This window comes from Dermacentor silvarum, chromosome 9, assembly GCF_013339745.2.
Source record: "Dermacentor silvarum isolate Dsil-2018 chromosome 9, BIME_Dsil_1.4, whole genome shotgun sequence".
Classification (NCBI taxonomy): domain Eukaryota; kingdom Metazoa; phylum Arthropoda; class Arachnida; order Ixodida; family Ixodidae; genus Dermacentor; species Dermacentor silvarum.
The window spans coordinates 41,686,765-41,830,943 of record NC_051162.1 but is presented as its reverse complement, the minus strand read 5'-3'; the positions used below and the strand labels follow the sequence as shown (position 1 = coordinate 41,830,943).

Here is a 144,179-nt window from a genome sequence, read left to right as displayed (position 1 = left end):
AATACGGCAGTCTTGGTTTCAAGGGTAGAGTATAAACATCATAAGTAATGATTACAAGAAATGCTGCGCACTACGTGACAATTCTCTTGAGGGGAGTTTCTGCCCTAACTTTAAAAAAATTATGCACGGCAGTAGACATCATGCTATATTAATGACTAATTGATTGAGTAGTAAGCTAAATTCTGTTAATGCGATATTTACCAGCTTAGGTGGCACATGCAACTGCAACATTCATATTCCGTAATATTGGGAAGCACGCCTATTTGCTAGAGTGGTGGAAACTAGCTTTAGTTTCAATGAATATGTGACCGAACGTTCTAAAAAATGGGTTAGTGTTCCTGTTAATTTCCTCACGTTAGTAACCACGTGAGTGGCTCTGACTGGTCGTTATTAACTTTTTAACACCTATTTACTAACGCACAAATTCATAGCGTCTCAGTTGGTAAAGTCTACATCCGCTTATGGCCATGGTCTATAATGCAGAAATTGTGACACATTACAACGTGCAATAGAAGCAGTTGAACAATACCTTGCAGGAACCGGACTGGCGGGCTCGGCAGAGAAATCTTAGCTCCTCATTCATATGCCATCGCGACGTGGCCGCAAACCACGCAACTACGAGGAACGAAACAATCCGCAAATTCGGCTAACTATCGCGGATGGTACGCCCATACCCAAGGTTGACAAGGTCAGAGTATTGGGACTCATCATTGAAAGTAACGGCTACAATGGAGAGACCATATGTCTCTCCACATGTCTCTCCATATGTCGCTCGTCGCGCGAAAATGCACGACGAGCGCTACATTCAACACGCCACACGTAGAAACCGCAGAGGAATTAGCTATTGCGTTAGCCATAGCACAAACACAAGCAGTCATAATCATCAGTGATTCCCAGACGGCGATACGAAACTTTGCCAACGGTCAAATCTCCCCAGAGGCACTACGACTCCTAAGATTAGGTAATAACCACGGAATCTCATCTGGACACCCGCTCACACACTGCCAGGCGGTAGCAATGAGGTGGCGCACCGCATGACTCGAGAGTTATACGGACCGAGCCTCGGTTAGCCCCGCCTCACCGACTACCGACAAGTAGGAGTGGGAAGATCGAATTACCCGATTTCATGAAATTACAAAACATCATAGATTGCAGAGGCGCACATTCCCGTCGCCTCACCCAGAATTAAACAAAAAAACAGTCTGTCGAATGGCGGCAATTACAAACCAGAACCTGTCCGAGTGCAACTATCATGCCCATAATACACCCAGATTTATACACGACTGACAAGTACAGACATTGCGACTCTAGCGCCACCCAAGAGCGTATCCTATGAGAATGTACGGCTATGATACACGATAACAGTGATGCAGCCTGAAAGAGCGACCGCCTCCACGCGCGCTGGGTGTTCTGCGTTGCTCAGCCGGACTCTGCAGCACCCACTCTGGGCCCCGGCTGAGCCGAGGAAGCCGCCAGGGCCAACACCCTTGTCCGTATGCGCCGACGGGGGCGCATGCAGTGGCGGCGCCTTGCGGCACGTCATGCAAGCAGCATCTAAAAAAAAAAAAAAAAGAGCAGCAGCCCGGCGGATCAGTGGTGCCACTCGGGCGCGTTCTCTTCGGCGGCGCCCGTGTCTCCCGCGCTCAAAGTAGACGACACAGGCGTTCGGCGTTCGCTTCAGCGTGCACGCCGTAGCGTTGTTTTTGTGGGCCTTTAAGTCAAACAGTAACTGTTCTTGTCGGTGTCTGTTCGAGGGCCGTAATACTAACAGCGCTGATACGTGCAGTGTACCCTTGTTCGGAAATTGCTAGCCTGAGATGGGATGCAGGTGGGATGCGTGAGTGCCCTCAGTAGAAGTTGTGAGGCGCGCGGCCGAACGGGAGCAACGCGCGCGGCCGCGAACGAGAGAAACACACGTGACCGGTTGCCTTGGCAACCAAGATGGCGGTAATTTCTTTCTCAGCCGCCAGATGCCGCCAGCATGATAGTGGCTCCGCGGGCTTGTGACATTATCTGGTCGCCGCCACTGGCGGAGTTTCCACTCCTAAAGGTTTCTTGCTCCGTGGCCGAAGCCTAGGCGGGGCCCAGGCCCACACCACCAAATCGCAGGACACTCAATAAAGTTATTTGAATGAATGAATGAAAGCTTAGTTTGCTGATGTTTAGGTAAAACTTGTGCGCTGCGTTGTGGCGTACGCATGTAGAGAGAACAAGCTATGAAAATTTAGGTCCATAACTTTAATTATTTATCCTAATTCATGCGTGCTCATTGGTACAACTTGTGATTACATAAAGTACGGATATATATATGACAGATACATGATATACTTGATATTGGAAATAAACTGCACGTGGCATACCAGTTTGTTGTTGCAAGTGTGTTCTTATTTGTCGTGATTTCATGGCTTTATGCACATTATTAACCGATGGCTTTGTGTCATAATGGCCATGCTGAGTGTTAAGTTCCAATATTGGACGTTTACCAAAAAGAATGGGGTTCTGCTGCCTAAGAAAATGCAAGTGGCCCTTAAAAACCAACCAGGCCCTACGGTATTGCTCTCAATTTTAATGCAGTTGCACTAGTAACATTACTGAAAAGGTAGTGAATATTGTGATGAACTGTTACTAACATATAGTTAGTACTTATGAAAACATTTTTTTCTACCAGTACGAGCCCTTGAATAAGTGCTATTCACTAGCTTCAGCAGGTTGCGAACTTTGCAAACTGCTTCTTGACTACATTCAATTGTTAAGAAGTTTGCGCTCTTTCTGACAAGTAACTTAGGCGAATATTTCATTAGTGCGTATACCAACCTTCTTTTTTAAGAGAGTACTTATTAGCATATTTATTTCGCTCGCTTTGAAGGAGAAAAAAAACATGCATTTGGCCAGCTCACCTTTATCACGAACACTTTCTGTCGGCCTTCTTTTTTCAACATCTTCCTGCAATAATGCCTTTCGCGCATTGTTTGGCCAGGAAACATCCTGTAGTCTTTCTGGTAGTTGTGTTGAGCCTTCACGTCTAAGCACTCCTGTTTTAGTTTCCTGCGACAAAAACGCGGAAAGCACGATAATGCGACAAAAAGTCTTTTCCGGGTATAAACTGCAGTGCCCCTTTGGAGAGCTTGCACGTAACAATCATTGTTGCGAAGGGCACTTCACGGAAAGCACAGGCTTACGATATATAATGCCGTTGAAAAATCATCTGATCCCGTATTCGCAAAAAGCCTTTATGCTAGAATGATTGGTAAGAACAAATTACATTCATTCCTCGTGTTGGGCATAATACGTGTATTAGCGAAGACGGTCAGCCAAGGGCGAATGCAGTTTACGAACTGAAAGCTTTGAGAATTCGGCCTCCGATTCAAGCATAAGCTGCTAAATGCTTGCGCAGACAACTGAATCATTTTCTAGCCTTTTGTTTCTGGAAAATACGTTCATATATGTAAAGTTTATTTGCAAGAGATTACCTTTTAATACCGAGGAACGGCTAATGGCTAATCACTATACAGTTTCTGCCGACGTAAGGCCCGCGTATCATACGATACCAGATTTCGGGCAGGGATACCGCGAGGCATATGAAAAAACCCCATGATTGCTTACCGTTCACCGAAAAAAAAAAAGAAGGCTTGATGTTATTTGCACTTATTGTCTGTGTTTTCATCGCTAAAAAAACTGGAATTTGTCTTCAATTGCAGATACTTCGTACAACGCTTTCCAAGCGGGTATGAAAACAGTACGTTTGGGTTGATGTGAAAATCATTTCCCTCGTATCGCTGTCTTGAGATGCCAGCGAACGTTGCTTGTGCTTCTCAGTCTCTCTCATGTTTTAAAACCGAAGCTTTGAGAACCTCGCCGGACTTTGTGAACGTGCCTGCGGCCTGGCTGTTGCCTTGCCGAATAGGCAATACTGCCACTGAATTGGAATGAGCAACACTTGCCACTGCAGAGCACGCGCCGCTAGGTTCTTTGCAGCACCACCAGATGGCGTTCGCCTCCGCACATCCGTAGCAGCGGCGGCGCCGGCCGTGCGTAGGAAAGGGAAAAAAAGCAGAAAGCTTGCCATCGCACATGCGCGGCAGCACGGTAACGACAAAGTGAACGCTTCTTGTCGATAGAATGGATTCGAATTGAGCTACGTACGTATGCCCATGCTGCCTCTAAACCATGATGCGTTTAAGGCGCCCGTCGTACTCGTAAGTAGTCAGCAACTCCGCTTAACAAAAGGCTCGCTATAATTTGTGTGTGCGCGTGCTTGCGTGTAGTCGTGTTTCGACTCTTTATGCACTCGCACAAAGCTCTCGGTGTATACCGTATGCACGGGGCCTCAATTATCGTGCACAAAGATTTAAAGATACGCTATGCCACGTAGCTACTCTACAATTTCCTCGTTGACACTTTTCATCTAATTTGAGATGAAAATGGATAAGTATATCCGTTGAAAAGAAAAGTGTACAGTCATTGCATTCTACCGGTGCTAAAATATGGGGCAGAAACTCGGAGGTTAACGGAGAAGCTCGAGTACAAGGAGCGCACAAAGAGCGATGGAACGAAAAATTATAGGAGTAACGTTAAGAGACAGGAAGAGAGCGGTGTGGATCAGAGAACAAACGGGGAAAGACGATATTCTAGTTGACATTAAGCGGAATAAATGGAGCTGGGCAGGCCATGTACTGCGTAGGATGGATAACCGGTGGACCATTAGGGTTACGGAATGGATACCAAGAGAAGGAAAGCGCAGTCGAGGACGGCAGAAAACCAGGTGGGATGATGAAGTTAGGAAATTTGCAGGCGCAAGTTTGAATACGCTTGCACAAGACAGGGGTACTTGAAGATCACAGGGAGAGGCCTTCGTCCTGCAGTGGACATAAATATAGGCTGATGATGATGATGATGTTATTGCTAATTTGATATTGTTAGTTTTGAGATGAATATTCCTAACAGTATAATATTGCGCGTACGTGAACGCCAAGATGCACCTGAGGAGCTCCATTTATTATCGTGGCTGAAAGAACTTTTTGACGCGACCGAGACGGTCGCTTTTCGCTCGGGGGGCAACTCACACATTGATGTGGGGCTCCCGCACCGCGGGACGGCGCGCGCAAATGACGGCGCCATGAAAGACGACGAAGCGCGTAGGCTGCACACTCTTCTTCGTCTACTTTTTTCAACACTCCGTCTTCGATCTACGTTAGAATATGTTTATACCGACAATTCGTCTCAACAGATTTCATTACTGAAAATAAAACAGGGTTACTCAGAGCCAAAAATTAAACGATAAAGAGTGGAAGTACTCGTTTTATTGAGGCACACTCAGGAAGAGCTTCACCCGGCGGCGTATTTCCATTTGCTAGTAGGTACAGCGTTTGACATCTGGCGCCACGCTGCGCCGCTCGCGCGTACCATGTTTCGAGCCGCCGCTGTTGGAACGGAGGAGGCGTTGACGGAGAAAACGCTGGGCTGGTGGTGACTTAGCCTGCTGTTGGGATCGATGGTATTATAAACCCATCACTGTTTTGATGATCCAAATATAATCTCACTATCAGGGAGGGAGCAGTCTACCTGACTGGAGCAGTATTTTTTATTTGGGGTGTTGCTACGCTGCGCTCCGCAACACCCCAACGAGCGCCGCTTCGCGTCGGCGCCCCACACCACGGCTGCCGCCGTGGCGCCGGGGCTCAAGCGACCGCGCTGGCAAACAGAGAGAGAAAAAAAAGGGAAAAGCGTAATATTAAGAAAAAAAAAATGTAGCCAGAGCGGTTTCGAACCCGCGTACGCAAGATCCCGAAGCGAGCGCCGTAACTACTCAGCCATACAGCCACGCTTCCGAGGGTTGCATTCGTGCAAACCATATGATTGCGTTCGAGCGCCCTCGGTGACCGGAACCACCTAGAAACGCGGTACGCGCGAGCGGCGTAGCGTGGCGCCAGCGGTCAGACGCTGTACCTACTAGCAAATGGAGTGTTGCCACCCGGCGTCTGGCGTGGAACGGTCGGCTGGTGCTAACATGCTGTCTACCGCGGTACAAAGCTGGTGCCGCGGCTAACACGCGGTGACGGTGGCTGAAGAAGAGGGATGCGGCAAATTCGGGAGCGCAGCCGCCACGCTCTGTTTATCGGGCGCCGATTGTTGGGTGCGGCGTCCTCTGCTCTTTTAAGGCTATAGCGCTAATGGCCGCGTGTCGCAGAAAATCCGGCATCGGCGTCGGTGTTGGCATGGCTGTCGGCGTCTGTGGCGGAGAAAATCATCCCGAACCACTCCGACAGCGCAGGCCCTCCACGTGGCGCTAGGTGTTAGGGAACAAAAATGGAATTTCTCACAGTGAAATCCGTCAGAAAAATGGTAAAGTATGACTTAACCACAACCTACAGACATGGTGGCGTCGGACTGTTGTTTGAATGTACGAGAAAACATAATTCAGTTAACGCGTAACTGAAACACAAACCCCTTTGGCCCGCATTTCTACCATACCTACAGCGGCGCGCTCGGGTATGCTACTTGCAAAAAGCTTATCCAGATGGCGCTCGCATCCTCGGCAGGTCAAGGGAGCCTACATGCAAGCGCTGTTTTAAAACAGCGCTTGCATGTAGGCTCCCTACGGCAGGTCAAATTGGGACTTGGCCTGCCTAATGCCTTTTGGACACGCGCGCGCGTCGGGGCAATATTAAACATATAATAAAATAAAAAAGGTCCTAGGGCCTTCACTTTTCAATATAAGACGACTTATATTGCCCCTGGAAAAACGTCTTCCCAGCAATGCATTTCTGTTCAAAAATGAAGCCGACATTAACGGGATCGGTGTATCTTGGTCTTTGTAAGCTGGCTTTCCCATGTTCTGTGCCGCAGTGAAACCGGCTAAAAGAAAAATGCGATGCGAATGGGACCCGATAACGCTGTCGCGTTCCACTCTTAACGGCGAAGCTTAAGCGTCCTCCAATTAGTTGTGATGCTCCGGGTCGCTTACGCGGCGGCCCGTTCGGCCGATGTACTCAGCGCCGTAGGACAGGGCACCGAAAGATCTGCTGACTCTTGCAAATGGTGAGCAGCTGTGGTGACGGGTCCTCCTCGCAGCGGGGTAGTGGGAGCCCTGCTGGAGAGCCCCTCCCCCTCCGTCAAAATTTTGGGGGGACGGTGGGGGGTGTTGCATAGTTGCGGCACGCGTGCCGTGTATGCCGAATACGACAGCACTCAGTTGGAAGGTTGGAACATGAATGTATTGCTTCCGCCAGGGAACGTATATGAAAGGGGAAAGGGAGGGCAAGAGAAACGATAGTAGAAGAAACCGCGCGCGCCGCCAGCGCTTGCGAGGCAGTTTGATTGTGACTGGCGTCACTTTACAACATCTCTCTTCCCTTAATACTGGAGTCGCTGTACTGGTTTTCTTTGACGTGTAGAGCGCCGCAAAGCTTGGGGTGGGCTGTCGGGTTCATCCGTGGCAGCGTTGCTCGCTGCGAGTTCCGGTTGGATTTCATGTTCTGGTATGCCCCCTTGTTCAGCTGACGGTCTGGGCGATTGTGGGTAGTCACTAGGAGTACCTGTTCTTGATGCTTGATTTACCGCTTCTTGATCTGTACCAAGCGGTGGCGGCGAATTTTCCCGCTTCCGCACCTGGTCAACATGTCGTCGTACTGATCCGGCCGGCGTTCGTATGGCAACCATCCGAGAACCTATTTTGGACTGTACAATTCCTGGCGTCCATTTCTCTCCCGTTCCGAAGTTGCGGGCGTACACGTCAGCTTCAGGTGATGACAGTTGCCAATCGTCTGGTTCGTTGGCTGGCCCTGCGTGTACAGGAGGAAAACATGTATCTAACCGGGATCGAATTTGATATCCGAAGAGCAGCTCTGACGGTGATTTTCCTGAGTGGTTAGGTGTCCTCCTGTAGTTGAAAAGCAGCCTGTTCAGCTTATCATCCAACCGCCCCTCACCAATCTTCTTGAGGCCGTCCTTAATTGTTCTGACTGCCCTTTCTGCTAGACCGTTTGACTGGGGGTGATATACGGCTGTGCGCAGATGCGTTATGTTGTTGTTCTTGACAAAAGTAGCGAACTCGTCACCGGTAAACTGCGCTCCATTATCCGAGACGATGGTTCGCGGCACGCCAAATCTGCAGAAGATACCGCGCAGGCAGTTGATAGTGCACGAAGCGTTGGCTTGTCGGAGTGGCACAGCTTCAATCCACTTGCTGTATGCATCCACGATAACGAGTATCATGTTCCCTGAAATAGGACCAGCAAAATCGACATGAACCCTTGCCCATTTTTCATCAGTAACGGGCCAGCTCTGGCGTTGCTGTAGCCGGCATGGGCAGGTTTTGAACACAGTTCTGACATGATGCTGCCACTCTTTCTATGTCGTGATCTAAACCTGGCCACCAGAATGACGATCTGGCGACCGCCTTCATAGCGGACGATCCTTGGTGCGTCTCATGCAAAAGGTATAAGACGCGACGTCGCGCCTCCGTCGGAACAACTACTCGACGGCCCCAGTACAACAACCCGTGAGCCAAAGACAGCTCCAATTTCTTGTCAAAAAATGGTGCGATATTCGTGTTGAGGCTTTTTGCGCAGGAGGGCCAACCGTTCTTAGTGAATCGCATAACTTGACTCAGAGAAGGGTCATCTGCAGTCAACTGCCTTAGCTCCTCAACCGACACAGTTCCCTCGTCGAACCCAGCCAAGGCTAGCAGATAGTCTGGTGGATCTCCTGGTAGTTTCGGCTCAGATGTACGTTGCGGCAGTCTACTAAGAGCGTCAGCGTTGAGGAGTTGCTTACCAGGACAGTATTGAAGCTGATAGCGGAATCCGCCCAGGTACAGTGCCCAGCGCTGTATTCTAGCGGCTGCCAATGCAGGAGTTGGTCGGTCCGCCTTCAGCAGGCCCAGGAGCGGCTGGTGGTCGGTGACCAACACGAATTCTCGGCCTATGAGGTAATCACGAAATTTGGACACTCCAAATACAAGAGCAAGGGCTTCTCTCTCTCAAGCTGAGAGTAGTTCTTCTCAGCCCTGGTTAACGTTCTAGAACGGAAACCAACGGGTTTATTGGTCTTTCCGAATGTATGGAAAAGCACGGCACCTATTCCGTCCTGTGAAGCGTCACACTCTAGCTTGAGGGGTTTCTCGGGATCATAGTGAGCCATCACTGCCGCTTCCCGAAGGCATTGTTTTGCATCACCAAATGCTGTTTCTTGCGCATGTCCCCAGAACCAACGCGTGTTCTCCAATAACTTGTACAGCGGTGCAAGTAAGGAAGACATGTTAGGCAGGAACTTCGAATAAAACGTAATCATGCCCAGAAACGACCGCAGCTGCTGAACATTTTGGGGGTTGGGGGCTTGCGCGATTGCTTCAACATGCTTCTCGATTGGATGCAGACCTTCACGATCGATTTTATGACCCAGATACGTCACTGCCTCTTGACGAAAGCTACATTTCTCAAGTCTGAGCTTCACTCCGTGCTCACGAAAACGCTGCAGTACTTCTCGTAACTTGCCGGCGCTGCCATGCTTTTCCGATACCAAAACGTCGTCGAGGTAAGCTTGAACACCTGTCAAACCCTGCAGAACTGTTTCTATCTTCCGCTGGAAAATAGCAGGCGCAGAAGCTATGCCGAACGGCAGTCGGTTGTAACAGAACAAACCACGGTGTGTATTAATTACGCACAACTTCCTTGTGTCCTCGTCGAGGGGAACCTGGTTATAGGCGTCTCGTAAATCCAGCGTACTGAAGCAGTCCACCCGTTCAGGCATGCGAAAATGTCACCAATGACTGGCAACGGGTACTGCTCCAGTTCACAGACGGGATTCAATGTTACCTTGAAATCGACACAGATTCTAACCGTGCCGTCTTTCTTCATGACAGGCACAATGGGGGTAGCCCACTCGGCGTGCGTTACAGGTGACAGTATTCCAAGCTTTACGAGCCTATCAATTTCTTTTGAAACTTTGTCGCGTATAGCAAACGGAAGGGAACGGGCCTTACAAAACTTCGGCGTGACTCCTTCCTTGAGCTTCAAATGGACAGGGTGCCCGTCGATTAGACCCAGCTCGGTGCTGACGACGTCTTGGAACTCTGACAGGACAGCATCCATGGCTGGGGTATGGCTGCTTCCTGGACCAGGACCTTGTTGCACTGATACGTTGAGTACCGAGGATCCTGCATCGCTGAACTTGGCAATCAAATCTCGTCCGCAGAGGCTCGGACCTGAACAGTTCAGGACTATCAAAGAACTCTTGACCTCCTTGTTGTTGTACAACACCGGCATACTCAATTTCCCCAATACTGGCAGCTCTCCAAGATAACAGGACAGTTTGATGCATGCGGGTGTTAATGGCGGCCACTGTTCACGGTTTTTCTCAAACAGCTCTCTGGACACGACACAGACGGGTGAACCGGTGTCCACAATCATGGGTACGTCAATGCACACCATGTGAAAGTACGACGAATAGGAGGGGACAGCTGACCTTTCGATGGCGCGGTTAATGTCCAAATGTGCGCATCGTCATCGTCTACATTTTCCCTTTTTACATCCGCTGTTAGTGCGAAAGCTTCTCCTTGTCTGCATTGTGAACGTGCCTTTAAGCGTCCTTTTCGCACGTCGCTTTGGCACATCTTGGCCAGATGGCCGTATCCACCGCAGCGGTAACACCTAGCTTTCGCCCAGCCGCAAGCGTTCCTGTTGTGTTTCTTGCTTCCGCAACGCCCACATTCTAACACCGACTCATCAGCATGCGCTTGGCCTGCATGAACCTTGAGCAAGGGAACAAGGTCGGCAGACATCTGCTTTGTATCCTTTTCAGCTGCTTCTGCCGATATGGCAATTGCTTCGGCCTCCCTCAACGTTAACTCCGTTTTCGCTAGTAGCTGCTTCTGCAAAGCGTTTGACCCTACTCCACAAACGATCCTGTCGCGAAGCATCCGATCTAACATGTCACCGAAATTACAGCCATCCGCAATTCGGCGAATTTCAACGATGAACTGTTGAATGGGCTCACCTTCCAACTGGCAGCGATTGAAGAACCGGAAGCTCTCCGTTATCTCATGACGCTTGGGGTCGAAGTAGTCATCCAAAACTTTGACTGCTTCCTCGTACGTCAGCGAGTTAGGCTTCCTCGGTGCAACCTGTCCTGCGAGCACTTGCACGGTGCGCGTACTTAATGCAGCTACCAGCAACGCCCTCTTCTTTCCCGAGTCACTGACGCCAGTTGTTTCGAAATAAGCTTCTGCCTTCGTGATGTAGGCCTTCCAGTCACACTGGTCGTCGTACTCTGGCAGCTGGTGATGAGCCATGGTCGGTATACTCGCGGCCGCTGTTTCCCTTGTTTCCAACTTGACTGCCTGGCTTACTTCATCCTTCCCTTCGAGGGTTCTACCTGGCCTCGTCGCCACTGTTGCATAGTTGCGGCACACGTGCCGTGTATACCGAATACGACAGCACTCAGTTGGAAGGTTGGAACATGAATGTTTATTGCTTCCGCCAGGGAACGTATATATACGAAAATGAAAGGGGGAAGGGAGGGCAAGAGAAACGATAGTAGAAGAAACCGCACGCGCCGCCAGCGCTTGCGAGGCAGTTTGAGTGTGACTGACGTCACTTTACAACAGGGGGCACGCTTTACTTTTCGTGAGACCGCCATTTCAACGTCTAATCCATCCAGGCTTGGTCCAAAGCTACGGTCAACTCCGAGGCTGAAGCTGTTTTCTGATGATGATGATGATGATGATGATGTGATGTCGGTAACGGTTGGGCTGCAGGATCGACGTCATCGCTGCCGACAACTTCGGCAGCCGAGGGATCACTCGTGGGTGAATCGCGCGTAGAAATTGTAGGTTCAGGTGCTTTAACGATGTTTAAAACCTCTTTGCAATTCGGAGCAATGATGGTAGCAGCCGAAGTCGAGGGGATATCCGCCACACCATGCGTCTCCTTTTGCTGCTGGGGAGACCAGCGAACAAAGCGTGTCGAGATCGGCCACGTCATCAATAGCACGGTCTTCCTTTTCGGTCGAGGAGGCCGGAGAACATGGCGTCTTCTCCGGCCTGCAGCCTGCAGCGTTTACCTTTGGAACTAGGCTTTCTTGGATAATTCCACCACAAATTTCTATAATTTGGTTTTGTAAATCTAGGCTTAATTAAATACGAGGCATTACTGGGGCAATCTTCCAAATGGCTCTTCTTCCACAGAGGCATACTGCCCGGTAGTCTACAACGGCGAGACAAAAGACTTTCCGGAGAGATTGCGAGAACATCAAAGTGAAGGTGATGCCCTCAAGCGAACGCGTTGCAATCCGTCGAGTCCCCACAGTGATGGCGGCGAGCGACCATTGTTTCTTTTTCTCGTCTGCTAGCCAGAAAGAGAGAAAGGCAAAGGAAGGACGGGGAGGTTAACCAGAAATTATCCCCGGTTGGCTACCCTGTACCGGGGGAGAGATAAAGGGATGTGATAGGTGAAAGAGAGAAAAATAATTATAATAAGAAAAGAAAGGAAAGAAAACCACACACACACACACACACACACGCACACGCACACGCACGCACACACACACACACACACACACACACACACACACACACACACACACACACACACGCACACGCACACGCACACACACACACACACACACACACACACACACACACACACACACACACACACACACACACAAAACAGAACTGTTGCTGTGGGCACTGTCACGCAGTCTGCGAAGGGGTTCTAGAGTTGCATAGTGTCAACGTTCCATCCTACGTCACACAGTGTAGAGTCACAATTTGTCACTGAGTCCGCTGTCTTCTAAAGAACGCAGCAGTGCTTTCAGGGCGGCTGGTGCTGTTCTTCGTGTAGGCCAGTTTTCAAGGATGTTTTCCGTTATGGGCGTTCGCCCAGTTGATTTATCGTGGCTGAGAGGGTTGCTCTCTGCGGGTTGAAACGCGGGCACTCACAAAGAAGGTGAGCGATTGTTTCGTTGCGCCAGCAGAAGTCACAAAGTGAGCTGTTGGCCATTCCGATAAAAAAGGGGTGCGCATTTGAAAGTGTTACTCCAAGCCATGGGCGGACTAGAAGTGTGCAGTCACGTCGTGGAAGGTCGGACGGAATACGGAGCTGTAAATTAGGGTGCAGGGTATGAATGCGTGCACTTGTGAAATCAGATGAATTCCATTGTACCAATATTAGGTCACGCGCAAGCGCGTAAAGTTTTTGCAGCGTTGGCTCTCGAATGAGGAATAGCAACGCAGTTGACGGCGTCATGGGCAGATCGATCGGGCAGCTGCATCCACTCGATCATTGCCATGTATGCCGCATTGACTTGGCAACCACTGATATATTATATAGTGTTCGTCGTCAACTATGCGATTTTGTACTTGTCTGATCTCTGGGAAGAGTTGCTCATGGGATCCATGGCGCAGTACTGAGTGTAAACTCTGGAGGGCTGCCTTGGAGTCACAGAAGATTTACCATGGATGGGGTGGTTCTTTCAGAATGAAATGAAGAGCCGCACGGAGGGCTACCAGTTCAGCAGCAGTCGTTGATGAGCCATGTGACATCTTTAGCTGTATTTTGACGGATCTTGCGGATCTTGCTGGAATCAACACGGCGGCAGCTGAGCTTGTAGGTGGGACTGAGCGATCGACGTAAACACGCACGCGGCCACTGTGCACCTCATGTAAAAGTCCCAATGTGGCCTGTTTCAGGGCAAATGACGGCATGTGAGCTTTCTTCGTGATTCCTGGGATGTAGAGGTGTATTTCAGGTTTGTGCAGGCAGCATAAAGGTGATAACGGTTTTGCTGCAGGCATGTAGTTCGATAGCGACGAGGTTAATTGGCAGCAATTATAAGACTGAAAGTTGTGTGTGGCCTTTCTGAAGGTAAAGAAGCAAGATGGTGAGAAGGTAGTCGGGCAACGGGCTGAATATGCTCCCTGAGAGCGTCGGTGGCTAAGAACGTTGATATTAGGTGATCTCGCGCTATGACAAACGTTGCCTATAGCACAGTGAGGCTGTATCTTGCGAAACGGAGGAACAAGGCATTATAAAGCTGCAGCGTTGATCACACCGATGTGCCCCATGGCGTTGCGCCGCAAAATTTGAGGAGGTGTGTTTTTTAGGTATGAAACGTGCGGGCGCCATGATAGGTCGCGGTCCATAATTACCCCTAAAAAGCGGTGTTTTCGTGCGTTTGCAATTGCTTCCCTATTGACACTTAGAGAGTAAGGCCTCATTGCCTTCCGAGTAAATGTAACAATTACGGCAGCATTTCTCTGAAGACAGCTCTAAATTCTGTTTTCGCAAATATAATGATGTTAACGTAGCTGCCTTTTGTAGCCTTTTTCGTACCTGCAGTCATGTTGCAGCAGACGCCCTGATTCAGATGGCGTGAGCATACATTGATACTCCAACGGTGTTGGGCAAGCTGATGACTAGGCCTGATGACTAGGCCAAAGGGCACGGAGTTGAATAGTGTCGGGCTCAACTAGCCCCCCCCCCCCTCCACCCCCACGTGTGGTACTCCACGGAATGTTTGGCGGTGAGTCGTGGCGCCATCCTCGGTCATCATGAAGAAATGTCTGTCGGTAAAATAGCTGCATAGCCACTGCAAAGTGCCGCCACCGACTCGGGCTTCAGTCAGAACCTGTATAATGGCATAATGTACTACATAATCGTAGGCGCCATTTTTGTCAAGAAAAATGCCGCAGTGAATCACAGTGAGAAAGCGTAGAAAACGCTGCCAGGCCAAAATCCAATTGGCCAGAGAAAAACAAACGCGCACCCAAGTGCTCCGCGCGGTGGTCGGGGCAACACGAGAAGAACGCATGCGCTCTGGCTGGCTCTGCAGCCCGCGGGTAGCGAGAGCAAGAAAATTGAGGAGGCTCAATGTGTCCTCGCGTCCAAGTATAAAAAATAATTAAGAACGTGGTTACCTTTGCAGCTTTGCTGGGTTTAGTGTCTTGACATGGATGCCTTGGCGCAGGTGAAAAAAAAATGTTGATGTTCTTTTGCGCGACATGATGGCACAATTGAATCAGCACAACGCTTCGTCTCGTCGGACCTGGCTGCGTGCTTTGTCAACTTGTCTGATAGTGATTTAGCTTGTCTCGTTGTGATAGTGATAGTGATAGTGTTAGTGATTTAGCTTGTCTCGTTGTATGGTGCGATGTACGACTTTAAAAAAGTCAATGCACCTTTGGCGACAGAAGTTGATGAGAACATTAAACCCATAAAGTTCCGGAATTGAAAATCAACAGCACGAACTTGAAATTATCAGTGCACCTTTCGCGTGAAAACTTTATGAGAACATTATACACATAACGTTTCGGAATTGAAATCCATGCGCTCTGTAGATTCTGCGGCCGCCATGAGATGCCGCGACGAGCCCGCTCGCCACTGAAACGCCCTTGAAACTTTTTTTTTGTGCTTGGATGGGGCTTCTTGCGTTATACGACTCAAGGCGCATGGGCCTTGCCCCGAAATCCAGCCCGAGTTCGCAATGTTGGCGCTGAAATCTATTTTCGAGTACGAAAAAGAGTTGTAGACAAAATCTAGAATGATTTCCGGCGGCAGTGGTTGTTTAGGTCGGCGGTGCATGACAGCACGAAAAAATTGCGAGGGGCTGAAGCCCCATGAGCACCCCTCCCCTGGCTACGACCCTGAAGCCGATCTTAAAATCGTAGCCAGGTTGACCACTTCCACAAGGGGGGGGGGGGGGGGCAGTGTAAGCACATTTAACGTACTATCGCGGTGGAAAGAAACGCGAACAGTGGAGCGCGTCGCCGAAGCATAACTGAAGGTATAGTGCGCGCCGTCCAGTCAACACAATTGACAAGCGCGCATGTCCGGTTTGATTGCGCTGTGCGATGGTGCACCCCCTATTTTGATTCTATTCTACTTCTCTTTTATTTGAAAATGAGAAAAGGTGACGGCGCAGTAGTGGTGACAGCGCAAACTGTACTAAGAGAAACAAAAATATCGCAGTATAGGGGTGCATCATCGCACAGCGCAATCAAACCGGACATGCGCGCCTGTCGTTGATAATGACTGGATGGCGGGCACTATACCTTAAGTTATGCTTCGGCCACGCGCTCCGGTGTTCGCGTTTCTTTCAATCGCGATAGTATTTCATCGTTCTGATTTCTACATAGTCATCATCATCCCTGCATGTGGAATAAAGGGGTCTGCTAGCGCTGCTTCTCCTGGCCGTCTTCCGTCTTTCAATATATATATATATATATATATATATATATATATATATATTGTAATGAACGGAGACAAAGACACAGCACCCGTTCACTGGGCCGCCTGTTCTCTTCTCTGCCTCGTCGTCTTCCTTCCTTTGTGCGCGCCCGCAGTCCGAGCTCTCGAGCCTAGGTGCGTCTTTTTCTTCATTACACTCGGCCACGCTGCTGAAGACATCTCTGGCGGTTGTGAGGGCGCGCTGATGCTGGAAAATCGCTGCATAGTCACCGTCGGAAGTAGTCGTCGTTGAGACCGTCCAGCGCGCAACCAGCTCCTCGGGGGGTCGGCACTGACTGTTGCGCTCTGGTCGCACGTCTCGTCGACGACCATCCTGTCGCAGTTGGGCACGTAGGGCTGGAGATCCTGCACGATGAGCAGCCGCTCTGCTCCGCCGTGGCGTGCCCCCTCGCAACGCTGCCGCAAACTGATCGACGTCCGCCGTTGCGCTCGAATCAGCCGCGACCGAAGAAAAACCGCGACCAATGCGCGACTGGTCTTTCGTCCGTCTCGTCCGCGGTCCCGCGGGTCTTGTGCGTCTATCGCGTGCGGGCAGGTCTTTGATGATAATGCCCCCCAACTCGGCCAACGGCTGCGTAGACATGGAGAGTTGTGGCTCCGACGAGTCAGGAAGCGTCTCCCTGCCATGATCCGTGGACTGGTCGGGCTCTCGGAGTGGTAGCGTCGGCGCCTCCATGCGCCCCTGCGTTGAAGTGGTCGAGAGCCGTTGCACTGAATGCCTTGGACCGAAAGTGGTCTTGGTCTCTGAAAGCGATGGTACGGTGTCGGAAGCCGCCGCAGAGTCGAGCAGCCGTGGTGGTACAAATGGCTTTCGTTCTGGGTCTACAGCGTGGCAGGTGGCGGAGCAATCTGCCAAAACCTTCCCGGTTGCAGCTACAGCGGCAAGATGCTGCGGATTCCGAGCTATGCACGGTTTTCGTCGCAGCACCTCAGCCGGCGTAGACTGGCGCGTGGAAGTAGCAGCTGTGACTTGCTGCGTGTTCAGAGGTTGTGGTGGAGCCAATGATGCTGGTTTGGGATCTGCCGCTCGGTGGTGACTCAAAGCGGGAGCGGTAGTCGCCGTGCGCTTCCCACCGTCTGCGATTGGGCCCGCGACGACACTCGGGGAGCCGGCTTCTGCGGCGGGGCAGCTTGCGGGCCTCCCTGGCGAGGCGTCGACTGGTGCGTCAAAGTGGTGCTCCTGAGGAGATCCGGTCGTAGAGCACTGCTGGCTGGGCTCGATGCAGGCATACGTGAGCGGGCCGAAAGCAGCCATCAGAGCTGCACTCCATTCAGGCCACGACCCAAGTTTAATACCTGCGTAGTTGTCCCATGCCTTGGCGGCACCGCAGAGTCGTTTCACGGCAACCAGCCATCTTGTGTGGTCTGGCCAGGCATGACGATCACCCAGGGCATTGATGTTTCGAACCCAAAGGATGACGTCGTCTTGAAAGCCGCGAAACGTCGGTATGTCCACGAACGCCGGCTGCAGGGAAGCGTGGACGGCGTTCCCAGGCAGGACGCAACCGCTGACGGATGCGAAGGCGGTCGTCATACTCTGAAGCTGTTGTGTCAGCTCGGCGATGGCGTGGACAAGGGAATTGGTATATCCCTGTCCGAGAGCCGCCGAGGAGGCTTCGACGCCATCCCCGGACGGTGCAGTGGGTACTTGCGACGGTGATAGGGTGGCGGGCTCCATACCGAAGGAAGCGTGGACGGCGTTCCTGTGAAGGAGGGACCCGGCACGCCGAGGAACCGTGCGAGGAACACTTAAGGTGGAAACACCTTAAGACAGGTTCATTGTAGACTGCGCCATTGTAATGAACGGAGACAAAGACACAGCACCCGTTCACTGGGCCGGCTGTTCTATTCTCTGCCTCGTCGTCTTCCTTCCTTTGTGCGCGCCCGCAGTACGAGCTCTCGAGCCTAGGTGCGTCTTTTTCTTCATTACAATATATATATATATATATATATGACTGGCCAATCGTGCCTTGCACGATTGGCCACTCCCGGCATGGCACGATTGGCCAGCTTTATATATCTGGCCAATCGTGCCATGCCGGGACTGGCCAATCCTACCTTACACGATTGGCCAGTCCCGTGTATAGTGTAAACCAGTATAAGATATAGAGCAAAATGAGACGGCCCGAGCGAGCACGTGACCTACGTATGCGGTGACATGAGATTTAACACCAACACGCCTTCTTCGAGCTGCCGTCGTGACTTCGTTGCTTTAATGCCCATCTTTGTCATTGCCGCATCGCAGGCCATAGCCTCCTATATTTTTTTTGATAAATATAGGAGGCTATAGCCAGGCCCTCGCCATCGTAGTGGCCATTGTGGCATCGTCATGCAGTCGTCGAGAATTCAACATCGTCATTCTGTCAGCACGATGCCGTCACCGTCGTTCCGACGTCGTCACTCTGGCGTCTGCAGCCGGTAGTGATCAAACTATCGTCCTCGTTTTCTGCGTCATTTTATTCGTGATTTTTTCGCCGCCATGCCGTCGTCGTCGTTCCGTCGTCGTAACTCGTCCATCGTCGTTACGTTACTGATAATTCATTGTCGTAAATACCTTGTCGCCATGCCGTCGTCATTGTGTTGTCGTCGTCGTTCTGTAGTCATTACGTCATCGTTCCGTCATCGTCGTCGTTCCTTCGCTGCAATAACGTCATCATCCTTCTGTCTTCGTCACTCTGGCGTCATAATTCGGTCGTCGTCAATAAATTTTCTTCATTACATCGTCATCATGCCTGCGTTATTATGCCGGTATCGTCGGTATCTCTTCATTGCCAAGCCGTTGACAACGTCCCGCCGTCTTAGCATCTGCCGTCGTTATTCCGTTTTAACGCGATAACGTTAAGGGCCCCGTGTCGCAGAAAATCCGGCGTCTGCGTCGGCTTCGGCGTTAAGCATCAGCGTCTGGCGGAAATAATCATGCCGACCCACATTATCCCGAACCACCCCGACCACACAGGCCCTCCGTGTGGCGCAAGGCGTTACTGAACAAAAATTGAATTTCTCAAAGTAAAATCCGTCATAAAAATCGTATAAAGTACGACTTATAACCACAACCTACAGGCGTGATAGCGTCGGATTGTAATTTGAATACACGTGAAAGAAGCTCGACAAGCAGCCAAGGATCTATCTATCGCGTTCCACTCTTAAAGGCGAAGCTTAAGCGTCCTCCAATTCTGATGTTGTTTGGCAGTACTTTGGCTCTAGAAAACATTGAGGGGAATGTTGAAAACCGATCCTTTACAAACTTTGGACACGCGTGCCTCGGGGCAAGAGCAAACAATTATTAAAACAATAAAAAAGGACCTAGGGCCTCCACATTTTAATATGAATGGATGGATGGAATAACTTTATGGAAAGGTCCTGCGGGCTACGGGGCGCAAGGCCCCATAGAGCGGGCAACTCCCACGTTGGGACTGGGAGTTTTAACTCCCTGGCCGCAGCGTGGGCTCGCTGATATAAGACGGCGCAAAATGTTCCTGAAAAATGTTTTCCCAGCAATGCATCTGTGTTTAAAAGTGACGCCGACTTTAAGCGAATCAGTGTAAGCTTGGTTTTTATAAGCTGGCTTTCCCGCGTTGTGTGTTGCAGTGAAGCCTACTCAAAGAAAAAATGCCCTACCTCCCCGAAGGGAATCGTGAGGAAATGCGAATGCATTTCTTGCGCCGAGAGAACACGGCGTAGTAATTTGCAGTTGGAAGGAGGAGGAGGAGAAAGACGCGCGAGAAAGAAGGCACCGCTTATCCTCGTAGCTAGGGGCGAGGATAAGCGCGCGCCCGCAGCTGTTGCTATGGGAGAGGGAGTGAGAGCGGAGAGATAACACCTGCCGGCGCGTGGACACCGACAGACGCCTGACATGTCCCGACTAAGAAATGCATTCGCATTTAAAATGTGATGCGAACGGAGCCCGATAACGCAATCGCGTTTTGCTCTTAAAGACGAAGCTTAAGCGTCCTACAATTTTTTGTTAATTTGTTATTGTCTCTCTATCGTCATATTGACGTCGACATTGAGATGTAGTCGTCAATTTGTTGTCATTTAGTCGAGTCCATGCCATCATCTTTATTATAAGGACATGCCGTCATCAAGGCAACGGGGTCATTTCATCCTTATCGTAGTGTCTTCGTTGCTTTGCATGAATCTAAATTTGCAGTTACCAAGTGAAATATCGCTTGAAAAAAAAAAAAAAACTAAGGCGACTTCGGAAGCAGGGTAACAGAGCCAGCAAAGCGTGGTTGGTCTACTGACTCCACTGTCAGGTATGATTGTGCAGGCGCATTGGCTTCCGGCGGAATAAGTAACAGCAAGTATGCCACTCACGAGTACCTGGCAAAACGCGAAGCCAAGTTCACGGGGGTGCTGGTATGGTCGAGCATTATCGCACGTGAATGCAGCGGAACGCACGTTAAAATAGGGCGACACTCCGCGACCGCGGTGACCATGGCGGCGAATACCGATATCCTGAGGATGAAGTTAACAAAACCGCAAATGTCCCACATTTCCTCTAAGTAGGAGCCCGCTCAGTGATCTAGTAGTAGTAACCGTGAGGACACGGCAGATAACGTTTTCGGATGCTTCCTTAGTCGCACTAGCAGCCTGCGTGGATATTTACCTCTCCGCCACTTCCCTCTAAAATTATCTTGAGCGCGAACCTTCGGTGGTCGCGCTCACTATCTTGCAGCAGCTCTCTGGCGCACTTGGAAACATTTTTACAGCGCAGCTTGGCACAGCAAGTCACAGACGTAGCAGTTTGGCACAACTGGCGCAGCTGTACCACACATTACGTATCTCCTGTTTCATAAAGTGGCACACGCTTTTTAAGAATTATTGTGTTGTAGCTTACTTGAAATTGTCCCGTATCATCTGCTCGCTGCATGGAGAAAGCCGGAATCTTTTCGTTCCTCCGTCCACATAGCTCATCAAGTAACCCTCGGCCCATGCGCATTCAGGATCCTTATGGATGTTGTCGTGTTCTGACCCAAGTCTGCGTGATACAGTGAGAGGTGCGTGTAATATTCATAACAGTTATAAGTTTATAGAACAGATGCTGCACGTTGATGTTGATTGGGTGATTAGATCAGTTGTCCAATTCCTATTTTAGAACGGAATACCAACTCACCCAGCCAACCATCATGCAACATATATCCCATTTTAGATTTACCCTCAGTTAGTCAACAAACTAACTAGTTTTGCATTTTTTTTTCAGAACTGAACAGGAGTAGCCATCGACAAAAGGTCGTGGCAAGGAGTCCACTACGTATACAGGATGTCCCAACTGTCATGCACCAAGATTTAAAGATAAGCAAATGCCACGTAGCTAGACAGAACCAAGGTAATGTTGTTTGCCGTAGCCTGAAGATACCCAGAATATTACTTGCATTCCACCTAATTGCATAATTTCTCTTAATTAATTACGGTATTTACTCAAAAATAGGTCTAGCACGAATATAGGTCAACCCGTATATATTGTTACGCGGATATTTACAGAAAAGAGGGTTTATTTACACTATGTACAAGGAGACTAAAAATTGGACAGCAACAGCAAAGATGGCGAACCACAGTTTCACTTCTTCCTCGTCTCGTCGGCTCTATGCAGCCGCATCTTCTTTGTCCGCAGGACAACTGGCTCATAACACTACCCTCCGGCGGCGAAAGCACCGACTCGGTGCAGGTGAACGAAGGCTACATGAAAAAAAAAAAAAAACTAGCACACGAGTTATAAAGGCTGTCCGGGGCATGATAGGGCTTGAGACGGACAACGTGTACAATGTCCATGCGGGGATGAGCAGAGTATGACGAAGGCACTAGTGGAGCGATTTCATAAGTGACATCAGTCACTTGGCGGCCCACGCGATATGGACCGGTGTACTGGAAGAGCAGTTTTTCGGATAAGCCAACACTTCGTGCTGGGGACCACAGGAGAACGAGCGATCCAGGGACAAAGTGGGTGGTCCTGTGGTGGCTGTTGTAGCGAGACTGCTGGTGGATTTGGGACTCAGAAAATCGAGTGCGAGCAACTTGACGAGCATGGTAGGCACGTGCAATAGTCTCTCGAGCATATTCTGTGGGTGGGCACCCAGAAGAAGACACCAGGGTGTCCATGGGCAATGTAGCGCATGCCCCGGTTTCCCCGACACGTAAGAACGTGCCGGGGAAACCGCCGGAGACGCAGCCTCAATCTAGCGCCGGACAAGACGCAGCAAGGTTTCGGCACCTGGCGGCTGGACGTCTTCACACGAGGAGCTAGCGGCGGTATTCAGGAGCCGAACGAATTGTTTGGAGACACGACGGCTCTTTGCTTCTTGAAAGCGTATAAGAGAAAAAACGGCGAATAACCAGTGGTCTCATGCCTGGAAGTGTTGTACGCGAATGTCAGAAAGGGTAATGCAACGTCCCAGTCGTGGTGGTCGGCAGACACATACATGGCCAACATGTCGGTAAGGGTGAGGTTCAGGCGTTCTGTCAAGCCATTCGTCTGTGGATGGTAGGCTGTAGTCAGTTTATGTTGCGTCGCGCAGGATCTTAGAATGTCATCGATCACCCTTGACAGGAACTGTCTGCCGCAGTCAGTGAGCAGTTGCCGAGGAGCTCCATGTTGGAGTATGACGTTATGCAGCAAGAAGTCTGCAACGTCGGTGGCACAGCTAGTGGGAAGTGCACGCGTAATGGCAAACCGCGTCGCATAATCTGTGACAACGGCGACCCACTTGTTTACAGAGGCGGATAGGGGGAACGGACCAAGTAAATTGAGGCCGACGCAGAGAAAAGGCTCGTACGGAATGTCCAGAGGCTGAAGATGGCCTGCAGGCGGCAGAGTCAACTTTTTTTCGGTGCTGACAAAGGTCGCATGAGCCCATGTAACGGCGCACTGAGCGGGACATCCCAGGCCAATAGAAACGGCGGCGTGCACGGTCGTATGTACGTGACACGCCAAGATGTCCCGCCGTTGGTGCGTCATGAAGATGCGCCAGGACAGTGGAACGGAGGTGAGCCGGGATGACTAACAGGTCAGGACCATCAGGGAGTAAACTGCGACGATATAACGTGTCATTTTGGAGTACAAAGAGGCAGGGATAAGGATCAGGAGTGTGGGAGTGCAAATTTTCCATGATCTTGCGTAGAGACGCGTCAAGGCGTTGTTCGGCAGCGAGGTTGAAGAGTTGAGAGTTGGAAAGAACACACGGGCTGGAGTCGCTCAGGGCAGCGTCCGGTGGATCTACGCGGTATCTGGAGAGGCAGTCGGCATCCTGGTGCAAGCGGCCAGACTTGTAAACGACGGTATACGAGTATTCTTGAAGTCGCAGTGCCCAACGACCAAGGCGACCAGTGGGATCATTGAGAGAAGACAGCCAGCATAGAGCATGGTGGTCAGTAATGACGGTGAAGGGTCGGCCGTAGAGGTAAGGGCGAAACTTGGTGATGGCCCAAACTAGAGCGAGACACTCTGTGATCGAATAGTTTTTGCGCAGCCGAGGAAAGAAGGCGACTGGCATAAGCAATAACGCAGTCCTCACCATGCTGGCGTTGGGCTAGAACTGCGCCGATTCCATGGCCACTGGCGTCTGTACGGATTTCTGTGGGCGCAGATTCGTCGAAGTGAGCCAACACTGGTGGTGGTGTCAGTATTCCAATCAACTGTGAGAATGCGGACGCTTGTGCAGGACCCCAAGAAAAAGTCGCATCTTAAGAGGTGAGGGGCCGTGCTAGTGCTGCAAAATCTTTCACAAACCGCCGAAAATAAGAACACAGGCCGAAAAAGGAACGGACGTCCTGAGTAGAGCGAGGTGTCGGAAAGTTGGCAACGGCGCTAACTTTTGCAGGGTCAGGCCGTATACCTGTAGCATCGACAAGGTGGCCAAGTACAGTGATCTCTCGGCGACCGAAGCGGTATTTGGCAGAGTTAAGTTGAATACCTGCATTTCGAAACATGCGCAGAATAGTCGAAAGTCTACTTAGATGACTGGAGAACGTAGGCGAGAAAATGACAACGTCATCGAGGTAGCACAGGTAAGCACACCACTTGAAATCACGAAGAAGGGAGTCCATCATTCTTTATTTGCACAAGCCAAATGGCTTAACTTTGAACTGGTAGACCCCATCCGGTGTTATAAAGGCAGTCTTCTCCCTGTCTTTTTCGTCAACGGCGATTTGCCAATAGCCGGACCGACGGTCTATAGAAGAAAAGTACTGTGCGCCATGCAAAGAGTCAATGGCGTCGTCAATTCGCGGCAGAGGGTACACGTCCTTTTTAGCAATCTTGTTTAGATGACGATAGTCGACGCAGAACCGCCAGGTGTTGTCCTTTTTTCTGACAAGCACCACAGGTGACGCCCAAGGACTCGTAGATGGTTCGATGATGTCCTTTGTAAGCATTTTCTCGACTTCCGTTTCAATTACGCGCCGTTCAGTCGCAGACACTCGGTAAGGACGCCCATGGACGGAACTGGCATTACCGGTGTCAATGCCATGAGTCACAACATTTGTTTGGCTGAGATGGGGCGAAGCAAAATCGAAACGTCGCTGTAAGCGGCTGAGCAAGCGACGAAGGTCGTCAGACTCAGCAGCCGAAAGGTCGGGGGCGATCATGGCGTCAAAATGTGCACGAAATGAAGTACTAGTGTCAGGGCTTCCAGAAGACGGTGGCACATCGATAGTAAGGGCAAGAGGGTTGTCAGCATCTAAAGGCGTTATGCTTCCCAGCGTGATACCTTCGGGAAGAAACTGGGGAGTGCGTCCAAAGTTCAGAATAGGGATACATGCCCGGTTCGCAGAAACAGTCACAATGGAGTGCGGGAGGGCTACATGCCTCGTTAAAATAGCGTCTAGGGAAGGAGAGATGGCGTAGTCGCCGTCACGAATGGTGGAATCTGAGGTCAGTGTGACATACGTCGCGGCGGCTGGTCGAAGGCGAACAGACTTGCCACACATAAACGCGGCTGTGACTCGGGTGGAGAGATCGGGTACAGAAGGAAGTTCCAACTAGAGAAGGCCATGGAAGAGCAGTCGATGAGGGCCGAATGGGTATACTCAGGAAGTCGTGGCCGAGGATGACTTCATGTGGACACTGGTGCAGAACGGCGAATAGAACTGAGGTCTGGTGGTTGGCGAAGCTCACACGCGCAGTGCACATCCCAACGACGCAAGATGTACCACCGTCGGATATACGAACGACAGGCGACGCCGCGGGCGTCAGAACCTTGCGGAGACGACGAGAAAGGCGAGCGCCCATAACCAATAATTGCGCCCCGAGACAGGCGCGCCGTCCACTTCTATGTCCAAAAGGTCTTGTCGGGTGGTCAGGGTCAACAGAGGATTTCCGGGTCGGTTGGCCAATGCAGCATCACCTCTGGGAGCTGCACCGGTTAGTTTTCTGAAGAGGGACGGCGAGGGTATGGCGGTGGTGAGCGACGGGCAATCGGTGAGCGAGAACGCCGGCTCTGTGGGGACGGTGAGCGGTGGTGGTATCGTGGAGTCGCAGCAGAAACATCACAGTGCGGCAGGTCATTGCGGGTATAACGAGGCGAGGAGCGACTGTCTTCCGGGCGGTAAGCGTACGCGGGACGAGGAGACGAAATCCGACGATAGCGACAATGGCGGGAAATGTGACCTACTCCATTGCAATTAAAGCATATTGGCTTGTCGTCATGTGTGCGCCACTGGTTTGGGTCTCGGTATCCAAGGTAGGTCGATTGTGGGCGTGGACGTCGAAAGAAATTGCCGACCCTAGGGCTACTTACAGAGCAGATCGGACGGATGCCTGCGTTCGCCAGCTCTTCGCGCATGACAGCTTGAATCAGAGATACTGCCGGGCGGGACTCGTCGTAAGAACGTGTGGGGGAAACCGCCGGAGACGCAGCCTCAATCTCGCGCCGGACAAGACGCAGCAAGTTTTCGGCACCTGGCGGCTGGACGTCTTCACAGGATGAGCTAGCGGCGGTATTCGGGAGCCGAACGAATTGTTGGGAGACACGACAGCTCTTTGCTTCTTGAAAGCATCGGCACTCTCTTATAATGTCGTTGACCGTCGAGCAGTCCATGAATACGAGTAAATTAAAGGCGTCGTCGGCGATGCCTTTAAGAATGTGGCTGACTTTGTCAGCTTCGGGCATCTTGTCATCGACCCGCCGACATAGTGCTAATACATCTTGAATGTACACAACCCACGGTTCAGTAGATATTTGGGCCTGGTACGAAAGTTACTTCTTGGCGGCTCGCTCACGGCCAACTGGCTTCCCAAAGGGTTCCTGCAGTTTTTGCTTGCAAGTGTCCCAACTTGTCAATTCCTCTTCGTGTGTTCGGAACCAAACACAGGCCGTTCCCTTGAGGTAATAAATGATGTTAGCCGGCATTATAGTCAGGTCCCACTGGTTGCTCTTGCTGGCGCGTTCGTATTCGATTAGCCAGTCTTCGACGTCCATGTTTTCAGTGCCCGAGAAGGTGCCAGGGTCCCGGAGTTGGGTCAAGACAATCGGTACTGTGGTAGCCGAAGCCGAAGCAGCGGGCCTCTCAGTCGACATGGTCGAAGGGCCCACAAGATTTATGCTTCGAAGTTCCGTGATGTGCTCGTGACCCCGCACCTCCACTAAGATGTTACGGGGAGATTTACAGAAAAGGGGGTTTATTTACACTATGTACAAGGAGACTAAAAGCTGGACAGCAACAACAAAGATGGTGAACCACAGTTTCATTTCTTCCTCGTCTCGTCGGCTCTATGCAGCCGCATTTTCTTTGTCCGCAGGGCAACTGGCTTGTAACAAAAGTATGCTCTCCATGAAATACAAAATATTCGAATATAGGTCTACCAAAATATTTCCAGAAACGGAAAAAATTAGAACATGACACACCTTTATTAACAATAAGCTTGGCTCGGTCAATCGATAGTCGTTGCCACAAGCCACATCCTCGTCTGGACTACCAGGAAAGATGTCTTCCACATGCACGTGAAGCCTCAGTTCTTTCTCGAGAACGTCATGACTCCCGGTTGCGTGCAACGGCGCGCTTGTTGCACGCAAAAAGTTGGTCCCGCCGCTTCCTCCAACCCCTTCAGCTTTCCATTCACGACGAACTAACGCTGAGCGGCGTAGTTGTTGGATATCTCGGCAAAAAGTACCACGTGACTCTTTAAGTCAGCGCTGTAGCTCTACCGACGTGACATCGTCTGACGGCCGCGCAACAGAAAATCACGTAGAAAGGGTCGCAAAATGACGACGCATAGGGAAAAACAACCAAACAACCAATAAGCAAGTGTGTTTCTTTAACCAGAAACATTGTTGGGCCTTATTAACTGCGCTACCACTTATGTTGAATTTTTAGTGCCCGCAAATTTCTTATTTTCATTATTTGTGCTTTGCACCACTGCGGCTTCGACGAGTGGCATCGACAGGCATACCAGGTATTGGTTTCCGGCCTTGGCCCTCGCGTCTCCGGCGGTGGCCCTGTGTTCCACAGTGGAGCTCCATTAACTCGGTAGTTTTGCTAGCTTTGATCACGAATATAGGTCGATAGCTAATTATAGGTAAAGTTTCCGAAAAAAAGGTGGACCTATATTTGAGAAAATACGGTTATCAATTTCTCAAAGATTATAACTGGATTAAGAACGCCATGAGACAATTGTAGAACAACATGAAAAACTCCCGTTACAGCTTTCTGTTGCTCAATACGTGCTACATAAAGGTCCTTTTCCGAGCGTGGAAGAAACCCGCGAATACACGCAAAATTTCCGCGCAACTGGCCGCTCGAGGCACTTAGCGTGTAGCGGAGAAACAGTTTTATATAGCACGCAATTAGCAACAGAAAACTGTATCGGGAGTTTTTCATGTTGCCTTACAATTTTTTCGTGATGTTGTTAATGTAATTACAACATTTGAGAAATTGGTTAATTAATTAGGACTAGGTATGTAATTAGCCGGAATGCAAAAAGAAATATGTGAGTATATTCAAGCGATGGCGAACAACGTTACCTTGGTTCTGTCCAGCTACTTGGAAATTGATATTTCTAGATCTTGGTGCATGAGAGTTGGGACACCCTGTATATTCTAATAAATCATTAAAAAAACATCGAACAGTACTGTCATTCATACATGCTTTCAAACCAACTGCACTTACAAGTGCCCGAGCTCGTGAGCCATTGTGTGCACTCCATTGTAAGTCGTAGCGGTGTCTTCGCCTTCACCCACACGCGATACTGTGCAAACAGCGCCCATGAATGCAATTCCTGAAAAAAAAAAGAATGAATGAGAGAATCGCTAAATGTAATGATCGGAATCGATTTCTTTGATGTTTCGTAGCTAACTTAGCTTTGAATTTTACAGTTTTCTAACCGAAGACTACAAAAAAGTGGACATGCTGCCAGGGTCTCGAGTCCGGCAGGTTTGATGCCTTCAGGTAGCACACGAGTGTTATTGGTCAGCTACCTGCTTCCTAAAAAGATCACGTACTACGTGACGCCATCGCTCAAAAGGATGTTCTACATCCGGTGCTATTGCCGATAGTGGCGCTGGCTAACACTCCCCAGGCTCCCTATAACGTAACACTATTCCAATCTGTTTTATCGCAAAGTCACGAGGTCCAATTTACGTAACTGCTGACGCAAGCATCGGGTGGTGACCCTTAGCTTTGTTTCGACCAACCAATCAAACGCTTTCCTCGTCACTGTTGTGTGCTTTCAAAAGGAATATCGTTGCCTATCTTGACAGGTTTTACTTATCTAACTGGCTGACAAGAGGCGAGGAGCACGCGGCAGTGGCGAAGCATGCACTAGAGGGCCGCAAAGACTCTCTAGTGCGTGTTGTTGAACGTGCGGCCTGACAGCTTCGCAATCGCCACGGAGGCGAGCCCCTTCTGGAGCAGGTTACGCTGGTCTCCAATGAAGCCGCTCCTCCAGCCAACGCTGTGACTGTGTGGCGTGTGCTGAGCGAGCCTGAAGTATTTATTTACATTCCGCGTACTTAGCCGAATAAGGAAGAATAATTATGAAAGCTTCAAAAGACACAGGGGCATTTGGTTATGTTATTGAGGATGTCCGGAACAAATCTATTCAGTTTATTTTTTGTTCGCACCGTACATCTACGTGATGCCTTTTGCGGCATTTAAAGAAAGGCAACGAAATGTGTCAGTAAATTGCACGAGTGCGCTAATGCGTGGGCGTATTGCAGTGCTGCCAAGCATGCTTTGAATCAACGAAGCGAACGGTGGTAGGGCTCTCGCTTATCACTCACCGTAAGTCAACACTGATATTTCGCCAGCACTGTCCGCCCCTCCCTCGTTGAAAAAATAAAACGAACAAACAAAAAGAACAAGAAACATTCGCTGTCCTATGTGTAGGCTCTAAAATTGTGGCGGATGTCGAGCATGATTGTATTTCGCTCTTTCATACGGGCGCTAACTAACTATCAGGTGCCACCTCTTCCGCCTACCTTCAATTTCTGTCCAAATAATGCCGTGTTTGCTTTCGTTAAACATGAGACCTATGCAACTACCGTGAGTGACGTAATAAAAGACCTCGGTGTATACACGACTTGTACATGTATTCCATGAATCGCACTCAACCGCCGTAGTTGCTTAATGGCTATGGTGTTGGGCTGCTGAGCACGAGGTCGTGCGATCAAATTCCAGCCAGTGCGGCCGCATTTCGGTGGGGGCGACAATGCGAAAACAACCGTGTACTTAGATTTAGGTGCACCTTAAAAAAAGCCCCACGTGGTCCAAATTATTCCGGAGTCCACAACTATGGCGTGCCTCATAATCAGATCGTGGTTTTGGCTCGTAAAACCCCCTAATTTAATTAACTTAACTTTATATTATGCGAACTGGTGAAATGACCCACATCCTTGCACAATTCATAACAACGTTAACAGACTCGCGTGCTAGGCTAAGATACCGAAATTATCAAGCTTTCGTTTGACCCTCCATACTGGTTGTGAAACGGTCAATGGGGTTGCACTAACGCGATCACAAATAACATGAAACCAAGGAAATGTAGGGCTGCGCGATGTGCAGTAGTAGTTTGTCGTCTGAAATGTCACCTTACTCACCTGCTACTTTACGGTTCGCTTTTCCATCTTGGATTGCTGCAATATCTTGGCTGCAATTTAGGAGTAATTATCATTTTAGTAATTCTAACAAAGTGTTGCTCTATACAGTTTCGTGTATTTTTGCAAGAACGAGTAGTTTTAAGGCGAAAGCCTTAGGTGGCTCATTCCCGCGATAGGCTTGAAAAGAAAAAAAAACGTGTGGTGCCGTTCAGTGGTACAAAAATTTTCATCATGAGCAACGGCTCATACCCCCCTAAGGAAGCAAAAATGCAATGGATCATTCCTCTCGTAATGCAGAGGCTACAGGCACTCAGCAAAGTGAAGCGAACAGTGCACACATTCATTGGAATCACGCATACAATGTACAGAAACGCGATTCCAGTCGAGTGGTAAAAAAAAAAAAAACACGTGACCTTCTCAATGGCTTATACCCACGTAAGCAAGCAACAAATGGGATGGCTCTTACCGCCGTAAGGCAGAGGCTACAAGTGCTCGATCGGCAAAGTGAAGGGAACAGTCATACTTTCATTGAAATCTCCCGTAAACTACACAGAACGGCGTATACATTTCAATCCCCTACTGAGAGGATGTAACTTAAGGTGGACGATAAACGTCGCTGGCGCTAGTCTGACCCCGCTATACGAGTGCGCAACGCCGCAGCTAAGCGTGAAAAACGAGCCGAAGAAGCGCAACTGCGAAAGCAGCAACGCGACGATGCGAGACGGCGCGTTACCAAGTGGGCAGCAGGCTTTCGCCTTCACGACTTACAGGAGTGAAGCATGCTGCCGAATTTTTTTTCCATGTTAACAACGCCGTTTAGCTGACCACGTACAGCTATGCGTGATGATACCCTTTAAGGTTAACAGAAGTGTAAAAGTGGCGTTAGCTTACCCGGTGGAAAGGAAAATCAGGTCAGGGTTTCCCGGTATTTTGCCTTGCTTGGAATAATTTCTTATCCCACTTAATGTCTCGTCACCAGCAAGGTAACCTTGCTTATGGATAGCGAAAGAATCGTCCTATGTGAAAAGGCAAGGATAACATTGTGAAGTACAAATAAATGCAATTGGAAGTTTCTTTATTTGAGGGCATTTGACTTGCCACTTCTGTCACAGTGTTATTGATTCCGTTGGAACGGTGCAGTGCATGAGGGTTCTATGCAAATTGATTGTAGAATCTAAAACATACAACTACATTCTCAGGCTACGTACGAAAGGATTGATCATTTTGTTTGTGTTCACTGGGCTTGCCTTTGATTCGTACGAATCTGAGTACAATAGAAACCAGCTCCTCTTCAAGAATAAGCACACCACAAGCGTAAGATCCCTGCTGTCAGTGTCGAAATCACTAACCATGCCAGGAACAGGTTAGTCGTTCACTGTGTTATCATCCCCGCCAAATGGGTGTAATGAGTTCAATAGATTGGGCGGTGACGAAATGGGCGGTGACCGAAATCGTGGCGCAGAGAACGGAGACTACCCCAGTTTGGAGTCTGACAGACAAAAGCAAATGGAAATAGCAAAATCACAGTTTTTTTCCTGCAGTGAAATAATCCTTTGCTACTCATGGTATGTTTTATATTGCTTTATCGTCCACTAGGTTGCCAGAAAAGACGTGATTTGTCTACAGATTACATGACCTGTCCTTAAAATCGTTTTTTCATAATCTCTAATAAACACCCGTCTACACCAGCGTGATACCGAATCCGCACTGATACATCTCTATCTATTGATGTGACCCGCCATGTTGACTCGTTGTCATAGGGTTCTGCTAAGGATGGGGGTGGTATGCATGGCCTACGAAATCGGTGCCGCATGAATTCTGCGTACATGTTATGGAGTTCTATATCGTTAAAACCAACCCTAATACCTCTACTATGTTGTTGTTCATAATCGAATTGTGGCTTTTAGAAAGTAAATGAGTGCAGGCGCGTTATGTCACATTCACAATCCATGTAATAACGATCATCGCTCATAAACATTCACTAGGTTGCAGTAATGTTCGGTCATTAGTCGAGCCATACTGCACTTCCTGACTCTAGTCAGAAAGTCGGACATAGGATATATCATTGTGCTCGGTCGGCGCTTGGAAGGGGCGACACCAAATAATCCTAAGCACTGATGACTCACTGCTTCCTGTGGAATAGTAAGGCATTGGCCAGTTTTGGTCCACTGTCGGAAATTATCCATCGCCTATCCATAACAGCTTGAAGCACTCGAACCAGATAGAAGAATCTGCTTTGATTATATCAGATTCCCAGCCAGCCTGTGGCGTATTCCTAACCGGCACGATCCCTAATGCAGCCTGACGAAGTTTAGGAGCAAATTTAGACCATCGCCACGCAATGACATGGCGTCCAGCGCATACAGGGCTGGGGCCAACGAGAGACCGATCGATTAGCTCGCGGAATCAGCATCCGAGCACCGATCGCGACTCCCGATGAGCACCCCTCACCAACCATCACAGATCCACGCGACAAAACTATAGTCACCAGCATCTGGACTTTGATCATCATCATCATCCTATTTTTATGTTCACTGCAGGACGAAGGTTCCTCCCTGCAATCTCCAATTACACCTGTCTTGCGCTAGCTGATTCCAATTTCTACCTGCAAATTTCCTAATTTCATCACCCCACCTAGTCTACTTCCGTCCCCGACTGGCTTCCCTTCTCTTGGCAGCCATTCTGTAACTCTGATGTTCCACCGGTTATCTGTCCAACGCAATACATGTCCTGCCCAGCTCCATTTCCTTCTCCAAATGTCGACTAGAATATCGCTACGCCCGTTTGTTGCCTTATCCACAGTGCTCTCTTCCCGTCTCCTAACGTCACGCCTGACATTTCTCGTTCCATCGGTGTTTGCGCGGTCCTTAACTTGTTCTCGAGCTTCTTTGCTAACCTCCGATTTTCTGCCCCATTTGTCGGCACCAGTCGAATGCAATGATTGTACACTTTTCTTTTCAACGGCAGTGGTAAGCTCCGAGCCAGGATTGGGCAATGCCTGCCGTACGCACTCCAACCCCATATTAGCAGCGAAGCTGTTGAAGCTATCTGTAAAACCGTGCTCGTCGACCGAAAAAACATTGCTGAGTGATGAGTCACCTGGGTTTCCTAGCAACCACCTCGCGGAGCGGCGTGTGCTTCGCCTCCTCTTCGTGCCGTGCATTTGTTGCCTTGACATGGGATGTTAAGGAGAGGGAAAGGAGAGTATGCGCGTGGCGCGGGCAATGCTCGGGAGAGAAAAAAGAAAATGAGAGAGAGAGAGAGAGAAACTGTAGCAGCAGGAACGTGGCAACGCTCTGAGATGCTGCCGACGCCGCCCGCGTTTCCCCGTTTCCCTGCGTTCACGCTGAACGCGCGCGGTGTCCGTGGCTGCAGCAGGCGCCTCTGGCGCCGGCTCGGCAGGTTTCGACTAGCCACGCCCCGGCAAGTGTAGACGAGCAGCTCTGCCGTGATGTCACCGGGGAGATAAAGCTCGAAGCCGCCGCGCCGGCGGCAGAACTCTCGTTGACTCGGTGGCGAGTACATATTGCCTTGACATGGAATGACCAAAGAAGATCCGGACACCCGAAGAAGAAGCCACTCATCTTCAATAGTGTCGCGCGGCCGACCGAGAATCTGCGCTTCGGCGACGAGCCAATTCGGAATACCGTGCCTACCAGCACTTAACATTTCCTAGCAAAACATAGCAAAGCATAGTAGAACCTGGTAGAAGCTGGGTGGATCACCAGCTCCGCTGTTTACTCAAGCCTTGCACCGCTAGTGCAAGCTGCCCACGTTTTTTTAGGGGCGAAGTTCCTTAGGGTCGAGCCTTGTCCCTCGTCGCGTCGTCGTAGCCACGCTAGTACTCGCCGCTCCCGCTAGAGGCGCAGCTGTGCTCCCTTTCTCTTTCTCTCTCGTTCTCGACGGGCGCTCTCTCTCGCTCTCGTGCGTAGAAAGGGGCGCTGCAGTGCACAAGTGCACTGCAGCGAGAGCGCTGTATAAGCGCTGTGTATACTATATATATATATATATATATATAGTACGCCACGCTCCGGCTTCCGGAGAACGCTTCCGGAGTTTTGCCCGAATTATCCCCCGGCCGGTGCTTCGCCCACTCATCATCATTCACTTCTTGGATATGCGGTGTTTTTATTCTTATCTAAATTTCCTTCTCATGGTCTGGACCCCTTGTGAGTAATTGATCTAGATAAACGTACTCATTTACAGACACTAGAGCCTGACTGGCGATCGTCAATTCTTGTTCCCTTGCCAGGCTATAAACATTAGCTTTGTCTTCTGCATATTAATCTTCAACCCCACTGTTAGACTTTCTCGGTTAAGGTCCTCAATCATTTGCTGTAATTCCTCCCCATTGTTGCTGAATAGAACAATGTCATCTGCAAACCGAAGTTTGCTTATATGTTCGCCGTTTATCCTCACTCCTAAGCATTCCCTGTCTAAGAGCTTGAATGCTGCTTCTAAGCATGCAGTGAATACCATTGCAGAGATTGTGTCTCCTTGCCTGACCCCTTTCTTGATAGGTATATTTCTACTTTTCTTGTGGAGAACCAAGGTAGCTGTGGAATCCTTGTAGATGTTTGGCAAGAAAATCAAGTATGTGTCCTCTAATCCTTGATTATGCAATGCCTCTATTACTGCTGGTATCTCTACTCAATCAAATGCCTTCTCATAATCTATGAAAGCCATATAGAGAGGTTGATTGTACTCCGAAGATTTCTCCACTACTTAATTGATGACGTGGATATGATCCATTGTAGAATATCCCTGAATCCAGCCTGTTCTCTTGGTTGACTGAAGTCAAGTGTTGCCTTGATTCTATTTAAAATATCTTCGTGAATATTTCATGCAATACTGATTGCAAGCTAATGGGTCTATAATTCTTCAATTCTTTAACATCTCCCTTCTTATGGATTAGTATAATGTTGGCGTTCTTCCACCTCTCTGGTACACTAGAAGTCGTGAGGTGTTACGTAAAGGGGCCGCAAGCTTTTCAAGCATGATATCTCCTCAATCTTTGATTAAATCGACTGTTATTCAATCTTCTCCAGTAGCTTTTCTCCTGTTCATGTCTTTGAAGGCCCTTCTAACTTCATCGCTAGTTGTAGAAGGAGTGTCTGTACCTGTTCATCACTACTTCGAATGAAAGTAGCTTGGCTGCTCTGGAACTGTACAGGTCAGTATCAAATTCTTCCGCTGTTCTTATCATATGTCATCGAAGTTGCTGATGATATTACCCTTCTTATCATTCAGTGCATACATCATGCCTTGTCCTATGCGAAGTTTTTTTCTCACTGATTTCACGCTGCTACATATTTTACTAACACATACCCAAACTTATTTAGAAAAAAAAAACTCATACATCCCACACTATACAAGAACACCTGTCAGTGGTCTGGGGGGCAGCCCACTCTTCCCAACATCACGTGAGAATGTAAATCGCAGGTCGACGAAATCGATTTCCCCCAAATTGGAGCAAGAACCTAAAAAAAATTGGAGGACGCTTAAGCTTCGCCGTAAAGAGTGGAACACGATAGCATTCCAAGATCTCTTAATGCTTGCCCGGCTTCTCGGCAACTGCAGCTTTCTTTTTTATCCACCTGCGCCATACTTCGCATGCGGCTGCCGTGGAGGCTAGCGCCATCTGGATGGTTTTTTTTTGCAAGGAGAAAACCGCCGAGCGCCGCTGTATGAGTGGTAGAAATGCTGGAAGAGGGGCGTTATTAACAGCAAGCTGTTTAAGCCCGCCGTAATTTGTGGTGCGTAGCCGTGGTAGCCATGGCAACCCGGAGGAGGGGGAGGGGGAGACCGCGTGCATGCATGCGCACGCGGTCTCCTCCTCGCCAGCTCCCTGCCTTCCCGACCCCTGCCTCTCTTCTCTGCGGGGCTCGTTGAGGCAGGAGAGATAGATAGATAGATAAAGAACTTTATTGAGGTCCTGAAGGATTCCGCCCCTGTTTATAGGGGGAGGATCGCGGGCCGCTCCCACGTAGGGACGGGGAGGCCTAGCCTCACCGCCGCGTCGTGGGCCTTCTGGACAGCCTGGAGTTGTAGTAGTACCGGGCTCTTGATCATGGAATCAAATTCATCTTCAGAGAAGTCGTGATGCTTTCCCTGTAAAGAGGGGCACCTCCAGAGCATGTGTCTGAAATCACTGCGATCGTTACAGTCTGGACAATGTGCTGAAATGTTTGAGTAGTGACTGTAAATGGAGAGGCTGGGGTATGTCCCCGTCTGAAGCAAGCGAAGAGAGATTGCTTGTGGCCGAGACAACTTTTCGTGTGGGAGTGGGAAGGACCTACGCCCCATTTGATAGTGTTTCGTCACCTCCTTGAAAGTAGTCATAATGTCCCTAAAATGAAGGCTGGGGGCTGGTTCCTCCGCCTGAGCCGCGCAAGTCCCGGTGCGGCAAGTGAGACCTCGCGCCTGGGAGTGGGCTAGCTCGTTGACATTGGAAAGGCCCCTGACCCTCGAGCCAAGATGAGCAGGAAACCAAGTGATGGTGTGGTGTGTGAGTTCCTTGTGAGCTAGAGTTCTAAAAACTTCCTTGCAGACGGCCCCAGAAACGAAGGCTCTAGCAGCGGATCTAGAGTCAGTGTAAATATCAGTTCTTTGCGGATCAAGGAGAGCGAGTGCGATGGCCATCTGCTCTGCTTTGTGAGGAGAAGAGGTTCGAACCGATGCTGAGGATAGAATCCGACGCTTATTATCGGTGGATACTACTGCAAAGTGAGCGGAGGCTCCGTACTGGGCGGCATCGACAAAGCATGCAAGCGGAGAGTGGGCGTGAGCGTGGGCTAAAAGAGAGGAGGCTCGAACGACACGCCTGCCCACGTTGTATTGTGGGTGCATATTTCGTGGAAGGGGAGAGACCTTGATGCAAGATCTCATGCGATCAGATAGATGTGTGTTTTGCACTTCGAGCGTAAGGGGGTTGTGTCCCGTGTCAATCAGGATCTTTCTCCCTGCTGATGTAATTGAAAGCCTGGCAACCTGTGCCGTTTGCTGAGCCTCGATGACTTCTTCAAGCGTATTGTGGATTCCAACGTCCATCAGTTTCTCTGTACTCGTGCGCATCGGAAGACCTAGGACTCTCTTGATGCTTTTTCGAATGAGAGTGTTTGAATTTAATCCTCTCGTGGCGTTGCCACTTGTGCATGGATGCGACATAGTTTATGTGGCTCATCAAAAAGGCATGGAACAGTCTGAGGAGGTTGTCCTCCCGAAGACCACCCCGATTGTTGGAGATCCTAGCGATTTATCGGATGACCCCTTCCGCCTTGGACGTCAGACGGTCGATCGTACGGCCGTTCTGTCCGTTGGCTTCGATGATCATGCCCAGAACACGTATGAAATCCACCCTCGGGATTCGCTTCCCCGCAGCCGTGTGCAGCCTAATGTCGACGTCTGCCAGTGGTTTCCAGTTTTTGGGTTTAGGACCCCTTCTCGTAGGCCGATATAAAAGAAGTTCGGACTTTGACTGACGAGAGCTTGAGACCCATTTCCTTGATGTACACTTCAACACAGTCGACGGCCTCCTGAAGGGGCCTCCTCCACGCAGCCCTCCGATCCACCGACACTCCATATGGTAATATCGTCCGCGTAAAGGGAGTACTTGATGCCGTCCAGGCTCGAGAGCTCGGCAGCAAGCCCGCACATGGCAATGTTAAACAGCAGCGGGGAGACGACTGAGCCCTGAGGAGTGCCGAAGGAACCCAGATCGTAGGGCTCAGATTTGAGGTCCCCTAGCTTGATAGTGGCTCTTCTATCCCTAAGGAACGAGCTGGCGAACTTGTGAAAGTTGGTTCCTAGGTTGAGGCGAGAGATGGATTCGAGTATGTGGGAGTGTGAAACATTGTCAAAGGCCTTCTCTAGATCGAGGCCGAGAATGGCCCTAACGTCCTTTGTCTCTTGATCTATAATATTATGTTTCAACATTTTCATGACGTCCTGAGTCGATGGTGTGGTCTGAAGCCTATCACGTTGAAAGGGAAGAGGTTTGTTTCCTAAATGTGTTTCGATATGCGATCGTTGATGACGTGCTCGGCGACCTTGCCTATACAAGACGTGAGAGAAATCGGTCTCAAATTGTTAAGACTGGAACTCCGGCCTGGTTTGGGGATGAGAATGACTGACGCCATTTTCCAGTGCTCGGAGAAAACCCCCGACTCCCAAATACGATTGATTTCTTTGGTGAGGATGGTGACAGAATCGTCGTCTAGATTACGTAGCATCTGGTTCGTGATGCCGTCTGGGCCGGAGGCGGATTTCCCTTTAAGATTGGTTAACGCGTTCCGGACCTCTGCTTCCTGGAAGGGCTTGTCCATTTCGAGGGCTGGTGATCCCGTGTATTGCGGGTAGCCAGAAGGAGGTCGGGCTATAGCCAAGGGTAGGTATGTTCGGGCTAAAGACTCCATTATGTCCGCGTCTGATTTCGCTTTCCTTTCCGAGTGTAGTATTCTGTCTACCAGACGTGTCTGTGTGGATCTGGATTTGGTCTCCTGCAGCAGGTGTTTGAGAAGGTTCCATTTCCCCCCACTCTCATTTGGCCATCAACCGTGTTGCAAATTTCGTCCCAATGCTGTTTCTACAGCGTCTGACAGTGTACGGATATGCCCCGATTAAGACTCGCTATGCGCTTGCGTAGTCTGCGATTCAGGCGGTGTGCTTTCCACCTGGTAACGAGGGCGCTTTTTGCCTCCAGAAGATGGGCAAGCCTGCTATCCATTTTACTGACCTTAAGATCAGTCTTGATCGTTTTGGTGGCCGACTTGACGTCTTCGCCAAGCTGAGACATCCATTTGGCGAAATCCGGTGGGTCATTGCCTTCTTGTGTGTTCCTAGATCTGATCTTACGAAAGAGGTCCCAGTCTGTGAACTTGAAAGTTCTAGGGGGTTTGCCCTGAACTTGTAATGTTGTACTTAGAATATAGTGGTCGCTCCCCAAGTCCTCGGCCAAGTTAGACCACGAGACCTCTTCCGTGGTTGCAACAAAGGTGAGGTCTGGGGTGGTATCCCTAGAGCAAGAACTTCCAGTGCGGGTAGGAAACGCGGGGTCCGTTACCAGAGTGAGGTGTAGATCCGAGGCCGCTTGCCAGAGCTCGGCTCCTTTGGCAGTGGTGCGAGGGTAGCCCCAAGCGTGATGGGGTGCGTTGAAATCCACCGCTATCACTATGGGTGCGCCCGCATTGCTAGCGATCGTAATGGCTTTCGATAACAACGTGGTGAAGCGATGGTGCCTACCTTTTGGAGAGCTATATATGTGGAGTATGAAGATGCTGTTTCTTAGCTTGCTGCCTGGTATGATCTCTATCAGAGAGTGTTCAACCTTGCTGTGTCTCATGTGTAGATTGTGCGTGATTGAAGTGTACTGGTTAGACACCAACGTGCAGATACCTCTGCCATCTGGACTTTTCGTGATGTGGGGTGTGTAGCCCGACAGGCTCACCATTTCCGTCAGCGTCTCCTGTAGCATAACAACTTGTGGTCGGATTGATTGGGATTTGATGTACTGCTGTAGGGCTGCCCTTTTTGACTGGAAGCCTCAACAGTTCCATTGCCAAATTACGAAATTGTTATGGTGTCCCGCCATTGTTGGGTATCGCTGGAGGTTTCTCCTGCGAATTGCTACGGGATGGCAGCGTCTGTGTGATCGTCACCTTAGGATTTACTTTGACCGGAGTAGCCTCGGTTGAGTGTACAACTTTAACTTGGTCAGCTTCAATCTTTGTGACTCGGCTGTCCAATGCCGCTATCGACTGGACCACTGCCTTTAGTGCATTTTTGATATCGGCTAAGGTATCCTTGACCTCCGTTTTGAAATCTGCATCCTCGTCCTTGGCCGGGTTTGCTAGCACTCTCCTTTTTGTGGGTTTTGCCCCTGGCTGGACGTCCATAGGGACCTCATCGAGGATCGTAGCCGATGCGGCCACTGTACCGGGATGCGTGATAGGAGGAGACGGTGATGAAACCGGCTGGGATTTCCTTAAGTCGGCTATTTCAGCTCTAAGTTGCTCAACAATTGCTCTGAGGCTAGCATTTTCTCTCTGCATCTGTAGAAGAATGTCGGTATGTTGCTCTGAATGAGTGCCCCCCTTTACCTGTGGGTGTAGGCTCTTAACCTTGGATGCCCAGGTCTGGTGCTGATCTCCTTGCTGCATAGCGATGCGGACGGCAGGTACCCTGGAGCGGGAACGGCCCCTGGATCTCGAACGGCCTCTGGATCCCGAACGGTCCCCCGCTCCACCCCTGGAACGGGAGCGCCCTCGTGATGGCTGTAGCTGTTGGCTGACGTCAGGCGAGCGCCAGCTGCTGCTCGGGCCCGCAGCGGTATCACGTCCACTTGCGCCGGCTAGTAGCGGCGGGAAGTCTCCGCCGCCATCTGTGAAGTTTATGTCGTCGTCGATGTCTTACGCAAAGGCCGACGTATATTGCATCAGCCGCTCTCTTCTTCTTCTTCGGACTATTTAAGGCACTTGAAAACGTTGTTTACACATCTTGTCTGCCGTGGGATGTGGACCCCCGCACAACTTGCATTCCGGAGTGCAGACGTGACCTTCCGGAGGAGATTTAATACCGCAGCCTCTACAGACCGCCTCTTCTGGATTGGGACAAACACCGACTCGATGACCGAGCTTTCCACAGGCATAACAGACATCCGTCTGTCTGCGAAACAGGTTGCAACGCACCAAGCTTCTGCCACACATGATGTAATTTGGGACTTTTAGTCCGTCAAAGAGGACTATCACCGTGGTGGAATTCTTGATTCTCTTGACCTGTAGTGCAGTAGGGTTCCTTTGGTGCACGATAAGTGAATAAAGCTGTTCTTGACCAATGTCCAAGTCTATACCCCTGATGACCCCTTTGCATGTGTTGTCGGGGGCAGCTCGGTAGGCTCTAACTTCAAAAGTGGCCTTACCGATAGTAATAGTGTTGATCTTGGAGTATGCCCTGGCGTTCTCCTCCGCCGGGGTACTGATAACTGCGATGTTCTGCATCATGTTCGGGCAAACCACGTCTTCTGCGACGTCTTCTTCACTGAGCGCTGCAGCCACTGCGAGTGACTGGGCAAACTTGATTTGACTCACATTCCTCATGTCGAGGCCATTTCTAGGTCTCACGATGACTCGATGGTGGTCTCTTGGGAGGTGAGGAAGTCTCGAAGCAGCAATAAGGCGCCTCTTCAATGCAGTTCGGGAGCGATTAGACGACTCCGCGTTGCGGGGCATCGAGACGCTTGCCTGCGTCTCGTTCGTTGGGGTATGCGTCGTACGAAGTTTGCGTTTCGCGATGGCCACGGACCACCCGGAGATGATGATGATGATAAGTGGTTCTTGAGGGAAAGGGAAGGTTGGCGCTATCTTCTGAAGCCCTTGAGGGAGCACGGCTCAGCGCCATCCACCCGGAGTCTTGAAGATCATCGGGAGTGATATCCTCTCCATCGACGGAGATTTGCATAGACATCTTCTGCGTAGAGTGCGGGAAAACCCTTGCGGGAACGGCCGGCGGCCGCTCCGCCGATGGGTAGCTAGGCCTAGCGCGGTAGGCAAAAACGTCTTGAAAAAGAGGTCGAAAAGTCCACCCACCATGAAAAAATTGGTAGTGATGGAATCCATGTGACTTTATGCGTTGAGTGGCACAAACATTCGCTCACAAATAGCAAGAAACTGAACAGAAACATTCTCGAAAGCAGGAGCCGATATTTGCTCGGGCGGTCTAGTCGGCGTCCTTGCGCCAGCCAGGAGAAAAAAAAAGGCGAAAGCTTGCACTAGGCCGCGCAAAGCTCAAGACACAGCGATGGGCGATTTATATCGAGATCGGCCGCCAGGGGGCCGGAAGGTGCGGACGTGTGTCGCGTCGGCTCCGTCGAATGTCTGCTTTTGTGGCGGTAGAAGTCAATGGACACCTGATTTGGTGGTGGAATCGTGTTCCCGAAGTTTCGAGGAACCCGTGGATACAAGACTCCAGGGTGTGAGTGCATTTTTGAGGATTTTATCGTCGTTTTCGTGCTGACGCGTTGTGCGTTCCGCTAGGCCTTCTTTAAGCCTAGCGACGCCTACGGCCAGGAGGGCGGCCAGGGGGCCCCGTCGCCGGTCCACCACGGCCGTGGTGGTATCACGATGACGATGGAGATTACTGTGGAAGGTACTGACATCGAGCCGAATGAGATGGAAGAAAAAGGATGGGTCGTCAAACTCAAAAAGTGTGTCGAAAAGCGCCGAGGCTTGAAAGTTCCAGAAGGCGTCGGCAACGCCAAGACGGCGTCGCACAGCGGAGGTGGGGAGGAAGCCGGCTGCAAGGTGGCTGGAGCCGAAAACAGTGGCGGCGTTCGCTCGTACAAAGCAGTGGGAAGGAAGATAGCTGAACGATCTGTGGCATCGCGTCTCCCGAAGCTCCCGGACGACGGATGGAAAGTGATTATCAGACCAAAAGGGGGTCTAGCAGTGATCAAAAACACTTCACAACCGATACTCGGCGAAGCTGTGCGTCGTGCCGCGTCCCTTGAGTGGAAGAAGACAAAGTCTGATCTTCTCTTCGTGAACGACAAACAAGGTACGATTCTTTTCCATACCTTGAACTTTGAGTGTGCGGAGAAGGTCATGAGTATCAAAGCTATAAAGATCGAAGATAAGGACCATGAGGTGACCGCATATATGGTGGCACCTGAAAACTGTGGAAAAGGGGTCGTGCATGGAATGGACATACGCATGACCGAGGAGACGATAATGGAGGGTTTCGCCGGTCACGAACAGAACCCAGAGATTCTTGGGATCAGAAGAATGGGCCGATCTACCACGGTCGTCATCACCTTCGCGGAAGCAGAGGTGCCGCGTACGCTCGTGTGTTTCGGCATGATCATGAAGTGCTTCCTGTTCAAGAAACGCTACGAAGTGTGCTATCGGTGCAGCGAACTGGGCCACAGATCGGACGTTTGCAACAGTCCAGAAGCCAAGTGCCGCGGGTGTGGTATGTCATCACCGCCGGAGGACCACCAGTGTGTGCCAAAGTGTCGTTTGTGCGGCAAAGAACATTTGACTGGAGATAAGAAGTGTACGATGTTGTTTCGCACGCCATATATTGTCAAGAAACGACAGTGGGAGGCGAAGCTTGCAGCGGAACCAGAAGAAGAGAAAGCGCCGAAAACAGCGCTGCAGCAACAACAACAGGTGCGATGCAGCCGTCATGACGGTGCTCGAGACAGATCCAAGAGCACGCCGAGGGACCGCTCGGCATCGTTCCCCAGGCTTACACCGTCGACGCGAGAAGAGGCTTCTTCTCGTCCCGAGCAACAGTCCAAGAGCCACCAGAAGCCAAAAGAGTGCCAGAAGAGTGCGCCACCGAACTCACAGGTGGGTTGGGTGGACAAGGGCTCTCAGGATTCCGCAATGGTGAAGGCTCTCAAAGAACAGAACAGGCTCATGCAGGAACAGATAAGAACCATGCAGGTACAATACAACAACATGCAGGAGCAAAACAGAGAGCTCCGAGAGCAGATAACTTTGCTAAATAAGCGCATAGATGAGGGAGCGCAGAAGGGCGAGAAAGAGGTATCACAATCGGTGTCGGAAACACCACGTGCAGATCCTCCTCCTAAAAAGAAGCGGGTGAAGGATGTAGAAACTGTAAACAACTACGAGCAACGTTTCGATAAAATTGAACAAGACATGAAGCTGCTTCATGGTATGATTCAGCAGATGAATGAGCAAATGCGGGCTGAGGTCGCGAACAGAGACAGGCAATGGCAATGGCTATGCCAAGAAATTCAGAAGTTTAAAGATGGCCCAGCACCGTAACACGATCTGGCAGTGGAACTGTAGGGGTTTCTCGCGCAAACGAGCCGTTCTTCAGTCGTTCCTGACCAACGGGGATAAGCCGGAAGTCATAGCGTTACAGGAATGTGGAAAGAACGCGAAGCTTGCTAGCTACAAATCGTATGTGGGACGATGGGACAATACTCAGGTTGTCACTCTGGTCAAACGCAATGTCACAGTGTTGCAGCACGAGACGGGGTCGATGCAGATGGATCATGTACTGATCGAGCTAGTCCCTCGTAAGCGGAAGGATAAAAATCTTTTTATATTAAACGTATACAGCTCTCCTAGGCAAAGGCGTAACTGTGGTTTTGACGATCTCTTCGCCAAAGTCAGGATGATCGCGAAGGGCAGACCCCTACTCGCAGTGGGTGACTTCAACGCTCATCACCCCGCGTGGGGATACAGGTTTGCGCAGGTTAAAGGGAAGGATTTATGGAATAGCATACAACAGAACGGTCTGACTCTTTTGACGGATCCCTTGAGGCCAACTAGACAGGGTAACAGTGTCTCGCAAGACACCACGCCGCACCTCACTCTGGTTGGAGGCAGGATCTCGGCTACGTGGTGCAACACGGGTGAAAATCTGGGTAGTGACCACAGAATAATTGAGATAGTCATAGAGGACGGTCCTTCAGTAGCTCACACGAAGAAGCTAGAAACTGTGAATTGGCATGCTTTCAGGCAGAGTCGCTCCGGCCAGGATGGCATAGAAGACATAGATGAATGGAGCAGGGGAGTTATTCAATCGGTCCAAGATGCAACTGAGGAAATCGAGGTGGATGAGAACCAGGAACGGGTTGACAGACACATGGTAAACCTGTGGCGCAAAAAGCACGAGCTCAACTTGAGGCTCGAGCAGAAAAGAGGCGATAGAAATCTCCGCAGGCAGTTGGCTGCGTTGAATAAGGAGATAGAAGAATACGCTTTGACCCTCACCAAGCAGAACTGGAGCAGCATTTGTGAGCAAATGGACCACAAAATTGGTAGTGCAAGGACCTGGCATCTGCTGCGGCACTTGCTAGACCCGGACAAATCCAAGCTAGAGGCTAGGCAGCAGCTACAAAAGCTCGTTTACAAATATGAAGGAACGACCGATGAGCTCATCGCTGAGGTCAGGGATAGATATCTCAGCTGTGCGGGGTCTGGGTCCCTGCCCGAGTATTCGGGTTTAGGGAACCCAGATCTTGACAGCCCGATCACGGTAGGTGAGGTCAGGGCCGAGATAAACCGTCTGAGGACGAAGACGGCTGCAGGGCCGGATAGGATAAATAATAAGATGCTCAGAAATCTGGACGATGTGTCGGTCAGAAATCTGACAGCGTACATGCAGGACTGTTGGGACAGAGGGCAGCTTCCGCCGGCGTGGAAGGATGCCAACCTCGTCTTCATTCCAAAGCCTGGAAAGAAACCTAGTTTTGAACATCTAAGGCCCATTTCACTTACTTCGTGCGTGGGCAAATTAATGGAACATGTTATTCAGAGCAGGCTGAATAGGTTTCTGGAAGATCAGGGACTGTACCCCGACACCATGATTGGTTTTAGGTCTCATCTATCGGCATGCGACATCATGCTCCAGCTCAAAGAACAGGTGATAGACAACAAAACAGTAGACACCAGGGTAGTCGTAGGATTAGATGTTTCTAAAGCATTCGATAATGCGAAGCATTCGGCCATATTGGAAAGTCTCGGAGCTCTCAATGTGGGCACGAAGACTTACAATTATGTAAAGGATTTTCTTACGAATAGAACGGCAACGATCAGCTTGGGAGGGCAGTCATTGGAAGGTATTAAACTGGGAAGCAAGGGTACGCCGCAGGGATCAGTTCTGTCGCCCACCTTGTTTAACGTCGTGATGATGGGTCTCCCCGGGAAGCTGGCAAGCATAGAAGGACTGAACCATACGCTATACGCGGACGATCTGACGCTATGGATGAATAGAGGCAGTGACGGGCACATCGAAGAGACGCTGCAGAGGGCAATCAAAGCTATCGAGGAATATCTGGAGCCGATTGGCCTCAGGTGCTCGGCGGAGAAGTCGGAGGTCCTTTTCCTAACATCACAGACGCGGCGACGGGGAAAGGGACAGGACCCGGGGCACGGCATCGAGCTCAGGGTAAACGGTAACATTATTCGCACAGTCGACAGTATCAGGGTCTTGGGTTTGCGGATTCAAGCAAACGGCAAAAACGCCGAGACGATCCAACGACTGGAAGCGAGTACCAGCCAGACGTGCCGATTACTCAAGCGAATAGCGAACAAACACGCGGGTATGAAGGAAGCGAACCTCCTAAGGTTAGTGCAATCGTTCGTAATTAGCAGGGTCGTATACGTAGCCCCCTACCTGAAATTCACCAAAGCAGAGAAGGACAAGGTCGAGATCATTATTAGGAAGGGGATCAAGACGGCTCTCGGTCTTCCCCCGAACACATCAACGAACAAAATCTTAAGTTTAGGGGTGTCCAACACCCTAGACGAGCTCCTTGAAGCGGCGACAGTATCGCAATATCAGAGACTGCTACGCACTCAGACTGGTAGAAGGATCCTGGAGCGGCTGGGGTTCGAGCCCCAGGCATGTTCCAAGCAGACAGGCAAAGTCCCACCGCGAGTCAGGGACAAGCTGAAAATACTCCCGTTGCCCAAGAATATGCACCCGGTGCATCACGAGAGCAGGCGAAGAGACAGAGCTGAGGCGCTGCAGAAAAGGCTGGAAGGCAGGCAGGATGTGATATACACGGACGCGGCTGAATACAAGCAAGGCAAAGTATACGCAGCCGTAATTACACGCGAAAACGGAGGCCCTATCTCGTGCTGCAGCGTCAGACATTTAGGAGCAACGGAGGCGGAAGAAGTCGCCATTGCGCTGGCTTTGACTCAAAAGAATGTGAGAGTTATTGTTAGTGATTCCAAATCTGCAATCAGAAATTTTGATGCGGGCAGGATTTCCGCCGCAGCTGTACACATATTAGCCGTCGGACAGCCCCCGGCGGAGCAGGTTTCGCTAATCTGGACACCGGCTCATCAGGGTTTGCGAGGGAACGAGAAGGCGCACGCGCTGGCCCGAGGTCTCACTTTCCGGGATTCCAGCGCTGTCTCGACAACACCCCCAAGCGAGGAACCCCTACAGACCGCTGACGATCTGAGCACTTTTCAAGAAATTCTTAACCATTATAAGCTGGGGCGTAAGACTTACCCGAGAGCGGATAAGAACCTTACCAAAAGCGAGGAAGTTATGTGGAGGAAACTGCAAACAGGGGTATTTCCGAACCCACAACTGTTGAGCAAATGGCATCCCTCAGTGTATAGCCCTCGGTGTACGCATTGTAATGGTATAGCGGACTTAGTCCACATGGTTTGGACCTGTCCTAAGTTTGATGAGCCAGATAGATGCAGAGAATCCTGGGAGTCCTTGCTACTCAACGAAGGAGAAAATGCACACCGGCAAGTCATCGGTCTCGCCCTGACCGCCGCCGCGTCCCAAGGGATCCCGGTCGACGGTTAGGGAGGATGAGTGTGGGTTTAGGCTGAATCCTCTACCCCGTCATCTAGTTGACGGGTGCAAATAAAGTCTCTTCTCTCTCTCTCTCTCTTGATATCGAGCGGCTATCCTCCAACGCGTTTGGCGTCGCCAAGCAGCAGCGTTCTTGGCACTGTGCCAACCTTGGTTAGCCTGCCTGCGTTCGGGGCATGCCAGGAACGATGTCGCTCGTAAGCGCCGACGCGTCCAACGCTAGTCACGCGAAATGTCGCCAACGCGCTCGGCGTCGACAAGCGACAGAGTTCTTGGCACTCTACCAAACTTGATTAGCCAGCCTGCGTTCGTGGCATGCCAGGAGCGCTGTCGCTCGTAGGCGCCCACGCATCCAGCGCTAGTCACGCGAAATGTCCCGAAAGGGAAGGCGCCTCCAAAAATGATGGCTCGAGAAAAGCTTCCTACATGCGTAGTTAAGTTAAACCATGTTAAGACCTAGCAGGCAAACAAGTTCATACCTAGCAGTAGCAGCCAGTAAGCTTCGCTGTGCCTAAGCTTTGCGCAACCGAGTGCAAACTTGCGTGATGTTTTTGTTTATTTATTCATTTATTTATTAGTAATATCTACGTCGACCGAAGGCATTGTTGTAGGGTCGTCTAAAAAAAGAGAAGCAGGCACAAACATGGGCAACCAGGGTCAACCGCACTGAAAGCTATCTATATATAAACGCTTTTGAAGAAAGAGAAAAAGCGCCAAAAGAAAAGAGAAAAAACATCGACGTAATAGAATAGAACGAAGACAAAGTGCTGTCAAAAGGAACATGTGGCCTAACTAACAGACTTAATTGCGATAATGAAACAAGGCATCCAAAATATATCCGCAGGGAGCTCATTCCAAGCACTTATAGTATGGGTAAAGAATGAGTACTTGAATACAACAAGGGGACATTTCCAGTCCACAATTTCTTTTGTTTGGCCCCACCTTGCTGATACATAAAAGGGTTGCTCAATATAACTACCTTTATCTATTTATTCCTGTTTGCTTATTATCAAGGCTGAAGAGAAGCTTAAGCCTTTGTAAACTTCGACGAGACTGTAATTGTTTTCAGCCTACTTGGTATGTAATCTGCGAGCTTCTTATGGTGAAGTCCTAATTGCCGGTCAGAAACCTCGCAGCCTGTTTCTGTACCCTTTCTAATTTATCTTTTAATACGGCTGTAAAAGGGTCCTATGCAACACAAGCGTATTCAAGAACTGGCCTAATGTTCGCTAAATACAAGGTTTCCCTCAACTGTTTCCGCGCATGTTTGAAATTTCTTTGGAAAAAGTGCAGCAACTTGATGTGAAGCCTTGGCAGCAATTTTATCAATGTGACATCTCCAGTATAACGTGAAAATGAGTGTAATACCGAGGTATTAGACATGATAAGTCGCTTTGAAGGTATGATATCTATGGACATAAGAACTGTGTATCCGTTTTTTCTTATTGGTAAATCTAAGATGAAACATTTCACTACCTTTTTGTTCATGTGCGAGTCGTCGCACCAAGACCAAACATTTTAGAGGTTGGACTGTAATACAGCAATGTCATTAAGTTTCCGCATAACAGCATTACCTTTTCTCGTAGATTCAAATTACAATCCGACGCTATCAATCTTGTACGTTGTGGTTAAGTCGTACTTTACGATTTTTCTGACGTATTTTACTTTGAGAAATACAATTAGTTCACTAATGTCTCTGCGCCATGCCGAGGTAGAGCACTGCACGGGCTCGGGCATACCCGAAAGCCCGAAAGTTTTTACATGGGCTTGGGCCGGGCTCGGGCACGGCATGTGCTTTTTGACCCGGACCTGGGCCGGGCTCGGGTATTTTGACGCGAGCCCGGGCCGGGTTCGGACTTTCTGGTGATGTGCATGTACCGTGCAGCGAGTTATCCTCGCGCGTCTCGACTCTGAAAAACCTGTTGCCCCGGCTGGAAGCTAGCAGTGCTACTCCTGTGTACTTCCCTTTTCTTCCCCCGGCGTATTTTGCGCTGTATGAACAGAATGTAAAAGTGCAGGAAGACCGACGTCGCCTCAACCCAAAGGATGCCATTGTATTCCTTACCTAAATCAATGTGATTAATGCTTTCAGCACGGTGTAAGCGCGCTCGCGACTTGCTGATTCTTTAAAGGCGAATTGGTAAAACGATGACTGGTAAAATAATTCGCCACGCGGCTGAAATATGGCACTGCGTCCATCCATAATTGCACGCATGTTCTCAACCGGTCGCCTAGCAGCAGCGCATTACGCTGCACTATGGACGAACGAGCAGCTTTCTTACGCCATTACTCCATCCATGCGCTGCGCTCACGACCAGACGTGGCTGCGCTTCGGCTAGAGTGTACTAGAATACGGTTGAGTGGGACGAGCGGCTGGGGCGGCGCAAGCTTTGCAGTGAGGCGCCCGACGTGGAAAAATACTGTGGCGGCGCTGCGATAGAAGTGGATTGGGCCGCATCAAGGTCGCGCCGTTGGAAATTGCTGGCGATAATGCTCGGCAAGGTCATTCGTATTACTTTGCGCGCTGGTATTTGCGTTCACAGCGCTCAAATGGTGTTCATAATTGCATATGACATGTATTTATGCCTTAAGAATAAATGACTTTCATTCTCTTCTTTATTTCATTTTTTTAATGCCACTCGGTGGTATTTTTCAGTCTCGGGCCGGGCTCGGGCCTTAGATAAAGGGGTGGCGGGCCGGGCCGGGTGGGTAACGTAGATTATTTCCGGGCCCGGGCCAGGCCCGCGTGTTGCCATAAAACCTTTAGTCGGGCTCGGGCGGGCAGCCCAACGTAAAAACGGGCCCGAGCCGGGCCCGGGCTGAAAAAATCGGCCCGTGCTGTGCGCTATTCCGAGGGCTTGGGTGGTCGGGGTGGTTCGGGATGATTTTCTCCGCCACGGATACCGACGCTTACGCCAAAACCGACGCCGGCGCCGGATTTTCTGCGACATGGCGCCTTTAACGCTATCGCGTTAAAAAACAGGCCTTGCTTGGCTTGGCTTGCTTGCGAGTAAGCCAACTGGCTCTCCTCGGCCAACCCTGCGAGCCGCTGTAGCCAGTGGAGCCCTCTACAACGGGCCAACTAAGCCTTTTAACCCCACCTTTGAATAAAGCTTATCGACCCATCCATTTCAGCCATTGTTTTAAGTGTCGACCAACGCTGTTTTTACTTTTATTGCGATAGCAATTAGATGGACACTCCAAGCGCATATTTGCCGTCTTCGTCGTCGCCGCCATGAGGTTCCGTATGAAGGCCAACGGCGATAAAATCGCCACGCACCGTGTGTGCGAGTGCCATCTTGTGAGGGTGAGCCGGCAACCGCAGACTTATCTCGCGCACTGTATGCGAGAGAGGCAGGTGGCCGGAAGCGCGCGTGCCTTTTGTTCACGCCCGATTAGACGGGGGGGGGGGGGGGGGGGGAGGAGGCGTTCTGCTCTTGCGGCTCAGGGAGCTGCCGGGCGCGGCGCCTATCTTGACAGTGATGTGCGATGTGGCCTAAGTGTGCGCCCTCGGAACCTCATGTTTAAAGCAATCTGCGAAGGGACAAAAGTTCATTCGCCGAGTGTCGGTAGCTTCGTATGCGCTGCGCTTTCGACGTTTAGTTCGCGTCGAAGCGAGAGCCAGCGCGAAGGTCAATTTGCTCGCTACCACTGGCGCGCTTTATCACTCCAGCCGTTCTGACGAGGTACCGCGGTCATCGAGCCCGATGTGTTCATGTTTACCTGTGCGCGCGGGACACCGCGCTTTTTATTGCGATATCAATTATATCGACACTTCAACCGGATTTCTGCCGTCGCCGTCGCCGTGAGGTTCCGTATAGATTCCAAGGGCGATAAAATCGTCGCCGCGCGCCGTATGCGCGAGCGAAAGCGCGCCGGGGACGCGCGCGCTATCATGGAGAGCGAACGCACGGCCGAAAGCAAATGCGACCGGCGCGCGAAAGGCCGTGGGGGTATGGGAGGGAGGGAGGCGGGACGACGCTGTGCTCCGGCACCAAAGGCGTATCTTGCAATCGGGCGTAAGGGGAACTTGCCACTCAATCTCCCATGCGAAAGCAAGAAAGCGGGAAGGCAGCGCGGGAGGGAGGGGGGGGGCGCAGCTTCTACTCTGCCAACAACTCCGTTCGTTCTTTGCCCGGCTGTGGCCGTCGCTCGCACGGTCTCTTATCTCCACAAGGCTCTGACCTTTGTATGCGCTGTGCATCCGCCGCTCAGTTTCCTTTGAAGTGATAGACTGCACGAACCTTGCCCGCTGCGGCGGCTACTATTGCTGCCAGCGTTTTGACAGTCGTCTGCGTTCATTCAGTGTGATCTATTTATGTTTGCTTGTGCGCGCTGACACCACGCTTGTTAATTCAGTTAGTAAGCGGATGTGTCCAAGTTTATGCAGCCGATAAAACTACTATCCCTACTCCGAATAGCTCTCTACTAATTTGCTATCGCAATTGATGCTTCGCCTTTCGGGCGAAACTGCGACTTTTTTGTTAGTAAGCGAATATTTAGAAATTGACACGGCCGATAAAACTACTATCCTTATTTCGTATAGCCGTCTATTAATTTGCTATCGCAATCGAGGCTTTACCTTTCGGGCGAAACTGCGACTTTTTTGGCAATATTCATGCCTTGAGGTCCCAGGCAAATAATTCTAAAGTTGTGGCATAATGGCCGTTTAGCGTAAAACTTCCCCAATTGTGATTTTATTCCAAACTTCTGACATAACATTTACGTAACCATCGAGGAAAGCATGGGGTGGTGACATGCAGCGTCGTTTGACCACGGGCATTCTTATCTAACTGGCTGACCAGAGGCGAGGAGCACGCAGAAGTGGAGTAGCTTTCGGCGGGTCCGAGCTAGCTCAGTGAAAGTAAACGATCGGATGAGGAGGGCGGTGCCGACGTCTGCGATTGGTCCATTTCCCCCTTTTTTTACATGCGGTGGCTGGTGGAAAATTGTGGCGGCGTGCAACGGGAGGTGTAAAATGCTGCTAAAACGGATCCCCAGCGAAGCAGAGTTGACACGTCATAACAGATGGGGAGTTTTCGTGGCTTTCATGACCTCTCGTGACAGACAGGTAATGTGCAGGTGACCTAAAAAGTTTCGCCAATCGTGTAGGCTTAGCGGAAGTATATATATTGCGAGACAGCTGTTCAATCTCGACGGTTTATTATGCCGGCCACGCGCTGAAGCGAATGACGCTGGCCATGATGATGAGTATATACAGATGAAGAAGATGAAGGGCTAATATAATGCTCACACAATTACCCCCGCGCATGGAAGCGGCCAACCTGGCCGCTGGCTATAGCGGCGAACGCCGTATGAAAGGCTTCAAACGTGAAACATGCACAATCTCTGTGGTACGGCAGCGGCCGTCCAAAGGCGTAACAACGGGCGCGACACGATAGTTAACTGGCGAAGTCTGTTCCTGAACTGTGTAAGGCCCGAGAAAACGGGACTGAAATTTCTCGCATAAACCAGGAACGCGAACTTGAGTCCACAGCAACACTTCGTCTTCAGGCTGGAAGGAAACGACACGGTGGGATGCATCATAGCGAGTTTTGCGGTCTTGTTGACTGGCGTCGGTGTTGAGGCGGGCGTGTTGGCGACACTGGGTAATTCGCGAAACAAATTGCTCACACGTTGATGTGGACGATGGCACGGGGACGTCAAAGAAAGAGACGTCGAGGACAGTGATTGGTTGACGACCATACACAAGGAAAAAGGGCGAGTACCCCGTTGTGCGTTGGACGGCCGTGTTGTAAGCGAAGGTGACGAATGGGAGAATAACATCCCAATTGGTGTGATCAGGGTTGATGTACATTGAAATCATGTCGGACAGCGTACGATGAAAGCGCTCTGTGAGGCCATTAGTTTGAGGGTGGTAGCTGGAAGTCGTTTTATGGATGGTATTGGACGCACGGAGAACATCGTCGAGAAGTTTAGACAGAAAGGACCCAGCACCTCCACCACTTGCGAGACCGCTGTTCAATCTCGACGGTTTATTATGCCGGCCACGCACTGAAGCGAATGACGCTGGCCATGATGATGAGTATGTACAGATGAAGAATATGAAGGGCTAATATAATGCTCACAATATATATATATATATATATATATATATATATATATATATATATATATATTGTGATGAAGAAGACGTGCAACATGCTCTGCAGATGATGCACACCACCAGCAGTAGCAGCATCGTGATCGCTCCGCAAAAGACGACGCCGAAGTGACCGCTAAGAGCGCTGCCCGACGTAACTGTTTAGCCGCCCGTTCTGTGATTCTGTGTCAGTATATCCGAAGGATCTACATCTACGCTTGCATCAATAAACCTCATTTCAATTGGTGGAGGTGCGGGTTGACGCGGTGGAGGTGTAGTGGTTGACGCGGTGTGAAAGCAGGGTGCGTTCGATGCCGTGCGACGACGTCGGCGTACGTGAGAGGAGCAGCTACCGGATGCGACTGATAGGACACTGGCACAGCGTCGGCAATTTCTGCTTCGATTGCCTGCCGAATAGCGGGTGACAGGTAAGGAGCAGGACGGGGCTGGGGCTGTGGCTGAGCAAACTGCAGCAGTGAGAGCTGCCGAGCTACTTCCTCGCGTATGAACGCCTGAAGTTGTGGCAGCAGTGTGGACTGGTCTGAGTGGACGGCCAGGCCTGCGAGGCTGTCGTCGTTGGTAACCAGGTGACGAGTCAAGGCCCGCTGTTTCCGGAGTTAATCGTAGCTCTGACACAGTTTGATGAGTTCCGCTACGCTGGTCGGGTTTTTTTGCAAGAAGCATCTGAAAGACGTCGTCGTCAAAGCCTTTCATGATGTGCTTGATTCTGTCAGATTCGGGCATCGAGGCATTGACGCGCTTCGAGAGGTCGAGAACGTCCTCAATGTAGCTTGTGAACGACTCGCCCGGCTGCTGGGCGCGCTGGCGCAAACGCTGTTCAGCGCGCAACTGGTGCACGGTGGGGCGTCCGAACACATCTATGAGGGCGGCCTTGAATGCAGACCAGGTGGAAAAATCTGGCTCGTGGTTTTTAAACCACAGATGAGCCACATTTGAAAGGTAGAAGAGGACATTGTTCAGTTTAGCGGTTTCATCCCATCGGTTGTGGACGCTTACCCTATCGTAAGTCGATAGCCAGTCTTCCACATCACTGTCGTCAGTGCCGCTGAAGACCACCGATTATATTACAATGAAACAGATGAGGATAGCTTTGCGTTATAGCACACATGATCACTGTTATGATCACGCCCCTGTGAGGGTGTGTTCTTGCGGGTGCCTGTAGCACCTCAATTCTTAAGTACTTCAACAAACGAATACTATTCTTGTTACAAGCAGCAAAACAACAGCGTGAACATGAAACAACCACTCAGCACAGCACCTCGAAAAGCTCTTTTCGCGTGTTTGTGACATTTTTATTACCGGTGTCACAAGACCATTTTTTTTGCGATCAAGCTCGATCGGATTGAAATTCTCGACTGCGATTGGCGCCCTCGCGCATCTTGCGCAAAGGAGTCAATCCCGACCTAGAAATTTGATCCGGATCGGACTTGATCGCGATCAAAAGTGCACCGCGTTACACCCTTATACGTCACCCCAAGTCATGAGTGCGCCCTTTACTGCATGCTTTGGAAGTACAAAAACGCGCTCAGAAAGGGTGCGCATGGTGCCAATACCAATGTTACATGATACCGAAATCTCTAACTAAGATTTTATTTGGGACGTAAAGTGTTAAGTCGGAAACTGTCGATCACTGTACCTGTACCGATTTAACGTACGTGAAAAATTATTGCAAGCACTTACCTTGCTCCGTGTAATTCCAACAAGGATGAAGCTTATGCGCGGATTTCTCATGTCAAGATATCTTAAGTTCACCTGGAATAGAGCAATCAGTGATGGCCGGCTTAACGAAGCTGTTATATTTTACACACAGACTGGAACGTGGTAGAAATAACAATAGGAAAACTACATTTCTGAGAGCTCAGCCTTTAGTAGTAACAAATGTCGGGCAGTGGGCACGTAATAACGACGCTAGCGCACAGCATTTCTTTTTGGTATGCATTGAACGGAGACGCGGGGGGTTTTAAGTGGTACCGGCTGCTCATCGGCATAGTGCAATACAAAGAAAAGCACAAAGACACTAAAAATCTCCAGTCAGTCTAAGAAGTGCACTTCAAAAAATTTACGTGGATAAGTGAAAGAAGAGAGTACAAAGACATGTACAAACATTTACAGTTACGTGAACAAGTGAACTTGGTGAAGCGAGTCCGAGAACACTCAATTATGCACCAGTATTGCAGATAGAAGTACAGTGCAATACGTATATTCTTCTGGAGATAGCAAAACCTAGATTGAAGGCAGCGATAAGCAGTACCAAGATTTACTCACTGCATTTGTCATGACAGCCAGATAAGCGATTAGCTCCTCACTTTTCTTAAAGCTTTTCTGGTGCACCGAGTCAGAAATAACGTGAAGCTCCACCGTAAACTTCTCTGCGTTTGGTCTTCGCTGCTGTTCTCCATGACTCGTGGACTGAGGAGCTAAAAAAATTGAGCAGGGTAAAGCATTTGTTTGCGAAATTTTCGTCACACCATGAAGGATATTGAAATTATCCACAAATTCTCGCAGCATGTGGCATTGTGAGAGCTCAAATGACGCAAACAGTGTCGCTTGAAAAAATGGTCAGCCAGAAAGATTTTTTCATTCCCTTACGCCACATACTGTGTTTTTGAGCCCCAACTCTGTAGTGCGTTCTGAAACTGCCACTTGATTTTAAAGGTACTGACAACCGATCTTTAAGGACCTAGTTTTTTATGGCGCTACGTAAAGCTCACCCTCGGTTGTGTGTGCACTTGCAGCGGTTACTTCCAAACGTACGTGGATATTTTGTAAGCAGCATTTTTCGATCTGAGAAGCCCCTAAATAGTTAAGAGGTCCTCCCCCAGCAACATTGAGAAGTGAAAGCGATGCCGATGGCCTGCCTTGCAAATTGTGAAAGTCGCTCATCATTCTGCTTTCACAAGAGTGAGTGCAACTGTGGTTAACCACCTATATTTTGACTTTTCAATCACTTTTGAAAATAAAAAGCTGGTACATTAAGTTTGCGTTGTTGTGCTAGACCTTTCTTAGGTTTGTACTGCCTTTTTGCCAAAGTACGCGCCTGCGTCATGGCTGGCTCAGCCCCGGCGTTGTTAATCTGCCGATAGCCGAGCCAAACGAAGTTATCGAAAACGAAACCACGCTGTTGCACATGTGCGCGGCATCGCCGAGTAGCACCGCCCACGATTTTCAAGTGTACGTTCCGAAACATGCCGCTGCAAAATCTCAGTGACTTGGAATTACAAATTCAAGCTCGCATGTGAGAAAAGAATTTAAATCCGTATGATCATGCGCCTAACCGCGAAGTTTTGACGGACGACGGCAGCGAAAGCGACGATCCTGGTTTAGAAAGGCCCCCATCACCGCAAGCCGGCTGGCTAGGAAACATCGACTGGTAAGTAATTATAAGTAGCATGAACGCATAATTGCACAATTTGAGGGCTGTGTGAACATAGCGTGATCTCTGAATGTACGCAGATGCGGATGCAAGCCCTGTGGAGTTATGTCGACGGTCGAAGAGTGCGTCTGCTGCAAAGACATTGCCGAAATCCACCCTGCCAAGCTCTGCATTACATTGGAGGCTGACTTAGAGGCACTGCGTTTGAACACCGCAGTTCTCCGAGCACCATATATAGATGTACATGTAAACAGAGAGGATGCCGAAATCGTAGACGACCGTATGTAAGTGCAATCGATCGAAATGTTGCAAGGAGCCCTCAAGTCTCTTCGTGTTGCAGGAGGTACAGGTATACGGCATACCGGCAGTTTACCAGGTGGACCTGGGGCTACCTACGACAATGCAACAGACGTGTCCTGCCGTCCTGTGTAGTGCGGCGTATACGGGAACAATTCCCGTCGGCAACGTACAGAGGATTCCTTCTTGCACCTCTGCTGTGACTGGCGTTACCGTCGTCCGCGAAAAGAAAAAAAAAGTTTTGTTCTAAAGCCAACTTTTTAAGATTATCGGCTACTTCGAAGTGCAACTTAATATATCAAAGTGGAAGAATGACAAGTGCACTGAACAGGCGCTGCGGCCGATTTTTTACCTTCAAAGCAACAGTGCAACAAGACAACTATCAAAATGAAACACTTCAAAAGCTTTTTATTTCTGAGTTAATGAGGCAACCACGTTTGGAATGTAACCTAGTACACTCATTTGACTAGATCCGGCAAGAATTATTGCTAGCACAATGGCATCAAATATGCAGCCCATTATAAAAAAAGAACGAAAACAGGTTCCAAATGTTTTTAGTATAGGTTTACTTGCGAACACTTTATTTGGAACATTTTTTAGAAGGAATTTTTATAAGCTATAAGACGGGCTCAGCTAAAGCCTATTCTTTTATTAGCATCACTTTGGCAATTCGTGCACAATTACAATAATAATGAAGTGAGTAGTACCGAGATTATCCTTCATTGTACAGCTAACTTCATTATAAGGATTGTATATTTAGTACTATAAGGTACGCAAGATCTCGGGCATGCTGAACTATTTTGACAGTACCGAGATGTTTACTTTCTGTACTGTTTCATTGACTGCTGATCTGATATTGTCAAGACCCCAGCACAGCAAATTCGAGGATTGAGCCAGGACACAAGGCACAATGCAGGGAGTCGATGGCGGATGAATCTTCTGTTGACATTGGTTTTTCCTGGAGTTAACGGTGCTGCTTCCGACAGACGCCAATTGGGACTGTAAACCAGTAGACAGTTTCCTCATTTATGCTCTCAAGGCTTCCCCAGGTTAGCGCTTTTTCCCAAAAAGTGTGGATATCCTTGCATGACTATTCTTCTGCCTCTTACTCAACTTACGTAATGCCTGTGCGAAGGTACAACAGTGCGTACGGGTGCTTTGGTTTCGACTCATTCTAAGTGAACAAAATGTGATCAGGCTTGTGTGGTGTACGTATTTTGTTATAAACAGGCGAATCTATTTTAAAATTATACATTATAGTAGTAGTGCTTACAATACATATGTAAGATAGAAGTCAGGCCAGGTTGTGTTATAGAGTTTGTACATCTTGTGGTAAACACGTTCATTGCAATGGTGCTTCAATAGTACTCAAAAATGAGAGGTAAAGCTCGCTGTTCTCCAATTTACATTGTCATTACTCTGCAGACTTTTGCCGTGCAGGAGGGAAGTAACCGGGACAAGAATGCACTTGATCGCACAATCAGAGTACTCGTATCTTGAAAATGGCGTGACACACAGAACTGTTTCCAATAGAACTTGTCTTGGATATTGGTCGGGCTTGATTCTACTATAGCTATGTGTGTGTGCCTTAAACTGCTGAATACGACAGCTAGTTAGCAGAGTTTTCTAATGGCACAATTTAGGGCCACAATTTTTCAAACATTACTGTGCACCACAGTTTGTAATCCAGCTAAACAGGCTAAATTCTGATACATACAACACGGAACCCCCAAAAGTTCTTTATCGCACAAAAAAAGAAGAAAAACCCTCCTGCTGCCAGCTCAGAAACAGGAAAGATAAACGGTGCAAAACAGACCCGGACACAGGAACACATACAACAGGGCGGGCATCAAACTACCAAATGAAGTCGACGAGTGGCGACGTGGGCTTGTTGGTCTGTCATCATGGAATGGTAATTTGGAAGCGCATAAAAACAAGGACACGAGAAGAAACGAAGAATGCTAAATGATTCATTTTCGACTACGAATACGAACAGTTGTTGTGTGTAATATCCAATTCGTAGTGGTAGGTCAGAATATTCGTCCACCCCTAGTAAAATGCAATGAGATATTGCATTGCGAAAAGCAATCTATCTGTGTCCGATACGACCGTGATGTCCGATCAGGCAGCGCTATCTTATTCGAAATTAGTGAAGGACTGGTGCAGAGGTACCCATTCTTCATGTTGCTCCGACTTATCGGAAGCTAATCTTTCATAAAACTACTGTTACGGCAAAGCTAACGTATGCCTCTGCCATTTAAGGCTTGGTCACCTAGTCGTTGAGTACCACACTTTAAAGCATTCAGTATCAAGCCACTGGATTAATTCTTTCCAATTATTCTCGAGATGTTAGTGTAACATCGACTGATCGATAACACTTTCAATTTGCCCAATATGCCAAAGCCTCGTGTTTTCCTCTGTCTGTCCTTAATGATAATTTGCCTCATAACCATGGTTTGAAAGAAACCATTTTTACTCTTCCTACCTAGATGTCTTCTAGGTAAGATGTATGAGTGTATGAGTGGCTCTTTTTCTAATGTACTTGTTTAAAGTATGTTTCATCCCTGGGACAAGCTTTGACACGAACCACCCCGGTTCTTCTATCGCTGTCGTCTCGGACTGTAACAACTTGAAATTCGCGGTTTTCTGTGCTTTTTCTTAATGCAATGCATACGTATTTTCTATTTTTGCGGCTCATTTCTGCAACACCTTCGTGCTTTGAGAGTATTTAAAGCAAACGAATAAATAAAAATAAATAAAAAGGTAAATAAATAAATAATGCTATCACGTACACCTTTGTGGCATGTAACTATTTCATAAACTGAGCGAGCGCTCTTAAATGACTTTTTCCTGCAAAGTGTCTGTGTATAAATATTAGCAAACGCGTCTGCAGTGACGTATCATTTGAATCTGCACATACGCTTCCGATTGTTCTGGTCTCTTGCTTTGACCTGGTGGCCCACGTTGGATCGTTCGAAAACGTTTGTGAGCTCCGGCTCTGCAAAAATAAAGAAATATATTTTACACCTTACACAGTGAACCCGTAATTACTGAGAACTCTGGCGCGGCGAAATATCCGTTGTGCCTTTCCTATCTGAGGCAATTTAACAAAGAGTACATACCTCTCGATGAAAGGGTTAAACGAGAGAAAACTTGCAGCACAGGAACTTAAAACATTGTTCCCAGGTTTCGTAGCATTAGTGAGGGGATATAACTGGCAAGTCAAACGCAGTTTTGCTTTTTCATATAGGCGAGCTGTATACGAATGCTGTATGCACCAGAGATTATTGTTAAACAGACTATAAACGCTGACGCCTACACTCGGGGAACAAGACAGGTCGAGCAAGATGTGAGATACGAAATAGATTTCGATTCTTTTGATCTCGCCATCTTCCTTATGAAGATTGCTCTCTTGCAGTCTCGCTGCTTTTGCAGCTTCCTCAACAGGTCTTGTCGACAGGTTTTCTCATCAGGTCAAGGTTGCTATAATGTAATCATTAGAGACTGAGTATCTAATTGCGTCAACTGATAGGTCATTTCAAAGTCCTATCGGGCATTGCTTTTATTTTTATGGGCTAGAATTAAGTAAGCTTGCAGTGTGTTAACGAAGAACGTGCTCTATCAAGGATAGTAGAAGTACCTGTTGGGCCTCTTGCTACTTAGGTCTCAGTCATGAACTGCAGACTTTTCATGTCCACTGAAGCAGTATGTACACCGGTCATATAGCGGTTTATTTAGTTGCAATAATCTCGAGTTACAAGTAACAAAGCGTTGCTTTCATAAGTAACAAAGCCAACGTTTCCATAAGGTGGTTTGCTTCCACTAGGGCAGCGACTGCTTTCCTTGGGTGCTTGTAAAGCTCACGTTATCTCATACTGAATGGGGAGAGAGAGAGAGATAAAACTTTATTTTGTCCATGATGGGGTCTGGGGGCGGCGGGGGTTGGGAGACTAACCCCCAGGCCTCCCCTTCCTCAGACGGCGGCCAGCCCTTGTTTTCTGGCGGCGTCTTCGGCCATCCGGACGAATGTGGAGGAGCATAAAGAAACACCTATAGTAGCCTGACCGAAGACGAAACGTTCAAGCAGAACAGGGGGCGGGGGGGATGGGGCAGGTAGCCTTAGTCTTATTCTTTCTGGGGTTTTACGTGCCAAAACCAGCTCTGACTATGAGGCACACCGTAGTGGAGGGCTCCGGATTAATTTTCACCACCTGGAGCTTTTTAGGGTGCACTATAGCGCAAGCACACGTGCGTTTCTTTTATTTTGCCTCCATCGAAATGAGGCTGCCGTGGCCGGGATTTGATCCCGCAATCTCATGCTCAGCAGCGCAACACCTTAGCTGACTAGGTAGCCTTAGTCGTCATGGTGAGAGAACGAGATCGGATTTGGCCTGCCGGCCTTGCCAAGACGTACGGATGACAAAAACAAAGAAGGATCCACGTGTCAGAGGGAGTTGTCAATAGCGTGTGCTTAGATGTCGCAAGACGTACGGATGACAAAAACAAAAAAGGATCCACGTGTCAGAGGGAGTTGTCAATAGGGTGTGCTTAGATGTCGCAAAAAAAGGAAGAAAGAAAAGAGAAACAGGAAGGTGCAAAATTCATCGATTTTCAACGTCACAATCCTGTTCAATCTTTCGGGAGTATCACACTTGCGTAAAAAATGAATATACAGGGTGTCCCAGCTATCACGCAGCACAAATTAAAAAAAAAAGCGGTACGGCGTTACGCGAAGCAAACCTAGTGCGTATTGTTTCCAGTGGAGTGGAGTAGCCGCCAGTAATATTTTCGTTGCTGAGTGTCCCCCCTTCACTGTGTCCGTGTCGATCGTGTGCGCAAAAAGATGTCACTATGAACAGTACAGGAGCTTTGGTTGCGTTCCTGATTCATTCGCTGTCGCGGAGACGCCAAATAGCACTTTCTCACCATTCCGCTCATTCTTCTGCGCTATGTGCGAATTAGACTGATATTGAACGTAGAGTGCAACTGCTTGCGTGACTCTTGTTTTGAGCAAGGTAACGAGCATGGTAAAAAACATACATAGCGGAAATTTTTAGGATACCTAGACAACACACCTGTTCATCTCAAATGTAAACGCTGCCTTTAAATGATTTTTTCGGGTTGTTTGCTAGGAAAAGATTTACAGGAGGAAATGATATTTCTTACCGATATTCGCATAGGTGCCCTTTATTTCTTGTACTTTGTAGATCTTGTGCAGTATTCGGCCTTGCAGTGAACGTTCGTCTTCCGGTAGAGGCTTTATTCTTAGCTCGTGGTTGATGATACCTTCCTAATACGAGATTCAAGTTGCCGTGAATATTTTAGCAGCGACACATTTTTGAAAGCAATATCTCAATTTTTTTGTGAATAAAACAATGAGAAGTCATAAGGGTACCGGCGTTAACAAATGGCCTTTGATAAAACTTTTTAGATAAGATGTATTTTGCAAGATATTTCTTCTATCATACTGCCTTGTGTAGCAACTGCCTGAATAAAACGCTGATAGATAGTTAATATATTCGTGTTGCTGTTGCGCAGCGTAAGAATACCGAGTTTGCGTATTTTTGAGTTCAAGCATATTTATCGCGCGAGTGTGAATTTGAGTGTGAAGCATGCTTAAGAGATTGACTGATTGAAGGCAGCGTAGGTAGGCACTCTGCACGACAGATGGATTTCTCTGAAAGCGCTATCAGAGCAATGGCCCCCTCTACATTCGTAAAACATTGTTATCTAGAGGTCCTGTCATTCGCGCCTTAATAGAATGTGTTAGCTCCTGAGGGCTGGTATTTTCTGAATGCGGCGACTTAATATTCACTAACTGAAATGTGTGACTTTTGGTAAGAGATGTTTATAAATTCTAATGAAAAAGTCTGGCGGTCTTGCTCTCGGTCTTTCTTAGTTACCGAGAAAGTTTGTCTTAGTCAAGGATTCTCTTCGACCAAACTATAGTCCCATACGACAAGCGGCCGACGCACAAACTTGACTTTTTGAACTCTAAGGTGAGGCGCGGGTTGTTACTTTGGCGCTTTCAACACTGGCACAAATTAGCACAAAGCGATAAACCGAGATTACCTAATGTTGTTCCTGCTATCACTGCAGCACTAAACTTAATTGTGGAACTCCACGTTATTCGCCGTCTTGTGGTCTAGCAAACTTTAGAACGTTGCAGTAGCAAGCAGAAGGCAGCCTATGTGATAAGGAAAACGACCAAAGCGTTATCCGCAACAACCACACAAAATAAGCAAGCACCGGTTCTACATTATGACCTGCGACCAAGAGTGTTGTGCAGATGCGATCCCTTGTGAGGTAAGGATACCGCATTGCACGTTCATTACAAAAAATCTTGCACTAAAAGGTACTCACGACATGCACCGAACCTTCTCGGTGGCGCACCATGAGAGAGGATTGATGATGTGTGTCCTGGTAGAGAACCTCTTGAATGGCAGATGTATCTACCTGCGTATACACGCAAGTTATTCATTAGGCTCACGCTGATTGCCAAAAAGATGGACAGTTCATTTTTCATTTATAGAAAGTTGTACTAAATGACAAACCGGACTTTTGGCGTACAGTACGGCAGTATAATTTTGCATCTACCAAGGTTGCACTGTTTGGGTGGTTATGACTTTAAGCAAATGCAGCTTCAAAGAGGTTCAACATTTTCAACTAGCTACGCCTACATTCTTTACAAAAAATTAAATAAAAAATGAGGTGTTGAAGCACCTGGTGGTCCAATTCATCCTTCTTTTTGCTAGAAAAGTGTCTTTCGACAAGACAGGCGAGCCTGCTGATAAGATTGTGCAGCATTTCTATAACTGAAGGTGCTTTTGCATAACTAATGAAGACACCACATAAATTGCCAGCGTAACCTTCTTTTCGACAGAAAGACCAGGAAAATGAAGCGTAACTAGGAGATTCGTGACACATTCCATTTATTCCACTGTAATGAAGAAGAGTAGCCTGCGCCTCAGCAGCATCGCCAGCGGCGTGAGCTCGTGGTTGGTGTCCTTGGCCGAACGCTTGGGCCTGCTGCCCGTTCGCCTGCGTCCGTTGCTAATAAAACTCTTAGCAAGTGGTGGAGGCTGCTGGGTTTTGACCACCCTGGAACTTCGGTCGCACTCTTCCTCCCATAATGCCCAACGACGCAATCGGTACTGCTCCAACTCCTCCAACGGCGCCACCCACCCTGGTTTGGGCCGGTGCCTTGCGTCAGCGAGGAAGGCCACATACTTTGCGTGTGCCCTCAATATGCGGCCGAGCGAAGGACACTAAAGCGTAGTGTTGACTGTTTGGACTCCAGCCTCTTTTCGGAAGCAAAGGTTTTTGGCGCGTAGAGAAGAGTTGATCATGTCGAGCGCACCATAAGATCACTTTTGAGCTTGATGTGTGAGACGGGTTCAGACGCTCGTCTCTGGGACCTGTCAAGTCAAGACTTGAAAAGCGAAGAAAGTGCGAAATGTGTTTGGGCGATGACGTTTTGTGTGGACAACACTACTCCTGCGTGTAGTGTGTGAAAAGTGCACAACCGCGTATTGGACAACGTGTGTAAATAGTAGCTCATTGTACGATATAATCACCTGCCACCTATATACCTCTCCCTGTATCTCGCACTTCCCCTTCCCCCAGTGAGGGGTTGTACGCTAGAGACACGCTCTCCAGGCCGACCTCGCCTCCCTTCTCTTCATTAAAATCTACTCCTCTTCCTGCTCTCCTATCTTCTCCGGCACAGATGACAAAGACGTTGAAGATTAGATATCCTCATGCGAGCGAGTGAGTACCCGTAACCAGTGGCACGATGTTACCAAGTTGTGGAATGCTGCATTATATCTCTCGGACATTGCGAAACTAGGATTTCTAAACCATGAATCTGTTCTAACTACGCGCTTGGTCTTCAATACCAGCTTTACACATGTTTTCGCTCGGCCAGCAGTATGGAAGTTTCGTGCAGAACAACGTTTGCGTACACGATCCCAAGAGATAGGAGAGAGTTTTACTAGCTATGTTGAGCACATTGTTGACCTTTGCAAACGGGTGAACCCGTTGATGTCAGAGGAGGAGAAGATCAAACAAAATGTTACGGGGAAAAGAAGTAAGACATATATTTACACTCTATTTACAAGAATGGCAGCGGCTGACAAGATCATAGTTAGCTCGCGAAGTACCCAGCGTCGTCTTCTTCAACTCCTCGCAATAACGTCTTCTTCATCGCTCTGTCACATGACCCCCCGGCGGCTGAAGCACCGACCCGGTGCGGGTTAGGAGGCAGTCGAATGATACGGCTTCAGACGCGCGATGTGGACTACATCGGAACGAGGCTGAGCCACGGTGGGGTCAAGAGGGGCGATTTCATAGGGGACGTCGCTTACTTGACCCAAGACGCAGTAAAGGCCAGAAGTAGCGTGAAAGCAACTTCTCCGAGAGGCCAACGCTTCCGCGACGGAGACCAAAGGAGAACCAGGGCGCCCGGCGTGTAGTGGGCGTCACGATGGCGGGTGTCATAAAAGCGCCGCTGATTTTCCTGCGAGTCCCCTAGTCGATGTCGGGCAATATGGCGTGCCTCTTGTAGCCTGGAGTATGGCCTCCCGGGCGTACTCTGATGTGAAATCGAGGCTATCAGGCAGAAGGGTGTCTGAAGATAGCGTAGGGTCGCGGCCAAACAAGAGGAAGAATGGAGAGAAGCCTGCGGTAACGTGGCGAGAAGAATTATAGGCAAAGGTAACGAACGGTAATGCAACGTCCTAGTCGCGATGGTCAGCGGAGACATACATGGACAGCATGTCAGTGAGGGTTCGGTTGAGACGCTCGGTTAGACCATTCGTTTGTGGAGGGTAAGCAGTAGCAAGTTTGTGTTTAGTCGCAAACGAGTTCAAAATGTCATTAACAACTTTAGAAAGAAAGTAGCGGCCTCGGTCGGTGAGGAGCTGTCGAGGGGCACCGTGGTGAAGGATGACGTTTTCTAGTAGGAAATCGGCGACATCGGTTGCACAGCTTGTCGGAAGAGCCCGTGTGATTGCGTATCGGATGGCGTCGTCTGTTGCTACAGCAAACCACTTATTTCCCGAAACACACGTAGGAAAGGGGCCTAAAAGATCAATGCCTACACGAAAGAATGGTTCTGATGGCACGTCAAGTGGTTGAAGGCAGCCAGCAGGGAGTGTGATCGGCTTTTTTCGTCGTTGACAAAGGTCACACGCAGCGATGTAACGACAGACGTCACGGTAAAGACCAGGCCAAAAAAAAGCGCCGACGAACACGGTCGTAAGTCCGTGACACGCCAAGGTGACCGGCATTTGGCACATCATGAAGCTGGGCGAGAACAGTCCGGCGCAGATGCGATGGGAGAACTAAGAGTAGGACAGGGCCGTGAGGGCGCATGTTACAGCGGTACAATACGCCATCGTGTAGTTCAAACAGTCAGCCGGTGAATAAGCTCTTTTAAGAAGTTGTCCCGGCGTTGTTCCGCTCCGATATCGTGAAAAGCACTCAAAGAGAGAACGGTGACAGGAATGTCGGCCATAGAAACGTCAGGTGGGTCGACAGGCTGGCGCGACAAGCAGTCCGAATCTTGGTGTAACCGGCCGGTCTTGTATACAACTGAGTAGTTGTATTCTTGAAGGCGCAGAGCCCAGCGGCCAAGGCGCCCAGATGGATCTTTCAGGGAAGATAGCCAACACAGAGCGTGGTGGTCAGTGATGACTATGAATTGCCGGCCGTACAAATAGGGGCGGAATTTTCCCACAGCCCAAACGAGAGCCAGACATCCGCGCTCCGTGATAGAACATTTGCGCTCAGCAGGGGAAAGAAGGCGGCTGGCGTAAGCAATAACACGTTCTTGGCCTGGTTGTCTCTCGGCCAGGATAGCTCCAATACCGTGGCCGCTGGCATCGGTACGGACTTCTGTTGGAGCTGATGCATCAAAGTGAGCGAGAATTGGAGGGGAAGTAAGCAGCCGCATCAGCTCAGTGAAAGCACCAGCTTGCTCACGGCCCCAAATGAAGGCAGCGTCCTTCTTGAGGAGCTGAGTAAGATAGATACAGATATATATAACATTTATTAGCCCCGAAGGAACTAAAGCCCAAGTCCGGGCCTCCTGGAAGGCTCCTGCCTCCTGGCCCAGCACGTTCTTGGCGTGCTGCACCAGAAGCGGCCACCATAGTTTTTGAAACCTTCGTGGGGGATTGGTCCACTCCTCCCAGCTTCCAGGACGCTGGTTGTGTGGTAATTTGGAAAGTATTGTCTTTTTGTAGATGGCGTTTGCAGGGCACTCCCACAAGATGTGTTTATTTGATGGATAGGCCCCGCACTGTTTACAAATGCCTGGGTCCCCGTTAATATAATGCGTATAGTGTGGTGTGAATAATGTGTGTGTTTGTGCTTTTCGTATGATTGAGGCGTCCTCTCTCGAATGCGTGTAGGATGGTGTGTTGAGAATTGTTGATGCTTCCCTGCGAGACTTCAGAATGTGTATCCTTTCTTTCAACTGCATCTTCCGCTCTTTTCTGGGGTTGTAAGTATCTTCAACAGGCCGAAGGATAGGAGGCCCCGGATTATCTGCGCGGGTGAGCTGGTGTGCTCTTACATTTCCTCGCAATCTTTGATGGCCTGGAGCCCATTGTATACGTATGCGTAGAAGGGGGTGAGCATGCATGTACATGTGGAGCTTTGTGCGTATGTGGTAAGGAAGGCGTCCTCTTGAATGTATCTGCAAGCCCTTTGGCTGTCTGGTATGTGTCATTTCCGTTATGGCGAGCATTACTGCCAGCAATTCCGCGTCGTGAGGCGTTGGGACTTCCAAGTAATCTTTCACAACCGTCGAGTCATGGCCCACGACCGCTGCTTGGCTCATTTCGGCATTATGACTGGCATCTGTGTTGTACGTGCTTTTATCCTCTGTCCTCTGTATTAAACTTGTTCTTTTTGAGCGCCTATTTCGATTCTTTTCCGGGTATATATTTTTTTGGAATGGGATCTACGGTTATCCTTGGCAGATCATCCCATGTTGGTAGTTTCGGTGGAATTGGGGGTAAGTTGGCGGTTTCAAATCCCAATCTATTCAGTATTCGTCGACCCTGAGGAGATGATTTTAAGAAGATTTTAAGTATTTGTGCTTTATTCTGCATGTCTATTCTGTCTTCTAGCTCAGTAAAAGGGTATCCAACGTCCGCAACATTGCGGACAAACCGACGAAAGTAGGAGCAAAGGCCCAAGAAGCTGCGAACGTCCTTGGCGCACGTTGGCACGGGAAAGTATTTCACTGCCCGGATTTTATCTTGATCAGGACGTACACCATAAGAATCGACGAGATGTCCGAGCACAGAAATTTCCCGACGACCTAAGTGGCATTTGGACGAATTGAGTTGTAGTCCCGCCCGACGAAAAACAGATAGGGCCGTCAATAGGTGTTCGAGGTGCGTCGCAAAAGTCGGAGAAAAAACAATCACATCGTCCAAGTAACAGAGGCAGATGGACCACTTGAAACCGCGTAGGAGGGCGTCCATCATTCGTTCAAATGTGGCCGGGGCATTACATAAACCGAAAGGCATCACTATGAACTGATAAATGCCGTCGGGAGTAATAAAAGCCGTTTTCTCACGGTCCATGTCATTGACGGCAATTTTCCGGTACCCGGAGCGAAGGTCTATGGACAAAAAGTATTGCGCTCCATGGAGGCAATCCAGGGCATCGTCAATGCGTGGTAGCGGATAGACGTCCTTCTTGGTTACCTTGTTTAGCTGCCGATAATCTAAGCAAAATCGCCAACTGTTGTCCTTTTTCTTAACTAATACAACAGGGGATGCCCATGGGCTGCAAGAAGGTTCAATGATGTTACGAGAAAGAATTTTATCAACTTCGTGTTGGATGATGTCTCGCTCAGTAGAAGAGATGCGGTAGGGTCGCCTATGTATTGGGCTTGCATCGCCAGTGTTAATGCGATGTTTGACTGCAGATGTTTGTCCTAGAGGACGGTCTCCAAGGTCGAATAAGTCCCAGTACGAGGCAAGGAGGCAACGTAGTTCGTTGGCACACTGGGGCGGAAGGTCGGGCGCAATCATTTTATTAGGGCATTCAAGTCCTGAAGGGGCAGGAAGCACAGCAAGAGTTGCACACGAGGAGTCGTCAGCAGTTAAACCCAAAATGTGGTAGTCTGGGGCCGGCGTGATTTGCGCAAGTGATATGTCGCGCGGGAGAACTTGTGCACAAAGTCCAAAGTTCACTAGCAGAAGACAGGACGTGTTGTCTGTAATGGTAATGACGGTGTGCGGAAATGCGACGTTATGCGAGAGCAGGACATCCGGATTAGGGGATACAATCTAGTCACCGTCTGGAACGGGCGGAACGGGTGAAACACCTATATAGGTAACGGCAAGGTGAGGGAAGCGAATATGCTCTGTGGAACATAGCCGGATCGGAGCACTATCAGGGGGATCCATAGCAACAGGTAGAGCGAGTTGCACAACACCAGCAGAACAGTCTATCAAGGCGGAATGGGCTGAGAGAAAGACAAGTCCCAGGATTAGGTCGTGAGGGCAGTGTTATATGACATAGAATAAAACAGAAGTATGATGATCGGCGACAATCACATGAGCTGGACACATGCCAATAACGGCAGGCGTTCCCCCGTCGGCGACTCGGAGCACAGGCGACGGGGCAGGAGTGAGGACTTTCTTGAGACGATGGCGAAGCTGAGCACTCATCACAGATACGTGCGCGCCAGTGTCAATCAGAGCCGTGACAGGTACACGATCCACGTTCACTTTGATGAGGTTCCGACGTGTGGGCAGGGTCAGAAGAGGATTTTGGCGTCAGGTCGGTATAGCAGCATCACCTCTAGGTGCTGCACCCGTTAGTTTTCCGAAAGCGTGCGCCGGAAGGAGCTTGGGGACGGTGACCGACGCGATTGGGGCGAGCGGCAGAAGCGGCGATGTGACGAAGGAGACAGGCTCAGAGCGGGTGGGCCGGTGAAGTGTCGCCAGGAGTTACTGGTTGCGTGTGCGGTGGGAAGCGAGAAGCAGCGTGAGGCGGACGGTCGGATGGGAGATAGGCCAATGGGTCGAATTCCATGAAGAGCGGCAGTGACGTGAAGTATGACCGACACGGCCACAAGTGAAGAATATTGGCCTGTCGTCTGGAGTGTGCCATTCAGCCGGGTTGCGATACCGTGGAGGGGCATTCAAGTTTCGAGGGCGCATGGCAGAGGTGGATGAAGCGTAGTCAGGCCGATTAATGGAGCAGACGTTGGTCAAGCCAACGTTGGCCAATTCCTGGCATACGACGGTCTGGATCAGGTAAACGGTGGCCTGGCAATTGTCGGAGCCAAGGGGTGGGGTTGGGATAGGAGATGCGAGTTTGATTTCACGCCGAATGATTTGGACGATGTCATCAGAGCGATTGGGCGTAGACAGACTGCGGAGGTCATCGCAGGTGGACGTAACAGCCGTGTTGGGGAGGCGGGGAAATGGGTGGGCCATGCGGCGGCTCTTGGCTTCTTGAAATCGCCGGCATTCGGTAATGATGGCTTGTACAGTAGAAGAATTCTTAAACACAAGGAGGTGGAAGGCATCACCTGCTATGTCCTTAATGACATGTGCGACTTTTTCAGCTTCGGACATCCTCAGATCCACTTTACGACACAGAGCGAGCACGTCCTGAATGTATGTGACGTAGGACTCGGTGCACGTCTGGACATGCGAAGCGAGGTCGTTTTGAGCGGCGCGCTGACGTCCAACAGGCTTGCCAAACAAATCCGTGAGCTTCTGTTTACAAATGTCCCAGGTGGTAAGTTCCTCCTCGTGGGTCTGAAACCAGACGCGTGCCGTTCCCGCGAGATAGAATATCAAATTAGCCAGCATGGCGGTCTGGTTCCAGTGGTTGCTCGTGCTCACCCGCTCATGAAGTTGAAGCCAATCTTCAAAATCCGTGTTGTCAGTGCCGGAAAAGGTGCCGGAGTCGCGAGGATGTGCAAGAATGACGGTTGACGTGGGGGCCGACGAGCCCGAAGCATCCTCGCCTTGAGGTGGCATGGTAGATGCAGCCAAGGAGTGCCCGCTGCGTAAATCCGTCATGCGGTTGAGCCCGCAAACTCCCCCAAGATGTTACGGGGAAAAGAAGTAAGAAATATTTTTACACTGTATTTACGAGAATGGCAGCGGGTTACAAGATCACAGTTAGCTCGCGAAGTCCAGAGCGTCGTTTTCTTCAACTCATCTCAAAAACGTCTTCTTCATCGCTTTGTCACAATATAATGAAGGGTATTGAGGACGATGCGTTCTAAATGTTATTATCGAAGAGTACTCGCACTGTCGTCAAAGTGATAGAACTGTGTCAGAGTTACGACGAGTTGCGCAGGCAACGGCTTCACACCAGACGTCCCTATGCGCCCGCTGACTCTCAGTCCAGCCTTGGAGTCGGTGACGACCATGCTACTCTGTTTCTTACAATTCAGGAGTTCGTTTGGGCAGTGGTCGCTCGCCAGCTATCTTTATTGTCTTGCGTCCCGGAGCCACCACCCGCTTTCGCATCAACGCTATGCGACTTCATCCAGGAGCAAGTTTCTCAGGCCATTCACTCAGGCCAGTCACTGCGCCTCTCACGTAAGCAGAAGCAGTTCCCGACCTTGTCCACAAACGCTGTCGCCGCTCCCTATGCATCGACCACCAACCTTTTCACCGCCACCTATGCTGCTACCAGACAGAAAGCATTTTCTGACTTCTCAGCCACGAGTCGTAGCTTGCCCTCAACAATGGTGCACTGTTCGATGACCGTCAAATGTGTTTTGCTTCTGGTGGTGCTTTTCATGTGGCGCGCCGTTGCCGTCGTCACATGCTTCCTTTTCGCAGGACCTGGCGAGCGCCACCTTTCGCCGCTCAGTGTTCCTCTTCGCCTTCCCGCCCTCCTAACTCTTCCCTTTGCCCGGATCGCCCACACGCGTCAACCCGCCACTCACCATCTCCACGTCGTCGCTCATTTTCTCCAATGCGTCGCCGTACCGGACCCACCAAGCAGGATAACTGATGGTTGCAGTTCCGAGGTACGAAATGCATCCACGCCGCAATGCACAAGTCCTCGTCCCTCTCCAGCCGACGTAATTGAAGTGTATGTCGAAAGAATCGCCGTCCTGCCACTTGTCGATCCAGGAGCCGTCGTATCCGCAATTTCCGCCAAACTCTGTCGCATACTAAGAAAGGTTCTGACGCCTTTATCCGACCTCTCCCTTCGAACTGCGAACGCTCATAACATTACGCCTCTCGCTGCCTGTACTGCTCGGGTCTTTATTCAAGGACTCCTGTATACCGTCGAATTCGTCGTGCTGCCCTCGTGTTCCCATGACATCCGACACTTTTAGTTTAGCGTGTTTACCGTGTTAGCGGGCTTACCCGAATAGCGGGATCAGAATGCGCATGCGCAGAACACTATAGGACGCATACCGTTTAGCGTACGCACGCTATTTCTCAGGTTTAACGTTACCGTCTTTGCATGGTTTAGGTAGTTTACGTAAAACATGGCGGCGCTCCCGGCCGCCCGCTTCGAACTGAATTTCGCGTTGTGTTGTAGCATTCACTTCTTTTGTAACAAATCACGGCGGAAACGGCTTTTACTTAGTGTCGTGCCCCTTCGATGAGAGAGTCTTATGGCTAATTTTGAGGAATTTTCGAAATCGCTTCTCCGTTTCGAACGCGCCTAAACCTAACCAGACAAATTTTCGCTGAGATGCGAGCGACACCTATCGGTAAAGTCGGGAGATAAGCGCGACGACGGCATGTGGCCTCTGAGATGGGAAGATTTCGGAGGCTATGGTAGAGAGCTTGTAATGCAACGCGCTCCTGGCTTCCACTGCGCTGCCTCTCGTAGTTTCCGGACGCACACACACATTGAATTACTTAGTTGCCCCACGTGTGCGAAATTCAAAGCGTAATGAAATAGTGTCCCGCACGTAAACGAGCTATCACGCTATACTAAAACTATCTTTCTGCAAATAATAACCCGCGATTACGCTAACGTTAAGCTAAAACTGTCGGTTAGGCTGGGACTTCCTTGCAAATAATAACGCCATTATTGACTGTTGTCACGCCGAACTCGAACTTTCTGCGCTTCACGATTTTGAGACAACCGAGAACCGCCCTTCTAGTGATAAACTGTTTGTGTCCGAAAACAATGCCGTTCTTCCGTGCTCTCATTACGCCCTCTCAAGTGTTCATTTGCCGCAAATGTTCTCCGCTGCCCTTTGCTCTCCTTACTCTTGGCAGTGGCGTCATGAAGATGCTCGTCGACAATCTCTCAGCGTGCCCTTTACATTTCATGGTGAATGCCTAGGCCTCGACCGGCGAGGTGATACCTTTTGCATCTTTGACGCTCCTACAGCTTCTAGTTCTACGCACCTTAGCACACTTACTGGTCACCCTGCAGTTGATCAGCTCCTCCTCGACGCTTTCCACCGCCTCCATCGACGATGAAACGTCATCTTCGGAACGAAGCCAGCTGCTCACTCTCCTTCAGAAGTTCCGCGCTTCTTTTGAGAGCCCAGCTTCCGGCTTGGGTCGCACACCAGCCGTTCTTTACCCGATAGATACAGGCAGTCATGCACCTCTACGGCAACGCCCTTATCGGGTATCCGCATCGGACCGCCGCGTAATTGACTACCAGGTTGCTGATATGCTCAAGCGCGGCATTGTGCAGCGTTCAAACAATTCCTGGGCGTCTCCGGTCGCTCTGGTTAAGAAAAAATTTGTCGCAGTTTCACCCGAAAGGCGAAGCACCAATTGCGATAGCAAATTAGTAGAGAGCTATACGGAGTGAGGATAGTAGTTTTATCAGCTGTATAAACTTGGACATGCAGCAGCACCAGCAACGCGCAGAACTGTTGTCGACGCCATCGGCGTTTTGCCCGCGTTCGCACAAAATGCGTGCGGCGTTGGTGACTGTTGCCGGAGCCTCTGATATAAATAGGCACTTGTTGGCGCAGCTAAACGTCGCCTCCCTTCCCTCCCCCTCCCCCCTCCCCCACGGCCTCTCGCGCGTCGGAAGAAGGCGCGTTTGCTCTACATATATGGTGATTGTAAAGGAGGAAAGAGACGCTTACTTCTGCAGCCCTTAAGCGAGCACGGCGCAGAACGCGCGTTTGTTCGCCGTGCGTTCACTCTCCGTGAAAGCGCGCGCCCCTCGCGCCCTTTCACTCGCACATACAGCGTTCGGCGCGCGGCGACGATTTCAACTCCATTGACGTCATACGGAACCTCACGGCGACGGCGACGGCAACGCCGACGGCAGAAATCTGCTTTTGAGTGTCCATATAATTGCTATCGCAATAAAAGGATGGCTCTATTCGGTTCTTTGTCAACTACCGACGTCTGAACAAAATAACGCGCAAGGAATTTTACCCGTTACCACGCATCGACGACGTCCTCGACTGTTTGCAGGGAGCGGAGCACTTTTCGTTGCTGGATTTGCGTTCCAGATACTGTCAAGTCCCTACGGCAACATCTGATCGACATAAAACAGCATTTGTGACAACTGACGAATTATACAAATTTGCCGTGATGCCTTTCGGCCTGTGTAACGCTCCAGCCACTTTTGAGAGGATGATGGATAATATTTTACGCGGCCTCAAATGGAACACATGTCTATGCCACCTGGATGACGCAGTTAACTTTTCCGCTGATTTCCGCACACATCTCAGCCATCTCAAGCACGTTCTGAAATGCCTCAACGACGCGGGGCTTCAAGTCAACCTAAAAAATGGCGCAGTTTTGCCCGGAAGACCAAGCATCAATTGCGATAGCAAATTAGTACAGAACTATACGGAGTAGGGATAGTAGTTTTATCGGCTGCATAAACTTGGACACATTCTCTTACTAACTGATATAACAAGCGTGGTGCCAGTGCGCACAAGCAAACATGGATAGATCACACACGATGAGCACAGACAACCACTGTCAAAACGCTGGTGTGAGCAAGCGCGGCCTCCTCAGTGAGCGAAGGTTCATGCGGTCTATCAATTCAACGGAAACTGAACGGCGAAAGCACAGCGCATACCATGTGGAGATCGCTTTCAAGATACAGTGTGCGCGAGAGCCCGCACCGGCGCAAAGTACAAGTACGCTGTTGTTGGCAGAGTAGAAGCCGCCCTCCCTCCCTCTTGCGCTGCCTTCCCGCTTTCCTCCTTTCGCGTGGGAGATTGAGTCGACAGTTCCCGTTGAAGCCGGTTGTAAGGTACGCACTTGGTGCCGCAGCACAGCGTCGCGAACTCTAACAAAAGCCGAGGCTAATTAATCGGTTACAGAGAAAGAGTGTTTAGCCATTATTTGGGCCCTAGGAAAATTTCGCCCTTACTTGTATGGTCACACTTTCAACGTCGTCATTAACCACCACGCCTTTTGTAGCCGTCCACCCTTAAGGACTCATCTGGCCGACTTCCTCGCTGGGCCCTTAAACTACAGGAGTACGACATCCGCATTCTTTACCGCTCCGGCCGCAAACACATACATGCTGACGCCCTTTCTCGCTCACAGGTCGCAGTTGACAGTGCTTGCCTATCCGCCCTTGAGCCCACACTTACATTACATGCACTGCGCACATGCCATCGCAGCAACACAAGGATCCCTGGATCAGTGCTCTCATCAGCATCCTTTCTGATCCATCCACCTCTTCACCATCCCGCGCTCTTCAGCGCCTACCCACTTCTGCATTCGCGATGGTCCTCTTTATCGTCGTAACTACCTTTCTGATGGTTCCAAGTGGCTTCTTGTGATACCCCGCCATCTCCGTGACTTTATCTACGACGCTTTCCGCGCAGACTTACAGCGCGCGCATGCCGGCCTCTTCAAGACCTACACTTGACTACGCCTCCGATTTTATTGCCCGGCATGCATAACTACGTGGGAAAGTTCCTTCGCTCCTGTGCTCAATGCAAATGCCGAAAATTGCGTTCCGGACAAGTCTACCCGTCCCAACCCCTTCGCTGCCCTAGTCGACCCTTTGATCGTGTTGGTATTGACATATACGGACCGCTACCATCCACTCCAGCAGGAAACGAATGGATTATTGTTGGATTGGATCACATCAACCGCTATGCTGAAACAGCCGCTCTGCCAAATGCCACCGCCCGCGACGTTGCATCGTTTCTGTTACGCCATTTCGTTCTCCGCCACGGTGCCCCTCGCGAACTTCTGAGTGATAGAGGCCGAACCTTTCTTTCCGATGCTATGAAGGCACTCCTCGACGAATGCCGAATCGTTTACGCACAAGTACAGCGTACCATCCGCAAACGGCATGAAAGAACGCTTCAACCGTAATCTTGCTGAAATGCTATCAATGTACGTCGTCTCTGATCATTCAAATTGGGACCAAGTTCTCCCTTTTGTGACATATGCGTACAACACGGTGGCCCAAGCAACTACGGGATTTCCCCCGTGCTTTCTCCTATATGGGCGAGAGCCATCTAATACGTTCGATACAATTCTTTCATATAAACCCGATGAGTCGGAATGTACTCCGCTGTCTGAAGCTGCTCGATATGCTCAGGAATGCCGTCAGCTTGCGCGCCCTTTTTCCACCGAGGACCAGTGGCAGCATCAATCCCGTCAACCTATCGACCATTCTGCACCAACATTTCCCCTGGCTCTCTGGTGTGGCCTTCGGCTACCCGCTACCAGACCCGGCCACTCCAGAAAACTTGTCGCAAAATACCTCGGACCCTACCAAATACTGGAGCAATTATCCTCCGTCAATTACGTCGTGGAGCCCCTCACGCCATCGACAGACTTGCGCCATCGCGGCCGCGAACTTGTCCACGTCTGTCGCATTAAGCCGTACTACGACCCAATAGTAGTGTCTTCACCTTAAGTAGCCAGGATGGCGCCTTTTTCTGCGGTGGGTGATTGTAATGAAGAAGAGTAGCCTGCACCTCAGCAGCATCACGAACGGCATGAGCTCGTGGTTGCTGTCCTTGGCCGAACGCGTGTGCCTGCTGCCCGTTCGCCTGCGTCCGTTGTTAATAAACCTCTTAGCACCGCCATCGTTATTTTGGCTTTTCTCTTCCCTTGGCCTGAGAATCGCGCTTTTTGCTTCTATTTCAGCAGCGTTACACATCCTTCCCCTCTGTGGCCACCACATCGCTCATAGATCTCTGTTAGATAACATCTTGCGGTCCAGTGTAGCAAGGTGACCTTAAAAATTGGGAGGACGCTTAAGCTTTGCTTTTAACAGTGGAACGCGATAGCATTCAAAGATCCCTGACTGCTACTCATGGTTTTCGACGAGTGCAGCCTATGCAACCATAATGGTTACTGGCAAACACTGGCGGCGAACGCTATGCACGTAGGCGAGCTTTCTGGTGGAAAAGCGGCCTCTTTCGTGGGCCGATCCCGGAGATAGTGCACAACCGCGCCAAATAAATATATTTTTCCAGGTTTCCGTATTTGTTTCGCACTTTTGTTTCAGTTTAAGTCTGAAAAGATTTAACATAAAAGGCGTGCGCTGTGGGTGTTTTGTTTCATGACATTTGTTTGTGGACTGTCATTCCCAAAATTCCGAGGAATAGCTTTGCAAAGAATGCAAGACAAGGTATGAGTAACAATAATGATAAAATAGTGTGGCGTATCTAAATGTGCTTGGGAATAACTTTCTCGGCCGCGGGCGCCCATGCCGACGCCAACGCAGGATTTTCAGCGACACGGGGCCCTAAACGCTATCGCGTTAAAACGCCTTGGAGCTGGTTGGTGCAGGTGAAAGCGCGTCTCGTCCGTGGCTGCGCGTGACGCGGCTGAACATATACGCAGCCCGCACGCCCGACGCTAAAGCTAATCCGCGGCGGGGGCAAAGCTTGGCCGTGTCGAGATGATTGATGGCTTATTGTGCGCTGTCTTGCCGTGTACATATTGTTGGAGGTAGCCTAACGTTTCGGAGACGCGTTTAAGTTTCCGGTACTCTTAATCACGCCAGCGTTGGGACAGTGAACGTTCGCGCTCATCGAGTGATATCTGTTCAAGGCTGCATGAGCCGCGTGACACCGGGCTTGTTATTTAATTAGTAAGTGAATGTTTAGTCAATTTCCTACGGCCGATAAAGCTACGAACCCTACTTCGTGTAGTTCTGTGATACTGTGCTATCGCGCAAGTGCTTCCGCTTTCGGGCGACGCACTTATACCACTTTCTTTTTAGGCCAAAGAGCCATTCCTTCTGATGTGAAACACTTCTTCATTCAATGAATTGATGGTACTAATGAAAGCTCTCAACTGAGATTACAAGATGAGGAGATCCAAAATCAAAAAAGATGGCTGACTAATCGAGTAGCACACGAGGAATAAGGATTATAAACAGGGATAAGGTGCCTCAGAAAGGCTGGCCAACGTTTCGATAGGAGGACCTATCTTCGTCAAAGGCGGCCTCGTCATCCTCGGCGGGTTAGTTTTAAAGGGTTAGTGGAGTGACGTCACGTCGATGTCAGATGTGGCTGGGTAACTGGGAGAGACTGAAAAGAAAATGAGCGCTGGCGCTTGACTGGCTAGGCGCGGTTTCTAAGACGAGGGGACAAGAGCGGGAGAGCGAGAAAGCGGCAAAAAAAATTTTTAAAGGAAAAAAAAGAGAAAAAACACCTCATATCCACGGGGTGCATGATGGTGAGTGGGCGAAGCTCCGGAGGGAATCATCGGTAAACCGTGAATCTTCCGTGTAATTAGCCCAGTCTCGCCGCACTAAATCGAACGATTGACTTCCACCAATGACACGCGCCGTATGTGACGTCATTCCTATTTTATAACAGCGCCCTTCATTATAATTGCACCATCTCCCGCTCAAGGGGACGCTAGCACAAACGCGTTAGAAACGTGCAGTACTCTCTAGTAAGGGGGAGAGGCCACAGCGTCTTACGCAGCCGTTTACACATGCCGGAACGTGCACCGCGTTTGCCGACGCCATCACATGACTGCTGAGAGAGTATAACCCCCGTATTCATAAACGCTCCTCGACTTGAACTTGACTTGTCACCGCCTTCAACGCGTTTCGAACGCGCTGCCCAAGGCGGTGGCAAGTCAAGTTCAAGTCGAGGAGCGTTTATGAATACGGGGGTAAGGCGGAGAGGCCACAGCGTCTTACACCAGCTTCTTACACGGGCCGTAACGCGCTAGCACAAACGCGTTAGAAACGCGCAGTCTTTCGTTAATGTTGGGTATTTATTGTCATCGTGGTGCGTGCGTCCATGTGCGCTTCGTGGCGTAGTGGTTAGCGCCGCGCGTTCGGAAGCGAGGGGTCCCTGGTTCGATTCCGCGCTACGGACAGAACTTTCGAAATTTTGTAGCGTTAGCTACACTGGCCTAGCCAAGCCCGTTTCGCGCGGCACATCAAGAGCCGTGCTGCGCATGCGCAAGGATCAGTGATGTCACACGGCTTGCGCACCGGAGCCACCGGAGCCGGCACCTCTCGCGCACTCCGCCGCCGCCGCGCGCGACTCACCGCCGCCGGTATGCGCATTCCAGAGGAGTGACGTCGTAGCCGTGGTAGACGCACTGGCGCCGGCGCGCGCTCGCTGTGCAGTCGCCGTCTGACACTGCGCTGGAGCCGCTGCGCTTCTGACTGGCGTTTGCCAGTGTGGTATAGCCATGGAGAAGGAGAGCGCAAATGCTGCTCAACAGCGCAGAAGAACGGAGAAGCTTGACTCATCGGATCCCGAAGTAGTTGCCTGGCAATTAGCGGTTGAGCGTAGGAGGAATGAACAGAAGAAGGGTATATACATGTGCCACATAATACGTATACCGCGTGTGTGTCATTGGAGCAGCAGTAAGCATGACAATCAAGCTAATCCTTGACAATCTAGACAACCAGGAAAGCTAAGCATAATCAGCTGAACCTTTGCTAACGCTACGTATATCCTGGCATAGCCGAGCTAAGCTACTGCAACTTTTTTTTCTCATAAAAGTAGACGTGGCTACCTACTACGACGACGACTACTACTACTACAGAGGAGGGACAGACCCACACCCTAAGGAGCTTCGCCCCTAAAAACGTCAGAGGGGGTTGGGGGAGCGAGAGGCGAGTGAGCGTTCGGAGGTGTCGCGGTCGGCGTGCGTTTGGGGTCCCCTGAAGAGCCGGTCAGTGTGCAGGTGACAATACGAGTTGAAAGCATGACTTGAGTAGCGTAGCATCAAGGCATCGGGTAATTTTGTGGTTGACAGGGAGCAGCTTGGTCCGTCAAGGGACGTTAGCCTCACTAGTTCGCCGTAGGCGTCGTCGCGGCGGTATACAGAATTGACGAGACCCTGTGTGGTCAAGGCGCCGAAAAAGGTATCCTGGCGTCTGGGATATTGGACTGTGTCGGTGTGGATCTTGTGTGGAGAAAAAAAATGGCACAGGAGGGTGACAGTGTAGAAAAAATATAATTATAAATTTAAACATGGCGGGGAGACAGGTGTACCTGGAAAAGCGCTCGTATGGTTGATCAATGCGTACAAGCATGGAGGACGATAATAAATTGAGTGGTAGGGGAGATGCAGGGAAGAACTGGAAATGGAAGAATAGGTGAGGTTGAGGGAAAAAAAACCGGCACAGGAGAGTGACAGCGGAAGAAATATAATTTGAAACATAAACACGGAGGGGACAGGTGTACCTGGAAAAGCGTTCGTATGGTTTATCAATGAGTCAAACATGGATAGAGTCAAAGCATGGAGGAACATGCAGACAAACATGCAGTCAAAGACAAAGACAAGACATCAACAAACTTGCAGTCAAAGCATGGAGGAGGATAATAAATTGAGTGGTAGGGGAGATGCAGTGAAGAACTGGAAATGGAAGAATAGGTGAGGTTGAGCATCGAGATTAGCTGGAGGGTTAACTTGTTTTGCGCTTCTGTTAATGGTATAACAATTTAAGGTTAATGTTACTGTCTTTAGCGATTCTAAGTTGCCACGTGATAAATTCGTCCCCGTCGGGTGCAGGCATTTAAACTTGTGTATGAGGTATGATTCTGTATATTTTCTCTCGCGAGGTGAACGAAAATTTGTTTGTAGTATATAGAGTCTTGCTTCATCAAATATATGGCCGTGCTCATTGAAGTGGCTGGCTACTGCTTTAGGTAAATTGGGTTTTGTATCTGCGCGATGGCCGTTGAGTCTCGTCTGCATTTCTTGTCCAGTCTCACCTATGTATTGCTTGTTACAAGCGGCACATTCTAGACAGTAGACTACGTTGCTTGGCGTGCAGGTGAAATTCGAAGTTACCTTGTGAATGTAATCTGACGCTGTACTTTTTACTGTAGTAGTAGATTGAATATGTTTGCATGTGGAACACCTGGAGCGGCCACAGGGACCGGATGTTGGCTTCGTCTTTGTCCTTAGTTTGGCGTGTACAAGAATGTCCTTGAATTTACTGTTCCGTCTGTAGGCTACCCTGGGCGAGTCGGGAAAGATCTTATTAAGTTTCTAGTTGCTGGTGAGAATTGGGTGGTATTTACTGAGGATATTGTTCACGTTGGGGAGTGCGTTTGAGAATTTAGTAGTAAGAAGAGGCGTTGTTGTCCTTGTGATCTTAGGGCGGGGTTTGAGGACCTTGGCTCGATCAAGCTTGGTTGCAGCGGTGTAGGCTTTCTGAAGGGCAGTGTTCGGGTAGTTCCTGCTTCCTAACTAACCCGCCGAGGATGACGAGGCCGCCTTTGACGAAGATAGGTCCTCCTATCGAAACGTTGGCCAGCCTTTCTGAGGCACCTTATCCCTGTTTATAGTCCTTATAGATGAGGAGAGAGCATTTTGAACATAGCAATTAGGATTAAATTTCTAAAAATATGCATATCCAATGGGTGTATTGGATTCTATGTGCAACGAGGCTTCGGTAACGCAGCTAATAAATGATTTGCAGTTAACGGCGATGCGCATAATACAGTGATTACAGCTGTATTCGCAGAAAAGTACGACATGTATCAAGTAAAATTTAGCGATTCCATACTTTTGTGTCTTAGTGGGACACACCAATTCCGGATGATTGATCATGAACAGACATATCTCCAGTGACATGTACCAAATTGGTAAATCACATAAATTAGAGTATATGAAAGAAATCATTCACCATTATATTGACATATCGGTGTGCTTAACGACATATGTGAGCCGACCTTATATCTTCAAGTTAAATGTAGGAAGTTATTTTTAAAGTTAAGCTTTATATGGCTAGGCGAAATCGCCTGTCCACGGAAAACTATCATCATCAGCATTTGCTCGAGCGTCGTCGCTTTCTTCCGTAGCTGGCTTGTGCCACAGCTTCCGCGTTCGTCGTCTGCTTCGTCAGCTTGCGGCTTTGCCATTAATCATTCCGGCGTAGATTGTCACTTCTGTTCTGTCGTCGTAATGGGGAGGCCTCGTTTACAGGGGTATAAGCCATTGCTTATAGGGGTATGACCCATTCATTGAATTATGCAAGGACAGATTTAATTTTTAAGCAATTTAATTTCGAAGAATCGCAAGCAGCAATGGCAGGCGAATGCAGCTAACCACCCCGCCGAGCAAACTCGAGACATCGAATGCAACACCAAGAAACAACTTACAGCAAACATACTCAAAAAATACAGTTCTGCGCAGCGTGAAAGCTGGGGAAGTGCGTAGCAGAGATTCGCCGGTGGTTCCCTTGTGCCGACGTTGTCGACATCTGTCTACAGCTGGCGAGCAGCTTGTGTTTAGGCCTTCACGATGTTGGGATTAGCTTGCCTGCGCTGAATAGCAACTTCAGCTTCTCGGGCACACACCGCTTGATCAGCCCTGCATCGTCGCTATCTTTCACGGGTAGAGCGCCCGCTGTCGCTCCAAGCATGCTTGCTGCTCGACGTCCATGGCGAGGAAAGAGCGTCCTGGAGCACGGAACGGCTTTTCTAGGCGCGCTATTCCTCTCTGCCAGATTGGACGCTGGAGCGGCGGCGCGGCGAGCGGAATCCTTCCACTTGTGGGGTGGGGGCGCCCTCTCTTGCGCGGCGTCGGTATCAGCCGGGCATGTGAGAAGCGATCTTAGCGAATTGCTGTTAATTGAACTAATTCATGGTTATTCCTGTATTTTACATTATTCTGAATCTATTTAGCTTAATTTCACCCTGTTTTTCGCTGGTATTTGCATGTTCGAGCCCTTTTTGCGCTTGTGCTTTCTGAGCGTGACGACATGACATATTAGACGCCAACAGCCCGGGCCCCTACAGTGCTCCGCACTTAATATATCCTCTGAGATAGTGACCGACGCAAGAGCAGCCAGGCAGCCATGCTAAAATAGGGTAAGTAGGCAAAAAAAGGCTTCTCTTTAAAAAGGAACAGGAGCTGTACAAACATTAAAGAATGGAAGTTAAAAAGAACTAGAATAAAGAGTATCGATAAAAAGAAATTCGATCGCGGGATCGAATCCCGGACGCGGCGGCCGCATTTCGATGGGCGAGAAATGCGAAAACACCCGTGTACTTAGATTTAAGTGCACGATAAAGAACCCCAGGTGGTCCAAATTTCCGGAGTCCCCCACTACGGCGTGCCTCACAATCAGATCGTGGTTTTGGCACGTAAAACCCCATAATTCAATTCATTTAAAAAGAAATTCGAAAGCAAGCTGGAATACAAATTGCAAATTACTGTGTACTAATGTTCTGTAGTCAGGCTTGATGAAACATCTCTGAATAATCAACGTAGCCACGTTCGCCAGCGGAGGAGTTGACAGTATTTGAGTAAGGCACTTGGTACTCGAAGTTATTGCTGTCCGCTAGAAAGGTGGACGCAATGTATTCTCCTCTGAGCAGAAGCAGTTATTTCGTATGAACTCTGCCTCTGACAGCCGATAAGCGCATGTCTGCCAGCGTGCGAAGAAGCTGCACATCTCTTACTCTGAATAGAACTTTTATGCAAGAACAGGATAAGCGTATTCTGCGCTGACCTAGAATCAAAGGTAATGCGGCAGGCGTAAAAATTTCCGGCGGATGCTTAGAAGTTTTTAAGAATGTGAAGGCGAAAACCTAGTTGGACAGCACCCTGGAGAGCACCCTCCGAAGCTCGTTCTGATCGCTCGCCATCACCGGGAGCCTCCTATTCGCCCCTGTTGGTACCTTCACCTCTCAAGGCGGCTCGTCTTGCACGTGCGGCAACGGCCTCTCTGTCCACCAATTCGGTAGTCCCAGGACGCTTCCGTCGCATTAGGGCCACATGCTGCTTTCGTCGGGCCGCTGCCGCAGCTTCATCCATAGCCGCTTCCTCCAGGTGGCGGTTACGGCGAGCGGCATTTCGAGCTGCTTTTCCCTTTTCCGCCGTGCCGTACTTTCTCAGTCTTCCGCGTCCGCGACTAGGTCCTGGTGTGTCGTCACTAATAGCGATTTGGAATGAAGCTCCGAGCCCACGCGGCGACGTATGCAAGGCATTCGAGCGCGCAGCGAGCCTGCTGCCACCGTTTCCAGAACGTTGTACGGGCGCCACCGCTGATATTTCCCTCCGCCCCAGCGCCGCCACCGTGCTTGCACTGAACGCCCCTACTGTGCTAGCATTTGCCTGTTTCTCCCCAGCGCCTCCATTGCCCTTTCCCTCAACGCCCTCCCGCGCCACCACTGACATTTTCCTCCTCCACAGCGCCTTTGTTGCCCTTTCCCTTAACGCCCTCTGGCGCCGCCAATGACATTTCCCTCCTCCTCCCACGCTCCTACTACACCACCATTGCCCTTTCCCTCAATTCTCCGACTGTGCTCTATCCCCCTTTCTAAGAACCTTCCTCTGGCGCTGATGTTTCACTTTCCCGGCGCGCTCCGTTTTTCTGTACCTCACAACGCGACCTTGAAACACAGATCTAAGCCTTTCACCTAAAAAACTTCCAATTTAGAGCCCACATGGGAGGCCTGATTACTTATTGAATAAAATATTCGAACATATGCTGTGACCAATACCACGGTTCAACTCTTTAAGCTTGATATCTCAAAAAAGCTGAGATAACTTCTACAAAAAGGGGAAATATGGAATTGTCTACATAAGCAAAATTTACTATAACATTTTAACTGGTTATTATAAATTATCTGATATTCTACTTGTGGAGCTCGTAAGTTTGCTTGGATTGCCTTTTAAAATGAATTTTGAGGCTGGAGCCGGTTTTGAGAAAAGCATTCCCAATACGCATCACGAGACGCATTGTTGTTGGTATTACACGTATGCACTTCTTTCTAGAAGCCTCTTTGTGAGCGGAACAGTGAACTTCCCTGCAATATTGAGGGCACCTATATAAATGTCATGGCAGCTTTCTAATCATTTTAGCTGGGCGTGCTGTTCTAGCTGACCATCGTAATTTGCTACTTTCATTTTGCTCCCTAAAGTTACTAGCTATAAAGTTCATTTTGAAATTTTGCTAATTACTACAGTATAAATTCGGTATCTCATTTATCTGTGTCTGCTTGATCAAATAATCACTATGGGACAGTAAATCTGCGCCTATACCAAAGCCAAAATTTCAATGTGAGATTTCGGGCTAGTTGGTAATCCATGATACAACTTTTCATTGGCTGTCGTTTAAGTTTTCGCGTTAAAGGTTGTATCACGAAATGTCAACTTCTAGTGAAGGCAAATAAGAGATTATCTCTTGCGGTTCTAAGAATGATGCATGTTGAGGTAGCTGTTTCTGGAAAGACAATTTTGATGGAATCCAAATTAAAAGTTTTATTTCACATTTGTTACACCAACTACTAAGTATAGTAGGTTTTATCGGCTGTACAAACTTGGACACATCAGCTTGCTAACTCAATTAACAAGCATGGTGCCAGCGCGCAGAAGCAAAACTCGACGATACCATTCGGCGATCGCAGACAACCGCTGCAAAAACGGTAGCGTGAGCAAGCGCAGCGGCAGCAGCGAGCGAAGGTTTGTGGGGTCTATCGCTTGAACGAAAACTGAGCTGCGAAAGCACAGCGCATACAAAGCTTTGAGCCGCAGATGAGGCTGCAGATCGCTTTCATGATACGGTGCGGGGGACCAGCCACAGCCACTCAAAATAGAAGTGTGCAGTTGCGGGTAGAGTAGAAGGTGCACCCTCTCCCTCTCACGTTGTCTTCCCGCTTTCCTGCTTTTGCGTGTGAGACTGAGTCTCCAGTTCCCCTTGCGCCGTTGGTGCCGCTGTACGACGTCGCCCCTCCTCCCTCCGTCCCTCCCTTTCCCCCACGCTCTTTCGCCGACGGTCGCGTTTGCTCTCCGCCGTGCGTTCGCTCTCCGTGAAAGCGCGCGTCCCTCGCGTGCTTTCACTCGCACATACGGCGCGCGGCGAAGATTTTATCGCCCTTGGACTTTATGCGGCACCTAACGGCAACGACGACGGCGACGCCGACGGCAGAAATCCTCTAGGAGTGTCCATATAATTGATATCGCAATAAAAAAGTGCTTTCCGCTGCCTGACTATTCGACATGTGCATACTCACTAAACTTCTGGCTAAACTTGATACTAGACGACTCTGTGTCTTTACATCGTTTGGAACCGCCTGAAAGTGTAGGTGTCAAGAACTAATCGCCGAGATGGCTAAAAAGGATATTTTGAGTTGTATGCAGCGTGAAAGCATTTGAAGGCTTACCTTTTCCAACTGGTCCCCTCCGTGACTGCTGGTCACAACAACTAATTCATCAGCCAGCACCGAGCTCCTTTCAAGATTCAGTGTCAGGTTGGTGTTGAGGCGTAGAACCAAATTCTTGGTTGTTGTTCGCTCTTGCAGGATAGTTGGATACACGAAGACATCTTGTATTGTTCGGAGAAAAGTGTGAATGAACAGCATGATAATCCAATAAACGTAAATCAGGACGAATATGTAATGTTTTATTGATTGAGAGATTAGTCATAAGAAGGAAAGCAGTGGAATTCGATTACTTAGTTTTACAAATTCTTTAGTGTATTACTTTGTTTGAAGGATGTAAATGGTCATGACACACACAGACACTCCCACCGCACACACACACACACTCTCTCTCACACACAAACGCCCACAGGCACAGGAGCTCTCCCACCATAAACACATACACTACAGGACAGTTTCTATCATACATATTATGCTTCATACGGCCCAGTAAAAGCGCTAGTTAATTGCATTTATCTAGTAAAGAGCCTACGTTGATGACGCCGATAGTGCTTGCATTCGTTCTAGGTAATATAACACAAAAACTTGGTAACATTAGGACTTCTTTATCTCCAACCCTCTGCCAAGTCAACCAGCCGCCTCAACATCTTACAAGGCCCGTCTTGAGGAAATTTAGGCCTCCTGGTGATTACGGCCGCACGTCGCCTCGCCCAATCACCGTCTGGACACCCAAATACATTGCGAATGACGACGCAACGACTAAATTCTATATTGGGATAGTATATCAAAATATACTATATGACACCCTGATAATATGACGCTGATAATATTTAAGCTGTGGTAGCAAAATGTGTCTGTGATAACATTGCTCCCCTGCTATCGCACAGGTGCACCCAAATGCTCAAAGAAGGTAGATTAACAGAGAAACTAAAGATCGCAAGAGTCTGTGTGATACATAAATCCGGAAATTATGTCGATCCCAATAATTGTCGTCCGATATCTATGTTGCCGATTTCCTCGAAAATCGCTGAACAAGTTATAAACATTTGCCTGACTTCATTTTTCACTAATATCGGTGCTATTGCAGAACAACGATACGGTTTCCAAAGAGTAAAATCTACCGAAAAGGCTTTGGTTCACATAAAATACGAAATAACAAACAAAATAGAAAACGTAATGGTCACACTAGGGATATTTTTATACTTTCGAAAAGCCTTTGACCTGGTCAGTTATGAAGTCTTACTATGTAAAGTAGAGTTTTGTGGGATCCCAGGCTGCGCTCCAAGTCTTATTCAAAGCTACCTGTCTTCTAGAATGCAATTCACAAATGATAATGATATATCTTCCAGCTACGGCCTTATACGTACTGTCGTATCTCAAGGCTCTATACTAGACCAAATTCTGTTCCTTCTTCACAATAATCATATCGCTGATATTTCTCCCAGCTGCGAAATAGCGTTATATGCTGATGGCACCAACGTTTTCTTTAATGGTGCGAGTTTGAAAGCAGTAGAAAACAAAACAAATTTGGTTGGATAAATTAACATTGTAACTACGTGCCAACCAATTAGAAATAAACGTCAAAAAACGAATTATGTAATATACAGAGCAAAAAAATAAAGTATTAGGATGTGTCAACAGAATCATATAACACAAGCACCATTGAACGCGTTCAGTCGGTATGCTTCCATGGAGTTATATTTAATGAGAACTTTTTATGGACTGACCATGCAGAACATGTAGGAAAGTTTTGCGATGAGTTGGTTTATTAAATAAATTTAGACTTTTACTAACAACGTGGCCTAAAAAACAATAGTACTTCAATTTGATACAATCTCATTTTCATTATCGTTTGGTAATATGGAGCGATACCGCACTAAAAAATGAAATACTTTCTTTCTCTTGCAGAAGAAAGCCATTAGAGCAATTGCTAACTTAGGTTACTTAGAAAATACAGGCCAGTATTTGAATGATTTCAGGATATTATGTATATTTCACTTAAAGACTTTACGGCGAGTGCTCGAGACACATCATGTAATTGATAATGAACTTAATTTTCTTACACCCACCGAGACTTCCCAAAACCCATACAACCTCAGACACATCGCAATAAAAGCACCAAAAGTAAGGACAAATACGGCTTCAAAACCCTTAAACACAACATGGTTGCCTTTTAGAATGAAAATAGCTTATTTCAGTATCTTATCTATCACTTTAAAAATCGAAAAAATCTACAAGAGAAAAAGGACAGAACTATTATTGACCTAATTAGGATTGTCCCTTGGTGGGTACGTGTGCTGAGTCAAAAGGCTGCTTATTTTGTTTATGTTGTTATACCCTGTGTTTTGTTTACCCAAAGTTTTAGCTAGTGCCTCTCAACCTTTGTAATGCAGTTGTGTTTTTTCTCTCCTTTTTTCGGGCATTGTTCTCCCTCAGATACCTGACATGGTAGTGGCGTTCAGCTTTGCTTTTCTTTAAGGCCATAGATTGATTTTTGTTTATGTTTTGTTATTGTGATACGTGTATATACTACGTTGCTTATGCAATAATTTACTTGTTTTGTTTTTATTGTAACCCCTCCGAGTGTAACATGCCTACCATGGGGAGGATGTCTTCTTTAGGCATTCCCGCGGTTGGCCTGCTTCCTGGAGTGTATTCACTTCAAATAAAGATTAATGAATCACGCCCCTTACCCTCAACGATGTGCTATTACCGCGCCGCACCGCAATCTTTAGGAACAATTAGCGGACCGCACTGGTACACCTGCCGCCTCTGACAATCAATTTTGTCGATATTCAACGGAAAATGACGCTGCGCTAAGCAAGCACACCAAACTCATCAAATCTGAAACACCCACACACAACACAAATTTAGCCACTATGTAAAACCTCGATGCATTGAAATAGTTAAGCATGAAGACATTCGTTTCACTTGATCGATATGCAGAACCATTATTTCAATAGGAGCTGCCTTCAAATAACATGTTCTTCCATGTCCTACGATGGAAGGTAAATGTTTCTAAACATAAATAAATTACCCGTGACTCTAGCCACATGTTCTAAACTTCTGGAAACGCATGACCAGGTATCTCTATACACTTTCTCTCGGACCGTTTGGTGAAAATTTTGTTTTAGGTGTTGTTTTCTTCCTCAGACATCGACAGAAACAAATATACATTCCGTTCAATTCTTCACGAACATTGCGTCCGTTCATCTCCATACTCGATGTGTTGCTGTATTTTGCATCACAGTTGCTCTAGAAGAGGCTGTGGGCAACCAGCCTGGCGCAGCGTTTATACCGTTCGTAATGAATGATGTTACTCGTAAAAATGAACTGGCAGTACTAAAGAATATTTGCACAATTATTCTATGGCGAGCCATCAATGCCAGGTTAAAAACGACAACATTGCGTTTACACATGGTCCCTGCGCTCCAGCCAGCCAGTCCGCTTGAGAGGTTATTCTTATTACTAGTTGCGAAATTTGCATTACGAAACATTATCAAGTGATAACGGACTAAAGTCTTCATAGATTTGAAGCACTTCTTTACAAATTCCAAGAACGTCAAACATACGTGCCGACAAGGAGTCAAGAAATTATTGTGCAAAATATTGAAATCTCTGACATGAAGACTTCGAACCAATAATTAATTTAGTGTAGATATTGTTGACATTCCCAATGAGGTGTCACAGATGGGATGGAAAATGTTAAATATTGAAATAACGTATACCTGCATAGGAGCATTGGAAAAATTGTAGGAGAAAGACGGTGGAAAGCATTGTCGCCTGGACCGCCATGCTCGGCAGGAGTTGTGAACGCTTATGTTTTCACTTTACAAAAGAACAGCGATAAGTTTCGCTTTATTTATACTATGGCCACCAAAAGCCACACAGAGTTTGCGTTGCCACTCGTGTTGACGATAATGGCAAAGGACGAGAAAGTTCACCGTCACATCACCGCCTTGGAGGGAAACTGAAATCTGATTGTTCTCATAACGCCTCATATGAACACGCAACGCTAAAAAAAGCGCCATGGGTCTCCTGACGGCACTCACCTATTCGGCTGGCGTCATGTGTCTCACACGCAACACGCGCTATCCTCATTTGAAATTGATTGCGGAACACTCCGGATGAAAAAGCAGGAGACTGATCTTTAGTTGGGTGCGTGGTGTTGTAGATTATTGCTTTGATGCCCTTAGACAGCATGCTTTACTGTACCGGTGTGCTTTAGATATATGTGTGAGGTGATATGAAATGTTAAAGTTTTGCGTAGAAATCGTATTGAGACATGCTCATTCTGGAGTATTTTTCAAGAATGGGCGTAAGCATACAACTAGTGACTAAATATAAAAAATGAAGTAAATCGAAGATTCCCCTAACTATATTTCACCATTTCAGTAAAAGATGGCGTACTTTAGAGATGCCTGTGAGTCCACATACGTACAGCATTTGTACAGGAAGTCAATATAATAATTATTGTATTCAACATATTGCATACCTGGTCATCATAGAGGGGTTGAAGTATAAGCCACTTTGCTGATAATTTCAGCGAACGTTCGTCGTATATCCAAATATATCCATCTAGATAGTGAGTATGCATTTTCAATCTGTTCGTTGCCGTTTTATGTGCTGACCTTCTATGAAACTTGTTTGTGCCCCTGGGCATTTTATTCCTACACTGTCCTTCAAATTGTTGTTTAGGTGTAACATGGACTTTTACTGCAACAACAGTTAAGAGCTCGAAACAAGGTTTGCCTTGTCCATCCGTCTAGCCTCTTCATTCAGTTATGCTGATGGCGACCGTTATTGGCAACAGCGACACACAATGGTAACTTGGTTCGTGGTCAGGCCACTTCACCGTTTCCACAGCATGAAGAAAATAATGTTTCCTCACAATCACTTCCAATGGAATTTGAACGCATGTCAGAGAGTCAATGTTCATTTGAGAGTCGAGTTCGCTAACTACTTAACTACTGTGTAACAATATTGCTGGGGAATCTGCAAGGTTTTGCGCTCAGCACTGACTCTGAGAAACGTGGGGTCTGTGCATTAAATGCGGAGGCGAGAGGTAGCAGCGCTGTCATGAATGATGTTTACTATATATGCAAATATCGTAATGATCCTTGATACGATGGCGGTGTTATTGCGCACAATTATTCGCTGGTATGGGTGTGAAAACAACGTCGGCGACACAAGGAAGGTGTACATGACAATGATGATGACAAGCCTCAAACAAGGCTAATACCCACAATATAGGATGCACCGAGAATACGATAGTTATCCCCGTTGAAAAATCCAACAGACCGGTTTAGTTTGTTCTGGCGTTTTCTAGTGTATACACCAGCGGTCTGACGTGTTCTGGTGTGCACATCAGCGCGGTCTGATGTGTTCTGGTGTGCATACCAGCACGGTATGATGTGTTTTGGTGTATACGCCAGAACGGTCTGACGTGTGCAGATTAGCAGCGTCTGATGTGTTCTGAGGTGCCCGCAAGAGTGGCCCAGTGTGTTCTGGTGTGCACACCGGAGCGGTCTAGCTTGCACACCAGGATTGGTTATTGCTACCTGGTGTGCCCACCACAGTAGTCGAGTGTTACTTGGTGAGCCCACCAGTGTGGTGTGGCGCTGTCTGGCGCGCACGCCAGTGTGTAGTGGTGTAAACGTAGCTTTTGCGCACTAGACCTTTGCAACAGCGACGTCATAGTGACAATGCCACGTAGTTAACACAATATCTCACACTATTCACATGCGCCAATTGCTCGAATAGCAGTACTACAAATGTACAGAGAAACCAAAATCACTCGAATCTCGTAGGTGCACTGTGCGATTTCGCTCGTGAAATCACTTCTAGTAAAAGTGTTAGCAGCGTAGACTATCTAATGGTCACCGTTGGCTCCTTCCAGGTGAATCATCAAGAGTTAAGAGCAGGCTGACTATAACGCAAGACTTGCCTTTTAACTGTGACTTTAATTTTGATTTTCAAAAAAGACAACCTAAAAATGGTGTAAGACGATTTCATATTCGAAAACATCGCAAAATTCATGTGCACGCTGCAGTCACGTCGGGGACAAAATGTTTGGAAATGTCCTAGTGAACAAAAGACATCAAGCGATGTAAATGTCTTAGGCAAACAAACAAAAAAATAAATACGATGAATCAAGATTGTTCCTTAGTATTATATTATCAAGATTATATTATTATATACGCAGAGATGTTAGAGGGACGAAAGCGGAGTATAATGCCTGTCGATGGAAGAATGATGAAGATGGTGTATGCAGAGAAAATTACAACACGTATCAAACAACATTTTGGGATTCTGCAGTCACAGTGGGACATACCTACTCTGAAGGATTTGCGAAGAACGAGCAACCCCCACTGGCGCATGCAGAACGGCTAAATTTATGAAATAAAGTAAATCAAGGAATCCATCAATATAATTCACCCTTCCATGAACAGATCGGTGTGCTTTAAAATATGCGGGAGGCCATGTGAAATGTTCAGGTTTTATGTAGGAATCATTCTGGTGGGTTGCCTTCGAGTCAACATTATAAACACAGGTTTTATGCGTGAAGTTATTTATTTATTTTTATACGTGCATACTTGGTAAACATATCACGGTTGTATAAGCCACTTCGCTAGTACCTTCATATAAACCTGGCAGTTATATCAGCAAATCATCATCAGCAGCAGCCTATATTTATGTCCACTGCCGGACGAATTACCTCTGTCTTGCCCTAGCGTATTGCAACTTGCGCCTGCAAATTTCCTAACTTCATCACCCCATCTGGTTTTCTGCCGACCTCAAATATCGTCCCACATAGCTCTTGCTTTGTAGACTGTCCCTAAAGGTACTGTTTGTACCTACGGACATTTCACTCGTAGAGTGTCGCTCAAACTGTTGTGTGTAATATGGGCCTTTGTAGTATGTTCATTTCTATATGCAACTTACGAGAAATTTTTGGTTTGATGTTTTATTGCGATAGCAATTATATGGACACTCAAAAGCAGATTTCTGCCGTCGGCGTCGCCGTCGCCGTCGCCGTCGCCGTCGCCGTGAGGTTCCGTATGACGTCATTTGGAGATGAAATCGTCGCCGCGCGCCGAACGCCGTATGTGCGAGTGAAAGGGCGCGAGGGGCGCGTCTTTCACGGGGAGTGAACGCACGGCGGAGAACAAACGCGCGTTCTGCGCCGTGCTCGCTTAAGGGCTGCAGAAGTAGGCGTCTCTTTTCTCCTTTACAATCACCATATATGTAGAGCAAACGCGCCTTCTTCGGACGCGCGAGAGGCCGTGGGGGAGGGGGAGGGAAGGGAGGCGACGTTTAGCTGCGGCACCAAGTGCCTATTTATATCAGAGGCTCCAGCAACAGTCACCAACGCCGCACGCATTTTGAGCTAACGCGGGCAAAACGCCGATGGCGTCGACAACAGTTCTGCGTGTTGTTGCTACCAAAGCCGCTCACCTTACTTCGTATGACATTGCTGTGTTGCTATCGCATTCATTGCTTCGCCCTTAGGGCGAAACTGTGACATTTCTTGTCATCTCACTGTCACGAATTTCGCAACTCTGTTGATTTGGTATATTCTGGTAATTCTATCAAACCGTTTTTTTCTTCGAAACAGCCAAACAGCCACGTGAAACCCGGGAAAGTAGGCAAACATAGTTTCGCTTTAAAATAGTGCCAGCGAGTGCACCCTTCATTTGCTGAACTATGCAATAAATTAGTAAAAGTACTGTTCGCTATATATAGCGATGGCTCAATAGAGCCTCTAAAATACTCAGACTTCATAAATGAATACAGTACGATATAAAGCAGCTTCCTTGAATTGCATAGATTTGCCCAGTAGGAGCTATCCTATCCTTGGCCCACTGGGTATGTACCTGAATGACACAAGGTGTATAGAATCCCCAAATATATTAGGATATGTGTCCTAATTTCCCATTCATAAACCCCTCCTCACCATTTTGCAATCTGCAAGCATCTAATATCGCCTTCATTCTCGTGGTATCGCTGCGTCGACGCTTTAAACTGTGCATCCTAATGGTTATTATTGCGATAGCAATTATATGGACACTCAAAAGCAGATTTCTGCCGTCGGCGTCGCCGTCGCCGTGAGGTTCCGTATGACGTCAATGGAGATGAAATCGTGGCCGCGCGATGATGATAAGTGGTTCTTGAGGGAAAGGGAAAGGTTGGCGCCGCCGAACGCTGTATGTGCGAGTGAAAGGGCGCGAGGGACGCGCTCTTTCACGGGGAGTGAACGCACGGCGGAGAACAAACGCGCGTTCGGCGCCGTGCTTCCTTAAGGGCTGCAGAAGTAGGCGTCTCTTTCCTCCTTTACAATCACCATATATGTAGAGCAAACGCGCCTTCTTCCGATGCGCGAGAGGCCGTGGGGGAGGGGGGGAAGGGGGAGGGAAGGGAGGCGACGTTTAGCTGCGGCACCAAGTGCCTATTTATATCAGAGGCTCCGGCAACAGTCACCAACGCCGCACGCATTTTGAGCGAACGCGGGCAAAATGCCGACGGCGTCGACAACAGTTCGGCGCGTTGCCGGTGCTGCTGCATGTCCAAGTTTATACAGCTGATAAAGCTAATATCATTACTCCGTATATCTCTCTACAAATTTGCTATCGCAATTGATGCTTCACCTTTCAGGTGAAACTGCGACAACTTTTTTTGTTTCTATTCTGGAATAGCTTGTGAACGATCTAACGCATAAGTATAAGCATCGCAAGACATTGAACTTGTGACCTGGGAGGTGCATAAACACATACATAGCTTGAGATTACCCGTTGTTGAGGATCTAACTAAAATAAATGGGACACATCGCTATGATTTCTATAGGATGCGCGTTACCCCATCACTATATCTTCGTTTATGATTATGTGTCAGTGAACCATTCATTGCATAATGAAGATAAAGAACATCGTGGGCGGAGCCACCGACTTCACCTGAGGGAGCCTTCGGCTCTCCCTGGCCAGTTTCTTAGGACCAATTAAAGTTCTTGTCACTGTCACTGTCACTACTACCTACCAATGAACAGGGGATGGTCTTTTTTGATTGTTTGTGGTCGACGGAGATGCGGTGGCACTCGAGTTTCTTTCCTTATGTCATATCTTCTCTTATATTGATGACGCTTCGGCAAAATTGGCGAATAGTCCTGAATAAAATTCTTATTTGAATTTCTTCACTCTGTCCTGTCTCGTATTGATCTTTTGCCACGTTTATATGTGCTGTAACAATGCTACGAAAAATGCATCGCCCATTAGCCCACCGGCACACATTATTGAAGTTCATGTGTAGATCAGCGGCTGTCTCTCAAACGTTCTCTCTGATCCACATGACTTGGTCCACCTGTAAGGCCAAACGGCAAGGCCATAACGATAACGCTGTGTAGCCAATAAATGTCCTTCCTCATGATGTAGAACAGTTGTTCGGAGGCACTCGACTTTCGCCTGCGCATGATACAAAACTGTCCATGTTACTTAGACATAAATAGCAACGGCAAATTCGTCTGTACAAGGACTATCTCTGGCTGCTTCGGCGCATTCAGTCAATGCGTCGGAATGGGTTAAACGAGCTGCACGCCTTAGCAAAAGCCGCCGGCCAGACCGCGGAATATCTCTTGCAGCACACGCTTCCAATCTTCGACAGCGTCCCCCGTGGAAGGTAGGCAATCAATGAAACCGTGAACACATACTGGGTGCAATGTCGCCCACTGTAGGCGGTATACAAGTTCTGAGTTGCGCTCTCTAGTCTACCACCGGGCCTCTTAAATGACCTGCTAATTTTGTGGCCCTAATGAGGCAAGTCTTCGCACGTGGCTCTGAATCGTAAACTGACAAATACATATGAGAAGGCGACAATTGTCTTTATGAAATGCCGTTCGCGAGCAACCGACCTTGTGAAGAAAACTGTCCTGTACTTCAAATGCAATCTCGTAGCAATGTATCCCATTTTGTGATCTGTCTAAAGATGCGTTTGTTCAGGAACGCCTAATTGATTTCATATCTACATAACAATGTAACAATACCTAAAGTGACGAATAAGGCACAACAGCTTTGCAAAGAACTTGACTTGAGCAGTTTTACTCGTGCAGTCGATAACAGAAGTTAAAGTTACAAATACTCTTTACCGCAAAGGCGCACAAACTTTACTAACCTATCAGGGCAATCGTGCAAGAACGTATGAAATGGGAGCAGCATGTTTTATTGCAATAGCAATTATATGGACACTCAAAAGCAGATTTCTGCCGTCGGCGTCGCCGTCGCCGTCGCCGTGAGGTTCCGTATGACGTCAATGGAGATGAAATCGTCGCCGCGCGCCGAACGCTGTATGTGCGAGTGAAAGGGCGCGAGGGACGCGCGCTTTCACGGGGAATGAACGCACGGCGGAGAACAAACGCGCGTTCAGCTCTGTGCTGCCTTAAGGGCTGCAGAAGTAGGCGTCTCTTTCCTCCTCTACAATCACCATATATGTAGAGCAAACGTGCCTTCTTCCGACGCACGAAAGACCGTGGGGGGGAGGGGCAGGGAAGGGAGGCGACGTTTAGCTGCGGCACCAAGTGCCTATTTATATCAGAGGCTCCGGCAACAGTCACCAACGCCGCACGCATTTTGAGCGAACGCGGGCAAAACGCCGACGGCGTCGACAACAGTTCTGCGTGTTGCCGGTGCTGCTGCATGTCCAAGTTTATACAGCTGATAAAGCTGCTATCATTACTCCGTATAGCTCTCTTCAAATTTGCTATCGCAATTGATGCTTCACCTTTCAGGTGAAACTGCGACAACTTTTTATATTCCTTCAAACCAAACTGTTTCTGTTTAAGAATGGGGGTGAATTCAGAGTACACTATTCAGGAGCATTGATTTTATAACAGACTAGACACATGTCAGCTTTTTCAGTGAACGTAACACATGTGTTGTATTATTGCGGTAGCAATAATATGGGCACTACGGAGGGATTTCTGCTGTCGTCGTCGCCGTGTTGATTTCATCAAGTCGAAGCGCGATCACATTGCGGCTGCACGCCGTATGGTGTAGGTGCGATTGAAAGCGTGAAACGTCGATCCGAGAAGGATGGTGGCTCAATCTCGCGCGCAGGGCTGCAAGTGCCTGTTTTACTCCGGCGGCGGCCGCGTATGGCGCAGCTGAGCATAGCCATGTGGGGCCCATCTAGAAAGCGAGCTTCGGTGGGTACATAGTGTCAGAGATGGCTTCATGTGCGCTGTGTTCTCGCGGCTAAGCTCACGGGAAGTCTAGAGACAGCATGAAGAGCAATGTGCTTGCTGCTGCCGCCACTCTTACTCACGCCAGCGTTAGGACAGCGAGTGTCCGCGGTCATCAAGTGAGACGTGTTCACATTACTTGTGCCCGCGCGACACCATGTTTGTTAAAATACTAGTAAGTTAGTGTCTACACGTTATACGGACCGATAAATCCCTCTCCTTAAATCGTATAGCTGTTATTCGCTATCGCAGATCAATGCTACGCCTCAGAAAGACACTGCGACATTGATATTTTTACAGAAGAATAAGCCGATTAGTGTTCAGGAGGGCACGGTTCATACTGAAGTCAAACATAAAAATCTGATAGGAAGGGCATACTGCGAACATTATGAAACTTATTGTCTGTGTATTTGAAACTACCTACTCGACATGAAACGGTCGAGTTTCCTACAAAAGAACGGCATTTTCATGGTATCCTGTATTGCGCCTGTGTTTGGTGACATGTACCTGTTTAAAACAAATGCTCTTTGACCATCTTAGATAGTCATGTGTCTGAAAAAATTTTCTGGTTAATTTATAATTTTATCGTATTCTTCAGCGGACTTTACTGAATTTAATTCAGAGCGTGGCTGACGTTGTTGTTGTGTTCTTACGCTCGTTGACCGTTGGGTGGAAATGCACGAGGTATCAGAATAGTACTTTAGAAGATTCCTTCATCTAGGACTGTTTCTGAGTAAGAATTACGGTTGCTGGGAATTCAGTCACATGCTGAAAACCATTGCTTTATTTAAATGGGCTCACTCTAAGCTGGTAAAGAGGACAGTCGTTCATTTGGTTTTTCCAGCGCGTTGTATAAGCAATGTACCCACAACATGGAGAGCAGTTTCGGCCATCAAGTGCAGGTCTTTCAAGTGCTATCAATCCAATAGCTTTTTTGCTGATGTTGGCTGAAGAAGTCCATAGATTATCAAGCCGAGACCAAAGAAAATTTACACAAAAATTTGACCATGATCATGTATATTGCTGCAAGATTTCCCACAACTTGAAAAATGTCGACGATCGCGTGAGCATTAAAATAAAGTTTTCCGTGCCAGAAAAGATGTCTGGCCTTTTCAAGGACATCAGAATTGACCCCTCTGCACCCAGGTGTTCAAAATAACACCATTTGAGTTTTGAAGAGTGTGTGTGTTTGTGCTGTCTACTCCGTTCTGTTGACGTGCGCAAAAATATACAGCGTATTAATTTTAAGTTTTATTAATTTTTAGATATCGCCTGTGGCAGGTAGCATAATCATACCATTGATCTGGGTTATTCGACGGCGCGGACATTAGAAGCACGAGAAATTGAACACATTGTCAACTAATTATCAAAAATTACAATTACCTCCTTAGGTAACACTTTAATACACATATTGCAATTTACCAATTGTTGCCGGTGAGCTTGTCAGGTGAATCCACTTGGAATGAATTTCTAGCATGACACGAGTTTTGGGTTATGCGCCATCAACTCGCCATAAAAATTTACTGTTGTTCCACTTACTTTTTACCAAAATGCTGTTTTATACCTTGAAACACAAAATTATCTGGAACACCTATGTATTTTGCCCAACGCTTTCAAAAATTCAATCTTGAAACTGGTGTCACCCTGGAAGTGAATTTCTACTACTCGCGTCTTGCGAACTCACCGGCTACAATTCCTAAACAGCTATATGTGCCGTAAAGTAATTAACTAAGAATTCATTAGTCAAATTTTGTTCATTAGTTGATTATGTGCATCAATTTCTCATGCTAATAATTTACGCCTCTTCGAATAACCCGCTCATCAATGAGAATTATCCTACGTGCCACAGGCGATTTTTAAAAATTCCGTAAAACTTAATCTTGAACACCCCCTATATTGCCTAGACGGGCAATTGCCTGCAAGAAATGCTGAACACTATAACTAGACTAGCTGACGTCGGATAATTTGGCACTCTGCTGCCATTACTGTGTTTGTAAATAAGTACTTTGAACGAACCACAGTATGCAGAATGCGGAGAAAAGACATCACAGGAAAAATTGAAGCCCAGAAGTAGAGATGCTGGATCTCGTGTGTCAGAGCAGCATTATTGTATTATGAAGAAAGGTGCAGATGTTCTTTTGAATAGACAGGACCGCACCTTCTTCATTCGTAGCTGACAATGGCGATGCCTTGGCGCGTTCGGTTCCTTTTATTTTCTCGTATCGTCTTTAATGAGAGTCCTTGTCACAATTTGAGAAGGTTACCCTAATTAAACTTAGGTCGAAGTTCCGGTGCTGTGTCGTTCCTTCATGTTTTTTTTCATGCGTTTACTTATGCAGTAACATGCTAAGAATGCGTCAGCAACTAGAGTGCCAGCGAACGCTATTGAACTTTTAATAGATTACAGCCAGTGTGCTATACTGTAAATATTTTTAACTTTAATAGTAGGCAAGACAAAGTGAGAGGTCAAGAACGCTTAAGTCTGCCTATGAACGGTTTGGTTTTCTGACAAGAGCAGAAAATGAAACGAATCATCTGTCCGTGGACATTGGATTAAAGTTCTACAAACTGTTCGCTTGTGCACATATTCTAAGAATTAGCGATGAAGAAGCCTGCCTCCAAGTTACTTTTGCACAAGACTAAGCATTTGTTCGTTGGTCTTCGTGCTAATAGCAGCTGCACTGCACCTTGTCAGACCTTTGAGGCAAGTCCTCTGGTTTGAAGAAGAGTTCTGTTATTGCACTTCCAGGTATAGCGTCATAGTACGTGTAAAAAAAAGGAAATGGTTAAGGACGAAAGTGAGCCGCCAAGGCTTTCTTCAGCAATCGAAGGCTTTTTCTATATAGTATGCATAAACATCAAACACTTACCGGTACAGTGCTTATCACAGGGCAAAAAAGTATAACACTGATATACTTTTTATTTATTAGTTTTATTTTACTTAGTGCGGCCTACACGGGGCTATCGCACGGAGGGGAGTGGTAGTACATAAAGCAAACACGGACGACCAGTGCAATAACAAGCAAATCAAGCAAACGAAAAACAAGCACAAGCGAACCAAGTAATTGAGAAAACTGATTACATGTCTAAGTGTTGAAAAAACTTGTCGAACTGTAAATTATGAATACTACCGCTTTAAGGGTGTTCAGAGCTCAATCACCCAGGCAGAGAAGCTGTATTTAAGATGTTATAGTCTGTGGAAATATTGTTTATTGGTTATTTATGGTTATTCCCAATTACAAATACTTACCGAACACTGAAAAACGGTGTTGATGATCAACTGGAAGAATTACCGTTGCAGTGTAATTTTGACGACTTATCTTTTCCCGAGTTGAAGCCTGTTATTCTTACCGGTATTGAGTAGTGGCGACATGATATAGAAGACAGCAAATACTTCCCAGCTGACATTCTGTGGTACCAACAAAACACATCGGCTGAGACACCTTTCAGGGGCTATATCAGAGCATTGTTCGGGCAAATAGTAAAGGTGGTAGGCTTGTGGGAGGCTATGGAGAAAAAAAACACTGAAACAGAATTTGTTTTGTTTGTTGCTCTGCTGCCTTCCACGAGTGCCTCGAAGTCGGGTGTAAATTTACTGCTTCTGGTGAAATATTTACATGACATTATCTTATTGCTAGAAGCCGTTGTACTTCAATGTTTCAACTAGATAATCATAATGCACGTATTGAAGCGTCTCAGATAGTGAACACTTTTATGAAAGATGTTATGAATTTCAAAGCACAGTAACCGCACAAAAAATAAACCAAATATGGGAGACCACAGCTTAAACATTTCTCTACAACTCACCAGGCAACGTCAGTCTCTCGAAACCTACATGGGTTAAGTGATCACAACGCCGTTTCTTTCAGAAATGAGCAGAAATGAATATCTTAATAAAAGCGAAGTCATAGTTCATGAAGTTATAGTATATTTAAAAAGGAGACGTGCCTGTGTAAATATTTTACCATACTTAAATGCTTGCTACTACTTAGAATGAAAATGTCTTTGTTTAGTATTAGAAAAATGCTGGGCCTGAATTCTCAGGCGATCCACATGTTTGCTCCGCATTCGTTCTTGAAAGTTCGTCGACAGCTCGGTTTTGTAATTCGGTGTGGTTTATAGCGAATTCTACATGCCGTACCCCACATATTGATAATAGATTATATCATATCCATTATCCATTTATCCATTGATAGCCCTGATACGCATCAAAGCTCAATATATGTGAACTGCATAGCTTCAACGTTTTCTAAGAAGCATAAGTTTTCTAGGAACTGTTCTGAGACTGTGCAGCCCTGACAGATGATTCTTCTAAAAGGTTGCTGAAAAACACAGGAAAAGCATGCAAACTTGCACATGGTACTTCTACGGTGCAGTAATGCGCACGAGCTCATCTTGATCAGTTATCAGAAATTCGAACTACTCACATGGAAGACTTTAGCACCAAAGGCTTTCCCTGTCTGACTAGGCTAGATTAATTTAAAAGCACAGTTTTATTATTGCGATAGCAATTACATGAACACTCCAGGCCCATTTCTGTCGGCAATCGCCGTGATGTCCCGTATAAAGTCCAACGGCCATAACATCATAGCGAGTGACTTATGATGTATGTGCGAGTGAATGTTTGCGAGGATAAACCGACGATGACGGCTCAATCGCGGTGCGGAAGGAGAAATGCAGGGAGGAAGTGCGCCTTCTTCCGTGGCGCGCCAGGCAACGGGGGGAGGTGAGGGATTGGAGGGGGGGGGGACATTACACTGTCTATGGGCGTGGCCGCGCGGGCCTTATCTTGAAATCGATCTGTGATGGGGACAGAGTGCGTTGAGGGCTGACAACTTCGTGTGCGCTGCATGTTCGCATATTCTATGGGCATGCTCGAAGGCAGCTCCTTTCGGGGCCCGCAAAATTTAAAACCGGTAGCAGTGGGACCCTTCTGCTCAGCTCAGACCAGCGAGACCAGGAGGTCTGGACCATCCAGCCAGCCGAGGCAGCCGCTGAGGCCCAGGGCATGTCGGCCGTCTGCTTGCGGAGGGATGTTGCGTATACCCTCGTGATTGCTGGCATCAACAAAAGTTGAATCTCTCTTTCGCTGGTTAGTCCGCATTGAAGCGAGTATGCCCGGTCACCGAGTGAGATGTGCTCATTTTTCCTTCCGCGCATATGACACCATGCTTGTAAATTTAGTTAGTAAGCGAACGTTTACAAATTTATACGGCTGAATAAACCACTATGCCTGCATCGTATAGCTGTCACACTAGTTTGCTGTCGCAATCGATGCTTGGCGTTTCGCGAAACTGCGACTTTCGCGAAACTGCGATTCGCAGCGACTTGGTCAAATACCTATGCTAATTATCATTTTGTACAAGGTGGTTCAACAACTTACTATTCAGTATATTTCGCCAAGATAAACAAGGCATCATGTGAAATTTTGCTTCTGTTGTGTGTTTATCAACGTCACGTAGCGTGGTCAGTGTAAGAAATTTTGAGGACTTGCGTAAACGTGTAACATTAATTTGTTTTGTTGCTCGGTAAGACAACGCCCGAGCGCCTACCTGCCCGACATGACTGCAGGTTGACATTTGAGATCACCTTCGAATTTCAATTGTCATTACATCATTATTACATTCAGTTTTTGTGCAAGTTAAATGTTTAGGGCCGCGGGTCGAGCGAGCTCTTGCTGTGTTAAAGGCTTCTTGCGCTCCCGAATCGAGTCGTTGTGAAGATTCCGCTTGGGGTTTATTCAACTCTGACACCAAACCTTCGACTAACACTGATGTCACGAGGGAACAACACAGTGCTACCACGAGGCTTGAGCAATTTTATTCTGTCTGTTCATTTTCAGTGCTAATATATACGACACTTTGTGGTGGTGAATACTTTAAGCTATTATTTAAAATGCCTTGCATTACCACTGCCATGTTGCTGTTGGCATTGACGTAGTCGTTGCTTTCGACGTTGATTTCCACCAAGTACTTCATTTCGGCATCCTGTATTGTCGTTGTGTGCTGTGTTGAGGTGTATCATCACTGCCATGCACGCCTCTTTCGTAAGAGACGCACTTCTGCAGCCTTAAGCGAGCACGGCGCAGAACGCGCGTTTGTTCGCCGTGCGTTCACCACGTGAAAGCGCGCGCCCTCGCGCCCTTTCACTCGCACAACAGCGTTCGGCGCGCGGCGACGATTTCAACTCAATGTCATACGGAACCTCACGGCGACGGCGACGGCAACGCCGACGGCAGAAATCTGCTTTTGAGTGTCCATATAATTGCTATCGCAATAAAAGGATGGCTCTATTCGGTTCTTTGTCAACTACCGACGTCTGAACAAAATAACGCGCAAGGAATTTTACCGTTACCACGCATCGACGACGTCCTCGACTGTTTGCAGGGAGGGAGCACTTTTCGTTGCTGGATTTTCGTTCCAGATACTGTCAAGTCCCTACGGCAACATCTGATCGACATAAACAGCATTTGTGACAATGACGAATTATACAATTGCCGTGATGCCTTTCGGCCTGTGTAACGCTCCAGCCACTTTTGAGAGGATGATGGATAATATTTACGCGGCCTCAAATGGAACACATGTCTATGCCACCTGGATGACGCAGTTAACTTTCCGCTGATTTCCGCAACATCTCAGCCATCTCAAGCACGTTCTGAAATGCCTCAACGACGCGGGGCTTCAAGTAACCTAAAAATGGCGCAGTTTTGCCCGGAAGACAAGCATCAATTGCGATAGCAAATTAGTACAGAACTATACGGAGTAGGGATAGTAGTTTATCGGCTGCATAAACTTGGACACATTCTCTTACTAACTGATTAAACAGCGTGGTGCCAGTGCGCACAGCAAACATGGATAGATCACACACGATGAGCACAGACAACCACTGTCAAAACGCTGGTGTGAGCAAGCGCGGCTTCCTCAGTGAGCGAAGGTTCATGCGGTCTATCAATTCAACGGAAACTGAACGGCGAAAGCACAGCGATACCATGTGGAGATCGCTTTCAAGATACAGTGTGCGCGAGAGCCCGCACCGGCGCAAAGTACAAGTACGCTGTTGTTGGCAGAGTAGAAGCCGCCCTCCCTCCCTCTTGCGCTGCCTTCCCGCTTTCCTCCTTTCGCGTGGGAGATTGAGTCGACAGTTCCCGTTGAAGCCGGTTGTAAGGTACGCACTTGGTGCCGCAGCACAGCGTCGCGAACTCTAACAAAAGCCGAGGCTAATTAATCGGTTACAGAGAAAGAGTGTTTAGCCATATTTGGGCCCTAGGAAAATTTCGCCCTTGCTTGTATGGTCACACTTTCAACGTCGTCATAACCACCACGCCTTTGTAGCTGTCCACCTTAGGACTCATCTGGCCGACTTCCTCGCTGGGCCCTTAAACTACAGGAGTACGACATCCGCGTTCTTTACCGTTCCGGCTGCAAACACATGAATGCTGACGCCGTTTCTCGCTCATCGGCCGCAGCTGACAGTGCTCGCCTATCCGTCCTTGAGCCCACACTTACATTACATGCACTGCGCACATGCCATCGCAGCAACACAAGGATCCCTGGATCAGTGCTCTCATCAGCATCCTTTCTGATCCATCCACCCTCTCACCATCTCGCGCTCTTCACCGCCTACCCCACTTCTGCATCGCGATGGTCCTCTTATCGTCGTAACTACCTTTCTGATGGTTGCAAGTGGCTTCTTGTGATACCCCGCATCTCCGTGACTTTACGACGCTTTTCCACGCAGACTACAGCGCGCGCATGCCGGCCTCTTCAAGACCCTACACTTGGACTACGCCTCCGATTTTATTCCGGCATGCATAACTACGTGGGAAAGTTCCTTCGCTCCTGTAGCTCAATGCAAATGCCGAAATTGCGTTCCGGACAAGTCTACCCGTCCCAACCCCTTCGCTGCCCTAGTCGACCCTTTGATCGTGTTGGTAATGACATATACGGACCGCTACCATCCACTCCAGCAGGAAACGAATGGATTATTGTTGGAGTAGATCACATCAACCGCTATGCTGAAACAGCCGCTCTGCCAAATGCCACCGCCCGCGACGTTGCATCGTTTCTGTTACGCCATTTCGTTCTCCGCACGGTGCCCCTCGCGAACTTCTGAGTGATAGAGGCTGAACCTTTCTTTCCGATGCTATGAAGGCACTCCTCGACGAATGCCAAATCGTTTACGCACAAGTACAGCGTACCATCCGCAAACGGCATGAAAGAACGCTTCAACCGTAATCTTGCTGATATGCTATCAATGTACGTCGTCTCTGATCATTCAAATTGGGACCAAGTTCTCCCTTTTGTGACATATGCGTACAACACTGCGGCCCAAACAACTACGGGATCTTCCCCGTGCTTTCTCCTATATGGGCGAGAGCCATCTAATACGTTCGATACAATTCTTTCTTATAAACCCGATGATTCGGAATGTACTCCGCTGTCTGAAGCTGCTCGATATGCTCAGGAATGCCGTCAGCTTGCGCGCCTCTTTTTCCACCGAGGACCAGTGGCAGCATCAATCCCGTCAACCTATCGACCATTCTGCACCAACATTTCCCCTGGCTCTTCTGGTGTGGCCTTCGGCTACCCGCTACCAGACCCGGCCACTCCAGAAAACTTGTCGCAAAATACCTCGGACGCCTACCAAATACTGGAGCAATTATCCTCCGTCAATTACGTCGTGGAGCCCCTCACGCCATCGACAGACCTGCGCCATCGCGGCCGCGAACTTGTCCACGTCTTTCGCATTAAGCCGTACTACGACCCAATAGTAGTGTCTTCGCCTTAAGTCGCCAGGATGGCGCCTTTTTCTGCGGTGGGCTGATTGTAATGAAGAAGAGTAGCCTGCACCTCAGCAGCATCACGAACGACATGAGCTCGTCGTTGCTGTCCTTGGCCGAACGCGTGTGCCTGCTGCCCGTTCGCCTGCGTCCGTTGTTAATAAACCTCTTAGCACCGCCATCGTTATTTTGGCTTTTCTCTTCCCTTGGCATGAGGATCGCGCTTTTCGCTTCTATTATTGCGATAACAATTACATGGACACTCAAAAGCAGATTTCTGCCGTCGGCGTCGCCGTCGTCGTCACCGTGAGGTTCCGTATGACGTCAATGGAGATGAAATCGTCGCCGCGCGCCGAACGCTTTATGTGCGAGTGAAAGGGCGCGAGGGGCGCGCGCTTTCACGGGGAGTGAACGCACGGCGGAGAACAAGGGTCTGGCGAAAGGTTGGCGCTATCTTCTGCAGCCCTTGAGGGAGCATGGCTCAGCGCCAGCGCGCGTTCTGCGCCGTGCTCCCTTAAGGGCTGCAGAAGTAGGCGTCTCTTTCCTCCTTTACAATCACCATATATGTAGAGCAAACGCGCCTTCTTCCGACGCGCGAAAGGCCGTTGGGGGGAGTGGGAGGGAAGGAAGGCGACGTTTAGCTGCGGCACCAAAAAGAAGAAGAAGAAGAAATAAACTTTATTATAAAGTGAAAGGGTGAATGTGGTTGGGGCCCTTAGTCCAGGGCCCCAATGGCTGCCGCCACCGCTCTTGCTCGTCGGATCAGGGCCAGCCAGACCTGAGGCTCGGAGCGACGGAGGATCGCCTCCCACTGCGCATATGTTGGTTGGGGGGATTTTAGAATGGGGGTATCAGTTGGTAGTTTGGGCACTCCATCGTGACGTGGAAAGTTGTCGGTGGTGCACCGCAGCCTGGGCAGGTGGTGGGGTATAAGGTTCGCACGCGCGGAAAGCCGTGGGGGGGGAGGGGGAGGGAGGGGAGGCGATGGTTTAGCGCGGCATCAAGTGCCTATTTATATCAGAGGCTCCCGGGCAACAGTCGCCAACGCCGCACGCATTTTGGCGAATGCTGGGCAAAACGCCGACGGGTTGTCGGACAACAGCTTTGCAGTGTGCCGGTGCAGCTGCATGTCCAAGTTTATACACAGCTGATAAAGCTAATATCATACTCCGTATAGCTCTCTACAAATTTTGCTATCGCAATTGATGCTCTCCGTTCAGGTGAAACTGCGACAAACATTTTTCAGCAGCGATTACAGATCCTTCCCCTCTGTGGCCGCCACATCGCTCACAGAGGTCTTTAGATACATCTTGCGTCCAGTCTAGCAAGGGGACCTTAAAAGTTGGAGGACGCTTAAGCTTTGCTTTAAACAGTGGAACGCGATAGCATTCAAAGATCCCTGACTGCTACTCATGGTTTTCGACGAGTGCAGCCTATGCAACCATAATGGTTACTGGCAAACACTGGCGGCGAACGCTATGCACGTAGGCGAGCTTTCTGGTGGAAAAGCGGCCTCTTTCGTGGGCCGATCCCGAAGATAGTGCATAACCGCGCCAAATAAATACATTATTTCCAGGTTTCCGTATTTGTTTCGCACTTTTGTTTCAGTTCAAGTCTGAAAAGATTTAACATAAAAGGCGTGCGCTGTGGGTGTTTTGTTTCATAACATTTGTTTGTGGACTGTCATTCCCGAAATTCCGAGGAATAGCTTTGCAAAGAATGCAAGACAAGGTATGAGTAACAATAATGATAGAATAGTGTGGCGTATCTAAATGTGCTTGGGAATTACTTTCTCGGCCGCGGGCGCCCATGCCGACGCCAACGCCGGATTTTCAGCGACACGGGGCCCTAAACGCTATCGCGTTAAAACGCCTTGGAGCTGGTTGGTGCAGGTGAAAGCGCGTCTCGTCCGTGGCTGCGCGTGACACGGCTGCACATATACGCAGCCCGCACGCTCTACGCTAAAGCTAATCCGCGGCGGGGGCAAAGCTTGGCCATGTCGAGATGATTGATGGCTTATTGTGCGCGGTCTTGCCGTGTACATATTGTTGGAGGTAGCATTACCTAACGTTTCGGAGACGCGTTTAAGTTTCCGGTACTCTTAATCACGCCAGCGTTGGGACAGTGAACGTTCCCGCTCATTGAGTGATATCTGTTCAAGGCTGCATGAGCCGCGTGACACTGGGCTTGTTATTTAATTAGTAAGTGAATGTTTAGTCAATTTCCTACGGCCGATAAAGCTACGAACCCTACTTCGTGTAGTTCTGTAATACTTTGCTATCGCGCAAGTGCTTCCGCTTTCGGGCGACGCACTTATACCACTTTCTTTTTAGGCCAAAGAGCCATTCCTTCAGATGTGAAACACTTCTTCATTCAATGAATTGATGGTACTAATGAAAGCTCTCAACTGAGATTACAAGATGAGGAGATCCAAAATCAAAAAAAGATGGCTGACTAATCGAGTAGCACACGAGGAATAAGAATTATAAACAGGGATAAGGTGCCTCAGAAAGGCTGGCCAACGTTTCGATAGGAGGACCTATCTTCGTCAAAGGCGGCCTCGTCATCCTCGGCGGGTTAGTTTTAAAGGGTTAGTGGAGTGACGTCACGTCGATGTCAGCTGTGGCTGGCTAACTGGGAGAGACTGAAAAGAAAATGAGCGCTGGCGCTTGACTGGCTAGGCGCGGTTTCTAAGACGAGGGGACAAGAGCGGGAGAGCGAGAAAGCGGCAAAAAAATTTTTTTAAAGGAAAAAAAAAAGAGAAAAAACACCTTATATCCACGGGGTGCATGATGATGAGTGGGCGAAGCTCCGGAGGGAATCATCGGTAAACCGTGAATCTTCCGTGTAATTCGCCCAGTCTCGCCGCACTAAATAGAACGATTGACTTCCACCAATGACACGCGCCGTATGTGACGTCGTTCCTATTTTATAACAGCGCCCTTCATTATAATTGCACCATCTCCCGCTTAAGGGGACGCTAGCACAAACGCGTTAGAAACGTGCAGTACTCTCTAGTAAGGGGGAGAGGCCACAGCGTCTTACGCAGCCGTTTACACATGCCGGAACGTGCACCGCGTTTGCCGACGCCATCACATGACTGCTGAGAGAGTATAACCCCCGTATTCATAAACGCTCCTCGACTTGAACTTGACTTGTCACCGCCTTCAACGCGTTTCGAACGCGCTGCCCAAGGCGGTGGCAAGTCAAGTTCAAGTCGAGGAGCGTTTATGAATACGGGGGTAAGGCGGAGAGGCCACAGCGTCTTACACCAGCTTCTTACACGGGCCGTAACGCGCTAGCACAAACGCGTTAGAAACGCGCAGTCTTTCGTTAATGTTGGGTATTTATGGTCATCGTGGTGCGTGCGTCCATGTGCGCTTCGTGGCGTAGTTGTTAGCGCCGCGCGTTCGGAAGCGAGGGGTCCCTGGTTCGATTCCGCGCTACGGACAGAACTTTCGGAATTTTGTAGCGTTAGCTACACTGGCCTAGCCAAGCCCGTTTCGCGCGGCACATCAAGAGCCGTGCTGCGCATGCGCAAGGATCAGTGATGTCACACGGCTTGCGCACCGGAGCCACCAGAGCCGGCACCTCTCGCGCACTCCGCTGCCGCCGCGCGCTACTCACCGCCGCCGGTATGCGCATTCCAGAGGAGTGACGTCGTAGCCGTGGTAGACGCACTGGCGCCGGCGCGCGCTCGCTGTGCAGTCGCCGTCTGACACTGCGCTGGAGCCGCTGCGCTTCTGACTGGCGTTTGCCAGTGTGGTATAGCCATGGAGAAGGAGAGCGCAAATGCTGCTCAACAGCGCAGAAGAACGGAGAAGCTTGACTCATCGGATCCCGAAGTAGTTGCCTGGCAATTAGCGGTTGAGCGTAGGAGGAATGAACAGAAGAAGGGTATATACATGTGCCACATAATACGTATACCGCGTGTGTGTCATTGGAGCAGCAGTAAGCATGACAATCAAGCTAATCCTTGACAATCTAGACAACCAGGAAAGCTAAGCATAATCAGCTGAACCTTTGCTAACGCTACGTATATCCTGGCATAGCCGAGCTAAGCTACTGCAACTTTTTTTTCTCATAAAAGTAGACGTGGCTACCTACTACGACGACTACTACTACTACTACAGAGGAGGGACAGACCCACACTCTAAGGAGCTTCGCCCCTAAAAACGTCAGAGGGGGTTGGGGGAGCGAGAGGCGAGTGAGCGTTCGGAGGTGTCGTGGTCGGCGTGCGTTTGGGGTCCCCTGAAGAGCCGGTCAGTGTGCAGGTGACAATACGAGTTGAAAGCATGACTTGAGTAGCGTAGCATCAAGGCATCGGGTAATTTTGTGGTTGACAGGGAGCAGCTTGGTCCGTCAAGGGACGTTAGCCTCACTAGTTCGCCGTAGGCGTCGTCGCGGCGGTATACAGAATTGGCGAGACCCTGTGTGGTCAAGGCGCCGAAAAAGGTATCCTGGCGTCTGGGATATTGGACTGTGTCGGTGTGGATCTTGTGTGGAGAAAAAAAACGGCACAGGAGGGTGACAGTGTAGAAAAAATAATTAGAAATTTAAACATGGCGGGGAGACAGGTGTACCTGGAAAAGCGCTCGTATGGTTGATCAATGCGTACAAGCATGGAGGACGATAATAAATTGAGTGGTAGGGGAGATGCAGGGAAGAACTGGAAATGGAAGAATAGGTGAGGTTGAGGGAAAAAAAACCGGCACAGGAGAGTGACAGCGGAAGAAATATAATTTGAAACATAAACACGGAGGGGACAGGTGTACCTGGAAAAGCGTTCGTATGGTTTATCAATGAGTCAAACATGCATGGAGTCAAAGCATGGAGGAACATGCAGACAAACATGCAGTCAAAGACAAAGACAAGACATGAACAAACATGCAGTCAAAGCATGGAGGAGGATAATAAATTGAGTGGTAGGGGAGATGCAGTGAAGAACTGGAAATGGAAGAATAGGTGAGGTTGAGCATCGAGATTAGCTGGAGGGTTAACTTGTTTTGCGCTTCTGTTAATGGTATAACAATTTAGGGTTAATGTTACTGTTTTTAGCGATTCTAAGTTGCCACGTGATAAATTCGTCCCCGTCGGGTGCAGGCATTTAAACTTGTGTATGAGGTATGATTCTGTGTATTTTCTCTCGCGAGGTGAACGAAAATTTGTTTGTAGTTTATAGAGTCTTGCTTCATCAAATATATGGCCGTGCTCATTGAAGTGGCTGGCTACTGCTTTAGGTAAATTGGGTTTCGTATCTGCGCGATGGCCGTTGAGTCTCGTCTGCATTTCTTGTCCAGTCTCACCTATGTATTGCTTGTTACAAGCGGCACATTCTAGACAGTAGACTACGTTGCTTGGCGTGCAGGTGAAATTCGAAGTTACCTTGTGAATGTAATCTGACGCTGTACTTTTTACTGTAGTAGTAGATTGAATATGTTTGCATGTGGAACACCTGGAGCGGCCACAGGGACCGGATGTTGGCTTCGTCTTTGTCCTTAGTTTGGCGTGTACTAGAATGTCCTTGAATTTACTGTTCCGTCTGTAGGCTACCCTGGGCGAGTCGGGAAAGATATTATTTAGTTTCTAGTTGCTGGTGAGAATTGGGTGGTATTTACTGAGGATATTGTTCACGTTGGGGAGTGCGTTTGAGAATTTAGTAGTAAGAAGAGGCGTTGTTGTCCTTGTGATCTTAGGGCGGGGTTTGAGGACCTTGGCTCGATCAAGCTTGGTTGCAGCGGTGTAGGCTTTCTGAAGGGCAGCGTTCGGGTAGTTCCTGCTTCCTAACTAACCCGCCGAGGATGACGAGGCCGCCTTTGACGAAGATAGGTCCTCCTATCGAAACGTTGGCCAGCCTTTCTGAGGCACCTATCCCTGTTTATAGTCCTTATAGATGAGGAGAGAGCATTTTGAACATAGCAATTAGGATTAATTTCTAAAATATGCATATCCAATGGGTGTATTGGATTCTATGTGCAACGAGGCTTCGGTAACGCAGCTAATAAATGATTTGCAGTTAACGGCGATGCGCATAATACAGTGATACAGCTGTATTCGCAGAAAAGTACGACATGTATCAAGTAAAATTTAGCGATTCCATACTTTTGTGTCTTAGTGGGACACACCAATTCCGGATGATTGATCATGAACAGACATATCTCCAGTGACATGTACCAAATTGGTAAATCACATAAATTAGAGTATATGAAAGAAATCATTCACCATTATATTGACATATCGGTGTGCTTAACGACATATGTGAGCCGACCTTATATCTTCAAGTTAAATGTAGGAAGTTATTTTTAAAGTTAAGCTTTATATGGCTAGGCGAAATCGCCTGTCCACGGAAAACTATCATCATCAGCATTTGCTCGAGCGTCGTCGCTTTCTTCCGTAGCTGGCTTGTGCCACAGCTTCCGCGTTCGTCGTCTGCTTCGTCAGCTTGCGGCTTTGCCATTAATCATTCCGGCGTAGATTGTCACTTCTGTTCTGTCGTCGTAATGGGGAGGCCTCGTTTACAGGGGTATAAGCCATTGCTTATAGGGGTATGACCCATTCATTGAATTATGCAAGGACAGATTTAATTTTTAAGCAATTTAATTTCGAAGAATCGCAAGCAGCAATGGCAGGCGAATGCAGCTAACCACCCCGCCGAGCAAACTCGAGACATCGAATGCAACACCAAGAAACAACTTACAGCAAACATACTCAAAAAATACAGTTCTGCGCAGCGTGAAAGCTGGGGAAGTGCGTAGCAGAGATTCGCCGGTGGTTCCCTTGTGCCGACGTTGTCGACATCTGTCTACAGCTGGCGAGCAGCTTGTGTTTAGGCCTTCACGATGTTGGGATTAGCTTGCCTGCGCTGAATAGCAACTTCAGCTTCTCGGGCACACACCGCTTGATCAGCCCTGCATCGTCGCTATCTTTCACGGGTAGAGCGCCCGCTGTCGCTCCAAGCATGCTTGCTGCTCGACGTCCATGGCGAGAAAGAGCGTCCTGGAGCACGGGAACGGCTTTTCTAGGCGCGCTATTCCTCTCCTGCCAGATTGGACGCTGGAGCGGCGGCGCGGCGAGCGGAAACCTTCCACTTGTGGGGTGGGGGCGCCCTCTCTTGCGCGGTGTCGGTATCAGCCGGGCATGTGAGAAGCGATCTTAGCGAATTGCTGTTAATTGAAATAATTCATGATTATTCCTGTATTTTACATTTTTCTGAATCTATTTAGCTTAATTTCGCCCTGTTTTGCGCTGGTATTGGCATGTTCGAGCCCTTTTTGCGCTTGTGTTTTCTGAGCGTGACGACATGACATATTAGACGCCAACAGCCCGGGCCCCTACAGTGCTCCGCACTTAATATATCCGCTGAGATAGTGACCGACGCAAGAGCAGCCAGGCAGCCATGCTAAAATAGGGTAAGTAGGCAAAAAAAGGCTTCTCTTTAAAAAGGAACAGGAGCTGTACAAACATTAAAGAATGGAAGTTAAAAAGAACTAGAATAAAGAGTATCGATAAAAAGAAATTCGATCGCGGGATCGAATCCCGGACGCGGCGGCCGCATTTCGATGGGCGAGAAATGCGAAAACACCCGTGTACTTAGATTTAAGTGCACGATAAAGAACCCCAGGTGGTCCAAATTTCCGGAGTCCCCCACTACGGCGTGCCTCACAATCAGATCGTGGTTTTGGCACGTAAAACCCCATAATTCAATTCATTTAAAAAGAAATTCGAAAGCAAGCTGGAATACAAATTGCAAATTACTGTGTACTAATGTTCTGTAGTCAGGCTTGATGAAACATCTCTGAATAATCAACGTAGCCACGTTCGCCAGCGGAGGAGTTGACAGTATTTGAGTAAGGCACTTGGTACTCGAAGTTATTGCTGTCCGCTAGAAAGGTGGACGCAATGTATTCTCCTCTGAGCAGAAGCAGTTATTTCGTATGAACTCTGCCTCTGACAGCCGATAAGCGCATGTCTGCCAGCGTGCGAAGAAGCTGCACATCTCTTACTCTGAATAGAACTTTTATGCAAGAACAGGATAAGCGTATTCTGCGCTGACCTAGAATCAAAGGTAATGCGGCAGGCGTAAAAATTTCCGGCGGATGCTTAGAAGTTTTTAAGAATGTGAAGGCGAAAACCTAGTTGGACAGCACCCTGGAGAGCACCCTCCGAAGCTCGTTCTGATCGCTCGCCATCACCGGGAGCCTCCTATTCGCCCCTGTTGGTACCTTCACCTCTCAAGGCGGCTCGTCTTGCACGTGCGGCAACGGCCTCTCTGTCCACCAATTCGGTAGTCCCAGGACGCTTCCGTCGCATTAGGGCCACATGCTGCTTTCGTCGGGCCGCTGCCGCAGCTTCATCCATAGCCGCTTCCTCCAGGTGGCGGTTACGGCGAGCGGCATTTCGAGCTGCTTTTCCCTTTTCCGCCGTGCCGTACTTTCTCAGTCTTCCGCGTCCGCGACTAGGTCCTGGTGTGTCGTCACTAATAGCGATTTGGAATGAAGCTCCGAGCCCACGCGGCGACGTATGCAAGGCATTCGAGCGCGCAGCGAGCCTGCTGCCACCGTTTCCAGAACGTTGTACGGGCGCCACCGCTGATATTTCCCTCCGCCCCAGCGCCGCCACCGTGCTTGCACTGAACGCCCCTACTGTGCTAGCATTTGCCTGTTTCTCCCCAGCGCCTCCATTGCCCTTTCCCTCAACGCCCTCCCGCGCCACCACTGACATTTTCCTCCTCCACAGCGCCTTTGTTGCCCTTTCCCTTAACGCCCTCCGGCGCCGCCAATGACATTTCCCTCCTCCTCCCACGCTCCTACTACACCACCATTCCCCTTTCCCTCAATTCTCCGACTGTGCTCCATCCCCCTTTCTAAGAACCTACCTCTGGCGCTGATGTTTCCTTTCCCGGCGCGCTCCGTTTTTCTGTACCTCACAACGCGACCTTGAAACACAGATCTAAGCCTTTCACCTTAAAAACTTCCAATTTAGAGCCCACATGGGAGGCCTGATTACTTATTGAATAAAATATTCGAACATATGCTGTGACCAATACCACGGTTCAACTCTTTAAGCTTGATATCTCAAAAAAGCTGAGATAACTTCTACAAAAAGGGGAAATATGGAATTGTCTACATAAGCAAAATTTACTATAACATTTTAACTGGTTATTATAAATTATCTGATATTCTACTTGTGGAGCTCGTAAGTTTGCTTGGATTGCCTTTTAAAATGAATTTTGAGGCTGGAGCCGGTTTTGAGAAAAGCATTCCCAATACGCATCACGAGACGCATTGTTGTTGGTATTACACGTATGCACTTCTTTCTAGAAGCCTCTTTGTGAGCGGAACAGTGAACTTCCCTGCAATATTGAGGGCACCTATATAAATCTCATGGCAGCTTTCTAATCATTTTAGCTGGGCGTGCTGTTCTAGCTGACCATCGTAATTTGCTACTTTCATTTTGCTCCCTAAAGTTACTAGCTATAATGTTCATTTTGAAATTTTGCTAATTACTACAGTATAAATTCGGTATCTCATTTATCTGTGTCTGCTTGATCAAATAATCACTATGGGACAGTAAATCTGCGCCTATACCAAAGCCAAAATTTCAATGTGAGATTTCGGGCTAGTTGGTAATCCATGATACAACTTTTCATTGGCTGTCGTTTAAGTTTTCGCGTTAAAGGTTGTATCACGAAATGTCAACTTCTAGTGAAGGCAAATAAGAGATTATCTCTTGCGGTTCTAAGAATGATGCATGTTGAGGTAGCTGGTTCTGGAAAGACAATTTTGATGGAATCCAAATTAAAGTTTTATTTCACATTTGTTACACCAACTACTAAGTATAGTAGGTTTTATCGGCTGTACAAACTTGGACACATCAGCTTGCTAACTGAATTAACAAGCATGGTGCCAGCGCGCAGAAGCAAAACTCGACGATACCATTCGGCGATCGCAGACAACCGCTGCAAAAACGGTAGCGTGAGCAAGCGCAGCGGCAGCAGCGAGCGAAGGTTTGTGGGGTCTATCGCTTGAACGAAAACTGAGCTGCGAAAGCACAGCGCATACAAAGCTTTGAGCCGCAGATGAGGCTGCAGATCGCTTTCATGATACGGTGCGGGGGACCAGCCACAGCCACTCAAAATAGAAGTGTGCAGTTGCGGGTAGAGTAGAAGGTGCACCCTCTCCCTCTCACGTTGTCTTCCCGCTTTCCTGCTTTTGCGTGTGAGACTGAGTCTCCAGTTCCCCTTGCGCCGTTGGTGCCGCTGTACGACGTCGCCCCTCCTCCCTCCGTCCCTCCCTTTCCCCCACGCTCTTTCGCCGACGGTCGCGTTTGCTCTCCGCCGTGCGTTCGCTCTCCGTGAAAGCGCGCGTCCCTCGCGTGCTTTCACTCGCACATACGGCGCGCGGCGAAGATTTTATCGCCCTTGGACTTTATGCGGCACCTAACGGCAACGACGACGGCGACGCCGACGGCAGAAATCCTCTAGGAGTGTCCATATAATTGATATCGCAATAAAAAAGTGCTTTCCGCTGCCTGACTATTCGACATGTGCATACTCACTAAACTTCTGGCTAAACTTGATACTAGACGACTCTGTGTCTTTACATCGTTTGGAACCGCCTGAAAGTGTAGGTGTCAAGAACTAATCGCCGAGATGGCTAAAAAGGATATTTTGAGTTGTATGCAGCGTGAAAGCATTTGAAGGCTTACCTTTTCCAACTGGTCCCCTCCGTGACTGCTGGTCACAACAACTAATTCATCAGCCAGCACCGAGCTCCTTTCAAGATTCAGTGTCAGGTTGGTGTTGAGGCGTAGAACCAAATTCTTGGTTGTTGTTCGCTCTTGCAGGATAGTTGGATACACGAAGACATCTTGTATTGTTCGGAGAAAAGTGTGAATGAACAGCATGATAATCCAATAAACGTAAATCAGGACGAATATGTAATGTTTTATTGATTGAGAGATTAGTCATAAGAAGGAAAGCAGTGGAATTCGATTACTTAGTTTTACAAATTCTTTAGTGTATTACTTTGTTTGAAGGATGTAAATGGTCATGACACACACAGACACTCCCACCGCACACACACACACACTCTCTCTCACACACAAACGCCCACAGGCACAGGAGCTCTCCCACCATAAACACATACACTACAGGACAGTTTCTATCATACATATTATGCTTCATACGGCCCAGTAAAAGCGCTAGTTAATTGCATTTATCTAGTAAAGAGCCTACGTTGATGACGCCGATAGTGCTTGCATTCGTTCTAGGTAATATAACACAAAAACTTGGTAACATTAGGACTTCTTTATCTCCAACCCTCTGCCAAGTCAACCAGCCGCCTCAACATCTTACAAGGCCCGTCTTGAGGAAATTTAGGCCTCCTGGTGATTACGGCCGCACGTCGCCTCGCCCAATCACCGTCTGGACACCCAAATACATTGCGAATGACGACGCAACGACTAATTCTATATTGGGATAGTATATCAAAATATACTATATGACACCCTGATAATATGACGCTGATAATAATTAAGCTGTGGTAGCAAAATGTGTCTGTGATAACATTGCTCCCCTGCTATCGCACAGGTGCACCCAAATGCTCAAAGAAGGTAGATTAACAGAGAAACTAAAGATCGCAAGAGTCTGTGTGATACATAAATCCGGAAATTATGTCGATCCCAATAATTGTCGTCCCATATCTATGTTGCCGATTTCCTCGAAAATCGCTGAACAAGTTATAAACATTTGCCTGACTTCATTTTTCACTAATATCGGTGCTATTGCAGAACAACGATACGGTTTCCAAAGAGTAAAATCTACCGAAAAGGCTTTGGTTCACATAAAATACGAAATAACAAACAAGATAGAAAACGTAATGGTCACACTAGGGATATTTTTATACTTTCGAAAAGCCTTTGACCCGGTCAGTTATGAAGTCTTACTATGTAAAGTAGAGTTTTGTGGGATCCCAGGCTGCGCTCCAAGTCTTATTCAAAGCTACCTGTCTTCTAGAATGCAATTCACAAATGATAATGATATATCTTCCAGCTACGGCCTTATACGTACTGTCGTATCTCAAGGCTCTATACTAGACCAAATTCTGTTCCTTCTTCACATTAATCATATCGCTGATATTTCTCCCAGCTGCGAAATAGCGTTATATGCTGATGGCACCAACGTTTTCTTTAATGGTGCGAGTTTGAAAGCAGTAGAAAACAAAACAAATTTGGTTGGATAAATTAACATTGTAACTACGTGCCAACCGATTAGAAATAAACGTCAAAAAACGAAGTATGTAATATACAGAGCAAAAAATAAAGTATTAGGATGTGTCAACAGAATCATATAACACAAGCACCATTGAACGCGTTCAGTCGGTATGCTTCCATGGAGTTATATTTAATGAGAACTTTTTATGGACTGACCATGCAGAACATGTAGGAAAGTTTTGCGATGAGTTGGTTTATTAAATAAATTTAGACTTTTACTAACAACGTGGCCTAAAAAACAATAGTACTTCAATTTGATACAATCTCATCTTCATTATCGTTTGGTAATATGGAGCGATACCGCACTAAAAAATGAAATACTTTCTTTCTCTTGCAGAAGAAAGCCATTAGAGCAATTGCTAACTTAGGTTACTTAGAAAATACAGGCCAGTATTTGAATGATTTCAGGATATTATGTATATTTCACTTAAAGACTTTACGGCGAGTGCTCGAGACACATCATGTAATTGATAATGAACTTAATTTTCTTACACCCACCGAGACTTCCCAAAACCCATACAACCTCAGACACATCGCAATAAAAGCACCAAAAGTAAGGACAAATACGGCTTCAAAACCCTTAAACACAACATGGTTGCCTTTTAGAATGAAAATAGCTTATTTCAGTATCTTATCTATCACTTTAAAAATCGAAAAATCTACAAGAGAAAAAGGACAGAACTATTATTGACCTAATTAGGATTGTCCCTTGGTGGGTACGTGTGCTGAGTCAAAAGGCTGCTTATTTTTGTTTATGTTGTTATACCCTGTGTTTTGTTTACCCAAAGTTTTAGCTAGTGCCTCTCAACCTTTGTAATGCAGTTGTGTTTTTTCTCTCCTTTTTTCGGGCATTGTTCTCCCTCAGATACCTGACATGGTAGTGGCGTTCAGCTTTGCTTTTCTTTAAGGCCATAGATTGATTTTTGTTTATGTTTTGTTATTGTGATACGTGTATATACTACGTTGCTTATGCAATAATTTACTTGTTTTGTTTTTATTGTAACCCCTCCGAGTGTAACATGCCTACCATGGGGAGGATGTCTTCTTTAGGCATTCCCGCGGTTGGCCTGCTTCCTGGGGTGTATTCACTTCAAATAAAGATTAATGAATCACGCCCCTTACCCTCAACGATGTGCTATTACCGCGCCGCACCGCAATCTTTAGGAACAATTAGCGGACCGCACTGGTACACCTGCCGCCTCTGACAATCAATTTTGTCGATATTCAACGGAAAATGACGCTGCGCTAAGCAAGCACACCAAACTCATCAAATCTGAAACACCCACACACAACACAAATTTAGCCACTATGTAAAACCTCGATGCATTGAAATAGTTAAGCATGAAGACATTCGTTTCACTTGATCGATATGCAGAACCATTATTTCAATAGGAGCTGCCTTCAAATAACATGTTCTTCCATGTCCTACGATGGAAGGTAAATGTTTCTAAACATAAATAAATTACCCGTGACTCTAGCCACATGTTCTAAACTTCTGGAAACGCATGACCAGGTATCTCTATACACTTTCTCTCGGACCGTTTGGTGAAAATTTTGTTTTAGGTGTTGTTTTCTTCCTCAGACATCGACAGAAACAAATATACATTCCGTTCAATTCTTCACGAACATTGCGTCCGTTCATCTCCATACTCGATGTGTTGCTGTATTTTGCATCACAGTTGCTCTAGAAGAGGCTGTGGGCAACCAGCCTGGCGCAGCGTTTATACCGTTCGTAATGAATGATGTTACTCGTAAAAATGAACTGGCAGTACTAAAGAATATTTGCACAATTATTCTATGGCGAGCCATCAATGCCAGGTTAAAAACGACAACATTGCGTTTACACATGGTCCCTGCGCTCCAGCCAGCCAGTCCGCTTGAGAGGTTATTCTTATTACTAGTTGCGAAATTTGCATTACGAAACATTATCAAGTGATAACGGACTAAAGTCTTCATAGATTTGAAGCACTTCTTTACAAATTCCAAGAACGTCAAACATACGTGCCGACAAGGAGTCAAGAAATTATTGTGCAAAATATTGAAATCTCTGACATGAAGACTTCGAACCAATAATTAATTTAGTGTAGATATTGTTGACATTCCCAATGAGGTGTCACAGATGGGATGGAAAATGTTAAATATTGAAATAACGTATACCTGCATAGGAGCATTGGAAAAATTGTAGGAGAAAGACGGTGGAAAGCATTGTCGCCTGGACCGCCATGCTCGGCAGGAGTTGTGAACGCTTATGTTTTCACTTTACAAAAGAACAGCGATACGTTTCGCTTTATTTATACTATGGCCACCAAAAGCCACACAGAGTTTGCGTTGCCACTCGTGTTGACGATAATGGCAAAGGACGAGAAAGTTCACCGTCACATCACCGCCTTGGAGGGAAACTGAAATCTGATTGTTCTCATAACGCCTCATATGAACACGCAACGCTAAAAAAAGCGCCATGGGTCTGCTGACGGCACTCACCTATTCGGCTGGCGTCATGTGTCTCACACGCAACACGCGCTATCCTCATTTGAAATTGATTGCGGAACACTCCGGATGAAAAAGCAGGAGACTGATCTTTAGTTGGGTGCGTGGTGTTGTAGATTATTGCTTTGATGCCCTTAGACAGCATGCTTTACTGTACCGGTGTGCTTTAGATACATGTGTGAGGTGATATGAAATGTTAAAGTTTTGCGTAGAAATCGTATTGAGACATGCTCATTCTGGAGTATTTTTCAAGAATGGGCGTAAGCATACAACTAGTGACTACATATAAAAATGAAGTAAATCGAAGATTCCCCTAACTATATTTCACCATTTCAGTAAAAGATGGCGTACTTTAGAGATGCCTGTGAGTCCACATACGTACAGCTTTTGTACAGGAAGTCAATATAATAATTATTGTATTCAACATATTGCATACCTGGTCATCATAGAGGGGTTGAAGTATAAGCCACTTTGCTGATAATTTCAGCGAACGTTCGTCGTATATCCAAATATATCCATCTAGATAGTGAGTATGCATTTTCAATCTGTTCGTTGCCGTTTTATGTGCTGACCTTCTATGAAACTTGTTTGTGCCCCTGGGCATTTTATTCCTACACTGTCCTTCAAATTGTTGTTTAGGTGTAATATGGACTTTTACTGCAACAACAGTTAAGAGCTCGAAACAAGGTTTGCCTTGTCCATCCGTCTAGCCTCTTCATTCAGTTATGCTGATGGCGACCGTTATTGGCAACAGCGACACACAATGGTAACTTGGTTCGTGGTCAGGCCACTTCACCGTTTCCACAGCATGAAGAAAATAATGTTTCCTCACAATCACTTCCAATGGAATTTGAACGCATGTCAGAGAGTCAATGTTCATTTGAGAGTCGAGTTCGCTAACTACTTAACTACTGTGTAACAATATTGCTGGGGAATCTGCAAGGTTTTGCGCTCAGCACTGACTCTGAGAAACGTGGGGTCTGTGCATTAAATGCGGAGGCGAGAGGTAGCAGCGCTGTCATGAATGATGTTTACTATATATGCAAATATCGTAATGATCCTTGATACGATGGCGGTGTTATTGCGCACAATTATTCGCTGGTATGGGTGTGAAAACAACGTCGGCGACACAAGGAAGGTGTACATGACAATGATGACAAGCCTCAAACAAGGCTAATACCCACAATATAGGATGCACCGAGAATACGATAGTTATCCCCGTTGAAAAATCCAACAGACCGGTTTAGTTTGTTCTGGCGTTTTCTAGTGTATACACCAGCGGTCTGACGTGTTCTGGTGTGCACATCAGCGCGGTCTGATGTGTTCTGGTGTGCATACCAGCACGGTATGATGTGTTTTGGTGTATACGCCAGAACGGTCTGACGTGTGCAGATTAGCAGCGTCTGATGTGTTCTGAGGTGCCCGCAAGAGTGGCCCAGTGTGTTCTGGTGTGCACACCGGAGCGGTCTAGCGTGCACACCAGGATTGGTTATTGCTACCTGGTGTGCACACCACAGTAGTCGAGTGTTACTTGGTGAGCCCACCAGTGTGGTGTGGCGCTGTCTGGCGCGCACGCCAGTGTGTAGTGGTGTAAACGTAGCTTTTGCGCACTAGACCTTTGCAACAGCGACGTCATAGTGACAATGCCACGTAGTTAACACAATATCTCACACTATTCACATGCGCCAATTGCTCGAATAGCAGTACTACAAATGTACAGAGAAACCAAAATCACTCGAATCTCGTAGGTGCACTGTGCGATTTCGCTCGTGAAATCACTTCTAGTAAAAGTGTTAGCAGCGTAGACTATCTAATGGTCACCGTTGGCTCCTTCCAGGTGAATCATCAAGCCTTAAGAGCAGGCTGACTATAACGCAAGACTTGCCTTTTAACTGTGACTTTAATTTTGATTTTCAAAAAAGACAACCTAAAAATGGTGTAAGACGATTTCATATTCGAAAACATCGCAAAATTCATGTGCACGCTGCAGTCACGTCGGGGACAAAATGTTTGGAAATGTCCTAGTGAACAAAAGACATCAAGCGATGTAAATGTCTTAGGCAAACAAACAAAAAAATAAATACGATGAATCAAGATTGTTCCTTAGTATTATATTATCAAGATTATATTATTATATACGCAGAGATGTTAGAGGGACGAAAGCGGAGTATAATGCCTGTCGATGGAAGAATGATGAAGATGGTGTATGCAGAGAAAATTACAACACGTATCAAACAACATTTTGGGATTCTGCAGTCACAGTGGGACATACCTACTCTGAAGGATTTGCGAAGAACGAGCAACCCCCACTGGCGCATGCAGAACGGCTAAATTTATGAAAATAAAGTAAATCAAGGAATCCATCAAATATAATTCACCCTTCCATGAACAGATCGGTGTGCTTTAAAATATGCGGGAGGCCATGTGAAATGTTCAGGTTTTATGTAGGAATCATTCTGGTGGGTTGCCTTCGAGTCAACATTATAAACACAGGTTTTATGCGTGAAGTTATTTATTTATTTTTATACGTGCATACTTGGTAAACATATCACGGTTGTATAAGCCACTTCGCTAGTACCTTCATATAAACCTGGCAGTTATATCAGCAAATCATCATCAGCAGCAGCCTATATTTATGTCCACTGCCGGACGAATTACCTCTGTCTTGCCCTAGCGTATTGCAACTTGCGCCTGCAAATTTCCTAACTTCATCACCCCATCTGGTTTTCTGCCGACCTCAAATATCGTCCCAAATAGCTCTTGCTTTGTAGACTGTCCCTAAAGGTTCTGTTTGTACCTACGGACATTTCACTCGTAGAGTGTCGCTCAAACTGTTGTGTGTAATATGGGCCTTTGTAGTATGTTCATTTCTATATGCAACTTACGAGAAATTTTTGTTTTGATGTTTCTTGTCATCTCACTGTCACGAATTTCGCAACTCTGTTGATTTGGTATATTCTGGTAATTCTATCAAACCTTTTTTTTTTCTTCGAAACAGCCAAACAGCCACGTGAAACCCGGGAAAGTAGGCAAACATAGTTTCGCTTTAAAATAGTGCCAGCGAGTGCACCCTTCATTTGCTGAACTATGCAATAAATTAGTAAAAGTACTGTTCGCTATATATAGCGATGGCTCAATAGAGCCTCTAAAATACTCAGACTTCATAAATGAATACAGTACGATATAAAGCAGCTTCCTTGAATTGCATAGATTTGCCCAGTAGGAGCTATCCTATCCTTGGCCCACTGGGTATGTACCTGAATGACACAAGGTGTATAGAATCCCCAAATATATTAGGATATGTGTCCTAATTTCCCATTCATAAACCCCTCCTCACCATTTTGCAATCTGCAAGCATCTAATATCGCCTTCATTCTCGTGGTATCGCTGCGTCGACGCTTTAAACTGTGCATCCTCCTGGTTATTTGTTTCTATTCTGGAATAGCTTGTGAACGATCTAACGCATAAGTATAAGCATCGCAAGACATTGAACTTGTGACCTGGGAGGTGCATAAACACATACATAGCTTGAGATTACCCGTTGTTGAGGATCTAACTAAAATAAATGGGACACATCGCTATGATTTCTATAGGATGCACGTTACCCCATCACTATATCTTCGTTTATGATTATGTGTCAGTGAACCATTCATTGCATAATGAAGATAAAGAACATCGTGGGCGGAGCCACCGACTTGACCTGAGGGAGCCTTCGGCTCCCCCTGGCCAGTTTCTTAGGACCAATTAAAGTTCTTGTCACTGTCACTGTCACTACTACCTACCAATGAACAGGGGATGGTCTTTTTTGATTGTTTGTGGTCGACGGAGATGCGGTGGCACTCGAGTTTCTTTCCTTATGTCATATCTTCTCTTATATTGATGACGCTTCGGCAAAATTGGCGAATAGTCCTGAATAAAATTCTTATTTGAATTTCTTCACTCTGTCCTGTCTCGTATTGATCTTTTGCCACGTTTATATGTGCTGTAACAATGCTACGAAAAATGCATCACCCATTAGCCCACCGGCACACATTATTGAAGTTCATGTGTAGATCAGCGGCTGTCTCTCAAACGTTCTCTCTGATCCACATGACTTGGTCCACCTGTAAGGCCAAACGGCAAGGCCATAACGATAACGCTGTGTAGCCAATAAATGTCCTTCCTCATGATGTAGAACAGTTGTTCGGAGGCACTCGACTTTCGCCTGCGCATGATACAAAACTGTGCATGTTACTTAGACATAAATAGCAACGGCAAATTCGTCTGTACAAGGACTATCTCTGGCTGCTTCGGCGCATTCAGTCAATGCGTCGGAATGGGTTAAACGAGCTGCACGCCTTAGCAAAAGCCGCCGGCCAGACCGCGGAATATCTCTTGCAGCACACGCTTCCAATCTTCGACAGCGTCCCCCGTGGAAGGTAGGCAATCAATGAAACCGTGAACACATACTGGGTGCAATGTCGCCCACTGTAGGCGGTATACAAGTTCTGAGTTGCGCTCTCTAGTCTACCACCGGGCCTCTTAAATGACCTGCTAATTTTGTGGCCCTAATGAGGCAAGTCTTCGCACGTGGCTCTGAATCGTAAACTGACAAATACATATGAGAAGGCGACAATTGTCTTTATGAAATGCCGTTCGCGAGCAACCGACCTTGTGAAGAAAACTGTCCTGTACTTCAAATGCAATCTCGTAGCAATGTATCCCATTTTGTGATCTGTCTAAAGATGCGTTTGTTCAGGAACGCCTAATTGATTTCATATCTACATAACAATGTAACAATACCTAAAGTGACGAATAAGGCACAACAGCTTTGCAAAGAACTTGACTTGAGCAGTTTTACTCGGTGCAGTCGATAACAGAAGTTAAAGTTACAAATACTCTTTACCGCAAAGGCGCACAAACTTTACTAACCTATCAGGGCAATCGTGCAAGAACGTATGAAATGGGAGCAGCATGTTTTATTGCAATAGCAATTATATGGACACTCAAAAGCAGATTTCTGCCGTCGGCGTCGCCGTCGCCGTCGCCGTGAGGTTCCGTATGACGTCAATGGAGATGAAATCGTCGCCGCGCGCCGAACGCTGTATGTGCGAGTGAAAGGGCGCGAGGGACGCGCGCTTTCACGGGGAATGAACGCACGGCGGAGAACAAACGCGCGTTCAGCTCTGTGCTGCCTTAAGGGCTGCAGAAGTAGGCGTCTCTTTCCTCCTCTACAATCACCATATATGTAGAGCAAACGTGCCTTCTTCCGACGCACGAAGAGCCGTGGGGGGGGGAGGGGCAGGGAAGGGAGGCGACGTTTAGCTGCGGCACCAAGTGCCTATTTATATCAGAGGCTCCGGTAACAGTCACCAACGCCGCACGCATTTTGAGCGAACGCGGGCAAAACGCCGACGGCGTCGACAACAGTTCTGCGTGTTGCCGGTGCTGCTGCATGTCCAAGTTTATACAGCTGATAAAGCTGCTATCATTACTCCGTATAGCTCTCTTCAAATTTGCTATCGCAATTGATGCTTCACCTTTCAGGTGAAACTGCGACAACTTTTTATATTCCTTCAAACCAAACTGTTTCTGTTTAAGAATGGGGGTGAATTCAGAGTACACTATTCAGGAGCATTGATTTTATAACAGACTAGACACATGTCAGCTTTTTCAGTGAACGTAACACATGTGTTGTATTATTGCGGTAGCAATAATATGGGCACTACGGAGGGATTTCTGCCGTCGTCGTCGCCGTGTTGATTTCATCAAGTCGAAGCGCGATCACATTGCGGCTGCACGCCGTATGGTGTAGGTGCGATTGAAAGCGTGAAACGTCGATCCGAGAAGGATGGTGGCTCAATCTCGCGCGCAGGGCTGCAAGTGCTGTTTTACTCCGGCGGCGGCCGCGTATGGCGCAGCTGAGCATAGCCATGTGGGGCCCATCTAGAAAGCGAGCTTCGGTGGGTACATAGTGTCAGAGATGGCTTCATGTGCGCTGTGTTCTCGCGGCTAAGCTCACGGGAAGTCTAGAGACAGCATGAAGCGCAATGTGCTTGCTGCTGCCGCCACTCTTACTCACGCCAGCGTTAGGACAGCGAGTGTCCGCGGTCATCAAGTGAGACGTGTTCACATTTACTTGTGCCCGCGCGACACCATGTTTGTTAAAATATCTAGTAAGTTAGTGTCTACACGTTTATACGACCGATAAAATCACTATCCTTAATTCGTATAGCTGTTATTCGCTATCGCGATCAATGCTACGCCTCAGAAAGACACTGCGACATTGATATTTTTACAGAAGAATAAGCCGATTAGTGTTCAGGAGGGCACGGTTCATACTGAAGTCAAACATAAAAATCTGATAGGAAGGCATACTGCGAACATTATGAAATTATTGTCTGTGTATTTGAAAACTACCTACTCGACATGAAACGGTCGAGTTTTCCTACAAAAGAACGGCATTTTCATGGTATCCTGTATTGCGCCTGTGTTTGGTGACATGTACCTGTTTAAAACAAATTGCTCTTTGACCATCTTAGATAGTCATGTGTCTGAAAAATTTTCCGGTTAATTTATAATTTTATCGTATTCTTCAGCGACTTTACTGAAATTTAATTCAGAGCGTGGCTGACGTTGTTGTTGTGTTCTTACGCTCGTTGACCCGTTGGTGGAAATGCACGAGGTATCAGAATAGTACTTTAGAAGATTCCTTCATCTAGGACTGTTTCTGAGTAAGAATTACGGTTGCTGGGAATTTCAGTCACATGCTGAAAACCATTGCTTTTATTTAAATGGGCTCACTCTAAGCTGGTAAAGAGGACAGTCGTTCATTTGGTTTTTCCAGCGCGTTGTATAAGCAATGTACCCACAACATGGAGAGCAGTTTCGGCCATCAAGTGCAGGTCTTTCAAGTGCTATCAATCCAATAGCTTTTTTGCTGATGTTGGCTGAAGAAGTCCATAGATTATAAAGCCGAGACCAAAGAAAATTTACACAAAAATTTGACCATGATCATGTATATTGCTGCAAGATTTCCCACAACTTGAAACATGTCGACGATCGCGTGAGCATTAAAAATAAAGTTTTCCGTGCCAGAAAAGATGTCTGGCCTTTTCAAGGACATCAGAATTGACCCCTCTGCACCCAGGTGTTCAAAATAACACCATTTGAGTTTTGAAGAGTGTGTTGTTTGTGCTGTCTACTCCGTTCTGTTGACGTGCGCAAAAATATACAGCGTGTTAATTTTTAAGTTTTATGGAATTTTTAGATATCGCCTGTGGCAGGTAGCATAATTCATACCATTGATCTGGGTTATTCGACGGCGCGGACATTAGAAGCACGAGAAATTGGAACACATTGTCAACTAATTATCAAAAATTACCTAATTACCTCCTTAGGTAATTACTTTAATACACATATTGCAATTTACCAATTGTTGCCGGTGAGCTTGTCAGGCGAATCCACTTGGAATGAATTTCTAGCATGACACCAGTTTTGGGTTATGCGCCATCAAACTCGCCATAAAAATTTACTGTTGTTCCACTTACTTTTTTACCAAAATGCTGTTTTATACCTTGAAACACAAAATTATCTGGAACACCTATGTATTTTGCCCAACGCTTTCAAAAATTCAATCTTGAAACTGGTGTCACCCTGGAAGTGAATTTCTACTACTCGCGTCTTGCGAACTCACCGGCTACAATTCCTAAACAGCTATATGTGCCGTAAAGTAATTAACTAAGAAGTTCATTAGTCAAATTTTGTTCATTAGTTGATTATGTGCATCAATTTCTCATGCTAATAATTTACGCCTCTTCGAATAACCCAGCTCATCAATGAGAATTATACTACGTGCCACAGGCGATTTTTAAAAATTCCGTAAAACTTAATCTTGAACACCCCCTATATTGCCTAGACGGGCAATTGCCTGCAAGAAATGCTGAACACTATAACTAGACTAGGCTGACGTCGGATAATTTGGCACTCTGCTGCCATTACTGTGTTTGTAAATAAGTACTTTGAACGAACCACAGTATGCAGAGATGCGGAGAAAAGACATCACAGGAAATAATTGAAGCCCAGAAGTAGAGATGCTGGATCTCGTGTGTCAGAGCAGCATTTATTGTATTATGAAGAAAGGTGCAGATGTTCATTTGAATAGACAGGACCGCACCTTTCTTCATTCGTAGCTGACAATGGCGATGCCTTGGCGCGTTCGGTTCCTTTTATTTTCTCGTATCTCGTCTTCTAATGATGAGTCCTTGTCACAATTTGAGAAGGTTACCCTAATTAAACTTTAGGTCGAAAGTTCCGGTGCTGTGTCGTGTTCCTTCATGTTTTTTTTTCATGCGTTTACTTATGCAGTAACATTGCTAAGAATGCGTCAGCAACTAGAGTGCCAGCGAACGCTATTGAACTTTTAATAGATTACAGCCAGTGTGCTATATCTGTAAATATTTTTAACTTTTAATAGTAGGCAAGACAAAGTGAGAGGTCAAGAACGCTTAAGTCTGCCTATGAACGGTTTGGTTTTCTGACAAGAGCAGAAAAATGAAACGAATCATCTGTCACGTGGACATTTGGATTAAAGTTCTACAACTGTTCGCTTGTGCACCCATATTCTAAGAATTAGCGATGAAGAAGCCTGCCTCCAAGTTACTTTTTGCACAAGACTAAGCATTTGTTCGTTGGTCTTCGTGCTAATAGCAGCTGCACTGCACCTTGTCAGACCTTTTGAGGCAAGTCCTCCTGGTTTGAAGAAGAGTTCTGTTATTGCACTTCCAGGTATAGCGTCATAGTACGTGTAAAAAAAAGGAAATGTGTTAAGGACGAAAGTGAGCCGCCCAAGGCTTTCTTCAGCAATCGAAGGCTTTTTCTATATAGTATGCAATAAACATCAAACACTTACACGGTACAGTGCTTATCACACAGGGCAATAAAAGTATAACACTGATATACTTTTTATTTATTAGTTATTTATTTTTACTTAGTGCGGCCTACACCGGGGCTATCGCACGGAGGGGAGTGGTAGTACATAAAGCAAACACGGACGACCAGTGCAATAACAAGCAAATCAAGCAAACGTAAAACAAGCACAAGCAGAACCAAGTAAATTGAGAAAACATGATTACATGTCTAAGTGTTGAAAAAACTTGTCGAACTGTAAATTATGAATACTACCGCTTTAAGGGGTGTTCAGAGCTCAATCACCCAGGCAGAGAAGCTGTATTTAAAGATGTTATAGTCTGTGGAAATATTGTTTATTGGTTATTTATGGTTATTCCCAATTTACAAATACTTACCGAACACTGAAACGGTGTTTGATGATCAACTGGAAGAATTACCGTTGCAGTGTAATATTTTGACGACTTATCTTTTCCCCGAGTTGAAGCCTGTTATTCTTACCGGTATTGAGTAGTGGCGACATGATATAGAAGACAGCAAATACTTCCCAGCTGACATTCTGTGGTACCAACAAAACACATCGGCTGAGACACCTTTCAGGGGCTATATCAGAGCATTTGTTCGGGCAAATAGTAAAGGTGGCTAGGCTTGTGGGAGGCTATGGAGAAAAAAAACACTGAAACAGAATTTGTTTTCTGTTTGTTGCTCCTGCTGCCTTCCACTGAGTGCACTCGAAGTCGGGTGTAAATTTACTGCTTCTGGTGAAATATTTACATGACATTATCTTATTGCTAGAAGCCGTTGTACTTCAATGTTTCAACTAGATAATCATAATGCACGTATGAAGCGTCTCAGATAGTGAACACTTTTATGAAAGATGTTATGAATTTCAAAGCACAGTAACCGCACAAAAATAAACCAAATATGGGAGACCACAGCTTAAACATTTCTCTACAACTAACCCAGGCAACGTCAGTCTCCTCGAAACCTACATGGGTTAAGTGATCACAACGCCGTTTCTTTCAGAAATGAGCAGAACATGAATATCTTAATAAAAGCGAAGTCATAGTTCATGAAGTTATAGTTATATTTAAAAAGGAGACGTGCCTGTGTAAATATTTTACCATACTTAAAATGCTTGCTACTACTTAGAATGAAAATGTCTTTTGTTTAGTATTTAGAAAAATTATGCTGGGCCTGAATTCTCAGGCGATCCACATGTTTGCTCCGCATTCGTTCATTGAAAGTTCGTCGACAGCTCGGTTCTTGTAATTTCGGTGTGGTTATATAGCGAATTCTACATGCCGTTACCCCACATATTGATAATAGATTATATCATATCCATTATCCATCTTATCCATTCATAGCCCCTGATACGCATCAAAGCTCAATATATGTGAACTGCATAGCCTTCAACGTTTTCTAAGAAGCATAAGTTTTCTAGGAACTGTTCTGACACTGTGCAGCCCTGACAGATGATTCTTCTAAAAGGTTGCTGAAAAACACAGGAAAAGCATGCAAACTTGCACATGGTACTTCTACGGTGCAGTAATGCGCACGAGCTCATCTTGATCAGGTTATCAGAAATTCGAACTACTCACATGGACAGACTTTAGCACTCAAAGGCTTTCCCTGTCTGACTAGGCTAGATTTAATATTTAAAAGCACAGTTTTATTATTGCGATAGCAATTACATGAACACTCCAGGCCCATTTCTGTCGGCATCGCCGTGATGTCCCGTATAAAGTCCAACGGCCATAACATCATAGCCGAGTGACTTATGATGTATGTGCGAGTGAATGTTTGCGAGGATAAACCGACGATGACGGCTCAATCGCGCGTGCGGAAGGAGAAATGCAGGGAGGAAGTGCGCCTTCTTCCGTGGCGCGCCAGGCAACGGGGGGAGGTGAGGGATTGGAGGGGGGGGGGGACATTACACTGTCTATGGGCGTGGCCGCGCGGGCCTTATCTTGAAATCGATCTGTGATGGGGACAGAGTGCGTTGAGGGCTGACAACTTCGTGTGCGCTGCATGTTCGCATATTCTATGGGCATGCTCGAAGGCAGCTCCTTTCGGGGCCCGCAAAATTTAAAACCGGTAGCAGTGGGAGACCCTTCTGCTCAGCTCAGACCAGCGAGACCAGGAGGTCTGGACCATCCAGCCAGCCGAGGCAGCCGCTGAGGCCCAGGGCATGTCGGCCGTCTGCTTGGCGGAGGGATGTTGCGTATACCCTCGTGATTGCTGGCATCAACAAAAGTTGAATCTCTCTTTCGCTGGTTAGTCCGCATTGAAGCGAGTATGCCCGGTCACCGAGTGAGATGTGCTCATTTTTCCTTCCGCGCATATGACACCATGCTTGTAAATTTAGTTAGTAAGCGAACGTTTACAAATTTATACGGCTGAATAAACCACTATGCCTGCATCGTATAGCTGTCACACTAGTTTGCTGTCGCAATCGATGCTTGGCGTTTCGCGAAACTGCGACTTTCGCGAAACTGCGATTCGCAGCGACTTGGTCAAATACCTATGCTAATTATCATTTTGTACAAGGTGGTTCAACAACTTACTATTTCAGTATATTTCGCCAAGATAAACAAGGTTCATCATGTGAAATTTTGCTTCTGTTGTGTGTTTTATCAACGTCACGTAGCGTGGTCAGTGTAAGAAATTTTGAGGACTTGCGTAAACGTGTAACATTAATTTGTTTTGTTGCTCGGTAAGACAACGCCCGAGCGCCTACCTGCCCGACATGACTGCAGGTTGACATTTGAGATCACCTTCGAATTTCAATTGTCATTACATCATTTATTACATTCAGTTTTTGTGCAAGTTAAATGTTTAGGGCCGCGGGTCGAGCGAGCTCTTGCTGTGTTAAAGGCTTCTTGCGCTCCCGAATCGATGAGTCGTTGTGAAGATTCCGCTTGGGGTTTATTCAACTCTGACACCAAACCTTCGACTAACACTGATGTCACGAGGGAACAACACAGTGCTACCACGAGGCTTGAGCAATTTTATTCTGTCTGTTCATTTTCAGTGCTAATATATACGACACTTTGTGGTGGTGAATACTTTAAGCTATTATTTAAAATGCCTTGCATTACCACTGCCATGTTGCTGTTGGCATTGACGTAGTCGTTGCTTTCGACGTTGATTTCCACCAAGTACTTCATTTTCGGCACATCCTGTATTGTCGTTGTGTGCTGTGTTTGAGGTGTATCATCATCACTGCCATGCACGCCTCTTTCGTGCCACTAACGCTGTTTTCACGAGTAAGACATCTACAAAAATTCACGCAGAATGTCTAAGTATGCGTAATTAATGTGTCACTTGCTCATCTCCACGCAGCCCGGTGTCGTTATCAGTGTTATAACACTTGATACGGATAGTACAAGCTACAGCACTGCGGCAACACGGAATGGTGCGGACGGCGGCACAAGGTGCATTGATAACGCAAGGAACGTGTTGCAGGTGGCGGCGCCAAGTACGCTGATGACTTTCCTATCACCATAAGCGGTTATCGCTATTTAGCGCCTTCTCCATCCGTCTCGAATCATTATGAACCGTGATCAAAATACTCTGGCGGGGGCACGGACCGATCAAACGTACTCTAGAACGGCCGCGCGGACCGTATCTTCAAAGTGATCGGCGAAGTGGGCAGAGAGTGCCTGCTGTTGATAGCTGAGCGCGATGTGTTCTTGCCGCTTCGTTCGTGTTGAAGCAACCGCAGCATGAAGCTCAAGTCGCTCGCTGCGGCGGGCTCTGTCTTGAAAGCGATCGTCTTATGGGAAGATCGGACGGACGAACGGACGGACAGGTGTCTCGTTGCGTAAGCAAAGAAATGCTAATGCATTTAGAAGTGCACGCATACACACCGCCCTCTTGTCAATAACATTCTTCATGCGATGCACTTAACGTAATTCTTGTCCACTACAGTATAGCTAGTTATGGCTTCCGAAATGCATGCACAGATGTCATTGCTCTCCGAATCTGTCTGCGCAAAGCGTTGCATTCAATACCCAATACTATTTTTTTATGTCTCATGCACGAAAGTTTAAAAAGATATTGAGTGATGGCTAAGTGGTTAGCAAAAAAAAAAATACTGGGGTTTTACGTGCCAAAACCAAGGTCAGATTATGAGGCACGTCGTAGTGGGGGACTCCGGAAATTTCGACCACCTGGGGTTCTTTAACGGGCTCCTAAATCTAAGTATACGGGCGTTTTCGCATTTCGCCCCCATCGAAATGCGGCCGTCATGGCCGGGATTCCATCCCGCAACACCGTGCTCAGCAGCCCAACACCACAGCTACTGAGCAGCCACGGTGGGTTTATGTGGTTAGCACTCTCGACATCGAATTGCCGATTTGTTAACTGGTGTTGGGTTCCAATTCTAGTGAAGGCGGTTGCGGCAATGTTCTATTTCTTCTTCACGCAGTGGCAATGACGAAGCTGGAAATTACGAGGTGGCCTAATGACGAGAGAAATACTAGTAGCGCGTTGTCGATGACGAAAGCGGTCGTTGTAAGCTAAACTGTATGGAAGGACGGACAACGTGAACCAAATTTCGAGAAACCCAAGTGTTGTCGCAGTAAAAATTATATATAATATCCCGACAGCTTTTTGCAAGAAGCCTTGTATTGTGACGTGCACGGCATGGCAGTAGCGAGTAACGGAGACTGCAAAGTTGTCCAGCAGGTATAGATATATAGGCTCAAATTGGGCTGGAACTAGGCAAGGAATGCCAATCGCACAATTACACCATTTGGCAATGTACTGCTACCACCTTGCTGTAAGCCTATCAATGTCATATTACATGAGATAGCTGGAAAAAAGTTGGGGGTTTTTACGTGCGCAAACCATGATCTGATTATGAGGCACGCCGTAGCGGGGGACTCCGGAATATTTTGGTCCACCTGTGGTTTTTTAACGTGCACCTAAATCTAATTACACCAGTGTTCTCGCATTTCGCTCCCCTCGAAAGGCGGCGGCCGTGGCCGGGATTCGATTCCGTGACCTCGTGCTCAGCAGCCGAAAACCATAGCCACTAGGCTACCACGTCAGGTATAGCTGGAAGCCATTGTTTCTTGTTTGCAAATCCATTTGTCAATGGAAATACGTCCGTGTATGAAACAATGTAAAAAATCGCCAGATCCCACGCCCTGTCGGAATTGATGTTATGCGAAGCAGTGGGCCTGGCGGCTACCAGGTTAACGAAATGACTATGAGAGCACCAAGACTTGGGTGGTTGTTTCATGACCTATATGACACCCATGTCATGGCATTGATGTCATGGGTCCTGAGGAGTCACTTTAGCTAGGGCTAAGAGATATTAAGGCGAAAGCCTTAGTCATGCTCATGACTATGAATTCGACCATGAATGTTTAGCCTTTTCCTTCACTCAGAGCCACATTCGAACCAATTGCATTGGTTGTTGAGTGTTAATGTTCTTTCGCTGAGACGGTCATTTTTACTTAGTCATGGTTATGACTATGGTTTCTACCACCATCCTTTCGTGTTTTCCTCACTTAGTACCCACGTGCGAACCCATTTCAGAGATTTTTGAGTGTTATTATTTTTTGCTGAGTCATGCTCATGACTGGTTTCTACCATCATCCCTTATTGTTTCCTTCACTAAGTACCTACGTCCGAACCTATTTCAGTGCTTTTTGAGTGTTAATGTTTTTTTTTACATGCGAAGCATTTCTTGGCGAACATTTGCCACAGTATCTATCTATCTAGCCGCCTATGTCTTGGTGCTCGGATAGTCGTATCGTTAACTTGGTATTTAGCTAAATTGCCATAGCATGACAAAAGTCTATGACGAACATGAATTACAGGTTATGACATGAATATCATGACATGTGTGTCATGTAGGTCAAGAAACGGCTGCCTAGTTCTTGGTGGGCCACGGCGGCCGCATTTCGACGGGGGCGAAATGCGAAAATAGCCATGTACTTAGATTTAGGTGCACGTTAAAGAACCCCAAGTGGTTCAAATTTCCGGAGTCCCCCACTACGGCGTGCCTCATAATCAGAACTGGTTTTGGCACCTAAAACCCCGCAATATTTATGTCTTGTTACTCTCATGGTCGTTTCGTAAACTTGGTAGGTTCCAAAATTGGTGTAGTGTGACAATAGTGTATGACGAACTTAAATGAAGGATCATCACATGAATTTCATGACATGCCTGTCATGTAGGGCATGAGACAGCTGCTGAGGATCTGGATAAAATAATTTGAACACATCGCTATGTGTTCTATAGAATGCACTTTACCGAATCACTAAATCTTCGTTTCTGGTTATGTGTCAGTGCGCCATTCATTGTATAATGAGAAATATGAACACCACTACTTAACAATGGACGGGGGATTGGCCTTTTGTGATTGTTTGCGGTCAATGGAGACGCGGTGGCACTCGAGTTTCTTCCTTTTTTTACAGCGAAAGCTGTATATGGCTAGGCGAAACGAAAAACCGTTTGTCCCATGCTTCGATAAAAGTCTCCATTGGCTGCCCCGTCAGTTACGTCGTTCCCTACGTCACACCCAAGCGCGCGCGCCATTGGCAGCGCCGTTAATGACGTCGTTAGCGAAGGCGTTCTCCGCCATTCCCACGTTGACGCTGCTGTGCCCACAACGCCTTCTAATCAGCTCGCCGTTGTCACATGCGTGATATATCTCGAGTTAGCTCGGCGCCGTGGTTAGCAGCATCCGTCCGCCATTGGCGCTTGCGTTCAACTTCGCGATTACAACGTGGACGTTTCGTCGCAGCCGAAGCCAAACTGCCGCTCGAGAAACTCCCGCCGAAAGTGGGCGTTGGCCCCGGCGAATGCGTTACAGCCATTGCCACGTTGACGCTGCTCTACCCGCAACGCCGCCTCCTCGGCTCACCGTTGTCGCATGCGTTAGATATCTTGAGTTATCTTGGCGTCATGGTTAACAGCAACCGCCCGCCATTGGCGCTTGCGTTCCACTAGAAACACAAACATGTAACCAATGATTCAGAAACGCTTGAATACAGCGTCGGGATTAACCCACTGCTAAACACCGGGGCCGCACGTTTCAGCTTCGCTGGTTAACCATCTGTACGTAGTGATTAGGCGGTGTTTTTTTGTCATATCTTCTGTTATATTGATGAGATTTTGGCAACATTGGTGCGCCTCCCTCAATAAAATTCATATTTGAATCTCTTCACTGTCTCCTGTCTCGTATTGATTCTTTGCCACGTTTATATGTGCTGTTACAATGCTACGAAACATGCATCACCCAGTAGCCCACCACCAAACTATATTGAAGTTCAGATGTAGGTCTGCAGCTGTCTGTCAAACTTTCTGTCTGAACCACATTGCATGGTCCATCTGTAAGGCCAAACGGCAAGGCCATAACGATAGCGCTGTGTAGGCAATAAATATCCTACCTCTTGATCTAGAACAGTTGTTCTGAGGCATTCGACTTTCGCCTGCTCATGATACTAAACTATGCATGTTACTTAGACATAAATAGCAACGGCAAAGTCGTCTCTACAAGGACTATTTGTGGCTGCTTCGGCGCCTAGAGTCAATGCCTCGGAATGGGTTAAACGAGCTGCACTCCTTAGCAAAGGGCGCCGACCAGACCGCGGAATATCTCTAGCAGCACGCGCTTCAAATCTTCGACTGCGTCCTCGTGGAAGGTTGGCACTCAATGAAACCGTGACCACATGCTGGGTAAAAAATCGCCTACTGAGGGCGTTATGCAAGTTCTGAGTTACGCTCTCTAGTTTACCACCGGACCTCTAAAGTGGCCTGCTAATTTTCTGGTTTTAATGAGGCAAGTCTTCGCACGTGGCTCTGAATCATAAACGGACAAATACATATGAAAAGGCTACATTGGTCTTTACGAAATGCCGTTCGCGAGCAACCGATCTTGTGAAGAAAACTGTCGTGTACTTCAAATGGAATATTTTAGCAATTTTACCCATGCAGGTGGATTTTGCGATCTGTTTAAATACAAGTTTGTTCAAGAACGCCTTATTGATTTCAGATCTACATAACAATGTAACAATATCGAAAGTGAAGAATAAGGCATAACAGCTTTGCAAAGAACTTGAATTGAACAGTCTTGCTCATGCTGTCGATAACAAAATTTGAAGTTACAATTGCTCTTCATCGCAAAGTAGGCCAAACTCTACTAACCTGTCAGTGTAATCGTTCAAGAACGTATGACATTGGAGGAGGAGGAGGAGGAGGAGGAGGAGGAGGAGGAGGAGGAGGAGGAGGAGGAGGAGGAGGAGGAACAAACTTTCATTTAAACCAACAGTTTATTTGGCTGGGCCTAGGCCTCCCACGTGGGGACATCGAGGTCTTGCCTCTTCGCCGCCTCGCAGGCTTGCTGGGTAGCCCAGAGTTGGTCGTTGAGGTGGGAGCTCCGCAGGGCAGCGTGCCATCTCGACGAGAGGGTCAGGGTATTATTTGTCGGATATTGGTCTTTACATTCCCATAGCATGTGGGAAAGCGATGCTGCATGAGTCTACAGATCTTGCAAATGGTACTAGGGTAGATCCTGTGGTAACGTGTTTGTGAGGGGTACGTGTTTGTAACCGGCGAAGGGTGGTTGCCTGAGCTCTGTTTAGCTTGTGATGAGAGATGGGAAACGTTCTTCTCTTGAGATAGAATGATTTCGTAAGGTCGTTGTAGCTGGTCAGGCGATCGCGTTCCGCGGGTGCACCTTTGATCAGCAAGCCATGTTTCTATATTCTAACAAACCAAACTGTCCCTGTTCAAGCATGGGGATAAATTCAGAGTACACTATTCAGAAGAATTGATTTTCTAAGAGACCAGACACATGTCAGCTCTTTTCAGTGAACATGAAACATCTGCTGTATTATTGAAGTAGCAATAATATGGACACTATGGGCGGATTTCTGCCGTCGTTGTCGCCGTGTTGATCTCATCAAGTCCAAGCGCGATCACATTGCGGCTGCACGCCGTATGGTGTAGGTGCGATTGAAAGCGTGCGACGTCGATCCGAGAAGGATGGAGGCTCAACTCGCGCGCAGGGCTGCAAGTGCCGTTTTACTGCGGCGGCGGCCGCGTATGGCGCAGCTGAGCATAGCCATGTGGGGCCCATCTAGAAAGCGAGCTTCGGCGGGTACATAGTGTCAGAGGTGGCTTCATGTGCGCTGTGTTCTCGCGGCTAAGCTCACGGGGAAGCTAGAGACAGCATGAAGGGGAATGTGCTTGCTGCTGCAGCCACTCTTTCTCCCGTCAGCGTTATGACATCATGTGTCCGCGGTCCTCAAGTGAGATGTGTTCACGTTTACTTGTGCGCACGTGGCACCGTGTTTGTTAATTTATCTAGTAGGTAAGTGTTTACACGTTTCTACGACCGAAGAAACCACCATCCTTACTTCGTATAGCTGTAATTCGCTAGCGATCAATGCTTCGCCTCAGGAAGAAACTGTCAAATTTTTTTGGTTAACAAAGAATAAGCCGATAAGCATAAGCGAGCGAAATGAAATTTCATTCAGAACGTGTCTGACGTTCTATGAGTGTTCTTACGCTCGTTGAACCGTCGGTGGAAACGCACGAGGTATCAGAATAGTACTTTGGAAGATTCCTTCATCTAGGACTGTTCATGAGTAAGAATTACGGTTGCTGGGAATTTCAGCCACACGCTGAAAAACCATTGCTTTCATTTAAATTGGCTCACTCTAAGTTGGTAAAGAGGACCATGTGCTTGCGTTGTAGTGCACGTTAAAGAACCCCAGGTGGTCAAAATTAATCCGGAGCCCTCCACCAAGCCGTGCCTCATAATCAGAACTGGTTTTGGCACGTAAAACCCCAAAAAGAAGAAGAAGAAAAAGAGGACCGTCGTTCATTGGATTTTTCCAGCGCGTTGTTAAGCCATGTAGTGCACAAAATGGAGAGCTGTTTCGACAATCAAGTGCAGGTCTTTCAAGAGCTATGAACCAAATAGATTTTTTGTCGATTTTGGCTGAAAGCCTAATGCAAAAGCTGAAGAAGACCACTGATTAAAACGCTGAGACCAAAGAAAATTTATACAAAAGTTTTACCGTGATCATGTACATTGCTACGAGGTTACCCACAACTTGAAGCATGTGGACGATCGCGTAAGCATTCAAAATAAACTTTTCCGTGCCAGAAAAGATGTCTGACCCTTGCAAGGCCATCAGAATTGACCGCTCTGCACCCAGGTGTTCAAAACAACACTGTTTGTGTTTTGTGGAGTGTGTTGATGGTGATGTCTACTCCTCTCAGTTGGCATGTGCAAAAATATACTGGGCGTTTATTTTCAAGTTTCACGAAATTTTTAGAAATCGCCCGTGGCAGGCAGCATAATTCTTATCATTGAGATGGGTTATTCGATGAGGCGGACATTTGTAGCACGAGAAATCGAAACACATCTTCACTAATTAACACAAAATCATTGGTAATTTCTTAGTTACTTACTTTACGACACATATTGCAATTTACGAATTGTAGCCGGTCAGCTTGTAAGGCGTATCCACTTGGAATGAATTTCCAGAATGACACCAGTTTGGGGTTATGCGCCATAAAACTCACTATAAAAATGCACTGTTGTTCCAGTAACTTTTTTTTACCAAAATGCTGTTTTTTTACATTGAAGCACAAACTTATCTGGAGCACCAATGTATTTCGTCCCACACTGAGAAATAATACTTGAAACTGGTGTCATCCTGGAAGTTCATTTCCAGAGCATGCGTCGTGAAAACTCGCCGGTTACAATTCGTAAACTGCCAAATGTGTCGTAAAGTAATTAACGAAGAAGTTGATTAGTTAGAATAACCCAGCTCAACTATAAGAATTGTGCTACCTGCCACAGACGATTTAAAAAAATTCCGTAAAACTTAATTTTGAACACCCGGTATATTGCCATAACGGGCAATTGCTCGAAACAAATGCTGGAAAAACACCACAGTGCTTGGACTAGGCTGACGTCGGATAACTTGGCGCTCTGCTGTCGTTACTGTGTTTGTAATTAGTACTTTGAACGAGCCACAGCATGCACACATGCCGAGAAAAGACATCACAGGAAATAATTGAAGCCCGCAAATAGAGATGCTGGAATCTCGTATGCCAGAGCAGCATTTATTGTATTATCAAGAAAGGAGCAGATGTTGATATGAATAGACAGAAAATTACCTTAGCTAACAATGGAGATGCGTTGGCACGTGGGATTCCTTTTTATTGTCGTATCTTGCCTAGTAATGATGGATGCTTGTCACAATTTGGGAAGGTAACCCTAATGAACCTTTAGGTTTAAAGTTGCGGCAGTGCATCCTGTTGATTCTTGTTTTTTTCATGCGCTTATTTATGTAACATTGCTAAGAATAATGTGTCAGCAGCTCGACTGTAGCGCACTATTGAACTTTTAATAGGTTAAAACTTGTGCCCTAGATCTGTATATATTTTTAACTTTTTAATAGTAGGCAAGACAAAGTGAGAAGTCAACAACGCTTAAGTTTGCTTATCGGCGGTTTGATTTTCTGAGAAAAGCAGAAGAATAAACAAATCATCTGTCACGTGGACCTTTGGATTAAAGTTCATCAACTGTGTGCTTTTTGCACCCATATTCCAAGAATTAGCGGTAAAGAAGCCTGCCTCCAAGTTACTTTTCGCACAAGATTAAGCCTTTGTTCGTTTCTGTTCCTGCTAAAGGTAGCTGCACGTCACCTTGTGAAACCTTTTGAGGCAAGTCCTCCTGGTTTGAAGAACAGTTTTGTTATTGCACTTCCACGTGTAGCGTCAGAGTACGTGTTGAAAAGTAAATGTGTTAAGGACGAAAGTGAGCTGACCAATGCTTCCTTCAGCAATAGAAGTCTTCTTCTGTATTTTGTGCAATAAACATCAGACATTTACTTGCTAGAGCGCTTATCACACAGGGGATTAAAATATAATATTGATAGCCTTTTATTTCTTATTTATTTTTACATAGTGCGGTCTACACCGGGGCTATCGCTAGAGGGGGAGTTGTAACACGTAAAGCAAACACGGACGGCCAGTGCAATAACAAACAAATCAAGCAAAGGTAAAACAACAACAAGCAGAACCAAGTGAATTCAGAAAACGTGACTATATGTCTCTCAGTGTTGACAAAACTTGTCCAGCTGTAGATCAAGAATACTGCCGCTTAAGGGGTGTACAGAGCCCAATCACCGAGCCAGAGAAGCTGTATTTGAAGGTGTCAGTCTGTGGAAATATTGTTGTAATGGTTATTTATGGTTATTCCAAATTTACAATTTCTTAGTGAACACTGAAACGGTGTTCTATGATCAACCTGAAGAATCACCGATGCAGTGTAATATTTTGACGACTTATCTTTTCCCCGAGTTGAAGCCTGTTAATGTTACCGGTATTGAGTAGTGGCGACATGATATAGAAGACGGTAAATACTTCCCAGCTGACATTCTGTGGTACCAACAAAACACATCGGCTGAGACACCGTTCAGGGGCTATATCAGAGCATTTGTTTGGGCAAATAGTAAAGGAAACTAGGCTTGAGGGAGGCTATGGATAAAACGAACATTGCTTATGCTGCCTTCTACTGAGTGCACTCGAAGTCTGGTCTAAATCAACTGCTTCTGCTGAAATATATATATATATATATATATATATATATATATATATATATATATATATATGAAATTATCTTATTGCTAGAGGCCGTTGTACTTCATTGTTTCAACTAGCGAATCACAATCCGCTTTTGAAGCGTCTCAGATGGCTAATTCTTTTATGAAATATTTTATAACTTTCCAAGCAGAGTAACTGCGCAAAAATAAACCAAATATGGGAGACCACAGCTAAGCGCTTTCTCTACAAATAACACAGGCAACGTCATTATCCTAGAAACATACACGGGTTAAGTGATCACAACGCCGTTTCTTTCTGAAATGAGTAGAACATGAATATCTTGATAAAAGCGAAGCCATAGTTCGTGAAGTTGAAGTTATTTTTAAAAAATGTCACAGTTTCGCCCTAAGGGCGAAGCAATGAATGCGATAGCAACACAGCAATGTCATACGAAGTAAGGTGAGCGGCCTTGGTAGCAATATGAATTGTAGTAAACATGAGCTGATTAAGTAAGCAGGTGTGCTGCGGCGTAAGTAGACCGACATGAAGAGAGACTCGATGACCACGAGAAGGCGCGTGTGAAACGGTGGTGTTGATGAGAAGCGCTTACCGTGGGCAGCGCGTGCGAAGGGACACACCTGTAGTGCTGCACTGCCGATCTGGGCAGCATTGCATGTGTAGCGTGCGTTGGAAAATGTGGCCCGACTATTACTAACTGAATGAACAAGCGTGGTGTGAGCGCGCACAAACAAACATGAATAGATCACACTGAATGACTGCAGCCAACGACTGTCAAAACGCTGGCAGCGCAACGTACCTTCGCCCGCTGCGGTCTATCAACGGAAACTGAGCGGCATAAAGGTCAGAGCCGTGCGGAGATAAGAGACGGTGCGGTCGCACGAACGAAGAGCGCGGTTGTTGAAAGCGTAGAAGTGCGCCCCCCCCCCCCCCCCCATGCTCCCTCCGGCGCTGGCTTCCCGCTTCCTGGCTTGCGCGTGGGAGAGATAAGAGACTGTGCG

At 47.7% G+C, this 144,179-nt stretch overlaps 2 protein-coding genes across 4 annotated transcripts in view; both read right to left on the bottom strand.

Moving 5' to 3' along the window:
* Positions 1-28,456, bottom strand: part of LOC125940430 (A disintegrin and metalloproteinase with thrombospondin motifs 17-like) — a 202,978-nt gene extending 174,522 nt beyond the window's left edge. The window contains exons 1-3 of the mRNA XM_049656578.1: positions 28,350-28,456; positions 21,088-21,228; positions 2,898-3,045 (exon numbers count right to left, since the gene is read on the bottom strand). Of these exons, the coding sequence (XP_049512535.1) occupies positions 2,898-3,045; positions 21,088-21,228; positions 28,350-28,447 (387 nt within the window). The 5' untranslated portion in view covers positions 28,448-28,456. The remainder of the gene's footprint in view (positions 1-2,897; positions 3,046-21,087; positions 21,229-28,349) is intronic.
* A 2,692-nt stretch (positions 28,457-31,148) lies between these two features.
* On the bottom strand, positions 31,149-121,465 carry LOC119465216 (venom metalloproteinase antarease-like TtrivMP_A). 3 transcript variants are annotated; one of them, XM_049656577.1, is made up of 8 exons: positions 121,357-121,465; positions 117,634-117,794; positions 63,754-63,846; positions 62,557-62,680; positions 60,311-60,388; positions 55,986-56,137; positions 55,401-55,472; positions 31,149-31,293 (listed from the first exon to the last, which is right to left on the bottom strand). In XM_049656577.1, the coding sequence occupies exons 1-8, from the start codon at positions 121,421-121,423 to the stop codon at positions 31,165-31,167; spliced, it is 876 nt and encodes a 291-aa protein (XP_049512534.1). In that variant the 5' UTR covers positions 121,424-121,465; the 3' UTR covers positions 31,149-31,164. The 3 variants fall into 3 exon arrangements, with proteins under 3 accessions (XP_049512534.1, XP_049512533.1, XP_049512532.1); XM_049656576.1 differs by lacking the exon at positions 117,634-117,794 and adding an exon at positions 86,924-87,084; XM_049656575.1 differs by lacking the exons at positions 117,634-117,794; positions 121,357-121,465 and adding exons at positions 86,924-87,084; positions 90,649-90,757.
* Positions 121,466-144,179: the final 22,714 nt, after the last annotated feature.

Coding starts and splice junctions, on each gene's coding strand:
- LOC119465216 (XM_049656577.1), bottom strand. CDS start 121,423: ATGGCGGTCCAGGCGACAATGCTTTCCACCGTCTTTCTCCTACAATTT. Junction 63,847..117,633: donor GAGGGGACCAGTTGGAAAAG/GTAAGCCTTCAA, acceptor GTGTATACGCAG/GTAGATACATCTGCCATTCA. Junction 60,389..62,556: donor GGGCACCTATGCGAATATCG/GTAAGAAATATC, acceptor TTATTTTTGCAG/AGCCGGAGCTCACAAACGTT.